Source organism: Eretmochelys imbricata, chromosome 18, assembly GCF_965152235.1.
Source record: "Eretmochelys imbricata isolate rEreImb1 chromosome 18, rEreImb1.hap1, whole genome shotgun sequence".
Lineage (NCBI taxonomy): Eukaryota > Metazoa > Chordata > Testudines > Cheloniidae > Eretmochelys > Eretmochelys imbricata.
In genome coordinates this window covers 877,209-1,020,463 of record NC_135589.1, presented here as the reverse complement: position 1 = coordinate 1,020,463, position 143,255 = coordinate 877,209, and the positions used below count along the sequence as shown (strand labels likewise).

The window sequence follows — 143,255 nt, the reverse complement described above, 5'->3', positions numbered from 1 at the left end:
CCACCATGACCAGGGAGCATGGAGTCCGTTGCCTCCTGGTGCCCGCCTCGCCTCACATGGAGACATACGTGCAGGAGTTGGCGAGGGTGGTAGGACCCACGGCCATTGTGGTGGCCTCCCAAATGTATGGGAAGGTCGTCTTTTTCTTAGCATCGGAGGCTGCCGCCCAGGAGGAGGTGGAGAAGGGTTTGGCGGTGGGGGGGGGGGGTGTTTGTCCCCCTAGAGCCACTAGAAGACCTGGGCGTCTGCCTAGTCCTGACCTCCGTCCCTCCTTTTCTACCCAGTGCCGCCCTGTTACCCACTCTCTCCACCCTGGGGAAACCCGTTTCTGTCATTAGCCCTCTCCCGTTGGGCTGCAAGGAACCCACCCTCTGTCATGTCCTTTCGTTCCGCCGGCAAGTGCAGCCGACGGAGAGGCGCTCGAGGGGTCCTTCCTAGTCCCCTACCAGGGAGCCCGCTATCGGGTCTACTACTCCACGGGAGAGGCCCGGTGCTACCTCTGCCAATCAGCGGGGCATGTCCGAAGAGACTGCCCCTTGGCCCAGGGGGGAGGGGCACCCGAGACCCCCGAGACCCGGCAGGACATCGGCTCCATCGTTGCCGATGCCCCTGGCCGCCCGAGATCTGAAACCACCTCTCCTCCTGCTCGATCCACTGCTGCTCCTGCCCGGGCCCAAGAGACACCTCCCCTACAACGCCCAGACGAGCGAGGGAGCCCCGCCCTTGCTGTTAACAATCCATCAGAGCCTATGGAGGAGGGTGCAGCAAAGATATTACTGGGCATAGGAGAGGGCCCGCCCCAAGGAGAACCGCCCCCCCCCATGTTGCCTCACCGTTACTCACCCGAGCCCCTGAACCATCGCCTCTGCCCCCAACACGACCCCTGCTAACCAGCCCCCAGACGATGCTATGGAGGGCTGGACCCTAGTCCAGGGAAAGCGAGGCAAGCGGAAGACTCGAGCTCCGCTGCACCCGTCCGATGCAGAGGCCCCCCGGAAGACCAGGAAGGGAGACTGACACTGAGCCTTCCGCTATGCCCACGAGTGAGATCCATCCGCTGGTGTCGGGAGGGGAAGACAAAATAGCACTGGAAGGTAGAATCTCCCCTCCACGGGAGACCCTCCCCTCCGAGACCCCTGAGGAAGCCCCTTCTGCCCGAATATCACCTGAGCCCCCCGCAAACCCCGAAGCGACCGTCGTAGCGGGCACCAGAGGGGAGCCCCCCGGGATGCCAGAAGACGACCTCTCCTCCATGTATGAGGAGATCGAGGCCCTAGGTTTGACCCCGGACACCCAGAGAGAGAATGACCTACTGCCGGCTGGCCTTGACCTGGGCAACCTTACCACAGTCCCCCTTTCCCCATGCTCCCTCCCCCTAACCGCCTTCCCGGGCGAGCACCCTGCAGAAGGTGGTCCACCACCTGAGGCCATGGCTGCCAAATCCACTACAGAGCCTGCGCCTAGCATCACTGGGAGCCCCCTCCCTACCCCCTTAACCCTCGAATCTGTTCGGGAGGCACCACCTCTCAGCTGCTTGCCTCCCGAAGCCCAGAGCCTCGCCTCTGCCCCCGCCCCCACCCCCACCCCTGTCCCTGCCCAATCCACCTCCTCCTGCAATGCTATTGCCGCCCCTGGGATTATTTCTTTCCTGTTTTTTGCAGATCCCCCACCAGGAGCAGCCTTTGCATTTTCCTGCCGTGACCCATTAGGAACTGCAATTTTCCCTCCGCCATCCTCTTCTACCCCAAGGCTTGAGACGGACCTAATGACTTTAGTCTGTCAGACACCCCGTCGGTGGTCTGCACCCTGCCTGCCCGCCTCAGCGGACCATGAGGCTGCACCAAGAGCCCCACCAGGGAATAACCTGGAAATCGCAACCCCACCCCACCATGAGCTGCGAAAAGCGTTGCGAGAGTTTTTAGAAGACATCTGTGGCTCCCGCAACAGGGTACAGCTAGCTCTCCAGCTATGGGGGGACTTTGATCAAAACCTCCAGGCCACAAGGGCCCTTATAAAGGAGGGTAAAGGGAAAGGAAGGCACAGTGTCTCTGCCTACGGGCGGGCCTGCAGCTTCCGTGATGATTTACTCACTTACGGGATGGGTCACGGATTGTTGTGCGACCCGCCGGGGGCTGCGAACACCCCCGCCGACAAGGAACCCCCACCCCCCAGCCCTCCGCATGACGCCTCTCATTATTGCAACTTTGAACACCAGGGGCTGTAGGATGGCTCTCCGCAGATCCCAGGTGCTCTCTTACCTTCGGGAAGGGGGGTACTCTGTGGTTTTCCTGCAGGAGACCCATACGGATCCGACCGCCGAGGACAGGTGGCAGCTGGAGTGGGGGGACGGGGTCTACTTTAGCCACTTCACGATCCGACAAGCTGGAGTGGCGACCCTGTTCTCCCCCAACCTACGGCCCGAGGTGCTAGGGGTCACTGAGGCCGTGCCAGGCCACCTGCTGCATCTCCAAGTCCATATGGAGGGGCTCGTGGTCAACCTCGTTAACATCTATGCCCCGACAATGAGCCCAAAGCGGCCGCAATTCTATCAGTGGGTGTCCGACTTCCTCAGCACCCTAGATTCTCACGAGTGCTTAGTCCTGGGAGGGGACTTTAACACCACCCTCGAGGAACAGAACTGCTCAGGGGCCGAGCTGAGCCTGGCCGCTGCGAACATTCTCCAAGAAATAGTTGAACATCACTCCCTAGTGGACGTCTGGCGTGACCATCACCCAGATGACACTTCCACGTTCACCTTTGTCCGGGTGGAGGCCCATCGGTCACACCACTCTCGGTTGGACCGTATTTATTTATCCCGTTTCCATCTTTCACAGGCCCACTCCTCCAACATTCAGCCGGCCCCATTTTCCGACCATCATCTAGCCACCATAACGGCCTCCCTCCGTGCAGAGAGGCCAGGGCCGGCCTATTGGCACTTTAACAACAGCCTGTTGGAGGATGAGGGCTTTGTGATGTCCTTCCAGGAGTTTTGGCTGGCCTGGAGAGAGCAGCGGCGCGCCTCTCCCTCGGCGCTACGATGGTGGGATCTAGGGAAGGTGCGCGCCAAGCTCTTCTGCTGTGACTACACCCGGGGCACCAGCCGACGGAGAAATGCAGCAATAGAGCAGTTGGAACGGGAGGTCTTAGAGATGGAGAGGCGTCTGGCCGCCAGCCCCAAGGACCCGTTCCTCTGCGGAGCACGCCGGGAGAAGTGGGAGGAGCTCCGGGCCCTCAAGGACCATCGGGCCCAAGGTGCTTTTGTTCGATCCCGCATCCGCCTCCTTCGGGAGATGGATTGCAGCTCCCGTTTCTTCTACGCCCTGGAGAAAACAAGGGGGGCCAAGAAACACGTCACCTGCCTTCTAACAGAAGACGGTGCCCCCCTCACGGATCCAGTGGAGATGTGTGGGAGGGCCCATGACTTCTACACAAGCCTTTTCTCCCCGGATCCAACCGATCCTGGCGCTTGCAGGGTGCTCTGGGAGGAACTCCTCGTGGTCAGCGTGGGTGACTGAGACCGACTAGAGCTGCCTCTCACATTGGCCGAGTTCTCGGAAGCCCTCCGTCGCATGCCCACCAATAAATCTCCGGGCATGGACGGGCTGACCGTGGAGTTCTACCGTGCGTTCTGGGACATCCTTGGCACAGACCTAGCCACTGTCTGGGCCAAGTCTTTGCAGGGCGGGGTCCTCTCTCTTTTGTGCAGGCGAGTGGTGCTCGCCTTGTTGCCGAAGAAGGGGGACCTCTGCGATTTATGAAACTGGCGTCCCGTCTCGCTCCTTAGCACGGATTACAAAATCGTAGCGAAAGCAATCTCGCTGCGGCTAGGGTCCGTGATGGCGGACGTGATCCACCCAGACCAGACCTATACTGTCCCGGGCCGCAGCATTTTTGACAACCTATTTCTAGTCGGAGACCTTTTGGAACTCGGGCGTAGAGACTGTCTGTCGTTCACCCTCCTGTCTCTTGATCAGGAGAAGGCGTTCGATAGAGTGGACCATGGGTACCTCCTGGGCACTCTGCAGGCGTTTGGATTCGGACCTCAGTTTGTGAGTTTTCTCCGGCTGCTGTATGCTTCCGCGGAGTGTCTGGTTAGGCTCGACTGGACCCTGACCGAACCGGTCAGCTTCAGGCGAGGAGTGCGGCAGGGGTGCCCCCTCTCGGGCCAGCTGAATGCTCTGGCGATCGAGCCTTTCCTCTGTCTCCTCCGCAGGAGGTTGACAGGGTTGGTGCTACGGGAGCTGGAGCTGTGGCTGGTCCTGTCAGTGTACGCCGATGACGTGCTCCTTGTGGTCCAAGACCAGGGCGACTTGGTGCGAGTGGAGGCTTGCCAGGCCATCTATTTGGCAGCCTCCTCCGCCCGAGTCAACTGCGTCAAGAGCTCTGGCTTGGCGGTGGGGGACTGGCGGCGGGTGAGCTCCCTCCCACCCGTGCTTCAGACCATTCGGTGGAGCGCGGGTCCACTGCTCTACCTAGGCGTTTTCCTTTCTGCCACGCACCCTTCCCCGCCGGAGAACTGGCAAAATTTAGAAGGCGGGATGATAGAGCGGCTCCGGAAATGGACGGGGCTACTCCGATGTCTCTCCCTCTGAGGGAGAGCACTGGTGCTTAACCAACTAGTCCTGTCCACGCTCTGGTACCGGCTCAACACCCTGGCCCTGGCCCCGGGTTTCCTGACCCACCTCCGGACATCGATTCTAGAGTTCTTTTGGTCAGGACTGCACTGGGCCCCTGTTGGGGTTCTTCATCTACCACTAAAGGAAGGAGGGCAGGGCCTGAAGTGTCTGTACACTCAGGTCTGTGTCTTCTGCCTCCAGGCCCTGCAGAGGCTCCTTTATAGTGCAGGTAGTCCGGCATGGAGCATACTGGCGCACGCCATCCTGCGCCGCTTCCAAGGGCTCTGATATGAGAGGCAGCTCTTTTATCTTTCTCCGAGAGGTTTTCCGCGAGACCTCTCCGGGCTGCCAGTCTTCTACCAGGACCTCCTCCGGACCTGGAAACTGTTTCTAATGACCAGGTCCGTGGCGGCCGCCGTGGGAGCAGATCTCCTCGCGGAGCCCCTGCTACACAATCCCCAGCTCCGTGTGCAGGTGGCGGAGTCCCGCTCGGTGAGCCAGAGTTTGGTCCTGGCGGAAGTCACGAGAGTCGGAGACCTCCTGGACTACGACCGGGGAGACTGGCTGGATCCCCTGATGCTTGCTCAGCGCATGGGGCTCTCCAGACCTCATACCCCCCGGCACGTACTTCAGGAGGTGAAGGCCGCCTTGACGCCCACTGCTCGGGCTTATCTCAACTGAGCCCTGCACGAGGGCGCACCCCGCCCACCCTCTACCCCAGGCCCGCCGGATCTTTCAATTGGGCCCCTACCCCGTAGATCCCAACAAACCCCTCACCCTTTCACTGCGAGCCGGCTGCATGAACTGCAGCCGGTCAACTTCCAAATTGCGCCACGGAAATATCTATACACATTTACGCTTCATACCCTTCACTCCCACACCCTGGTATCCCGCCCCGATACAAAGTGGCGGGACCTCCTGCCACCTTTAGAGGGTGAGCAACCCCGGTGGGCCAGCCTGTATTCCACCTTGGTCCTGAGGCCCGTCAGGGACATCAGTTGGTGGCTCCTTCACTGAGCTGTGAGCACAGGCATGTTTTTGACGCGTTTCACCCCCATCCCAGATACTTGCCCTTTTTGCAACGTGAGGGAAACCCTGGCGCACGTATATTTAGTGTGTGCCAGGCTGAGCCCCTTTTCCGGCTCCTCACAAATATTTTATTACACTTTTGGCTACACTTTTCCCCTCACCTTTTTATCTACACACTCCCCATCCATGGCCCCCTACAAAATCGCAAGATCTCCTGGTTAACCTCCTCCTAGCCCTAACTAAAACAGCCATTTATAAAACCAGAGAGGGGAGGTTGGCTAATGAAGCATCCTGCGATTGTAGGGCCATTTTCCGATCCTCAGTACATTCACGTATCCGGGCGGAGTTCCTCTGGGCGGCGTCCACTGACTCCCTTGACGCCTTCGAGGAGCGGTGGGCGCTGTCCGAGGTTCTCTGCTCGGTGACCCCGTCCGGTTCCCTCCGTCTGACTCTTTGATTGAGGGGAAGAGCAAGAGACCCCAGCCCCAGCCGTTTGCCGCTGTGGATACCATCATCACTGTCACCTAGGAGGGGTCCTATCACACTTGGGTGTACGTCCCCCCCCACCCCTAAACCGTCACCCCACAGCCATGCCCATCTTGTCGGGCACTCTCAGGAGAGGGATAATCGGTGACGCTGGGCATGGCACTAGGTAACTCGAGGGGGTGGAAGACCATGAGTGTCGAGGAAGCCCCCCCGCTCTAGGCCACCAGGTAACTCAGGAGGGTGGAAGACCACGAGTGTCGAGGAAGCCCCCCCGCTCTGGGCCCAGGCTAGCCTGAACACTTCTCCCTCCTGAAGGCTGCTGTGTTATACCTTGTGTTTGCTTTTGTTTTGTTGCATAGTTTTGCTTTATCCTTTTTGGTGATTCTTGTAAGTGTTACACAAATAAAATTCTTTTCTGCTTCAAAAAACAAAAAACAAACAAATAAAAAAACACTCTCCTGCTGCCCTCTGGCCAGGATGTATCACAGGGAATAGATCTACTAAAGGGTCATCTCCCTGCTTCTCCCAATGTCCACACACAGCTAACACCACATTCCCCCTTTCATAATATGATTTCATCATATTAACATAGAATCAGAGAATATCAGGGTTGGAAGGGACCTCAGGAGGTCATCTAGTCCAACCCCCTGCTCAAAGCAGGACCAATCCCCAACTAAATCATCCCAGCCACAGCTTTGTCAAGCCTGACCTTAAAAACCTCTAAGGAAGGAGATTCCACCACCTCCCTAGGTAACGCATTCCAGTGCTTCACCACCTTCCTAGTGAAAAAGTTTTTCCCTAATATCCAACCTAAACCTCCCCCACTGCAACTTGAGACCATTACTCCTTGTTCTGTCATCCGCTACCACTGAGAATAGTCTAGATCCATCCTCTCTGGAACCCTCTTTCAGGTAGTTGAAAGCAGCTATCAAATCCCCCCTCACTCTTCGCTTCCGCAGACTAAACAATCCCAGTTCCCTCAGCCTCTCCTCATAAGTCATGTGTTCCAGTCCCCTAATCATTTTTGTTGCTCTCCGCTGGAGTATAAAGATATTGCTCGAGCATGCAGGAGTATAATCAGGAAGGCCAAGGCACAACTGGAGTTGCAGCTAGCAAGGGATGAGAAGGGTAACAAGAAGGGTTTCTATAGGTATGTTAGCAACAAGAAGAAGGTCAGGGAATGTGTGGGCCCCTGACTGAATGGGGGAGGCAACCTAGTGACAGAGGATGTGGAAAAAGCTGAAGTACTTTTTTTGCCTTGGTCTTCACGAACAAGGTCAGCTCCCAGACTGCTGCACAGGGCAGCACAGCATGGGGAGGAGGTGACCAGCCCTCTGTGGAGAAAGAAGTGGTTTGGGACTATTTAGAAAAGCTGGATGTGTACTAATCCATGGGTCTGATCTAATGCATCCAAGGATGCTGAGGGAGTTGGTTGATGTGATTGCAGAGCCATTGGCCATTATCTTTGAAAACTCGTGGTGATCGAGGGAGGTCCTGGACAGTAGGAAAAAGGCTAATGTAGTGCCCATCTTTAAGAAAGGGAAGAAAGAGAACCTGGGAAACTACAGCCTCACCTCAGTCCCCAGAAAAATCATGAAGCAGGTCCTCAAGGAATCCATTTTGAAGCACTTGGAAGAGAGGAAAGTGATCAGGAACAGTCAACATGGATTCCCCAAGGGCAAGTCATGCCTGACCAACCTGATTGCCTTCTATGATGAGATAACTGGCTCCCTGGATATGGGGAAAGCGGTGGATGCGATATATCTTGACTTTAGCAAAGTTTTTGATAAGGTCTCCCACAGTATTCTTGCCTGCCAGTTAAAAAAGTATGAATTGGATGAATGGACTATAAGATGGACAGAAAGCTGGCTACATTGTTGGGCTCAACGGATAGTGGCTCGTTGTATAGTTGGCAGATATCAAGCAGATTGCCCCAGGGGTCGGTCTTGGGGCTGGTTTTGTTCAACATCTTTATCAGTGATCTGGAGGATGGGATGGATTGCAACCTGAACAAGTTTGCAGATGACACTAAGCTCGGGGGAGAGGTAGATATGCTGGAGGGTAGGGATAGGGTCCAGAGTGACCTAGCCAAATTGGAGGACTGGGCCAAAAGAAATCAGATGAGGCTCAACAAGGAGAAGTGTAGAGTTCTGCACTTAGGAAGGAAGAATTCCATGCAACGCTACAGGCTGGGGACCGGCTGGCTAAGCAGCAATTCTGCGGAAAAGGACCTGGGGATTACAGTGGACGAGAAGCTGGATATGAGTCAGAACTGTGCCCTTGTTGCCAAGAAGGCCAATGGCATATTGGGCTGCATTAGTAGGAGCATTGCCAGCAGATTGAGGGAAGTGATTATTCCCCTCTATTCAGCACTGGTGAGGCCATACCTGGAGTATTGCGTCCAGTTTTGGTCCCTCCACTACAGAAGGGATGTGGACAAATTGGAGAGAGTCCAACGGAGGGCAATGAAAATGATTAGGGGGCTGGGGCACATGAGTTACGAGGAGAGGCTGAGGGAACTGGGATTATTTAGTCTGCAGAAGAGACGAGTGAGGGGGGATTTGATAGCTGCTTTCAACTACCTGAAGGGGGGTCCAAAGAGGATGGAGCTCGGCTGTTCTCAGTGGTGGCAGATGACAGAACCAGAAGCAATGATCTCAAGTTGCAGTGGGGGAGGTCTAGTTTGGATATTAGGAAACACTATTTCACTAGGAGGCTGGTGAAGCACTGGAATGGGTTAAATAGGGAGGTGGTGGAATCTCCTTCCTTTAGAGGTTTTTAAGGCCTGGATTGACAAAGCCCTGGCTGGGATGATTTAGGTGGGGCTTGGTCCTGCTTTGAGCGGGGGTGGGACTAGATTACCTCCTGAGGTCCCTTCCAACCTGATATTCTATGATTCTATGAGCAGCTTAGCTCTGCTCCCTCCAGCTCCTTGCTGCTTCTCTGGACTTCTTGCTAGCTGGGCCTTCCTGCAGGCCCCTTCTCACAGCCCCTCCCTGGGCTGACTCTATCATAGAATCATAGAATAACAGAGTTGGAAGGGATCTCTGGAGGCCATCTAGTCCAACCCCCTGCCCAGAGCAGGACCAATCCCAACTAAATCATCCCAGCTAGGGCTTTGTCAAGCCTGACTTTAAAAACTTCTAAGGAAGGAGATTCCACCACCTCAATAGGTAACGCATTCCAGTGTTTCACCACCCTCCTAGTGAAAGAGTTTTTCCTAATATCCAACCTAAACCTCCCGCACTGCAACTTGAGACCATTACTCCTTGTCCTGTCATCTGCTATCACTGAGAATAGTCTAGATCCATCCTCTTTGGATCCACCTTTCAGGTAGTTAAAAGCAGCTATTAAATTCCCGCTCATTCTTCTCTTCCGTAGACTAAACAATCCCAGTTCCCTCAGCCTCTCCTGATAACTCATGTGTTCCAGTCCCCTAATCATTTTTGTTGCCCTTCGCTGGACTCTCTCCAATTTTTCCACATCCTTCTTTTAGTGTGGGGCCCAAAACTGGACACAGTACTCCAGATGAGGCCTCACCAATGTCGAATAGAGGGGGACGATCACGTCCCTCGATCTGCTCGCTATGCCCCTACTTATACATCCCAAAATGCCATTGGCCTTCTTGGCAACAAGGGCACACTGTTGACTCATATCCAGCTTCTCGTCCACTGTCACCCCTAGGTCCTTCTCTGCAGAACTGCTTCCGAGCCATTCGGTCCCTAGTCTGTAGCGGTGCATTGGATTCTTCCGTCCTAAGTGCAGGACTCTGCACTTCTCCTTGTTGAACCTCATCAGATTTCTTTTGGCCCAATCCTCCAATTTGTCTAGGTCCCTCTGTATCCTAGCCCTACCCTCCAGTGTATCTACCACTCCTCCCAGTTTAGTGTCATCCGCAAACTTGCTGAGGGTGCAATCCACATTATCCTCCAGATCATTAATGAAGATATTGAACAAAACCGGCCCCAGGACCAATCCTTGGGGCACTCCACTTGACACCGGCTGCCAACTAGACATGGAGCCATTGATCACTACCCATTGAGCCCGACAATCTAGCCAACTTTCTACCCACCTTGTAGTGCATCCATCCAGCCCATACTTCTTTAACTTGCTGACAAGAATACTGTGGGAGACCGTGTCAAAAGATTTGCTAAAGTCGAGGAATAACACGTCCACTGCTTTCCCTTCATCCACAGAACCAGTTATCTCATCATAGAAGGCAATTAGATTAGTCAGGCATGACTTTCCCTTGGTGAATCCATGCTGACTGTTCCTGATCACTTTCCTCTCCTCTAAGTGCTTCAGAATTGATTGCTTGAGGACCTGCTCCATGATTTTTCCAGGGGCTGAGGTGAGGCTGACCGGCCTGTAGTTCCGAGGATAATCCTTCTTCCCTTTTTTAAAAATGGCCTTTCCTCCATGCTTAAGCCCAGTGGTTCTCAGCCTTTCCAGATGACTGTCCCCCATTCAGGAGGTGGATATGTCTTGCATACCCCAAGTTTCACCTCACTTAAAAATTACTCGCTTACAAAATCAGACATAACAATACAAGTGCAACAACACACTGTTACTGACAAATGGCTTCCTTTCTCATTTTTACCATGTAATTATAAAATAAATCGATTGGAATATTAATATCTTACTTACATTTCAGTGTATGGTATAAAGAGCAGCATAAACAAATCATTGTCTGCATGAAATATTAGTTTGTACTGACTTCGCTAGTGCTTTTTATGTTGCTTCTTGTAAAACTAGGCAAATATCTAGATGAGTTGATGTGCCCCCTGGAAGACCTCTGCATACATCAGGGGTACACGTACCCCTGATTGAGAACCACTGCTCCAGCCACTGGAGAGGGACTGCACAGTTCTTTCCTCTGCTTCTGCAGCTTCCTGCCTTCATGCTGACTTCCCGGTTGGGCTTCATCTGCCACTGGATCTGGCACCCACCCTCCTGGCAACCCAAGGGCACTGATTGCTTTGGGTTGGGGGTGCAGGTGTACCCCCTCCCATACTCCAACCCACTGCCTCAGCCTGGAGCCCTCTCCCATACACCGAACCCCTCGGCTCCACCCCCAGCCCGGAGCCCCCTCCCGCACTCTGAACTCCTCATTTCTGGTCCCACCTGGAGGCCACACCCCCAGCCGGAGCCCTCACCCGCTCCCACATCCCACTCCCTGCCTCAGCTCGGTGAAAATGAGCGAGTGAGTGAGGGTGGGGAGAGCGAGCGATGGGTGTGTGTGTGTGATGGAGTGAGAAGGGGCAGAGCCACAGAGAATGGGCAGGGGAGGGGTTTGGGGGGAGGGGTGGGGCAGGGCAAGGGTGTTTGGTTTTCTGTGAATAGAAAGTTGGCAGCCCTAGCTGAGTGAATTCCCTGTTCTGTCCCTGTTGTCCTCCCCCACCTTTGGCTGGCTTGTCAATTTGTAAGCTGCAAACTCGAGGGGCAGGGGCTGTCTCTCGCTGTGCCTGCCAAAGGGGTATTTTCAAGATAGCCTAACAACCTGGCTGGGACATGTTCTGTGTCTGTGGACTCCAGTAGATGTATATTTGAATCTGACTCTGCAAATAAAGAAGCTGAAACCACATGCAGGCAGGGGTTCCTGGCGTCTCCTGAGCAGAGCAAGCCCTTGGCTCCAGGCTCTGCGGCTTCCCTGTTTGTTCTCAATCTATGCCAGCGTGGTTCCCTGTGTGAAGACAGAAAGCCAGTTCATACTTCACGGCTTGTGCTTCTGGACTGGAGCCAGCCCCATAAACCCACAAAGGTATGCTGGGGCCAAACATCACGGCCAGGGCTCTGGGAAGGCTGAACATGGGGCTGGCCTGATGGCTGGGGGAAACAGGGCTGACTCCAGGGCTGGCTGTGGTACAGCATGTGTGCTCCTGACGAGCACAGTGGTTGCAGCGTGTCAGAGCCTTGACCCCATGCTCGGCTGCATGACTCTAAGGGCTGGCTGGCCGCAGCTGGGGAAGTGATTTCCGAAGCCAAGGCGGCATCGGAGGAAAAGGGCTGATAAACTTCCTGAGTTGAATTATTTGCATCAATAAAATCTCAGGACAAACCACTGGTTGGGATATTTTGCCTCTGTAAAGGGACTGGTGAGTCAATAACACAGGGAGCCTAATGGGATGGGGATGGCACCCTACCCCGATTATGGCACTGTGACAGGTTTCAATCGGTCCTCCAAGCCCCTGGGGGCGATGGAGAGCTATGGTCCCACTGGCGGGCCTTCATCACACCTTTCGGGCACTGGGGAATTAGCGGGAAAGGTGTGCCGGCCAGAGTCTGCGGCGCACCCCTCAGACCGGGGACCGGCACGAGTCTGTAGGGTGCCCCTCAGACCGGGGAGCACCAGTACGAGTCTGCAGGGCGCCCCTCAGACCGGGGACCGGCACGAGTCTGCAGGGCGCCCCTCAGACCGGGGAGCACCAGTACGAGTCTGCAGGGCGCCCCTCAGACCGGGGACCGGCACGAGTCTGCAGGGCGCCCCTCAGATCGGGGAGAGCCGGCACGAGTCTGCAGGGCGCCCCTCAGACCGGGGACCGGCACGAGTCTGCAGGGCGCCCCTCAGACCGGGGAGCACCAGTACGAGTCTGCAGGGCGCCCCTCAGATCGGGGAGAGCCGGCACGAGTCTGCAGGGCGCCCCTCAGACCGGGGACCGGCACGAGTCTGCAGGGCGCCCCTCAGACCGGGGACCGGCACGAGTCTGCAGGGCGCCCCTCAGACCGGGGACCGGCACGAGTCTGCAGGGTGCCCCTCAGACCGGGGACCGGCACGAGTCTGCAGGGCGCCCCTCAGATCGGGGAGAGCCGGCACGAGTCTGCAAGGTGCCCCTCAGACCGGGGACCGGCACGAGTCTGCAGGGCGCCCCTCAGACCGGGGACCGGCACGAGTCTGCAGGGCGCCCCTCAGACCGGGGAGCACCGGCACGAGTCTGCAGGGCGCCCCTCAGACCGGGGACCGGCACGAGTCTGCAGGGCGCCCCTCAGACCGGGGAGCACCGGTACGAGTCTGCAGGGCGCCCCTCAGACCGGGGACCGGCACGAGTCTGCAGGGCACCCCTCAGACCGGGGACCGGCACGAGTCTGCAGGGCGCCCCTCAAACCGGGGAGCACCGGTACGAGTCTGCAGGGCGCCCCTCAGACCGGGGACCGGCACGAGTCTGCAGGGCACCCCTCAGACCGGGGACCGGCACGAGTCTGCAGGGCGCCCCTCAGACCGGGGACCGGCACGAGTCTGCAGGGCGCCCCTCAGACCGGGGAGCACCGGCACGAGTCTGCAGGGCGCCCCTCAGACCGGGGAGCACCGGTACGAGTCTGCAGGGCGCCCCTCAGACCGGGGACCGGCACGAGTCTGCAGGGCGCCCCTCAGACCGGGGAGCACCGGTACGAGTCTGCAGGGCGCCCCTCAGACCGGGGACCGGCACGAGTCTGTAGGGTGCCCCTCAGACCGGGGAGCACCAGTACGAGTCTGCAGGGCGCCCCTCAGACCGGGGACCGGCACGAGTCTGCAGGGTGCCCCTCAGACCGGGGAGCACCAGTACGAGTCTGCAGGGCGCCCCTCAGACCGGGGACCGGCACGAGTCTGCAGGGCACCCCTCAGATCGGGGAGAGCCGGCACGAGTCTGCAGGGCGCCCCTCAGACCGGGGACCGGCACGAGTCTGCAGGGCGCCCCTCAGACCGGGGAGCACCAGTACGAGTCTGCAGGGCGCCCCTCAGATCGGGGAGAGCCGGCACGAGTCTGCAGGGCGCCCCTCAGACCGGGGACCGGCACGAGTCTGCAGGGCGCCCCTCAGACCGGGGACCGGCACGAGTCTGCAGGGCGCCCCTCAGACCGGGGACCGGCACGAGTCTGCAGGGTGCCCCTCAGACCGGGGACCGGCACGAGTCTGCAGGGCGCCCCTCAGATCGGGGAGAGCCGGCACGAGTCTGCAAGGTGCCCCTCAGACCGGGGACCGGCACGAGTCTGCAGGGCGCCCCTCAGACCGGGGACCGGCACGAGTCTGCAGGGCGCCCCTCAGACCGGGGAGCACCGGCACGAGTCTGCAGGGCGCCCCTCAGACCGGGGACCGGCACGAGTCTGCAGGGCGCCCCTCAGACCGGGGAGCACCGGTACGAGTCTGCAGGGCGCCCCTCAGACCGGGGACCGGCACGAGTCTGCAGGGCACCCCTCAGACCGGGGACCGGCACGAGTCTGCAGGGCGCCCCTCAAACCGGGGAGCACCGGTACGAGTCTGCAGGGCGCCCCTCAGACCGGGGACCGGCACGAGTCTGCAGGGCACCCCTCAGACCGGGGACCGGCACGAGTCTGCAGGGCGCCCCTCAGACCGGGGACCGGCACGAGTCTGCAGGGCGCCCCTCAGACCGGGGAGCACCGGCACGAGTCTGCAGGGCGCCCCTCAGACCGGGGAGCACCGGTACGAGTCTGCAGGGCGCCCCTCAGACCGGGGACCGGCACGAGTCTGCAGGGCGCCCCTCAGACCGGGGAGCACCGGTACGAGTCTGCAGGGCGCCCCTCAGACCGGGGACCGGCACGAGTCTGCAGGGCGCCCCTCAGACCGGGGACCGGCACGAGTCTGCAGGGCGCCCCTCAGACTGGGGAGCACCGGTACGAGTCTGCAGGGCGCCCCTCAGACCGGGGACCGGCACGAGTCTGCAGGGCACCCCTCAGACCGGGGACCGGCACGAGTCTGCAGGGCGCCCCTCAAACCGGGGAGCGCCGGTACGAGTCTGCAGGGCGCCCCTCAGACCGGGGACCGGCACGAGTCTGCAGGGCGCCCCTCAGACCGGGGAGCACCGGCACGAGTCTGCAGGGCGCCCCTCAGACCGGGGAGCACCGGTACGAGTCTGCAGGGCGCCCCTCAGACCGGGGACCGGCACGAGTCTGCAGGGCGCCCCTCAAACCGGGGAGCGTCGGTACGAGTCTGCAGGGCGCCCCTCAGACCGGGGAGCGCCGGCACGGGTTGGTAGTGCACAGTTTTGCTACCCGAGGCGGGCTGGCCCTGGGTAGGGGAACGCAGGCCCTCCCAACTCCACTGCATTCCAGCCCAGGGCCCTGGCAGTGGCGGGAGCCGAAGGTCCCGCAGCTCGGTCAGCGGGGGGGCCGTCCGCGCCCGCTGACCAAACACACCCACCCCACGGTGCAGTTCTGCCCCAGGCTACTTCCTCCCCGGTCTCTCAAGCGGGCCTCTCTGGTCCCTCCGGCTCGTCCGTGTATCCAGCTGCTGGCAGCTCCAGTTCCCTGTCTGTCTCGGGCTCACGCTGGCCCGGGCTACAGCCAGGCCTCTCCGGGTCCTCCGGGTACTCGGCGGCTGGCAGTCCTAGTCGCCACGGGCCTTCCTCCCGGTCCGGTTCCTCCTGGCCCAGGGCCTCCCCGGGGTCGGCAGCAGGATCGCGAGGGAGCCGCCAGCAGTTTGGGTCTGTCTCCCTACCTGGTGCTGCCCGCGCTGGGCCCAGGACCCCGCCCTTTGTCCTTCCTGTCCCCCCCGCCCCTCCCGGGGATCGGTGTAAGCTTGGCCTGCCCCCCCACCCCACTCAGGCTGAGGGGGTGGCTCTGTACCCTCCGGTTCGGAGGGAAGCCGCCCTGGCTCCCTACAGGCAGGTACCTTCCGGAAACTTTGGACTTAGCTGCTCCATGGAGCTCAGGGAAGTGGCCGGATCCTTCCACCCGCTGGAGTCCGGCTGAGTGGTCCCCCGCCGGCGGCCAGGCGCTGTGGGCCAGTGCTGCCCTCTGTGGCCAGAGCCAGCCCTGAGCAGTACGGGAGGCTGTCCCAGCCCCGAGGCTGGCGGCCTCTTGAGACTATAACCTGAAGCTCCAACAGCTAATGGGGCTTCAGCCAAGCGAGGCCTGTGCTTTGGCATGAAGGGTCTCCAGTGACTACATGTTTGGCTGGAAGGCCCAGTGGCTGTTTGTGGACTCCCTGTCCAGCACTATGTCTGTAGTGTAGAAAAATAGGGTAGCATCCCACTGTGTTCCACACTAGGCTGTGAGCCTGCTCCTACACGCTACAGCGACCTCACACTGCAAGGGAGTCGGTGAGACTCTGGCCTTCCCAGGATGCAGCTAGCTTAGAGCCGTTTCTATTCTGTTGATGGGCTTGCTGCCCGGCCTGCTTCCTGTTGCTCACATGGTTACTGGGCCAGCTCACATAACACATGAGATGCAAATGGGCCTGAAATAACTCCTGGGGTCTGCAGAACTTCACTGCATTGCAGTGCAGCATGGCAAGTCGTGGCATGATGGTATCATGGCACATTACTACACACAGCCATCACCCCTACACCCGCAGCATTTGTCTTGCCCTATGATGGAGCTGCCCGTGGTTTATAGCAGGGAGAACAGGGGCAGAATTAAAACTACCCCCTGGTATTTCATGAATTTATAACAGGCAACCCTGCCAATGCCACAGTAACGCCAGCTGCAGTGGCTGTCAATGGCAGGTATTTAATGATGCCCACTGCAACATTTTGAGAGCAGGTAACTACATGGCCTCACGATGTGCCACAGCACCAGTGCCATGAAAACGCCACGGTGTCGTGCCGTGTGTACTAATTCCTTCGGACAAACTCAAGCAAGTGGCAATCGCATTTCCAGAGGCTGTTGGGAGAGGAGCAGGGCTGGGGCTGCTGCTTAGGAGTTTCTCTGCTGGCCACGGCTCTAATTCCGCCTCCTAGTGGGCACCCCCGGTGATGTGGGTGAGCCGCTGGCCCTGGACTGGAGATGGGCTAAAGGAGCGGAACTCCTGTCCCTCAGGGCTCAGGAGGACTGAACGCACTTCTCACCACTGACATTCATGTGATGTCGCCATCTTGGCTGATACTCCAGCGATTAAAACAGGGAACCGCCAGAGCTAAAAGCATTGGTTGCTTCAGCTCGAGGTAAGGACCAAGCCTGTCTAGTTTATGGCTCTAACAGACTCACAGCCCCTGGGCCTGTCACGCTTTGCTGGAGGACAGACCTGGTGCAGTCCTGCAGGGATGCTGTCAGCAGAGAATTTGGCCCTCATCCAATTAAACTTTCCAAGACAATGGTCAGTGCTCTCTTGTTGCCTGCCTCCTACAGTGGTTAGGGGCCTATAGAAACCAGATGAGTCAGACAGAGGATGGTGCATGCTAAAGGTCCGTGGTTTCCCGGCCTAACATCCTCCCGCTTCCGCACTTCAAAAGATTATGGGAACATTAGCTGTGCTGTGCCACTCCCTGGGGGCTCGGTTGTGGAGGGGAGCTGGAGCGTGACCGTGAGATGAAATTGCTGGCGCCCAAGGGATGAAGCCGTGCTGGGAGCACCTGCACCCAGGAGATGGCTGACAGATGATGTGGAAAAAGCTGAAGTACTCAATGCTTTCTTTGCCTCGGTCTTTACAGACAAGGTCAGCTCCCAGACTGCTGCACTGAGCAGCACACTATGGGGAGGAGGCGAGCAGCCCTCAGGGGTGAAAGAACAAGTTAAGGACTATTTAGAAAAGTTGGACATGCATGAGGCCAGATGCACTGCATCTGAGGGTGCTGAGGGAGTTGGCTGATGTGGTTGCAGAGCCACTGGCCATTATCTTTGAAAACTTGTGGTGATACAGGGAGGACCTGGATGATTGGAAAAAGGTTAATGTAGTGCCCATCTTTAAAAAAGGGAAGAAGGAGAATCTGGGGGAACTACAGGCCAGTCAGCCTCACCTCAGTCCCTGGAAAAATCATGGAGCAGGTCCTCAAGGAATCCATTTTGAAGCACTTGGAGGAGAGGAAGGTGATCAGGAACAGTCAACATGGATTCACCAAGGGAAAGTCATGCCTGACCAACCTGATTGCCTTCTATGATGAGATAACTGGCTCCCTGGATATGGGGAAAGCGGTGGACGTGATATACCTTGACTTTAGCAAAGCTTTTGATAAGGTCTCCCACGGTATTCTTGCCAGCAAAGTTAAAGAAGTATGGATTGGATGAATGGACTAGAAGGTGGATAGAAAGCTGGCTAGATCATCGGGCTCAATGGGTAGTGATCAATGGCTCAATGTCTAGTTGGCTGCTGGTATCAAGAGGAGTGCTCAAGCGGTTGGTCCGGGGGCTGGTTTTGTTCAATATCTTCATTAATGATCTGGAGGGTGGGCTAGATTGCACCCTCAGCAAGTTTGCAGATGACGTTAAGATGCGGGGAGAGGTGGATATGCTGGAGGGTAGGGATAGGGTCCAGAGGGACCTAGACAAATTGGAGGATTGGGCCAAAAGAAATCTGATGAGGTTCAACAAGGACAAGTGCAGAGCCCTGCACTTAGGACGGAAGAATCCCATGCATGGCTACAGGCTGGGGACTGACTGGCTAAACGACAGTTCTACAGAAAAGGATTTGGGGATTACAGTGGACGAGAAGCTGGATCACGATAGATCACTTCCCTCGATCTGCTGGCAGTGCTCCTACTAATGTAGCCCAATATGATGTTAGCCTTCTTGGCAACAAGGGCACACTGCTGACTCATATCCAGCTTCTCGTCCACTGTAACCATTCGGACCTTTTCTGCAGAACTGCTGCCGAGCCATTCGGTCCCTAGTCTGTAGTGGTGCATGGGATTCTTCCGTCCTAAGTGCAGGACTCTGCACTTGTCCTTGTTGAACCTCATCAGATTTCTTTTGGCCCAATCCTCTAATTTGTCTAGATCCCTCTGTGTCCTATCCCTACCCTCCAGCATATCTACCTCTCCTCCCAGTCTAGTGTCATCTGCAATGTTATAAGGTTAGTGTGACATTTTATTAACTTTTTTGTATTAACTTTCGTTCACTTTTTACAGCTGAACTCAAATGTACTCAAATTGTGCAGGCCCAATTATTGCAACATAATCCTTTCTTATGGACCTATTCCATGTAGGATCAGCCACTGGTTCATAAAAATCTCAATTACAAACAAAGACAGGGAAGGGGGAAGGTACTTGGTTATATTTTAAGGTTTGTAGGTTTCTTATCCCAAAATTGGGATTTAGAAGTTTGATACAATTGAATATTACAAAAATTGCAGTTAAATAAAGATGTTAAAACTAAGAACTCACTTTATGGCTAAAACAAAACCCATGCTGCTGATGTTATGCGTTTGTAACATGTTTAAAAACAAACCTGCTTTTATTACTTTTTGGCCATGTGCCCAGAATGGGTAAAGACAGAAGACTTTCCCATTCTTTTTGCTGCTTGCACATTTACTCAAATTGTGAAAATGTGGCAGTTACATTTGCTTAGCTGGCAACACATTGTGTCCTGATGGTACCTTTATAGATATTAAGGTCAGAAGGGACCATCATGATCATCTAGTCCGACCTCCTGCACAACGCAGGCCACAGAATCTCACCCACCCACTCCTGCGATAAACCTCTCACCTATGTCTGAGCTATTGAAGTCTTCAAATCATGGTTTAAAGACTTCAAGGTGCAGAGAATCCTCCAGCAAGTGACCCGTGCCCCACACTGCAGAGGAAGGCGAGAAACCCCCAGGGCCTCTTCCAGTCTGCCCTGGAGGAAAATTCCTTCCCAACCCCAAATATGGCGATCAGCTGAACCCTGAGCATATGGGCAAGATTCACCAGCCAGATACCCAGGAAAGAATTCTCTGTAGTAACTCAGATCCCACCCCATCTAACATCCCATCACAGGCCATTGGGCCTATTTACCATGAATATTTAAATATAAATTAATTGCCAAAATCATGTTATCCCATCATACCTTTAGCCGAAGTGTGTTGCTGTCTTTGACAAAGCAGCAACAAGATGATGCTGCCCTTTTGGAACCAGCTGTCATGGAGTGTGGGGGAGTCCAGGCCCTGCACCCCTCTTCCTGGGATTCACTGAGACTCTCAGCCAGCCAGTAAAACGGAAGGTTTATTGGACAACAGGAACACAGTCTCAAACAGAGCTTGTGGGTACAACCAGGACCCCTCAATCAAGTCCTTCTGGGGGAGCAGGGAGCTTAGACCCCAGCCCTGGGGTTCCCTGCGTTCCACCCCCCAGCACCAAACTGAAACTAAACCCCCCCAGCAGGCCCCCTCCTGCAGCCTCTGTTCACATTCCTGGGCAGAGGTGTCACCTCCCCCTCCCCCTCCTGGCTCAGGTTACGGGCTCTCAGGTCTCCCATTGAAACTCCCCCGCCACATTCCCAGGTCAACACTCCCCCCTCCTTCCTGCGTCACATCTCTCCCCCCTTCGAGACTGAACTGAGCGGGGTCACTCTGACCAGTGACCTGGGGAAGTTCGGGGCCCCTTCTCCGGGACAGCGCATCCGCTATCAGGTTGGCACTTCCCTTCACGTGGACCACGTCCATGTCGTAATCCTGCAGGAGCAGGCTCCATCTCAGGAGCTTGGCATTGGCTCCTTTCATCTGGTGCAGCCAGGTCAGGGGAGAGTGGTCAGTGCACACGGTGAAGTGTCGCCCGAAGTGATAGGACTCCAGTTTCTTGAGGGCCCACACCATGGCCAGGCACTCCTTCTCGATGGCCGCGTAGTGTTGCTCCTGGGGTAGCAACTTCTTGCTCAGGTACACGATGGGGTGTCTCTCCCCCTTTTCATCCTCCTGCATTAACACTGCCCCCAGTCCCATGTCTGAGGCATCGGTGAACACCACAAAGGGCTTGTCAAAGTCTGGGTTTGCCAGAACTGGGCCACAGACCAGAGCCTCCTTCAGTGCCCGGAAAGCCTCCTGGCATGCTCGGTCCAGACCACCTTGTCTGGCTTCCCCTTCTTGCATAGCTCAGTGATGGGGGTGGCGATGGCGCTAAAGTGGGGCACAAATCTTCAGTAGTATCCTGCCAACCCAATAAAGGCTTGGACCTGCTTTTTGGTGTGTGGAGCAGGCCAGTCTTTGATCACCTCCACCTTAGCTGGTTCCAACTTTAGGCGGCCACTCCCCACCCGATGGCCCAGGTAAGATACTTCAGCCATCCCCACCTTGCACTTCTCTGCTTTTAAAGTCAGCCCAGCCCCCTGGAGTCGGTCCAGCACTTGTCTAACCTGGGACACATGGTCCTCCCAGGTCTGGCTAAAGACACAGATGTCATCAATATACGCCATGGCAAAACTCTCTATCCCCCTCAGTAGCTGGTCCACCAGGCGCTGGAAGGTGGCCGGCGCTCCCTTGAGGCCGAAAGGCAGGGTCAGGAACTCATAGAGCCCCAGAGGGGTGATAAAGGCCGATTTCAGCCGGGCATCTGCATCCAGTGGCACTTGCCAGTAGCCCTTTGTAAGGTCCATGGTGGTAAGGTACCGAGCTCCTCCCAGCTTGTCTAGGAGCTCATCAGGCCTCATCTAGGACTTCATCGACCCTGTCTGCACCCGGTGGACAGTCAGATTAGTGCATCCAGGCTGGTTGGAAAATAGCTGTCGGTACGGATGCAGCACCTCCCTGATCTCAGCTTTCTGGGCAGGGGTTAGCTGATCCGAGAGGGGAATTGTTTCCAGGGAGGAACCAGCTCTGGTCCTAGGGAATCTACTAAAGGGTCATCTCCCTGCTCCTCCCAATGTCCACACCCGGCCAACATCACATTCCCCCTGGCATAATATGGCTTCATCATATTCACATGGTACACCTGGCGGTGGTAGGCCCGGTTCGACAGCTCCACCACATAGTTTACCTCATTGAGCTGCTTGACAACCTTGAAAGGGCCTTCCCAGGAGGCCTGTAGTTTGTTCTTTCTCACGGGGATGAGAACCATCACCAGATCCCCGGTGGCATAGGCGCGGGCCCGCATCGTGCGGTCATACCAGACCTTCTGCTTCTTCTGGGCTCTGGCCAGATTCTCCCTGGCCAGGCCCATGAGTTCAGCCAGTCTCTCTCGGAAGATCAGGACATACTCCACCACTGACTCTCCATCGGGAGTGGCCTTCCCCTCCCATTCATCTCTCATCAGGTCCAGGGGGCCCCTCACCCTCCTTCCATATAACAATTCGAAAGGCGAAAATCCGGTAGACTCCTGGGGTACCTCCCTGTACGCGAACAACAGGTGAGGTAAGTTCTTCTCCCAATCCTGCGGGTGCTGGTTCATAAAGGTTTTCAGCATCATCTTTAGCGTCCCATTGAACCTCTCCACCAGCCCATTGGACTGGGGGTGATAAGCTGAGGCCCAGTTGTGCCGGACCCCACATTTCTCCCATAAGCACCGGAGCAGGGCCGACATGAAGTTGGATCCTTGGCCTGTCAAGACTTCCTTGGGGAACCCCACTCGGCTGAAAATGGTCAGGAGCGCATCGGCCACGGTGTCTGCTTCAATGGAAGCTAAGGGCACTGCCTCGGGGTAGCGGGTGGCAAAATCTACCACCACCAGAATGTATTTCTTCCCCAACCGGGTCGTCTTGCTGAGAGGCCCCACGATGTCCATGGCCACCTTCTGGAAAGGCTCCTCTATGATGGGCAAAGGTCTCAAAGCTGCTTTCCCCTTGTCCCGGGCCTTCCCCACCCTCTGACAGGGGTCGCAGGATCAGCAATACTGCCGGACCGTGGTAAAGACCCCGGGCCAGTAAAAGTTCTGTAGCAACCTCTGCCGGGTGCGCCGGATTCCCTGGTGCCCTGCGAGGGGGATGTCATGGGCCAGGTACGGGAGCTTGCGGCGATACTTCTGGGGGACCACCAGCTGCCTCCTGGTCCCACAGGACTCCACTTCCCCTGGGGGAGCCCATTCTCGGTACAGGAACCCCTTCTCCCACAGGAGCCTCTCCTGTCAAACTCTCCCCATGGTCCGTCCCACACTGAGGTCGGCCAGGTCCCTGAGCTTCCGCAAGGAGGGATCTTTCCTCAACTCGGCCTGGAACTCAGCAGCTGGGGAAGGGATGGGGCCCGGTTCCCCCTCATTGGCCGGGTCTGAGGCCACAGCCCCTCTGAGCCGTGCCCCTCAGCACTCCCTCCCCACAGCCCTCTGCCCTTCTGGTGTGGTACCCTCTCCGAGGTCAGGGTGCAGTGCCCCTCGCTGGCTCTGGCTACGCGTCACAACCAGGGCGGTCTGGGGCTTGCTTGGCCAGTCCTCTAGGTCTCCCCCCATCAAAACCTCAGTGGGCAAATGGTGGTGTACCCGCACGTCCATGGGGCTCTCCTTGACCCCCCATTTCAGGTGTACCCTTGCCACGGGCACCTTGAATGGGCTCCCGCCCACCCCCGTCAGGGTCAGGTAGGTGTTGGGTACCACCCGATCTGGGGCCACCACCTCAGGCCAGGCCAGCGTCACCTCCGTGCCCGTATCCCAGTATCCATTGACCTTCCTCCCATCCACCTCCAGGGGAACAAGGCACTCTCTCCGGAGGGACAACCCCGCGCCCACCCTGTAAACCGAGCACCCTGAGTCCAGAGCCTCCAGCCCTCTGGCGGAGCTGGCCGGGGGTACTCTTCCCTCCTGAGCAGGTGGTAAACTGGCAGCCCCCCTTGCCTGGGTCGTCTGCCCCTCGTCCAGCTGGGTCCCTACCCAGTTAACCCTGGGTAGGTTGGGTGTGTTCAGTCTGTCGCTGAGCCCGGGGCACTGGGTCCGTACGTGGCCTCTCTGGCCACAGTGATAGCAGCTCAGGTCACGTTGGTCCCCTCAAGCGGGTCGGAGGGGCCCGACGCCAGGCGTTCCCCTTTGGAGGGGGTTCTCCCTATTTCTCCGCTGGGAGGTCCAATGGTGACTCTCTCTCTGCATCGGAGGCAGGGGGCCTGTTCTTTTGGGACTCCTCCCGGCTACCCCCTGACCGACTGTTCACAAACTCGTCGGCCAGCTGCCCTGCGTGCTGGGGGTTCTCTAGCTTTTTGTCCACCAGCCACAGCCTCAGGTCGGAAGGGCACTGTTCATACAGTTGCTCCAGTATGATTAGATCAAGCAGGTCCTCTTTAGCTTGGGCCCCAGCTGTCCACTTGCGGGCATACCCCTGCATCCGGTTGGCCAGTTGTAGGTAGGTGACCTCAGGCGTTTTACGCTGACTCCGGAACCTTCTCTGGTACATCTCGGGGGTCAGCCCAAACTCACGGAGCAGGGCCTGTTTGAACAGTTCATAGTCCCCTGCCTCCGGCCCTGTCATCCGGCTGTACACCTCCACAGCTTTGGGGTCCAGTAAGGGGGTGAGAAACTGGAGCCTGTCGGCAGGGTCAACCGTGTGCAGCTCACAGGCATTCTCAAAGGCTGTCAGGAAGCTATCTATGTCCTCCCCCTCCTTCCTCTGGGCCAGGAAGCACTTATCCGAGCTCCTTGCAGTCTTGGGTCCCCCCTCACTCACCGCAGCCGGGGCCCCACTGCTCCTCAGCCTGGCCAGCTCCAGTTCATGCTGTCTTTGTTTCTCCTTCTCCTGACGTTCCCTCTCCTTCTCCTCCTACTCATGTTGACGTTGTTTCTCCTCATGTTGACGTTGTTTTTCATGATCCTCCAGCTCCCTCATTTTCATCTCCCTCTCCCATTCCAGCCGCATCCGCTCCAGGGATGGGGAGCTCTGCCGGGAGGATCCCCTGCTGGCTGCCGGGGTCAGGGTGCCCTCGGTATTCACTGGGCTTCCCCCAACCCCTCCCCCAGGCCTAGGTAGGAAGGGTCTCGGGATGTCCTGGGCAGCAGTCTGACCCCTCCCAGCCCGGTCAGGCCCCAGGGCCCACTCTGCGTCCGCCGGGCGGCTTCCCTCAGGGACAGGGATCGGGTCATCCAAGCGATCCCTCTCCTCCAGCTGGGCAATCAGCTGTTCCTTGGTGGACTTCCCAACGCGCAGCCCCCTCTGCCTGCACATGTCCACCAAGTCGCTCTTAAGGCGTTTAGTGTACATCTCCCTGCTGGCCACTCGCAGGCCGGGCAGCTTTCTACGGTATCCAGGAAAAACCCCTAGGGTGCCAGTCCTTCTTGAGGTCACCACCTCTTTGCCAGGGTCGAGCTGCAGACTCCTCCGCCCCTGGGACCGCTTGCTGCGATCCCCCGGGGGACCCTGTTACTGCAAAAGTCCTTCTCTCTGGTCACACACTCCCAGGGGTTAACCGCCCCCTGAAACCGTCTCTCTCTGAATCTTCAGCACTCCTGGTCCCCGTCAATCCCCCTTCGTTTTACTGCTCCCCAGTCACTTACTGCAGGAAGCGCCATCCACGGGGTGCAGTAGATCCCACCTCTGCCACCAGTTGTCACGGAGTGTGGGGGAGTCCAGGCCCTGCGCCCCTCTTCCTGGGATTCACTGAGACTCTCAGCCAGCCTGTAAAATGGAAGGTTTATTGGACAACAGGAACACGGTCTCAAACAGAGCTTGTGGGTACAACCAGGACCCCTCAGTCAAGTCCTTCTGGGGAGCAGGGAGCTTAGACCCCAGCCCTGGGGTTCCCTGCGTTCCACCACCCAGCCCCAAACTGAAACCAAACCCCCCCAGCAGGCTCCCTCCTGCAGCCTCTGTTCACATTCCCGGGCAGAGGTGTCACCTCCCCCTCCCCCTCCTGGCTCAGATGACAGGCTCTCAGGTCTCCCATTGAAACTCCCCTGCCACATTCCCAGGTCAACACTCCCCTCTCCCTGCTGCGTCACAGCAGCTTTACACTGAACCGTTTGAAACACTCTAACCTGGTAAAAGTTTTCAGACATGTTTAGGCTCTGTGGGGTGTGAACCGCCTAAGCGCTGGTGTGTGCAGTCCTACCACTGTTCGTTGGGGTGGATTAATTAAGTCAACAGGAGTGTCTTTGTTGTCAACCCAGAGAAGCCCCTACAAGAGAATTCTGGTGTTTGAAAAGAAAATGACAGGGAGCAATGCAGCCCACCTGGAGCTGGTAACACTGAAAATTTGCAAGCTGAAGGAAAGGCCGTAGAAAGAGATCAGAGTATGCCTACACTCAAAGCTGGGCAAGAAGAAAAAAGCTAAAGATAACGCAAGAGCTCTACCACTAACCAAGTTCCTTCAGATCCTGCTCTGTGGAGAAAATATGATGAAAATAGCAGTCACAGTTTGGGGTTACTGCAGGTTTGGCTGTGTGTTGAAATGTGGTTGTAGAACACTTCCTGAATTCTGCCTGGGTAATTTCAGGGAAGCGACAAATGTTTTCTAAAGAACTTTTTTAAATTTCATCTGCACAATGGTGAAGTTGTTGTGTGAAATTAATTTATTTACTCTCCATCTACTGGAAATGTTTACTGCGTTCCATGTAAGCTTTTTCCAGTGGATCGCATGCTTTTACAGAAGGATTTAGCAGTTGGAAAAATCCCAATTGGTTCTCTGAGCACGAGGAATACAGAGCACTGAAATGGCATGTTGGCTCGATAACACTTGTGAAATCATCATCTGTGGAGTTGACTCTGATGTGCATGCCAATTTAATTCAGAACGGCGGTACTTGAGAGAGATTCTTCAGCATGTGGTGGCAGTTATAATGTTTTCAAGTGCTCATGGGCTTGGCTTCCATGGCCAGGATGAAGTATTAGGATCTGACAGCAATGGAAATTATTGGGGGATTTTGAAGCTAAACCACAGTTTGATCCATTTCTGACTTCCCACCTGGCTAAATTTAGACAGCATGGGAACAGTAAGCTATATGTGAGTGTAGTGGGGCAGTACCCAGTGGAAAAAAGGTAGGCTGATTGTGGAAGCGGCCACAGCTGGGTCCACACCTAATCAGGCCATAGCAGGCCCTGATAAGAAGGGATAAGGCAGGAGCTGGGTCAGAGGCTCACTCCAGCCCTGGAGTGGGAAGGACTTAGCTGCCTGGCAGCACAGGGCACCAGAAGCAAAACAGTGCTGGGGAAGGGCGAGAGGAGCTGGGGAGCTCCAGCCTGGCAACTCCCCAGGCTGAGGTCTTAGTAAAGGCCTAGTGAGGTACTGGGGCTGCAGGGAAAGGTAGCTGGTCCAAGCCCCTTGCTAGTGATGAGTGGCCATTACAGACTGCAGTTTGCCCCAGTGAGAGGGGGCTAGATGATGATTTGCAGTAGCCACTGAGGCAAAGTGGGCATAGGGGGAGGGGGTTCCTCTGGAAGGGGAGACCCAGAGTGTGGGGACTGCGGTGGGGCAGCACCCCAAGGTAAGGGAGGGACACAGGGCCTGCGGCAGGTGAGACACCGGCCAGCAGGAGGTGCTCTGAGGCTGGAAAGACCTAATTCCCAGAATGACCAGCAAGCGGTGCCGAGGCAGTGAGTGTTCGATCTGCTACAGTGAGAAATTAATTAAATTGATGGGAAAGAACATTAAAAATACTGTAGCACGAGAATTACAGCAAGCCAAATATTTCTCTGTCATTGTTGATTCAGCGCCTGATGTCATGCATGTAGACCAGGTTGGATTCATCTTCTGATTTCTCAATTCAGAGGGGCAAATAATTGAGTGATCATTGGGTTGCAGCCACTATAGAACCAGACAGGTGTAACCCTAGCCTACACAGATGTTGGTTTGGTTGTGTCACACTGCCACAAACAGGCATTTGATAATGCTAAGTAATGTGCCTGGCTTGTTAAAGTGATCTGCAGGCCCATCTATCACACAGAAAAAAACATTAATACAGTATGTTCCCTGCACTGCACACTCCTTACATTTAGTTGAAGGTCTGATGTTCACAGTTGCTCAGATATAATCATGGGGTGGGTGTTATGTAGTCATGATGCTCTTTTTGCTCTGTACTGACAGATCAGTGGAAAAGTATTTTCGATAATGTAAATACTGTCACTGGCCAGAGATTGTTGGCTCTCAACAGTCTGCCATACACACGATGGTGTAGTCCTGCCAATTCTTCCAAAGCATTGCATCAAAGCTAGAGCAGGATTTGTTGAGCCTTGGTGGAGTTTGCCAAAGATACAAATCAGATTCCTGCCACTCATTTAAATGCAACTTTTCTGAAGAAAATGGAACAAGTGAAGACAGCTTTTATGGCACACTTTGGGATCATCGTGCTTTAAAGATTCTCACCAACCAGCGTACCGCTGCAGCAAATGGACAGAGATCTGAAGTACTGAGCTCCCTGGAAACATTTATTGCAACGTTGCATGAACAATCTGTGGATTCTGAATTCAATGCAAAGAAAAAATGCAGGACTACTTCTCACTACGATAACACGAGTTGTGTCATCCTCAGAAAACGGTTTCAGGTTGAATCTTAAGAACTAGAGCAAATACTCGAATCAATTTTGCATTGAAACATTTTCGTCATAATTGACCAGTTTACAGCTTCTCTATATCACTGACTGGATGCTTACAATGTGCTGTATGAACATTTTGGAGTCTTGTTTAAACTGGGTTCACTGGATGCCAGTGAAGTTCACCAATGTGCGTGAAAGTTGCTGCAGTTTACCCCAAGCCTTGGACCCAAACTGTCTTGACAGACTCTTTCAGTGTCAGTGTTAGAATATAGATATTCAGGCCTGCCTGTAAAGGCCTATACTTTAAGAACTTAGGTATATTTTTATCACTTAGCTAGTTACAGGGGTATAAAAACAAAGAATCAAAATCACAAGTCTGCCTGTGAATGGGCTTTCTCTCACTAGGATAGTCTGAGGCCTTGTTCTTAGGCTAAGGCCTTTGGCTAAGCAGCAGGGGCAGCCATAAGCTGGGAAGCGAACAGTCACATCCTCACACCCCAAACCAGTCGCATTGAAATAAGGTGGTATTGGGCTTGTACAGGAATACAATCCTGTCCTGATAAGTGCCTATCCCCACCAGATAAAGATGGTTAAAGAAAACTTAGTTTGATAGCATCCTGTCTGGCAAGAAATCACTTACGGTTGTGGTTGTGAAACCCTCATTTCTGCAGTGTTTTATCTTTATGGCCCCCACTTTTCTATTGTTAATCTGTCTGGCTCTCTAATTATTTCTGTCTGCTGTATAATTTATTTTGCTAGGAGTAAGTTAACTTAGGGAAGTGGGATATAATTGGTTAGAGAATTATGTTACAATATGTTAGGATTGGTTAATTAAATTTCAATAAAATGATTGGTTAAGGTATAGCTGAGAATATTACTATATATACTGGGGTCAAACAGGAAGTGGGGGGAAGGGAAATTGGAATTATGTTTGCTAAGGGGGGGGAACAGGAACAGGGAATAGGGAACGGGGAACAGGGACACAGGCAAGGCTCTGTGGCATCAGAGCTGGGAAGGGAACACTGCGGGACAGACTCTATCGTGCATATAGAGATAAGCCCGACTAGTGTGAAGGGCTTCAGAATATGCTTGCATGGAAACTAACCCCAACAAACATTGCATTGTCTGCGCTTCGGACTGCTGCTGGTCTTTTGCCGCTTGCTGTCTGCATGACAAGAACCAGGGAAGTGGGAGGGTGGAGGGAAAGCCCTCTAACATCTTGGTGCCGTGACTCAGATACCTCATGTCGGACAGGTGAGTAGCAGGCACGTACGTTCCCTTCCCCAACTGTCCACGCAGCTGCTTGGATGGGGCATGGTGGGCTCTCATAATGGTAGTTGTGGGTCCTTGCAAGACCTTGTAATGGTCTTTTTGGATAAGTGGATCAGGAAGAATCTGGGTCCATTCCAGGTGCAGGGGTCAACCTGGGATGAGATTAAGAAGGAAATGGGAGCAGTGTTAGGGGACCCAGAGGGATGGGGGCTGGCTGAGGAGCCCACCCGCCTTGGTAAAGGGGTAGCAGAAGGAGGTCCGTGCCCATGGGGACAGGATGCCTTCCAGGGAAAGGAGGCACTTCACTCTGCTGGTAAGAGGTTTGAAGTAAAGGCAGCATTATGGGAAGCTGCCAGGAATCTTTCAAGTTTGGCGCTACTCTAGCGAAGGCTACTGGAGGATTGTAAATTAAAGTTAGGGGTAGTTAAAGATGGTTTGGCACAACAGGGTTTGGAGTCAGAAGCAGAGTTAACAGACCACCTTAGGAGACAGGAGCTGGGACTTGGTCCTGGGGGGTGGAGAAAAAAACGTTTCAAAGTGAAAAACAGCAGGGTTTGCACAAGAGGCTAACAACCCCCACTCTTTTCTTCTTCTTTTTCTTCTCCTCCTCCTCAGTTTGCTTAATTTGGTTGGGAGTTGTGTAAGTGTTAAAGAGGAATAGTTGTGGTGTTATAAGAAGAAAGTTTTGGGTTTGATGATAAAACCCCATCATGTAAATGAAATTATTTGTGCAACTCGGTACCGTCACACGGGGGGACCCTGGTAGCCAAACAAATTATACCAGAGGATCAGGTGGCCACCACCTTCTATGTTTCTGTCCCCAGGAGCCTTTACAGCTATTCTGAGGGGAAACAGGCCCTTTCCCCACAGAAATGGTCTGTAAAGGGCTCTGCTGCAGGCAGCAGCCAGCCAGATACTCTGACCTATATTATTTGACTATTGGACGACTTAATCAAAATCACTAAAGGAAGGTAAAAGGTTTCTATTGGAGCTTAACTTGACTGTCTCCGATTGTACAAAATGGGAATATAATCTGGGTACAGTTGTGTAAAAATTAATAAAAGCAGTGCAAGGGATGTTGGGCAAAAGAGAATTTTTGTGTGCGAATCTTTTTGTGTAATCATGTGAGGTTTTAAGGACCTAAACCAACACTCATGGTTTGTAAAATCATGTTTGTAGGTGTAACCCTTCTGCCCGTCAGAGTTGGCAGCAACAAGGGCCGGGTTCAATATCTAGGGGATCCATTCCAATAACACAATGCAAAACCGGCTCGAGCCCCCACGCAGTGACCTGGGACAAATATATACCACCCCTGCCGGGCACCTCCAAGAGGCAATACTTCCCCTCTCCCAAGCACATAGTCTGAATGTAGCAAAAAGCCTTTTAATAACAGAGAGAAACATTGTGGCATTATGTTGGGGAAACACCACCAACAGGATTCATAACACAACCCAGGAGCAAAACCCACGCCAAGCAAATTGGGGCGTGTCCTTTCCCTTTGGTTCTTGAGTCCAGCAACCCAAAATCACCCAAAGTCCCAAAAGTCCAATGACCCAAAAGTCTCTGTCCTTGGTCAGTGCAGCCCCAGAGTTCAAAAGTTTATCTGCAGAGTTTTCACCTCCCAACCTGGGTGGAGATTGGGGGGGGTGTTAAGGGGTACCTTAGGTGGTCCAACACTGGTGGCCCCACCTCTCCACAGGGCTCCACTCCACCAGCCGAACTGCTCTGCAAACAGCTCTACCATATAGCTTCAGGCTCCCCCACTACTTAACACAACACTCAGTGATTTCAGCTCTTAGTCAGTTTTTAGCTCTTTTGTGATTTCAGCTTGTAGCAGGGGAGCCTCAGTGCTGGTGCACCATTAGCCCAAAGTGAAATCAGCTCAGCAGCCTGTAACTAGACTCCTAATGGAGTCAACATTAGCTCTGATATTCCACAGTGGAGAGAGGAGGAAGCGGAATTAGCATGTAAGGCCCTCACCCAGGAGCCCATACCACCAAATATTAATACTTGCCCCCAGCCTCTCTCAATTCACAGAGTTTTGGAACCCATGTCCCTTGCCTAGCGAGTGCTACTTAGTTGATGGCGAGTCCCTCCATCATAACAAAAGGCCAAGTACAGTTCCACTGTCCTTGATTCCCATAATCAGGGTAATAACAATTTATTCTTCCTGCCCCAATAACAGGGACACTGGGGATCCCACAGCAGCCAAAGTTACCATTTGGGCAGCTATGGCCTCATTCTAGGTGGGGTGGGTGTGCCTATGCAAATGAGATCAGCCCCTGAAGTTTTTTTCCACAACTTGCCACACCTCACCACACCTCACCACCAGATGTAAGGGTGGAGCTCATCCTGACTCTGCTTACATAGGTTTAAGATGAATTGATTTGTTTTTGTTTTTAAATAATACCACTAAAATCCATTTGAATCTTTCATTCAAAGTTGCAAAACTGACAGACACTTTTTGCTAGACACAGGTAAATAGTGTTGTTTGGCTTTGGTATTTAGCATTTACCCTTAAGGTACCTCAATGATTTATAAAGCTTAATATGTTTTTAAGTAAAGACCAAAGTCGTGGCTGTGGTGGGAGGCGGTCAGGGCCGGGGGATGGGGGAGACATTGTGGGTCTTTTTTTGTGTGTGCACAGGAAAAAAGAGAAGGGAAAGGGGAGCACTGAGCCTTGGGGTGGCTCTGGGGGATCGGACTGTCACTTTGGTGGGGGTGCAGGAGAACTCTGGGTGCGGGGTGAGGCAGTTACGCCTCGTGAGAAAGTTGATGTGGCTAATAGAATGTTGTAGAGTTGAACTGTGGACGGGGTATGCATTTTCCCAGAACATGTGCAGTATATTTTGTAGAAGGGTAAAAGAAATGCAAACAAAACATGCTACTTAATTAAAATTCTATCAGGGCTCCAAAAGGAGCCACACTTGGTTGTGTTTTCTTTCTCACGTGGCTGTGTGTTTTAGAAGCAGAAGTGAAAAGTAATAACTCTGGTGGAAGTTAATTGTGTCCTTTTTAAGACAGAGTCTCTGAGCTGCTAGTAGCTTTGGATCCAAAAGCAAGCCAGAAAGCCTCTGTGTGGATGCAAATTACCTAGCTGATAGGGGAAGGAGACAACTGCCCATAAATGGCAGCACAAAGGAGCAGCAAATAATAAATATACCTAGTCAGCAAACAAGCTACTTGTAAGCAAGAAGACTCAGATTATGGGCCTCCAGAAAAGGGAGGTGGGAAAACAAGTCAAGCCTGAAAATAAGAGAGGAAACTGAGGTACACCACCTGATGAATTTCATGAATTAACAGTGGGATAATTCACTAGCCTGCCTATAGAACAAAACAAGGAAAATATGGAGGCAATTCTTCTGTTTTCTCTGCAGTCAGCAAAATTTGTAAAAGAAAGGGGTATTTCTAGGCAATAATCTGTCCCCATCCAGGGGACTGTGAAATGTTTCTTTTGTTTTTCAGACACTCTACAAGCAAGCTGCTGCCAGCGGAAAAATAACCCAGAGCACCGTGTTGTGTGGTTGTGTTGTTTGTCTTGTTATTACCATTATTTTGGTGGAAATGGTACAAGGAGAATTAACATATATAAAAGCAAAGGTCAATGCATGGTATGACCTGCCTGGGAAGCATGGTCTACCCAAGCTGGGAAATCAAGCACAAATAAAAAGGCACAAAATGGGAGCTAAGAAGGAGGACGTATAAACTATTACATGCATATTACAGGCGGCCCTACAGAGAAGAAATCAAGGATTTCCTGGCCTGGAATGGAACAATCGTTGTTGCTAATCACAGTTGTCACTATTGTAAACCTTGCCCAGATCCCGTGATGTGAAGTGGCAAAAGGAGGGAACACGTGGACTGTGACACCCCCAAGTTGTGGTAATAAGGCAGATAAGGACCTTAAGGATCTACCCATAGAAAATTGTACTGCTGATTCCCCCGTGGGAATTTGGCAGTGTTGGTATGTGGTGTACGGATTGGAAGGGGTAGAGTCCTAACCGGGTGGAGACAAATTTATCAGGAAATATTGCATGGTGTTCCTTAGGATATGTGTGATAAATGAAGTGGGGGTTAGTTCCCTTTTGTGAACACCCAGCCAGCCAGTTAGCTGTAAAATCCCTGTTAGTAGCTGTTCTCTACTTGCTTTACCTGTAAAGGGTTAAAAAAGCACACAGGTAAAAGGAAGGGAGTGGACACCTGACCAAAAGAGCCAATGGGAGGGCTAGAACTTTTTAAAAATTGGGGAAAAAACTTTCCCTTTGTCTGTCTGTCTATTGTTCTCTGGAGAGAGGAGATGCAGAGCAGGTGCAGGGCTGAACTATGCTGTAAGAAGCTTTAAGTCAGGTATGAAAAACCATCAGATCATACCTAGAAACTACTTATTTGAAACTCCCAGATATGTAAGTAGATCGGAAAATGTCTAGGAAGACTCGATTAGGTTTCTCTCTTTTATTTCTTTATGGCTTGTGGACTCCTTTCTTCTAACCCTAGGTGCTTTTGTTTTGCTTTAAACTGGACCTCAAGAAAACTATTCTTGATGCTTAATTATTCTATTTGCTCTTTTTAAGTCTAGCAATAGCCTAAGTTCCAGATGTAATTCTTTTTGTTTTTAATAAAATTTACCTTTTTTAAAGCCAGGATTGGTTTTTTTTTTGTGTCCTAAGAGGTTTGTGCACATGTTGTTTAATTAGCTGGTGGCAACAGCTGATTTCCTTTGTTTTCTTTCTCAGCTCTTCCCGGAGGCAGGGTGAAAGGGATTGAGGGTACCCCTCAGGGAGGAATTCCCCAGTGCGCCTTCCTGGGTCCAAAGGGGTTTTTTGCACTTGGGTGGTGGCAGCATCTACCCATCCAAGGTCAACGAGAACTATGACCTTGGGAGTTTAATACAAGCCTGCAGTGGCCAGTATTAATTTTTAGAATCCTTGCGGGCCCCCACCTTCTCCGATTGAAGTGCCAGAGTGGGGGGAATCAGCTTTGACAATACGTCATGATCAATGACAGTGGGAAACAAAGTCATCTGGACATATGGTTTGTCACAGAGGGCCCAAAAAACATATATCCCTCTGGTCTCCTGGGGTGTTTGGGTAATGGGGTTCCCCAGTTAGGGTGTGATGTTACCATGTGTAATCATAATGGTACCTCCACCGAGGAAAATCCCTGGATGTGCAGTTGTTATGTACACATCACACGGAGCATATACTCTCCCCTGGGATGCTGGGTATGACAATTTAACTGCTTTACAGAATGTAACCCTACAGGTAATATGGATGCCAAGCTGGAAGAATCCTGATCTAAGCTGGCCGCAGCCTGAAGCCAGAAATACTTCTTGATGGGCGAATGTGTGGGAGCCACTGTGGGTGCGGGTGCAACCAGCGCTTTTCAGTGAGTCTTTCCAGTCCATAACATGGGTGGTATGCCCCAGAGAATGGTGGGTGGACCGGGTACACCTCAACTGCAGCACATACATAGAAGGGTTGAAGCGACAATTTAATTGGTGGGTGAGGGGACATACATGGAATCATTGCTGGAAAAGGGATTTGTGGGCAGCAGGAAACATAGGGCTGGGTGTGTGAAATCTGGGGGACTGTTGGGTAACTATAACTGATAAGCCAGAATGTAAAATTGCAGCAGCAAATCAATGAGCTACTAGCACAAAAGCTGCCTGCAATCATAATAGGATAGAAAAGAGCAGCCAAAGGGAACCTACAGCTAACTCAATGGACAGGAAACCTGGTGACATGGGTGGAGAATGGCTTCAAAAGGTTAACTTGGGATGGGGAGGTGCATATGGGGTTACAAAATGCTCAACTCTGGGTCTAGTACCTGTGTAATAGTTACTCTGGTACCTTGGAATGGGAAGGCTACTAAGGTGGTTCCCAGCGAGCTCCTCCTTTTCTCATTATTCCCATAGGGCTCATGACTTCTGAGGAGAGGCTGAGGGAACTGGGATTGTTTAGTCTGCGGAAGAGAAGAATGAGGGGGGATTTGATAGCTGCTTTCAACTACCTGAAAGGGGGTTCCAAAGAGGATGGATCTAAACTATTCTCAGTGGTAGCTGATGACAGAACAAGGAGTAATGGTCTCAAGTTGCAGTGGGGGAGGTTTAGGTTGGATGTTAGGAAAAACGTTTTCACTAAGAGGGTGGTGAAACACTGAAATGCATTACCGAGGGAGGTGGTGGAATCTACTTCCTTAGATATTTTTAAGGTCAGGCTTGACAAAGCCCTGACTGGGATGATTTAGTTGGGGATTGGTCCTGCTTTGAGCAGGGGGTTGGACTAGATGACCTCCTGAGGTCCCTTCCAACCCTGATATTCTGTGATTCTATGATCACTCTACAGATCAGCTGCCAAGCTGTAAATGCTGGCCTGGCCCTGGACTGGCAGGGCAATGAGCTTGCTGGTTGGGTAGAGACACAGGAAATCCTGCCCAGAGCTCCTGTTGCAGCTCTCCTGGGAAGAGTCAAAGATGTATACCTATGTATAAGTAGGGGCATAGCCAGCAGATCGAGGGATGTGATCGTTCCCCTCTATTCGACATTGGTAAGGCCTCATCTGGAGTAGTGTGTCCAGTTTTGGGCCCCACACTACAAGAAGGATGTGGAAAAATTGGAGAGAGTCCAGCGAAGGGCAACAAAAATGATTAGGGGACTGGAACACATGAGTTATCAGGAGAGGCTGAGGGAACTGGGATTGTTTAGTCTACGGAAGAGAAGAATGAGGGGGGATTTGATAGCTGCTTTCAACTACCTGAAAGGGGGTTCCCAAGAGGATGTATCTAGACTGTTCTCAGCGGTAGCAGATGACAGAATGAGGAGCAATGGTCTCAAGTTGCAGTGGGGGAGGTTTAGGTTGGATATTAGGAAAAACTTTTTCACTAGGAGGGTGGTGAAACACTGGAATGCGTTACCTAGGGAGGTGGTAGAATCTCCTTCCTTAGAAGTTTTTAAGGTCAGGCTTGACAAAGCCCTGGCTGGGATGATTTAATTGGGGATTGGTCCTGCTTTGAGCAGGGGGTTGGACTAGATGACCTCCTGAGGTCCCTTCCAGCCCCGATATTCTATGATTCTATGTGACAGGCAGCAGTTGCTGCTGCTGCTGCAGGGACACAGCAGGTCAATGGTCTGAGCTCAGGCTTGGGGCACAGGCCCAAGGCGTAGGTGGAGAGTGTGTCTCAGCCAGAGCCCCGAGGGAAAAGGCCACTGACCGGGGACTAAGAGGTGTAATGCAGGGTGTAAAGAACCCTGCCTGCCTGCTGCTTGGTGCTGACCAACCTGGCTATTTCCCAGCAATAATGAAGTTGGGTGAAGCCCTAGATTCATAGAAGGTTAGGGTTGGAAGGGACCTCAGGAGGTCATCTAGTCCAACCCCCTGCTTGAAGCAGGACCAATCCCCAATTTTTGCTCCAGATCCCTAAATGGCCCCCTCAAGGATTGAACTCACAACCCTGGGTTTAGGAGGCCAATGCTCAAACCACTGAGCTATCCCTCCCCCCCAAAGTTAGGAGGACGGGGCAGCACCCCATGGCAAGGGAGGAGAGGTTGGAACCCGCTGTTAGCAAGGAGAGGAGACCCCACTGTTGCCCCCACCAGTTCCTGTGCAGTCTGTCCAAGGTGGGCCCCAGCTTCTCCCCAACTGCCTTGTTCTGCAGCTTATGCAAAATTTACCTTGTGGACAAAAGCAAACAAGAGGCTTAACCTGGAGTGACGGCCCCATCCCAGGGCACGTGCAGGGGGGAGCTGGAGTTGGTTCGCGTGAACCGGTTGTTAAATTTTGAAGCAGTTTTAGAAATGGTTGTTAACCCGCTTCCCTGCAGGGGGCTCCGGCCGGGAAGTGATGTAATTCCTCCTCCGGCCACCAGGGGCGCTGCGCTGCGGGAGCCACGTGGGCTGCCCCCCGGCCCTGGGCACGAGCCCTGGTGCTGCTGCTCCCCCGACCCCTGCCCTGGGGCTCCCGCTGCTGCTGGGTGGGTCCCCGGCTGCTCGGCTGGGCCGGGGCTGCGTCCTGCTGCTCTCCCCGTGAGCGCCCCCAACCCTGCCCGCAGCCAGCCCCTGCCGCACCCCCTGCCTTCCCCGCAGCCACCCCTGAACCCCCTGCCCGCAGCCAGCCCGTCTCCAGCCACCCCTGAACCCCCTGCCCGCAGCCAGCCCCTGTCTCCAGCCACCCTCTGCACTCCCTGCCTGCAGCCAGCCCCTGCCTCCAGCCACCCCCTGCCCTGCCTCCAGCCACCCCGTGCCCTGCCTCCATCCAGCCCCTGCCGCATCCCCTGCCCTGCCTCCAGCCACCCTCGCACCCCCTACCCGCAGCCAGCCCCTGCCGCACCCCCTGCCCTGCCCGCAGCCACCCCCTGCCTCCAGCCACCCCCTGCACTCCCTGCCTCCAGCCACCCCCTGCCCTGCCTCCATCCAGCCCCTGCCGCACCCCCTGCCCTGCCTCCAGCCACCCCGTGCCCTGCCTCCATCCAGCCCCTGCCGCACCCCCTGCCCTGCCTCCAGCCACCCTCGCACCCCCTACCCGTAGCCAGCCCCTGCCGCACCCCCTGCCCTGCCTCCAGCCACCCTCGCACCCCCTACCCGCAGCCAGCCCCTGCCGCACCCCCTGCCCTGCCTCCAGCCACCCTCGCACCCCCTACCCGCAGCCAGCCCCTGCCGCACCCCCTGCCCTGCCCGCAGCCACCCCCTGCCTCCAGCCGCCCCCTGCACCCCTGCCTGCAGCCAGCCCCTGCCTCCAGCCACTCCCCTGTCCTGCCTCCATCCAGCCCCTGCCCTGCCTCCAGCCACTCTCGCGCCCCCTACCCGCAGCCAGCCCCTGTCTCCAGCCACCCCCGCATCCCATACCTGTAGCCAGCCCCTGCCACATCCCCTGCACCCCTTGCCTGCAGCCAGCCCCTGCTGCACCCCCTGCCCTGCCTCTAGCCTCCCCTAAATCCCCTGCCTGCAGCTAGCCCCTGTCTCCAGCCACCCCCGCACACCCTGCCTGCAGACAGCCCCTGCCTCACCTCCTGCCCGGCCTCCATCCAGCCCCTGCCTCCAGCCAGCCCCACACCCCCTGCCTGCAGCCAGCTAGCCCCTGTCTCCAGCCACCCTCTGCACCCCCTGCCCGCAGCCAGCCCCTGTCGCACCCCCTGCACCACCTGCCCGCAGCCAGCCCCTGCCTCCAGCCCCTGCCGCACCCCCTGCCCGCAGCCAGCCCCTGTCTCCAGCCCCTGCCGCACCCCCTGCCCGCAGCCAGCCCCTGCCACACCCCCTGCCTCCAGCCACCCCTGCCCTGCCTCAAGCCAGCCCCTGCCTCCAGCCACCCCCGCACCCCCTGCCTGCAGCCAACCCCTGCCTCCAGCCACCCCCGCACCCCCTGCCTGCAGCCAACCCCTGCCTCAAGCCACCCCCTGCCCTGCCTCCAGCCACCCTCGCACCCCCTGCCTCCAGCCACCCCCGCACCCCCTGCCTGCAGCCACCCCCTGCCTCCAGCCAGCCCCTGCCTCCAGCCACTCCCCTGCCCTGCCTCCAGCCACCCTCGCACCCCCTACTCGCAGCCAGCCCCTGTCTCCAGCCACCCCCTGCACCCCCTGCCTGCAGCCAGCCCCTGCCCTGCCTCCAGCCACCCCCTTGTGACGAAGTGTCCCTAATGTTTCCTCTGAATAGTGTGGGGGTGCCTCAGTTTCCCCTATGCAGTTCTTAAGTATCTAGGGGGTGGGATAAGTGTGTATGATCATTGAGAGCCCTAGAGGGCAGGTGTGTGCAGGGGTCTGGACACAGAGAAGGGCCGACACCCTGTTTCCTGGCCACTGATGGCCTGGGCCCTTCCCCCCTGCAAGTTGAGATCTAAAGGGTTGGAGAACAAAGGAATCCGGTGACCTCCTGGCCCGGGAGAGGGACAAAGCCCAGAGGAGGAGGGGCTGGAGGGAGTTTCAGTTTGGGGCTGGCTGGAGACATGGAGTGAAGTGCAGACGTGGTTGTCTGGCTCACTGCCCCCCAAAATGGACCCAGCTGAGGGGTCCCGTTCTCTGCACCTACAAGCTCTGTTTTAGACCATGTTCCTGTCGTCTAATAAACCTTCTGTTTTACTGGCTGGCTGAGAGTCATGTCTGATTGCGAAGTTGGGGGGCAGGACCCTCTGGCTTCCCCAGGACCCCGCCTGGCCGGACTCACTGGGGGAAGAGCAGGGAGGGGCAGAGGAGGCTGAATGCTCCGAGGTCAGACCCAGGAAGGTGGAAGCCGGGTGAGCTGTGGGTCCTGAAGAAAGGCGACTGCCCCAGAGTCCTGCCTGGCTTCATGGGGAGCAGTTCCAGAGCATCGCCCAGGGACTCCGTGACACCCCTGCACCCCCTGCCCGCAGCCAGCCCCTGCCTGCAGCCAGCCACTGCCTCCAGCCACCCCCTGCACCCCGTTCCCGCAGCCAGCCCCTGCACTCCCTGCCTCCAGCCAGCCCCTACCTCCATCAGCCCCTGCCCTGTTTCCAGCCAGCTCTGCACCCCCCCTGCCCCGTCTCCAGCTAGCTCCGCACCCCCTGCCTCCAGCTAGCCCTGCCCCACACCCCTGTCTGCTGCTGGCCCCATGTCCAGTGGTGCCCTGCAGTTCCCACACCTGCTTCAATGAGGGGGGCAGGGAGCAGCTGGGACCCACAAATGAGCACACCCTAGGGTGACCAGACAGCAAGTGTGAAAAATCAGGACAGGGGGTGGGGGGGTAACAGGAGCCTATATAAGAAAAAGACCCCAAAACCGGGACTGTCCCTATAAAATCTGGACATCTGGTCACCCTAGCACACCCCCAGAGCGTGGTGGGGTCTCACACCTGTGAAACGGAGCTCATTTCTAGGTCAGGCCCATCTTTTTGAAGAAGAGCTTTAGGCAGTGTTAACACACACCCGTATTTTCCCGACATGTCAGGCTTTTTGGTTCTTAAATCGCCATCTGGGAGGAATTTTTAAATTACGGACGTATGGTAACCCTGTTGGTACAAAAAATACATACCGGGGCACAGCCCTTACATCAGAACTTTTTATAGGGAACCGGTTGTTAAGATTTTGGCAGCTCATCACTGGGCAGATGTGTGATCAACTGCCTCCCCCCAAGCAAACCTCTCGGGCCCACACAGTGCTCACAGGCCAGGCAAGCAGGGCTAGGGTGCAGTCACAGCTAAGAACGTCCAGTCTGCCCCAGAAGCGGAGCTCAGGCATCGCTGTGGCAGCCAGGGCCCAAGCAGTCCTCTTGGCGTACCCAGGATTCTAAGGGGCAGCCCACGAGCGGGCTCCAGAAAGCCCTGTCCAGCCCAAGAGGCAGCAGCAGCAGGGCACAGCACCAAGCACCCAGCTCCTTCCCTTTACGCGGGGCATCCTGGCCGTAAATCTGTAAGGACGATGACATGCAAGGGCCGAGTGGATGCGATCAGGCAGAGGTTTGAGGGGCATTGGCCTAGCTTGCAAAGGCAGCTCAGAGAGAACACAGCCCTGTGTCACAGAGTGATAAAACAAGCCCGAGCCTTGGGACCAAGTAGGGCAGACTGCCAGCAAACCCCAGGACGGGAGTGAGGGAAGAGAGCAGCCTAGGGTGTCTTCTTCCCTGGAAAGCTGGTCTCCATGGGATGCAAGTATGAGCGTGGACACTAGTACCAGGGCCTCTGGCTGGGCGACCCCGGCACCCACATGGGTGCAGCTCTGGAGCAAGCGCTTCACAGACCCTTTGAGGGGGAGCAGGGAGCACCTGGGTGTGGTGTTGCAATCTTGGAGACTCCGGGCCCGATTCTCTTCTACTTACACCAGTGCAGATCAGCAGTAACTCCCCTCAAGGCCATGGAGTCCAATGGTGTAAAAGAGAAGAAGGATCAGGCCCATCAAAGGGTGGACATGGCAGCCCCCAAAATAAAGAGGGGGGGGGTGGGGGTTTCTATGACACTAGCAGGCGCTGCTGTCAATGGAAAGAAGAGAGGGATAGCTCAGTGGTTTGAGCATTGGCCTGCTAAACCTAGGGTTGTGAGTTCAATCCTTGAGGGGGCCATTTAGGGATCTGGGGCAAAAATTGGGGGATTGGTCCTGCTTTGAGCAGGGGGTTGGACTAGATGACCTCCTGAGGTCCCTTCCAACTCTGATATTATATGACAAGAGGTGAAAGTAGGATACCTAAACGGGGCGGGGGGGGGTCTCTACTCTCCTGCATCCAATCCATTCCAACTCTATATCCAGTCCAGGTTTTGTAACCTGCCCCATCTCGTCTTGGACTATAACAGGAGCTGGACCAACACTTGTTGCCAGGCAGAGAGAAGGTCAGGGATCTGCGCCAGGCATCCTGCACCTACCAACCAGTCAAAGCAGAGATCCAGGGCCTTCTCTCTCTCCTCTCTCTCTCGCACACACACACAACTGTAGCCACTCCAAAAGCCATCTGCCTAGCCAGCCACTCCCACACCAGCAGCTACTTCCGAGCAGCAGTGATTAGCAAGCAGCTGGTCGTTTTTTTCCACCCATTCCTTGCGTGCTGTGTGCGGATGGGCTGGTTTGATTTTATTGACTGATTAGGAGATTATTAGGCACAAACAAAGACATATAAATATCTGCAAGCAATAGACTAGGACATTCCGATCCACTTCAGCAATCACCAGAACTCCTCCCATCTCCTCCTGATTACAGAAAGAAAACTCCCAAACTGCTTGCCCCTGAAGGATGAGTTTTGATCAAGACCCCCAGAGGTATGAGCCACCCACAGACTCTGCCTGCACATGGTCAGAGCTTAGTAGTGCTTCAACCGAGAGGCAGCAAGTTTGCTGCCAGGCCACCCTACTTAATCAACCACCCACACCTGTTCCCTCCTTCTGCCCATTTTCAAAAGTTGTTCTTCCCTTGGAATGTATTTTTGAAGCCACCCAACTCAAATATGCCAGGATTCCAGGTCTGAACTGTCAGGATACACAAGGAGCCTAGCAAAAACCCTGAATCCAAACTCTGTAGTGGGCCAAATTGTAAATGTTCACAGTTTGGACTGTTCTACTGTGAACATTTACAGTTTAGCCCATTAGAGAAACAGATATTCAAGTGTCAGAGTAGCAGCTGTGTTAGTCTGTATTCACAAAAAAAAACAAAAACAGGAGGACTTGTGGCACCTTAGAGACTAACAAATTTATTTGAGCATAAGCTTTCAGGAGCTACAGCTCACTTCATCGGATGCATTCAGTGGAAAATACAGTAGGACAATTTTAAAGACACAGAGAACATGAAACAATAGGTGTTACCATACACACTGGAGAGTGATCACTTACGGTGAGTTATTACCAGCAGGAGAGCAGGGGGGAAAAACCTTTTGTAGTGATAATCAAGGTGGGCCATTTCCAGCAGTTGACAAGAACATCTGAGGAACAGTGGGGGGCGGAAGGGGGGAATAAACATGGGGAAATAGTTTTACTTTGTGTAATGACCCATCCACTCCCAGTCTCTATTCAAGCCTAAGTTAATTGTATCCAGTTTGCAAATTAATTCCAATTCAGCAGTCTCTCGTTGGAGTCTGTTTTTGAAGTTTTTTTGTTGAAGTATTGCAACTTTTAGGTCTGTAAATCGAGTGACCAGGGAGATTGAAGTGTTCTCCGACTGGTTTTTGAAAGTTATAATTCTTGATGTCTGATTTGTGTCCATTTATTCTTTTACGTAGAGACTGTCCAGTATGACCAATGTACATGGTATAGGGGCATTGCTGGCACATGATGGCATATATCACATTGGTGGATGTGCAGGTTGGGGGACTGTCTGTAAGCAACGACTGGCCTGTCTCCCAAGATCTGTGAGATATTCAAGTGGTGAGCTGGGATCCAAATCCAGGGCTCTTGGCTCAATGTCCATCTTCCTCACCCACAAAAACCATCTCAGTGACAATTAATAAAACCTCCTTTAACTATGGCAGCAAACAAAGGCTTCCATGTATCAAAATTCAACCCTAAACGTGGGCAGGAAAACAAAGAAGGCACATGGGGGGGGGGGGGGAGAGTGTCTAGGACGAGAAGGTCCTTGGGACAGGGACCATCATTTTGCTCTGTATTTCTACAGCACCTAGCACAATGGTGTCCATGATGGGGTCTCTTAGTCACCACTTCAGCACAAATAAATAAAAAGAGGGTTGTGGCACAGGGCAGTAGCAAGAGTGTCTAATTTAACATCAAGACCCAGTTTCGAGGGGTTTAAAAAAGAATAAATAATAATACAAATAAAAACCCAAGCAGGAATACCTGCCACAACAGGCCTCCGACAGGCCCATGTTCCTCCAGGGGACCTCCTTCCTGCAACGCTGACTCTCAACGCCAAGCCAGGGAGTTTTGTAGAGGGCTTCCCAGGACCCCTTGTGGGAGGAGAAGTCTTGCCCCCTCTCTCTGGGTGACTGATAGCCTAATGAACCAGGTCTTTTTCCCGCCCTCCAGGCTCTAAACAGCTTCACCCCCATTCCAAGAGTCATAAATGAAAGCCAGCAGGAGGAGAGCAATAATCTCAGGAAGCCACTGAGGTGTAGTGCAGTCAGCTGTTCAAGTTACTCTAGAAGCCTGTAGGGAGCAGCATGTGTGAGCAACCAGAGCTGAACGCTCAGCAGCTGTACTGCAGTGCCCGGCCCCCACCGTTACGGTTCTGCACCCAGCTTTTGCTACAGCCCACGGAGTTTTATGCTGAGAAGCCGATGCACATTTATGGACAAAACCATAAGCAGCTTTAACAAGATCCCCAACAAAACATTGAAACAAGAGGCCTCAATGCAAATCCAATCCAGATGCACTCCCAGATTTGTATTTATTTATCACTGACAGCTGATTTGCTTTCACCATGGATGACTTCTATGGAAATACAGAGAGGGGTCTTGAGTCACAGGTTATGAATTGGATTGACTGTTCCTTCCACCTGGCTGTGTTCAGGCCAGTGGTTTTCTTATGAATGAAGCCCAAAGAGACTGTCCTTCCAGTGCCTCATTGACCCCAAGAATTCAAGTTTCTTCAAACAATCCGCTATGGCCTGAAATAGTTTGGTTTTTTTTTTAATAAAGCCTTTTAAAAAAAATCAACACCCTACTGACAAATTGAACAGCTGAATGAAACGTTGATAAATTAAAGAGCTCAGGTCTCCTAAGGGCATGCTGATGAGCATCCTCAGAAACTAATCCCCACATGTCATGGCAAATAATTCCCCTCCACCTGCTGCATCAACTTGTCAGGAGAAATGATGGTTAGTCTCTCAAGGCACGTAAGTGCTTTTGACAATGTTACCCCCGCACACACACACACCCTGCTTCTTTCTGTCTGTCAGCAGGGGCCTTGGCCACTCTGGTCTCCTAATATCTAGAAAAACTAAGTCCCATTGACTTGTAATAGGGTTCTGGCTCCTAAGGCTGTTGCATCATCACATAGTGATGCAATGAGAGACAGGGAAACCAGTTTGGTTCAAATACGACCCAGCCTGAAACTCAAATGGACATTTTTTATATAGGAGACAAGGTGGGTGAGGGAGCCCAGCCAGGACAAAGAGCTCTGTGCAGCTCGAAAGTGTGTGTCTTTCACCAACAGAAGTCTGTCCAATAAAAGATAGCTTGTCGCTCTAACATCCTGGGACCGACATGGCCACAGCACCACAAACAACCTTTTAATATGGTCAAGAAAAGTTTGACCAACATTATTCTCCAGCTGCTCCCCACTACTGAGCTCAGGCCAGGACTGCAATATGGTGGCAAAGGCTGATCGTGGGGATATTGTCCATGGCCTAACTGGCTGTAGAAAGTCTCACAGGAATGCCTTTACTTGGACCTTCCCAGTCCAGCTTGGGAGACTTGAGGGGTTGGCTGACCCAGGATCTGACAACCTGGGTTTCTACCCTGACCTGCCATTTTGCCCCACATCACAGCATCACCAAGAAGTGACCAACAAGCATGGTCTCCAGAGACCTTTAGTGTCCTACAAGCCAGACGTGAAGGACAAAGCAGAGCCTAGACAAATCAGAATTGTGGCACAAGGTCTGGGACAGACGTGGCAACCGCAGTGTAGGCTGGGAGTGCCTAATGTGCCTGGAACCAAGGGGGCTAAAGGGAGGAATCAAAGAGGGCTCCATATATCGTATCACCCTGGCTTCAAACATAAAACACCATTGAGAATACTTAGTCCTCCCATGAGTGCAGGGGACTGGACTAGATGACCTCTCAATGTCCCTTCCAGTCTTACGATTCTATGGATATGAGTGATTCCTTTGGCCCCACTGAAGGTATTTAGGCTTCTAACTTCCATTGAAACTGGAGGGACTTGGGAGCCTAAATACCTTTATGGATCTGGCTCTAGGTGGCCCATTCCTGCTGACTTAAGTGACTAATTCCCCAAAGGTCCTCTGAAAACATCAACCAGAGATGAACGAAGGAGCCAAAATTCAGATTCCAAAAGCCACTTCTCTCAAAAGTTTAGATCCAGGTTTTGGTTCCTGGGGAGGAAGCCTCTATTTACATAATCAGCAGCCGTGGGAGGAGAACAGAACATTTCCCTGTATGTGAGTTTTGTTCTTCTGATTTTTTTTAAAAAGCTGCTTGAGTTGGGTTAGGGGAGCTTAACACAAACGAAAACATTATTAGATATGAAACATCTGGACCCAAGAGAGTCTGCCCCAGCCTGAACCAGTGTGTCTCTGCCTTTAGGTTCACAGAACTAGTCCAGGCTATTGCTATAGAAACAGCCCAACACTTCCAGCTCTTGAAGCCAACTTGGAGTCCAGGCATCCACACAAGGGATGTCCAGCAGTGTCAACAGCAACTGAGCCGCTCACTCCGTTCCCCACGCCAATGATCTTGAACAGTGGTTCATGGCCGCAGGCCAGCTGCCCTGGTTTGGGGGCAAGGTGGGTCCAGAGGCAAGAGACATAGGAAGCTTTGGTATTATGTCCAATGTGGTTAAAACCTGAAGACCCAGTATCATATGGCAAGACAGGTTCCAAGATCTGTCTTTGAATGGGGTCAAGATCTCTATTTGAGATAGCTGGGGACCCCTGGTCTGTGACTGAAGGAAGTGAGCTGATTCAGGGCGAGACCTTAAAACAAGAATTTGAGGAGGATGACTGAGGCAAGGGTAGAGAGGAAGGGCAGAGGCCCCACTATGCTGTGGTGGGCCCCAGAACGGCAGTGGTCTGTGTTCTGGCCAATGCAGGCGGCATAGGCCATGACGTGTGGGATGTAGTTCTGTTCGTGTACTCCATGCAGGAGGTGGGCCATGGGGCCCTTGGCAAAGATCGCTACGTCCTCACCCCCATGGGTCTCCTGGCGCAGGGGCACAGCCGACTGGGCCTGGTAGTTGGCATGAGCTGCAAAGAACAACAAACAGCTGTAAGAGACTGGGGAGTCAGACCACCAGGCTGGAGATTGGCACCCACTATCCACTGAGGAAGGGGCCTCCCCAGCTTCCATCCTGACATGACAGGCCGCCTTTGAGAGGGGAGGGAGTTCAGTCTCCATGGCCCACTCAGACCATGGCCTCTCTGCTGAGTGCCCCAATGTGGAACCCCTGTTAGTGGCAGTGGGTTTGGAACGTGGGCTCCGTCTCACTGGGAATTAGATTGGGACAAGCAATGCATTTTACATGAACCCAGTGGCATTAGCTGGTCCCTGACACATGCCCCCCACCCATCCCCATCTTGCCAGCCCCCCAAACTCACCATAATCCACGGCGGACACATTCTCCCTCTCTCCGGCTACAATTTTGTACCCGGGGCCATTTCCGTACAGGATGGAGGTGAAGGGCATTTTATCCACATCGCTGTGCATCGGTGCTAGACCTGCGCGGGGAGGAGCATGTTTAGCATGAGGGATGGTGACCATCGCTCCTCTACAGAAGAGGTCATGCTTGACTCCAATCCTGCCCTTTCCAGAGAGTATTTCTGCTGGGGAGGCATATCTCCAGGATTCCCTAGTTTATCTGCTCCAGCGCCTCACTCCAACCCTCTCTTTAGCCAAGGACACTGACTGGAGTGTCAGCCAGTGCTGTTTCTGCTACCCTGGGGCTGATCACATGCCCATCAAAGAGACCAAGCACTGGTTCCCAAGTGAGAACAGGGAGAGGGGAAGTGTGGCACAAGAAATAGTCACTACAGCCAGTTTTCAGGGGTGAATAACTCAGGAGGCGGTCAAAGGTTTGATGTTTTTATAGTCCCGCCTGCTCATAGCCCATGCAGCCATTCCACCCCACTGGAAGCTCATCAGCTCTCCTTGGCTAAGCAGGGTCAGCGCTGGCCAGCATTTGGATGGGAGACCCAACCAGACAACCCCGAGGTGTTGCAGCAAGCAGTACCAGTGATGCAGCATGGTGCTATGCTGCTGGAGGTCTTGCCTTCTGGAGATGGGGAGCCGAGATACTGAGCGGCTCGGTCATCGATTGCATGGAACCTTTGGCACGAGTTGGAGCGTGAACTCATTTCATGTGCAACTGGAACCCTTACAGAAAGGGGAGGGATAGCTCAGTGGTTTGAGCATTGGCCTGCCAAACCCAGGGTTGTGAGTTCAATTCTTGAGGGGGCCATTTAGGGATCTGGGGCAAAAATTGGGGATGGGTCCTGCTTTGAGCAGGGGGTTGGACTAGATGACCTCCTGAGGTCCCTTCTAACCCTGATATTCTAGGATTCTATTTTCTTAACAAAAGAAGCCTCGTTTTTCTACTCTGCCCCTCTGAAAACCTCTTGCTCCAGTTCATCCCGACTGTTGCAAGGCTCCTACCCACAGCTGTGCTGGCAGGCCCAGACTGGGCATCTCATTTGCTGACAAATTGAATTAGTGGTTTTAATCAGAAAAGTGATTACTCCCCCACCCCCACTCCCTCAGAAAGGAGAAATACGGCATTTTGCTGGGCTAGCTAAACAGCTGCTGTGTTTTGACCCAGGGTGGATGGTGCGAGACTGGGCTGCAGTAGAGAGGAGCTCCAGTACATCTGAAATCCAGGCCTCAAACCCAGAGAGTTTTGGGGTTTTCAGAACTGGGGTTTGGTTCTAGTCCACGGGCTCAGGGATCCAGGAGCTGGATCTTATGATGTGATTAGAAATCCATCCCCAATAACTAAGGGGTGGTAAATTTTCCCTTCACTTGGGGTCTTTATATCTAGATTGGAGGTCTTTCTAAACAGATGCACTCCAGGTCAGCCACAAGCCATGGGCTCAGGTGCAATGCAGGACTCTCTGGGGAAGTTCTCAGGCTTGAGTTACATGGGAGTCAGACTAGAGGATTGTAATGACCTTACAGTCTAGGAAAGCTGCCAGAGGTTTTGCCCTGGTTCTGACACTGGACACATTGAAATCACTGCTGTTTCAAGGGACATCACAGAATCATAGATCAGTGTTGGAAGGGACCTCAAGAGGTCATTCAGTCCAACCCCAGGTAATCATCCCAGCCAAGGCTTTGTCAATCCTGCAAGGCAGCGATGCCAAACAGTTCTCCAGCAGTAACGGTCCAGGTGCCACCATTTGGAGGCTGGCGGGTCTTCGGCTTGTGGGGGGAACCGATGGGTTAAACCCTTACCGAAAATGGGATTGCCGCGGGGTGTGTATCCACCAAAGGTGAAGACATGGGAGTGGTCAGCAGTGACTACGGTCAGCGTGTCCTCTAGGGACGTCATGCCACCAGCCTGGCCTATGGCTCTGTCCATCTCCACGGTCTCATACAGCGCGTGCTTGGCTTTCCCCTCATGGTGACCGTGATCGATCCTACCTCCTGGAAAGGGAAAAGCAAGAAGGGAACTGGTTGGACTAGAAACCTGAGAATCACCAACAACAGATCACACCTGGCTGTGCTCTTGCTTCCTGCTATCTTGGGCCAGACCAATGGCCTATGGAGTCCAATATCCTTCCTCTTCGCTGCACCAGGCCAGTACCAATCCACTCTCCTGTCCCAACACCGGCCTGTGGAGGGTGCTGCACTGGAAGGTGCAAGCCACGTTTACCGCGGCACAATAGGTCTGAGCTGTTATTTGGAGAACAGATGGAAGGAGCTGACAGGGAGAGAGCAAGGGAAATACATCATCATTTCTATCAAGCCACTTCGAGGATCACATCCACAACCGAGCCATCTCCTGCTGCTTCCCAAGGGACGTGCTGACTGAGATGCCACGGCACGCAGCAGACTCGCTACTAGAAGGGACACCCACGCAGCAGGGACAGGTACTACCTCCTAGAGCCCTCAGGATGGGAGTTGCTGGGCTACAGTCTTGGTTCTGATGTGGTGAATATTCCTTACCACGAGCCCTCCATTCCTCCCCCTTCCAGGCCAGTAAAGGAAACCAACTTCTCTTGACTGAAAGGTGTAATCAGGGGTCAGCATTACCTGCACTTCAGATGCTAGAAAGGGAGGCTAATGCAGTTAAGCTAGGAGTTTGTGGGCCAGTATCAGACCAGTGCTGGTATTTACCCATGTCCAGGGTCTCCCTCTCCCTTGGGAGCAGTGGGCTCTGGGACCCATTGCCTACATACTAGGCTCTCCCCACAAAGCAATTTCCATCTGTTCCCTTGAAGGGCATGGCTGGGGAACTTGCTCAGCTCCTTTCCTGACTTGTGAAGCAATGGTGGGTGCAACAGGGGTGGGTTTTGCCCACTGTCACTCAACTCCAGAACTGTTTCATCACCCTCTCAGAGAGGCACATTCAGGTCAGAAGACAATAGCAGCCCTCCAGTAACAGGCCCGGTCCGCAGCACAGGATGGGAAGCTCAGCCTCACGGGGCACTAGTAGTCTGGAGACGCTGGCTCTCACCTTCTACCAGCAGGAAGAATCCTCGGGGGTTTCTCTGGAGGATTTTGATGGCCACCTGCACCATCTCCGTCAGGGAAGGGTCTGTCTGGACATTCCTGTCTAGCTCATACATCATATCCATTGGCTCGAAGAGGCCTGCAAAAGGGAGAGGACATGTCAGCTATGCACCATGTTTTGATCTTCATGAGGCCTCAGACCCATGTGCTACCAATTCCGATTGAGGAAGCAAGGCTGTACCAACATGATCACCAAAGTTTTTCACAGAATAATGATCCCTCATGGGCTCTGCTACCCTCCCACCTCTCTCTGCCACCAGGAGCTGGACACACTCTGGCAGAGTAGCCAGGCGTTTTGACCCCCAGTCCATTGCTCTGCTCACTAGGCAGCACCACCCTGGAGGTATGAGATAACATATGTATACCGCAGTATGCATTGGGATGTGGGCTATGTGGTGTGACGGGGCATGTAACTGAGAAGCGGGTGCAGGGTTCAGATTAGATTTTCCTCTGAATGGGTCAGCAGCCTACTATGGACATAAGGATTGATTGGCAATCCCTCAATTCAAGGATGTTCTCTACCACGGATTTACTATGGGTCCTGAGATGACCCAGAATTGGACTCCTGAAACTGCAAATCTGCCTGCAGTAGGTACAGACATTTCATGGCAGGCCAGCTGCCTGTTGGGAGAAAGTTCTCTCTTTTCAGCTTCAAGGGCTAGGCGCCTCTCCTCGAAGTGGGCCACTGCCTAATGGAAGTTATGGTGCCAGTGGGGTCAGTTGGTGGCTTGCTCCTCCCAGCTTGTGATGCCTACATCAGTTTTCTTAAGATACAAAGACACTGAAAGCGTAGCACAGAAGTTCTCAAACATCATTGCACTGCAATCCCCTTTTGACAACAAAAATTACTACAGGACCCCAGAAGCCCGGGAGTGTGAGGGACGTGCGTAAAGCCAAAGCCCCACCTCCCCAGGCAGGGGACTTATAATTTGAGTCCTGTCACCCAGGGCTGAAGCCCTAGGGCTTGGGCCCTGGGCCCCAGTAAACCAGCCCTGGTAACCCCATTAAAGAGGGGTTGGGACCCACTTTGGGGTCACAGAATATCAGGGTTGGAAGGGACTTCAGGAGATCATCTAGTCCAACCCCCTGCTCAAAGCAGGGCCAATCCCCAATTTTTTGCCCCGATCCCTAAATGGCCCCCTCAAGGACTGAACTCACAACCCTGGGTTTAGCAGGCCAATGCTCAAACCACTGAGCTATCCCTCCCCCCTATCCTGACCCACAGTTTGAGAACTGCTGTAGCATTTCCTCCAACTACCATGGGATCTCTGACCATTGGTGAGCTGAGAGTAGAGGACTTTTTTTTGGGAGGTGAGAGTCTGGCATCTGCACACAATGTCCAGCCCAGCGAAGTTGGTGCATGAGGATCATTGCTTCAGTGCTGGTGACATTGGCTTCAGTAAGGATGCTAGCATTAGTGCAGCAATCTTGCCACTTGATGCAAAGTGTTTTCCAGAAGCATTGTTGGTGGTACCTCTCCAGACTCTTGAGGTGCTGTCAATTGATCACCCGGGTTTTACCCCCATAAAAGGAGTGTAGGAACAACAATTGTCTTATAGACCTGGATCTTGGCGTCCTGCCATAGGTTACAGTCTGTCTCTGTCAACTGTGATGCCCTGTGGAAGGTGCTGACCAAATTTGGCTGCGCTCCAAAATTTCTTAAGATCAGATGACTGCCATGGTTCTCTGTAATGGCCTTGAGATGGAATCTTTTGTCATCAAAATCGGGGTTAAGCAAGGATGCGTTATTGCCCCAACCCTGTTCCCCATCTGTTTAGCAGTCATTTTGGTCAGCTGACATTCAATACAGAATGGATGGGTGGCTCTTTAATCTTTGACGTCTCCGCTCAAAGTCTAAAGTCTTCAGGGTATCCATTACTGATCTTCAGTATGCAGATGACTGTGCCATCTTCGCGCACACTGAGAATGACCTTCAGTCCACACTGGATTTTCTTGCACAAGTTTACCGAAGCCTAGGGCTCTCACTTAATACTGAGAAGATTAAAGTGCTCTATCAGCCTGCTTCAAGGCCTTGCACACGACCCACCGCAAATCACCATCGAGAGAGTCAGACTTTGGAGACAGTTGAGCACTTTTGCTACCTCAGTAGCCAGCCTTCTCAAAAACACAAAAATAGACAGTGAAATCCAGCACGGGATCCAGTGTGCAAGTGCTTCCTTTGGGAAATTGCTTCAACACGTTTTATGGATGTAATTTTGTGTGTGTGTGTGACCATACCCTGCTTCAACAGCAGCACATCACAGACGGGCCCAGAACTGTGCTTGGAGGCCAATGGGGCCTGGTACAGATCAGACACACACATCCACATTTCTGCTGAGTCTCTGCAGTATTTTACAGGTGCACATTTTCCCTGGGACTCCAGACTTGTGCTCCCACTGTGCACTCATCCTCCATGCTCACACTGCCTGCTCATTCACTGCTGCAGCTACTTCCAGCTGCCTCTTTGCCCCCAATCCTAGCAACTGGCTCAGATGTACCAAGTCCCTGCTACATGCAGTAATTGGTGTCGCTTGGCTCCATGAGACATAACTGCTGAAAGAGAGCCCAGCAGATCCATATGGATCTGACAAGCAGAGGAGGTAGGACACGTGTTGCTGGGGTGGAGCAATTGTTGCAGGCCCACATCACACTCAGATCCTCAGGGACAGGGGCAGTGACTCTCCTGAGGAGTGTGTCTGACAATCAGACACCTTCTTACTTTCTTACTGCAATCTGTTGCTCTGGTTACCCTCCTGCCACACTCCAGTGGACTCCAATCTGCTCCTGGTGATAATGGAGCCCGGGGGCAGCTTCGCTCTGTGTCAGGATTCCTCCCTATTGCTCCCTGCTAATGCTGGCTCTTTGCTCCACCGTGTGGCCTCTAGGGAATCCTGCCTTCTAGCCAAAAATGGGTTAACGAGATGGCCGCATGCCTTGTCTCAGTAACCAGGGAGTCAGCAGGAAATGCGTGCCCAAACACTGTATGTAAGAGTTTGTTCACGCCGACCTGTTTGGTTCCTCAGATGCAGCTCAGGAGGATGGAAGTGGCCAGAGACTGCAGCAAATACCCTGCAGATATCAAAGGCTTCAGCAGCTCCGGAGAGAGAGGGGCCTACACAGCCAGATGCTTTGCACATGTGCCAAGCAGGGATGTAGGGAGACGCCAGGGTGAGATCTCCCTGTGTCTGCATCTCCTGAGGGGCCCAAGCATTTGGAACCAGACTCAGAAAGCAAACGGAGCCGCCTGGAGAAACAGGTTCCTGGACTGGTTTTCTTATGCTCATAAAAATGGGCCGGTCATCACTGACTGCTGGGGTAAGTACTAAGACAATCTATCCGGAAGTTGGCAGAGGCATGAAGCAAGTACATGTGAACACACCCTCCACGTGTATCCGTGCACACACCTGGCCCCGTATGTAGATGAACACGCACGGCACAGTGAACATCTGAAGAAACCTGCTACACCAGAATCTGTCAAGTCATGGCTGCGCAGGGACCTCCATTTTAAAAAGCAGCCTGAGCTGTGGCTCCAAATGCAAGTTCTAGGAGCCCCTGAACCCAAGAGGGCTGCCATGTGGACCACTGCACAGGCAGAGCGAGGAGCTGTGGGAATTGGAACCTGTGGGGATGTGGGGGACTGCGGTTCAGGCCCATATAGAACAGCTGATGCGTCATTGACACTCACAGCCGACTTAATGGGGTGGAGAACTGCAGCCTTTCCCTGGAAGGCTCTCTCCACTCCACGACAGGGGCCAGCCTAGCACTGGACTGGACATTGGCAGGGCTGCAGGTCTGTCAGAGTGAAAAAACTCCCAGACAGTGACTGTCCCGTTTGTCTGACATTTTCCTCTGTTCAAGGCTCACCCCACAGTGGCAGCTCCCGTGTCCCATGGGGCTAGGCCCAGCGCCCTGTCCCTGGTACTGCGACGTGGAGCACCTCAGCCTCCATTGTGACGGGAAGGCAGTGCCAGTCAGGCAAGCCAAACAGAGCAGCCCTGCGTGCCAAGTTGCAATGCCCAGAGCACAGCGCTGGGCTCAGCCCCGCAGAACCCAGGAGTCACTGCTGTGGGGCAAGTGTGGAAGGGCTCACTCTCCAGTCCCTCTCCATCCCTGGCCTCCCCTCTTACCTGGGGGTTGTGGTGCCGGGCGTGGAGGGTGCGGCTGTGGATCATCATTGCCCCCTCAGCGGGGTGAGGAGAGGGCATTTGTTAGCAAAAATCAGAACAGTTGTGGTAAATTCAGTAACACAGCACTTTGACTGAAGTTACCGGCACTCCCTTGCGATTCTTGATAACAAATGCTGTGGCAAATCTGCAGCCCCAGCTACTAGTTTCCAAAGCCATGGTTGCTAGCACTTTGGTAGCAATGTTCTCTGAAAGAAGGGACAAGGACTCTTGCAGCCGTGCTCGCTGGGCCAGATCATCATGCCCAGGCACTCCATGGGTTGGTTTTTGAGCACACTGTGTAACCACATCAGACACAGATGCTTGTGAGGCTGCAGCTGCATTTGAAAAGTGTTTGCGACCCAGTTGTGAGCTGTAGCATAACCAAGAGGCCCAAAGGGGTTGTTTGACTCGGCAAGAGCTAGTGGCCATCCCCCTTCCTGCCACTTTCCCACTGTGCTTCTCTTGGATAACAGGAGCCCATAACAAGGAGAACACATCCCAAATTCAGATGGGAAGTGGGCCAGGTCCATAGGTTCTCCTCCACCAAATTTCAGGGAGTCAGGAGCCCCCTCCCTTTTCTGTGTAGCTAGATGGGAATGGGTCCCTCACAAACCCCATGTTCTGATGGAACATGGTCACAGGCTGGAAGAGGTGGAGTGCCATGGCCATACAGAAGGAGCCTAATTCCTTTCAAGCCACAGGCATCCTTTGCAGACTTGCGGGTACATTTTGCCCTCAATACACATGACTGGATGTACAAACAGCAGCTAAACGCACACAGTGGGAAAGGTCCTGTACAAATACTCAGCTTTTTCAGCTCCCTGCATTTTATAAAAATCAAAAAGTCCCTCCTGCCTGCAAAAGATATCTTCCCTCCAGCCCCCCATCGCTGTGTGGTTCTGCTCTGTTCCTCTCCCTCCACCCAAGGAGCAGTTGTGGGCCAGCTCCTCAGCTAGCCAGCAGCTCTGTAGCTGCGATGCATAATGCAGGGTCTCTAAGCTCTGCTTTCCCACGCTTCTGGGGTGTGACAACTGGTTTGATGTTGCCTGGGTCACAAGGCATAACACAGCATGCCACTCCACATAGAATACTGGCACTGCAGAGGTGACTTGGCTGCTAATAGGACATTAGCACCTCCTAACCATGCTGCTGCTTTCTGTCACTGTGCAGAGCCTGGAACGGGGAGCAGCAGTGAAGGAGATGTGATCTCTCCCCGCTGCATCTAGAAGTATGCTGTTGAAACAGCAGGCTAGAAGTCAGGCAGACTCCAGCCACCCACCCAGGGCTGGCACTAAATGCCCCTTTCTCTGCCTTAAGGGTTGGCTCAGCACTTGGGAACAGCTAGGTTTGTGGGTATTAGGTAAGAAGATTCTTCAGTGCACACTTAGTCTTTCTGGTCAGGTGTTTTCAGTCTTTTCCAATGCTGAGGGAATCCTTCGTCCTAGTTCCCTGCGCCAGGCAAGGACCATAGAGAATAGAAGCAGAGAAACCCTAATGGGTTACAGTCCATCAGTCCCTGGCAACACAGGATACTTCCCTCTCGTTGTGGCTCTCTGCCTTTCCCCTAATGAACTCACCTCCCTTCTCCCATGTACCCTGTAGTAGAAAGAGGGCCTGAGACTTGAGGCCTTGTGTCAGAGGCCTGGTACGAGGTCTCAGGCCTGAGCTAAAGTTAAGTTGTGAGCAAGAGGCACACTCAAGAGGCCCTGCTCACAGAATTTGGCAAGAACAGGGCTGATATTGCAGAAACACACATTCTTAAGAATATATACACAAGCATTCCAGAAAGGTACTAGAACACCTCAATACCAGACACATTCCCCAAAAGATAACAGGAACACACTGACCCATCCTAAAGATAAGGTCATGATAACACCATGATGGATAGAGACGTTTTGATCGAACCAACAAGTACAAGGCAATGGGTGGACATCAGAGGGTGGCACCCAGATACATCGGAGCTGGCACATAGCTACGTCAGAGGGGCAATACGTAGCTTGTTTGTACTGGGGTATAAAGAGGTATCGCTGAGGCGGTGTTGGGGTCTGGACGACGGGAGAATGGAAAGTCCCGCCATTCACCGACCCAGTCCATTGTCACGAGCCTACATGGTGTTAGTGTATCATTGAGCTGGGGCATTAGCACTGTCCTTCGTCGGCAATAAACCTGACCAAGTTCCTTTGCTGAAAACGGTGTCTGGATTTAGTGGGTAGCTCAATCAGTCTGCTATCTCCGCGGACAGGGCTGGCTCTACAGTTTTTGCCGCCTTAAGCAGTGAAAAAAAAACAAAAAAAACCCTGCCTCCGTGGATGGCAAAAGGGAAGAAGCTGCCGCCGATCGGCCACCGTGGCTGGAAGAGCTGCCGCCCCTTTCGAACTGCCACCCCAAGCACCTGCTTGGAACGCTGGGGCCTGGAGCCCGCCCTGCACGCAGAGCTGAGATAGCAGAGAGAGCACGAGTGAGCACACACACAGCCGACATCTGACCATACCTCCCTTTTAGCAACAAGGGAGGGGCAGGGTGGTCTTGCCCCTTGCCACCCAACCAGAGATTTACAAAAGTGCCTAAGGGAACTAGGTGCCTAACTCCCATGGACATTCACTGGCAACCAGGTACTTAACTTGCTGAGGAGCATTCGCAAATCCCACTCGGCACCCATCTGCATCTCCAGGTGCCTGAACACCCTCGTAAATCTGTCCCACAACTCACCAATTTTCACTTAGCTCCCTCGCCTCTGACCTTTGCCTTAGATACTCACCTAAGAGGAAGTCCACCTCCATCAGGTTAAGAGACAACAGGTCACTGCGATTCCAGACGTACTGGGCATTCTAAGGGAGAGCAATGGAACAGCAGCTGTTTTGTACACTTCTTTATAGAGGGGGGATTAGAAATAAGACATACATTTATCAGGGAGGGGAATTAACCACTAGAAACAATTTCCCAAGGTTTGTGGTGGTTTCTCCAACACTGGCAATTTTAAAATCAAGACTGGATGTTCTACAAGATCTGTTCTAATTCAAAACAGGAATTATTGTGGAGAATTTTTCTGGCCTTTGCTGTGCAGGCAGTCAGACTAGATGATCACGGTGGCTACTTCTGCCTTTTGAATCTAGAAGCCATAGGTATTTCCCAGATATGGTATTTGCCATATGTATTGCACTCACAGAGAACATCTGCCATATATCCCAGATATATGCATCAATAACTGCCCAGACAACTTCACAGGCATGAAAATCAGGCAACTTTGCCCTCTTTAACACATTTATCTTGTATCTTAGTAAATGTATTTTATTGTGCAATGAATGTTCATCATAATGAGGATCTTAAATTCATTTAGCAACTTGGATCCCAAAGCATGTCACAAACTACAGATATTGTAAGCTCTTTAAGGTTGGACTAATCATTTTCTATTCTTTTGTATGGTGCCCAGCACAATGGGGTCTTGACCTGGTTGGCCTCTTGTGCTACTGCAGTATAAATGTTACTTAATAGACACAGCTACAGAAAGCGGCATAGAAATGCAGCCACCTCTGGGGTGGAGGGCAACAGTCAAACAGAACAGTGGCATGGGGGATTTTTTGATCAAGAAGTGAAATCAGATCTTTAGTTTCTCCAGAAAATTGACTGGACCTATTCAGAGGACTCCTGTGGAAAATAAAACAAATAAAGCACCCAGCACAGGCGCCTCAGGAGCACTCAGCGTTGGCCCAACTCTGCTCCAAGTGACAGAACTCCCCTCAGCCCCGCTGAGTAAGAGGTTGGCCAAAGTGGAGCACTTTTTGAACATCCCACCCATAAAGTTTAAGCTCAGAGCAAAGTTTGGCAGCCCTAGTACAAGGCTCAGAACACGCAGAGGCTTTGGGTTCAACGCACAAGATTGGGATTCAGGTTTGGATCCTACAGCACTAAAATCCCACTAGCCATTCTCACAAGGTTTTGGCCCAAAGCAGCAGAAAAATAAATGTAACAAGATTCCCAGCAGTTGACTAGCATGAGGCTGTAGTCTCCTCAGAACTAGAAAACTGGGCCCTCTTGAGTTTGGTTCTGCCCTGGAACCAGGAGGTTGGAGCAAAGGCTAATGAGGGTTGATAGCAACAATGCCCATAGATTTGCCAGTGCTGTAGAGAGAGGGACTTCTGGTCCAGATCCTGAAATCAGATCCAGGTGGGTGGCCCCCTGTACCTGTGCTGACCATCATGTTGCTTATAGGAGCTGCCATGAGCAAACAAACCCATGTGTCTCCTTCCCTTCCACCCACATCTCAGCCTCAGACACTAAATGATGGGGAGACCCTCAAAGGTCTGAAGGTTTGTGATAAAATGAAGTGCGTTGGCGGGGGGGGGAGAAGGGGGGGGGGGGGGGAGGACAGCTCCCTTTTGTGAACACCCAGCCAGCCAGTTAGTTGTAAAATCCCTCTTGATGTCTGTTCTCTGCTTGCTTTACCTGTACAGGGTTAACAAGCCCACAGGTAACATGAAATGAGTGGGCACCTGACCAAAAGAGCCAATGGGAAGGCTAGAACTTTTAGAATTGGGAAAGAAAACTTTCCCTTTGTTGTTCTCTGGGCTGGAGGGACATGGACCAGCAATGCTGTGTAAGGTTTGAACCAGATATGAAAAAAGAAGAAATTATTTGGATAGGAAATATTTAGACAGACAATCAGGTTTCTTTCTTATTTTGGCTTGTGGATCTCCTCTGTGCAAACCCCTGATGCTTTTGTTTGCTTGTAAGTTTTAAGCTGAACCCTCAAGAAAGCTAGTTTGGGTTCCAGGTGTATTTTTTTCCTTTTTGTTTTTTAAAAAAAGTTACCTTTAAGAGCAGGATTGGATTTTTGGCGTCCTAAGAGGTTTGTGCATGTTTGATTAGCTGGTAGCACAGCTAATTTCCTTTTTCTCTTTCTCAGCTCTTCCCCAGGGGGGAAGGGGTGAAAGGGCTCAAGGGTACCCCACAGGGAGGAATTCCCAAGTGTTCCTTCCTGGGTCCAAAGGTTTGGGGGTTTTTTTTGCATTTGGGTGGTGGCAGTGATAACCAAGCCAAGGTCAGAGAAAAGCTGTAACCTTGGGAGTTTAATACAAGCCTGGAGCAGACAGTATTAATTTTTAGACTCCTTGCAGGCCCCCACCTTCTGCACTCGAAGTGCCAGAATGGGGATTCAGTTTTGACAAGGTTCCATTCAGTTCAGATGCTTCTCCTGTGTGCCTTGGCCTAGGGAGGCTTTGCCATGAGATATCCTGGTTTGGGCTGAGCCAGAAATACCCTGAGCTAAGCCTCTTACATAAGGCAGGTTTCAGGGCTGGTCCTGGCCAAAGCCAGTACTGAGCAGCATGGGGGAAAAGGAGACAAATGTCACCCAAACTTTGACCATCAGGCAAGGCTCCAGTTTGGGTTATGCCAAGATTCAGGCCAGCTCAACCTTCTCCAGACACAGCATGCTTTATGGTTGCTCCCACCACGCCGAGGGAAGAGAAAGTTCCTTCCGCTTGACTTCACAGAGGGATTTTAAACATGCCTGGGGCCAATCCTGCTCTCCTAGCTCTAGCCATTGCAGCCGGACTGCTAGCCCCCTTCCTCACCCAGATGCCCTCTGCTAGCCAAGATACCCCAGAAGAGTGACTGCTTGCTCCTAAATAGCCAGGCAGCACCAATGCCACTAACATGGAACCTCCCCTTCGGGGCACAAGCAGCAGAAGAAAGACTCCCTTTGAGTCTGAGGGAGGCCAGGATACACCAGCTGGTCTTAGTAAAACTCAAATGTTCCCAGTGGTTTATGTCCCAGCTAAATCATAATCAATGGAAGGGAAAAGCAGTTTCCATTGGATACAGAATTTTCCTTTGTTCCTTCCTCTGAGCTGCCATGCAGTCTTGCCATGGGCTGTTCAATGGCCGCTGAACACCCCCCCAGACATAGCTGCAATTCTGCTGCAGCAAAGCGACTCCCGAGCATACAAGCCAACAGCTGGTAAAAGCCCATGGGATCCTTTGTGATTAAAGGCACTATGTGAGAGGGTGAGCACAACTGAACCCCGAAAAACAGGAGCTACAATAAGAAACCTAGCACTCAGAGAAGGCAGAACGAGTGTTACGGAGAAGCAAGGGGTATGGTCAGACAGGCAGCATCACTGATATTCTTCAGACTAGAGGCTACATTCATTCTCAGCTCAGATCTGATCAGTTGGGATGGGGGTGGGAGCATGGAAGGTCCTCTTTCCCTGACCAAAGCCTCATGCAGTGGCAGCCTCCCCTGGCTAAGACCTGGATGTGCTTCTTCTCTGAGCCCATCCAAGCTGCTCCAAAGGCTGCTCCAGATACACCGGGTAGTGCTGTCTCCTTCCCAGTGCTGTAACAAATGCTAGTGCAGCAGCACCTGCTGGAGCGACAGAGGAGTTCAGGGCTCAGGCTTGGATCAGGGAGTGAGCTGGTGTGTTTGCAGAGCTCCCTAAGGCTGCTGCAGGGCTAATTTCACAAGGTCCCTCCAGAGGGTCTGGGGATTTTCAGAGAGTTTTCCCGCACACAATTATCATCCCTTAGACTGGAATAACCAGCCCCATTTGTCCTCTGCCGACTCCTGTTTTCACTCTCAGTGGATGCAATGTGGGCACTTAAAACTGAAGCCAGTTAGAAATCTAAATTCCATCAACATCAAAGCTGTTCAGACCACCAGGGCTCACTGCTGTCTTCAGGCATTCATCTACCATAATTTCCAGTCTCTCTCCCTCTCCCTCATCCCCATCTAAGCAGGCCTGGTCTACACTAGAAAATTAAGTCATCTTAACTACATTGCACAGAGTGTGAAAAATCCATACCCCTAAGCAATGCAGTTAAGCTGACCCAAGTCCCTGTGTGGACAGTGCTAAGTCAGTGGACGAACGTTGACCTAGCTACTGCCTCTTGGGGAGGTGGATTACCTGCACTGACGGGAGAACCCCTCCTGTCAGCATAGAGGGTCTGTGCCGCTATAGTGTTTAAGGTGTAGACAAGCTGCACACAGAGAAGTGATAGATTTTGAGACAGAGCTCTCAATCCCAGTACAGCACGTGCAGGAAATTCCAGACAACAGCTCAGAACTGGGTTTGCCACGACATCTGCTTGGGAGGCTGTATTAGGACAAAGTCGTCTTTCAGCACTGGGGATACTATCTAGTTAGGCAGTGGAGCATACAAAGAGAGGCAGGTTGGTCCAGTGGCTAGGACACTGGCTTCAGAGGCCTGGGTTCTATACCAACCTCTACTGAGTGAGCTGAGCAAGTGGCTTCACCCCCTCCCACCCTTTATTTGTCTTAGCTATTTAGTCTGCAAGCTCTTCCTGTGTGTTTGTTCAGTGGGGTCTTGACTTCAGGACTTCTGGAATATAAATAAAAACCATACAGGCATCTAGGGTCTTCTGCAAAGATTAGCTCCAAGCCTGGGTAAGAGGGGTGACTGGAAAAACTGGGTGGAAGCTGGCAACAGCCCTCTTTGTAATCAACAGCCCCCCATCGATATTCCAGCAGCAAAGATACTATGGTTCTGACAGCCACACAGATCTCTAGAGAGACACCAAAGTGCCGATGGGACAAAGTCTCTGGCCAAGAAAGGTCAAAGGCAGCTGGGCTCATCTGTGTTACTCTAAAGAGATACCAGGTGGGTGAGGTAATAATTTTTATTGGCCCAACAAACCAGAACAAAATAATAAAACAGAAGTTGTCCAATAGAAGAAGATCTCACCTCACCCACCTGGCCTCTCTAATATTCTGGGACGGACATCACCACAGCAACACTGCGAACTCTAAAGAGAAGTACTTTTATGCTGAAACTCAGGAACGTTCTTTTCTTTCGTTCGTGCCCTGGGTGTCCAGATAGCAGTTTCTTAGAGCACCTTTCATCCTGAAGGACCCTCAACGGTGGGCCAGGCGCTCCCAAGCTGTAATCCTGGCTGCACTGCTGACTCACTGTATGATCCTGGGTGAGACTCAGCGCCTGTCTGCCTCGGTTTCCCCATCCGCCTCCCTGTTGATATCTGTAGGACACAGCTCCTCATTTGGATGGAAGGTGCCAGACAGAACTGTAAACACTCCCCATTCCTGGCAGGGGCTCTGGAGGTTAGTTACTGACTGTGAGGGTTTTGAACAAGGGAAGTGCTACATCAGCAGGATTATTTCCCTATCTTTGGACATGAGCTTGAACCAGAGATCCCTGAGTAAAGAATCTTTAAAACTGCAGCCCCTCTGGCCTTGATCCTCTCCCCAGACATCTCCCTCCCTCCCCTTTACCTTGTCTTTAGGTTTCTTCTCTCTCCAGACATCAATGAGGTTTTTGCCATCCAGACGAGTGCCCCTGTACTTGTCATCATCCCGGTATTCCACATCACTGGTGTTCTTTGGGAACATGTATTTCCGGCCACCTCCCATGATCACCTAGGGCAGGGCAGAAAAAAAAGAACCCAGTTTCCATTCAGCCACACCAGAGTATTTCAGCGATCAAGCATGTTAACCCTTTGGTTAACCGGACACCGGTTTTCAGTTCCCTCTCTGTTCCTGTCTCAGGGTTCTGCTCTCTGTCAGTATGTGGACAGAGACATGCTTGCAGTCTCACCAGGATGCAGCATAGTTTAGTGGAGGGATCAGGAGGCCAAGAACTCTTGGGATTCCAGCTCTGTGACCTGGAGCAAGTCACTTCAACTCCCTGTGCATCAGTTCCCCCCCCCAGTCATAATCTATAAAATGGAGCTGATGATACTGGCCTACTTCCCTGGATGGAGGGGGTAAGGTTTAATCAGTTACTGGGCTAGACCTCAGTGTAGCACCACGATCAATTTACAGCAGCTGAGAATCTGCCCCCCTATCTATCTGTCGTACATTAATCAGAGCACCTCAGAGCCCTACTCACAGGGTCACCAGGATTAAGACGGCTGCTAAAATGCCATCCGCTGTCATGTGAATTTTACAGCCCTTGGGACTTAACACTCCTAGATGCAATTGTTGAACTAGGAACGGACACCAGCAGCTTGTCCAGTGGGCACAGGCGGGCAGAACAGGAAAATGCACCAAACCACTGTCTGCAGATTAGCTGGCAAAGGTGTGACGGCACCTAGTCTCTTTCTCTCCCCCATTCTTGCAAAAATCATCATTAGAGGAATGGATCATCAGCGAACCTGTCTGTCCTAGATCTGCCACAGGAAAGCAGGACCCGGGATTTTCCTGACTGGTGGGGAAGGCTGAATCACAAGCCTAGACTTTAGCCTTCTGAATATTTAAGTATTTGGACTGACTGGTCTGAATGGCCCTTGTACTCAATGGGTTCCTGACGTGAATGCGGAGAGACCAGCACTAGCTAACGAACCCAGTAGCCTGGCCCAGAGCACCCAGCTCACCACGGCCTCTGGCTGTTGCTCACAAGACACCCAGGTCACTTACAGTGACCACAGCAGATGCTTGTTGCAAGGTGCCAGCCAGCTGTGACCTGGAAGGGGGACATGGCTCGCTGCAAGGCTTGGGCTTTATTAGAAATTATTCCTGGACTCCATGCAAAAACTCCTTGGTGGCCGCACACAGAGCACCGCTGGCCCGAGCAAACGCCGGCTGCAAAGCCCCATTGCTGCTCTCTACCAGCCAGGGCCGGGAACAGCATGTGCTGCCTGCCATTACAGTCGCCCGTTCACATCCCCATCCCACGGGTCCCAAGGGAGTGGAGGGCATCACGTCCTCGGTGCCCCACACACCGCTTACGCCAGGGTGCCTCTGCCCCAGCGCGGGAGGCCTAACCGCTGCAGGCCGCAGCCTTGCGCAAACAGGCATCCTCGCCGCAGGGGCGCGGCCTGCTCCTGAACGGGGCACTCACGGTGCTGAGCAGGAGCATTCGGGAAAGGGACCATATTGGTTTTTGCTTCTCTGGTGTATTTGGGGTTTTTTTTAATTGCTGTTTTAAAATGAGAGAGTAACAGCCAAGGAGGGGGTGGGAAAATAATTCACTGGCTTGGACACAGATCCTGGTGTCCTCCTGACAAGGGAGAGACATTCTGTAGCACCCGGTCCGGGGGGGAAGAAGTGCCCTACCCAGGATGCACAGATGCAGCTGAAAGCAGAACTGAGCGGAGTCTGTTAAAGACACTGGGTGAGAGCAGAGCCCTGGGCCAGCCCAGCTGGGTTCCACCCTCAGTCTGCCGCAGGCCTGCTGCCAGACTGGGGGCCTTGGGCAAGTCTTTAAGGGCCAGATTTGTAAAGCAAACAAGGGTACCTCTGAATCAGAGGCCAAACCCCAGCCCTGGCTCGTGGCCCTTCACTGTGCGGAGGAGACAGGCTGGATTTGGTTCTGAATTGAGTGTGAGACCCAGAGACTGAACTGTGAATTGCCTCCTGGTTCTGGGAATGGGGGGTGGGAGTCAATCATAGAATATCAGGTTTAGAAGGGACCTCAGGAGGTCATCCAGTCCCCTGGGGGAGGGAGCAACAAGCTCTGCGCACTGCCTCTGCAGCTCCCATTGGCTGGGAACTACAGCCAATAGGAGCTGCAGGGGCAGCACTTGCAGGTGCAGGTCGTATGCCGAGCCTCCTGCCCCACCACCCTCCCAGGCACCACAGGGACATGCCAGCCTCTTCCGGGAGCGACGCGAGGCCAGGGCAGGCAGGGAGCCTGCCTTAGCCCCACTATGCTGCCGACCGGGAGCCACTTGTAGTAAGCACCTCCTGGCTGGAGCCTGCACCCCAACCCCCTGCACCAGCTCCGAGCCCCCTCCAGCACCCAAAACTCCCTCCAGAGTAGCACCCCAATCCCCCCTCCTGGACCTCTGTGCCCAGGCTCAGCCTGGAGCCTCCTCCCACACTTCAAACCCCTTGGCCCCACCCCCTAGGCTAGAGCCCACACCCCCTCCTGCACTGGTGACAGTAAGTGAGGGTGAGGGAGAGGGGATGGAGTGAGCGGGGCTAGGCCTTGGAGAAGGGATAGGGGAAGGGTGGGGCCTCAGGGAAGGGCAAGGGTGTTTTGGTTTGTATTAGACAGTTGGCAGCCCTAGCTGGTGCTGAGCAAGTCCTGCAAGCAGAGCAGAAAGGACATGAGTCTCTGGAAGTGGGGCAAGGCCAGGCAGGACCCCTGCAGGGAGCCCTGCTGCAGGAGCCAGCCCCACTGCACTGGCTGGGTGGTACCAGCTAGATCAATGCCAGCTCAAGTAACGATACCAGTGAAGTCGCAAGAGCCCAGAGGGCAGCATGGGGTGGCTTGGTACATCTCAAACGGCTCCCACTTGTACTCTGGAGTTCTACTGCTGTTACCCGACCTAGCCTGCGCGTCCACACATGCTGCAGTCACCCCTCCCACATGTAGCGCAGACAGACTCACAGCATGGTGTCCTCCCCCTGCACTCAACAGATGCCAACAGCATCTACACAGACACAGAGACAAAGGGTCCGAGTCTCCCCTCACTCCTGGTGAGTATCAGGCATGTTTCCATTAAATCAATGGATTCACACTGGTGTGAGAGCAGAATCAGCCCCTTGTGTTGATGTTGGAGATGGGGCCAACCCTTCCAGGGATGTGAAGGGTAACAAGAAGGGCTTCTACAGGTATGTTAGCAACAAGAAAGTGGTCAGGGAAAGTGTGGGACCCTTCGTCGATGGGGGAGGCAACCTAGTGACAGATGATGTGGAAAAAGCTGAAGTACTCAATGCTTTTTTTGCCTTGGTCTTCACAGACAAGGTCAGCTCCCAGACTGCTGCACTGGGCAACACAGCATGGGAAGGAGGTTAGCAGCCCTCAGTGGTGAAAGAACAGGTTAAGGACTATTTAGAAAAGCTGGACATGCACAAGTCCAGGGGTCCAGATCAGATGCATCCAAGGGTGCTGAGGGAGCTGGCTGATGCGATTGCAGAGCCCTTGGCCATTATCTTTGAAAACTCGTGGCAATCGGGGGAGGTGCCAGACAATTGGAAAAAGGCAAATATAGTGCCCATCTCTAAAAAAGGGAAGAAAGAGAATCTGAGGAACTATAAAATCAGTCAGCTTCACTTCAGTCCTTGGAATAAAAATCATGGAGCCTCAAGGAATCCATTTTGAGGCACTTGGAGGAGAGGAAGGTGATCAGGAACAGTCAACATGGATTCACCAAGGGCATGCCTGACCATGCCTTCTATGATGAGATAGCTGGCTTTGTGGATATGGAGAAAGTGGTGGATGTGATATACCTTTAGCAAAACTTTTGATATAGTCTCCCACAGTATTCTTGCCAGCAAGTTCAAGAAGTATGGATTGGATGAATAAATAAGGTGGATAGAAAGCTGGCTAGATTGTTGGGCTCAATGGGTAGTGATCAAGGGCTCACTGTATAGTTGGCAGCCAGTATCAAGCGGAGTGCCCCAGAGGTTGGTCGTAGGACCAGTTTTGTTCAACATCTTCATTAATGATCTGGATGAGGGATGGACTGCACTCTCAACAAGTTTGCAGATGACACTAAACTGAGGGTAGGGATAGTGTCCAGAGTGACCTAGACAAATTGCAGGATTGGGCCAAAAGAAATCTGATGAGGTTCAACAAAGACAAGTGCAGAGTCCTGCCCTTAGGATGGAAAAATCCCATGCACTGCCATAGACTTGGGACTGAGCGGCTAATTGGCAGGTCTGCAGAAAAGGACCTAGGGGTGACAGTGGACGAGAAGCTGGATATGAGCTAGCAGTGTGCCCTTGTTGCCAAGAAAGCTAATGGCATATTGGGCTGCATTAGTAGAAGCATTGCTGGCAGATCAAGGAAATTATTCCCCTCTATTCGGCACTGGTGAGGCCTCATCTGGAGTATTGTGTCCAGTTTTGGGCAACGGAAATGATCAGGGGGCTGGAACACATGACTTATGAGGAGAGGCTGAGGGACCTGGGATTGTTTAGTCTGCGGAAGAGAAGAATGAGGGGGGATTTGATAGCTGCTTTCAACTACCTGAAAGGGGGTGCCAAAGAGGATGGACCTAAACTGTTCTCAGTGGTAGCAGATTACAGAACAAGGAGTAATGGTCTCAAGTTGCAGTGGGGGAGGTTTAGGTTGGATATTAGGGAAAAACTTTTTCACTAGGAAGGTGGTGAAGCACTGGAATGGGTTACCTAGGGAGGTGGTGGAATCTCCTTCCTTAGAGGTTTTTAAGGTCAGGCTTGACAAAACCCTGGCTGGGATGATTTAGTTGGGGATTGGTCCTGCTTTGAGCAGGGGGTTGGACTAGAACCTCCTGAGGTCCCTTCCAACCCCGAGATTCCATGATCATATGGGCCCAGAGCAGAGCCCTAGGTCTGAGCGGGCCTGGCTGGTACCTCAGACCCTGAGTCCCGCGTTGCCCCGAGCCGTCTCTAGGCATTTGCTTTGAAATATTTTTTTTGCTTTCTTATTTTTAGCGGAGGCACAGATTTCCCTTCTCAGGAGGTGACCCTGTGAAGCTGCCAAAACAAAAGCATTAAGGGAAACAAGCTTGCTGCCCGCCTGCCACCAGCCACCCGCCCTCCCACCGCCATGTTTCCCACCCAGGGCCGACTTAAAGCAACAAACCACGTGCCCATTAAACCACTAACAGGCTTGGCCGTTTGCTTTGTGGTTATTTTGACGCGAAGAGGGCTATTCATTTACAGGAGAGGCACCAGAGAACATTTCTGCGGGATTCCCCAGCCTGGTGCTGGCAGGGCGTAGACACTAGAAGGGGGGGAGGGATCGCTCAGTGGTTTGAGCATTGGCCTGCTAAACCCAGGGTTGCAAGTTCAATCCTTGAGGGGGCCATTTAGGGATCTGGGGCAAAAAATGGGGCTTGGTCCTGCTTTGAGCAGGGGGTTGGTCTAGATGACCTCCTGAGGTCCCTTCCAACCCTTGTATTCTACGATTCTATGACTGATTTTCATTTTATTTTCTGCGAGGGCTACATTAACGAGACTGCCTCCATGGCAGGTACCTGCTCCACTACAGCTGCCCCAGCTGACTTGTTGCCTCCCTTGTAATTTTCACATCCTTTCTTTCCATGGCCGCAAGACACTTCATGACTTCGTGGCCTCATTGGCAAAAAGCATATTGAGTGGCCCCATCTGTGGGCTAGACCCCTGTGGTGGCAGAGAGATTTCTGTGGCATCAGGAAATCAGTGGGCACCAGAGCATGGCCCTTTACTTCTAGTGCCAACTGTGATCTGAAAGTCACCCTGGGAGACAGCTTATTACTCACATTTCTTTCCGCCTTCTCACGGCCGAGAATTATAGCCTTTCACAAGCGGTCAGGAAAGTGGTTTCTTCCAAAGAAGAAAGCGAATTCATTCAATCCCAGACCACAAAATCTGGGACAGATCAAACTGCCAAGGTTTTCCAGGAGGTTTTCATTCCACTCTAATGCCAATGGGAGCACAAAACAAAATCCACAGGGTCCATATGTTACTGGAAATCAGACTACACATTCCAGGGGGCTCGTTTTCTGCTTCTAACATGTGTTTTTCCTCTGTGAAGCAGAGTTCTTATGCCTAGTAACAATGAGGCCACCATTCGGGATAAAATTAAATCCAGCCTGAACCTCTGGCCTGAAATCAAATCTCCACCACAGATGGATTTAGCTACGTAACTATTACACTTCTGTTTTCTGTGTCTATGTTACGTCTGAGGCCTCTGCTGCCTGAAAAGCCTGGCAGCCACTTTGGGCCAGATTTGCAGAAGAGCCCAGTTCCCATTTAGGTACCTAAATGAAGTGCCAGATTTTCAAAGTTACTCTGCTCCCAATGAAAACCACAGAGAACTCCCTTCTTTACTGAGAGCAATGGAGAATCTGGCCATGTAGGTCTCATTCAGCGCAGGCTGGCCCAGCCGAGATTGGCCCTGCGTTTCCTCATGGAGACTTTATTGTGGCATGTTCCCGATTTTTATTGCTCTCTTCATCTACAATAAAGGTTAACCTGGATGAAAATATCTGGAGTAACACAGGTAAACCCAAAGTAGAAGACAGGCTCTGGGTTCAAAAAAAAAAAAAAAAAACACCACACCACACCCCACAGTTTGGTAAATGGTTTTTTCCCTTAAGCGTTCAGATCTCTGGAAGCAGCAGACTCAGAAAAGCAACCAAAAGGATTCAGAGAAATATCTAGAACAGCCAGCACTGAGGACCACCCACTGCCCATAGTAGAGGAGCATGCTGGATACCAGGAGTGTATCTGAGCAGTTCTCATGGCACAAGGTGGTTCTCAAAGCTCTGCTCACATGAAGAGTCTCCAACAGACACAGCTAAGCTTCCCATGGCACCTGGAAAAGGGACTCTGAGCCACACTCCTGCAGTACCTAGACATGCCCATTAGTAATTATTTGTGTAATAGCCCAGCCATGGAGCAGGACCCCACTTGCTAGGTGCTGTACACAAACAGAACAGAAAGATGGGCCCTGCTTTATTCAAACGTGCCACAGTAACTCAGGTCTCCCTTGCTCAGTCAGCCAGGCCACTGTTAGGATGGGACACTTCCCACAAAGGCCGAGGCGCTGTAGAAGTGGTGAAAGTGATTGAGCAGGGGCTGCTCTTTGCTCTGGACCAATGCCATAGTGAGAGGCGTGTTTGTAAACAAGAGCACGCTGACAGCAGCTTTCCACAATATTTATTGTGGTTTCTCCCGCCTTGAACCTGGAATGCAGATGAATGATTAGCTGGATTTGAAGGTCATCTAGTTCCACTGTAACTTCTGTCAAAGCCTGTCTACTCTGTCAAAAACCTGTTCTGTAATTTCCTACAGACAGGTGCTCCTCAATAAGCAGTCCTGACGCATACCTTTACACCTCATATGCGCTGGGGGACTATTTCTACTGCAGGAGAAGCACACCACTGTCAGAAGAGGCTGTCATTGACACTCCTACTTCTGCATGAACAGGTCTTTGCATTTAGGGCCAAATTCTGGTCCCGGTGAAAGTGCTTGAGGGAACAGATGGATCCCATGACCCCTGAAGGTCAACAGACCACGGCTTTGTCAGACCAATGTGAAGAGAGAGAGATTTCCTAGTACATAATAATCCAGTCTGGAGATGACAGAGGCCTAGATCACTATGGAAAGGCCCAGATCTTCTCATCTCCCTGTACCCAAGAGCAACAAAGGGGACTGTCAGTGCTCAGAACCTGAGACACAAAGCCTTGATTTGGAAGCACCAGCAAACGTCCCCAGAAGCCTCAGAGCAGCCAAATCCAGCCAGTCTCCTCACTGAGATGTTCAAGCAATGGGACTGAGAGAGTGAATCCTCCAAAAGGCATAAGTGTCACGTAGGCCCCTGGCATTGGCACCAGCTGGAGGCTGTGGTTTCCTCCTTGTTCCCCTACCACATCAGAGTTGAAACAAAAAGGCAGCCATTTTGCTGAGCCCAGTGGCAGAGGTGGCCATCTTGCTGAAAAGCCAGTGCCTTTGTGATCCTCACAGATGAGAATGCCCAAGATCAGAGGTTGTAATGAAGTTTCTAAGTTGCTTTGATGGCCCTTACGGTTACAGACCCCTGGCCCAGACACCCTTTATTTTGAAATACCCTACACCAGCACCCAAGCTCACAGAGATTTAGACCCATAACTCTGGACACATCCAAATTATGAACCCTGCCGAGAAACAGCCCTTCTCATGTGGGATATTCCCACAGGCCTAGGTTCCAATGTTCCTTTGGGGCGGGGGGGGGGGGGAGAATGCAGAGGTGGCCTTGCAGCCCCCTGAATAGCCCACCACCCCCTCTTGGGCTTTCAGGAGGGGACCCAGCTAGCCCACACCAGCTCTCCAGGCACAAGCATTAACATTTGCTTTATTAAGAGTCACAAAGGTGGCTGTCCAGGCCAGCCAACTGCTGGCAGATCCCCAAGAACATTCCCTTTCTTCCCACTCAGTCCCCGCCATTTTCATTGCCAAAACCTCACACAATCACTTCACGCCTTTGCCATCAGGGAAGGAGCCATTAGCTCAGGACAGGCTGGTGGATCCCAAATGCTTACTGGGAAGCAGCAGGCACCAGCTATTTATCCCCACGGAAGCAAAGCTGGAAGCTCTGGGAAAGACATCCTTGTTCTGCTGATGCTCCAGGACTACTTCACTAGGGCCTGATCCTGACACACTCCAAGCTCATTGGGGATGGAGGCTGCCCAGCACCATGTCGAGCTGAGCTCTCAGCCAACTCCTTTCACTTGCCACAGTGCCTGATTGAGCCCAGCTTTCAATATTTGCCTCGGCTAGGTGGCTGCTGGATCCCCCCTTTTGCCACACTAACTGCCTGGCACCCCGGGCCAAGAGTCAGCCCCACCGGATGCCACCTGGCTAGCAATATTGCTGCCAGAGGAAGGCACGTTGGGTGGAGCAGAGCCAGCACACAGCTTAGGGTGGGACAGGAGAACTCTGATGGGTGAGCTCCGCCAGGATGCAGAGCAGTGTCCGCAAAGCGGGCAGTTTTCTCAGAGCCCAGATAAGCCAGTTGATCCCGGGTTATTAATCTGAAAGCCTTTAATTGTCAGTGTTCCTTGGATCACTGTGCGGGGCCTAGTCAGGCTTCCCTTTGCTCCCCTCCTGTTTCCTAAGCCATCATGGCACACTGCAGTGCGGCCAAGGGTGAGATACAAGCTCATTTGGCTAATAAGTGTACAGCTCACAGCGTTTTGAGGCAGCTTGGGAGCAACATGGGAAAAGTACCACCTAATTTCCTCACCCCAGCCCTGCCCCCCCCCCCAAACAACCCCCACAGGGGGGACACCAAAGACAGAGCAAGATGTAGATATTAACTTGGATTGTCAGGGACCAGTTTATATTCTGTTGCACTGGAATCCTGCGTCTAGGTGCTACCACAATACAAATAACTAATCACCCTCAGAGGAAGGTAATGTGGCAAGGGAGTTCTGCCCAGATTGGAATACATCCCTTTGCAGTCAGGGTCTTCTTCAGCCTGCTTTATGAAAGCCACTGAAATCTGCCTGGTCTCTTATGGCTAGTCTATCTGGCAGCTGTTTGACACGGGACTACATCAAACACACATTAGGTACCTTTCAGTTCACACCAGCAGGGTCTACATGGGGCAGTTAAAAGCACGACACTTTAGTCTGCTCTACAATTCTCCCCCCAATCTCCCGTATTCTGCACTGTGCTGCAGTGTAGATCAGCCCTTAGACGCCATTAGGGCCAGGCATGCTTGTTTGGAGAAGGTAAAAGACAGCCTAAACCTTCATCCAAATCCAGCCATGGAGGATCAAGGAACTGCAAATAATTTCAGTGTTTCTTATTATTTTTGCAGAGCCTCTCCTTCGCAGGTGGAGTTGGGGCTGACCTGGGGCAAGAGCTATCAATGCAGTGTAGCCCAGTCACATACAGCACTTTCCATGCAGAGATCTCAAAGTGTTTTTCCACAGTAGGAAATGGCCATTATCCTCGTTTTAAAGGTGGGGAAACTGAGGCACAGAAAGCGGAATGGTCTTCCTCAAGGTCATCCAGCATAAGAACTTAACATAAGAATGGCCATACTTGGTCAGACCAAAGGTCCATCTAGCCCAGTATCCTGTCTGACAGTGGCCAATGCCAGACGCCCCAGAGGGAATGAACAGAAAAGGGAATCAAGTGATCCATCCCCTGTCACCCATTCCCATATATTGGCAAACAGACACATGTGCACAATCTACTGCAAGCAGTGTCTCATTTGGAAGATTCACATGGGCAGAGCTTAGCGTACCACCATCTTTTCTTCCCACCAATCTGACCGGGCTACACATTTATCCCATGTTTTCATAGGCTCTGCTCTTCCCCAGGAATCATGGGCAGAAAGCAAAACATTTGTTTTGCGAAGGGTCAGGGAAGTTCCAGAACTCCTACTTCTAGAACGGACAACCGATTGGTTCCCCCCACCACGGATTTGCTCTGACATTGCACAGCTCCAAAGCACACAATGCTGACACGACTTGAGTGACAACAAGATTGAAGTGAACTCTCCAAGGTCCAAAATAAACGCAAGCCGCGCTGTACGTATACAGAGGAATGTTTTTCAGTTGCAATAGTTTACCTACCTACGGACAACAGTAATCTACAAATCCAGCTGGGAAAAGTCCAGGTACAGAACAGCAACAGTCCTTTTCCATCACTATAAAGGGCTATACCCTGCATCACCCTCATGGATAGCCCTCAACCCAGTTCAGCAAGGCAATGGCAGAGCAGGGAGCAGAGCCAAAGTTTGCTACCTGCCAGGATGGCACCCTCCATACTTCACCATGCTGCCTTTCATGACAAACACTGTTCCTAGGCCATCTCAAGCCTAGCAGAAGTATCCACATTTCTGGGTGTTGATCCCAACTGACCATCCAACCCTTCCTAATCCATCCCCCAATAATTGAGTTTTGAAACAGCCCCCCCGGGTATGAACCCACAACCTCCAGCCCTGCAGAACATACTTCTACCTCTTGTGCTAAAGGAGAAACTCCATTAACTGGAAGCAGCAGCAGGTTCTTTCCTTCCATGGGGCCCAGCCACCAACTAGGGTTGCAGAACACATTTTACGTGTGTTACAATTTCATGATCTAATCAATGCCAGCTCCCACTGATACCAGCCCTCACCATATTATACCCAGCCCCCCAAGTCATTCCTCCCCAACCCCAGGAATATAATGCTATTCATCCACCGGCTCTGCTTTTCTCCACACTATACCTCGATGTCTGGGATGTTGTCAAAGAGCTGCTGGGCGATATCTTTGCAACCCTGCTGGATGGCCTCCGGGGGCATCTCGTTATCCGAATACCAGTCCCTGTTAACAGAGTGGGCATAGGCAGCACTGGGAGTGGCGTGGTTTACCCGTGTGGTGGTGACGATGCCCACAGACTTGCCTGCAGCAGGAGAAAAGGGGTTAACAGTGGGATAAGTGAGTGGGGAGCATGACATGCGGTTTGATGGTTAGAGATATAAAGGGACTGATCCCCATCTCGGAGCGTAACCATGCTGCATTTACCCACGAAAGCTTATGCCCAAATAAATCTGTTAGTCTTTAAGGTGCCACCGGACTCCCGGTTGTTCGTGCTCTATTGACACCTGCGAAGGAGAGACCACCACACAAAGCATTCTGGGATGCGATCATGCAGTGCACCCTCCGCCAATCGTTTTCCCCTTGCTCACCTCACGTTGGAGGGACATGTTTTCTAGCCACAGCCCTAGAGGGGGCACTGTAGGATATGTCCAGAACAGACAGGAGATGGGGGATCTCACTGGGGAATGTCCCAGGTATTTCTTTTCAACGGATACATGGAAGGGGGCACTGTCCATTAGTTTAGGATGAAACTTCACATTGCTTTGGTTCAGATGTCCTTGGCATGGCAGTTGTTTCTGCGGTCAGGGATGTTTTTTCCCCCCAACCCTTCTTTGGAAGAGGAGCACATCTCGGAAGTCCTGCTCTAAGGGACAGGAATGCCAGAAACAAAGAAATCGATGAAATGAATCAACTTGACCTGGCCATGCCCCCGTCCTGCCCACCCTCCACTCTGGCCACTGGGCCCAGAGAGCTGGTCTGTATCACACATGACATCTACAGCCTGCCCACTTGCTCACCTGCTCCCTTCGCCCACTTGAGAACCGATGTGACCTCGTTGCCCGCTGTGGTATTGCACTGAGCGCGGGTCACGGCTGCGCTCACGCCCACCGTCCCCTCGTTGGCCTTCACCCCACAGAGATAAGCAGTAGCCGTGCCTGCACTGTCTGGCACCTGGGCGTTGGTGTTGTAGGTCTGCAATGATGAACGGCAGGGTTGAATGAGCAAGACCAGCGTCAGCAGCCCCCGTCACAAGGCCTTGGCCGCTTGCCTTTCCTCCCCAGAACAGGCATGGAGGAAACAGAGCCCCAAACCTCCCAACTGTACGTACCAGGGACTGGTCTGCTGATGGCCTATGGGGAAAGGAGCTGGGGTGAGTTAGGAGAAAGGCAATGAACATGTACAGGCTTGGGGAGGCTGGTGTGTTCTATGCTAGGAGCTGGATTCCAGTCTCCAGGCAAAGAACAGATCACAACACCAGCTGCCTTCAGGGCAGGCTTCAAGCCCAGATTCCATAGTGAGGTCTCTGAGAGGTAAGGCACTCGGGACGGGTGTGGGAAAGCAGAGACACTGCACGCAGCCGGCATTCAGTGGGTGTGAAAAAGGAGTGGAATCTCTCCTGTGCCTTGGCGTGGATACTGCTAACAAGAGGAGGGGCTGAGATAAGGAAAGGAGTGGGTTGCTCTGTCTAGCATTCTCCTGGGTGCTGCTTTTCTTCGATGCCCTCCCATCCGTCCTCTCAGCATGTAAATTACACTGGTTTTGTGAACAAATTGGTGCAAGATTCACCACTTTGCTCCATGCACCGTGTATATAACTTGCACAATTACAGGCCACACAGCTGGACTGGGCCCAGAGATGCTGCCACTCATGCCAGGTCTGGATTCTGCCCCATGGCAACTCAAGGGTTGCAAGGAGACTACCCTGAACCTCCCATTCCAGAGAGATGCTCCCATTCCCAACAAGGCCGGGCAGCTCTCCTGCTCTCTGCCTTGTGATTGTCCCCCAGTTCTCACTCCCCACCCTCACCCACAGCCAACTTCGGGGCATTTAACTGTTACTTCAGACAAACCCTGACTAGCCAGGCACCCCAGCCTCCCTGTGGGCCCCAGCCAACCCTGCCAAGTTGGCACCAAGACTCCCATTGCCCTTGGTGGGATGGGGCCCACCAGTGATGCCAGGAAATCGCTCCAACTGCCAACCTCTGCAGCACCAGGGCAACTTTGGAAGATGCCCATGTTCTCAACCCTTTCACCTACTAGCACTGATATGACCCCCTTGCCCTCCACCCACTGATAGCCTTCCCCCTCACCAGGAAGGGCCCAACGGCGAGTAGCAAGGGAGAGATTGCCTCAAGGGGTATGCCTGTGCCTTCAGGCTCGACTCCCACAGCAGAAAAGGGAGCTGGCACAGCAGGACCCCTATACCTCGTGCCATCACCCAGCTGCCCACAATCCCTGCCTTTCAGCTCCATGCATATTTTAACTCAATCCAGAACATTTTTAACCTGGCACCAGACAGGGACACTAGGCAACACATATTTGATCCTATTCAATAAAAAAATAAAAATAAAAAACCCCACACCTTGCAAAAAATAAAGTTTTTCCTCCAAAGTGGGGCATCCCTCACCCCCACCCCCCACCTTGTGGCAAGCAGCTGGCTAGCCTCACCCTGCACTCCACTGCGGTGAGATGCATTATTGACACAAACATGGATTGAATCAGGGCTTCAGTTCAGAGCAGGGAGGCAACAGCAGGTGTCTCGGTGCCAGACCATCCACCCATGGCCAGCTGCATGCCAGCAGATGGGCTGGGTGAAGAGCACAGCCCTGCAAATGCTGGTGCCAAGATCCTTTTTCCAACCCAAATGCCAGGGACCCATGTCCAGGGAAAAGCAGTTTGGGAGAAATGAAATGGCATTTTTAAGTTTGTTTTTAAGAGCAGCTCATCTATGCAGTGTTTTACCCTAAGAGCTGCCACTCTGCGAAAGAGACACTGGTCCCTGTGATATTAGGGACTGTGCCTTCAAGGGCTGAGCTTCCCAGACAGCCTGGGTGGAGTGCCATGAAGTTCATGTTATGCACAGACGGTTGGAACCAAACTTAGAATAAAGCAGATCTCTTGTAAACTCTGTAAGCTCTGTGCGACCACAGACCACCCCAACCCCCTGCTCCACCGGCTCAGAGAATGGAAGCAGGCAATGGGTTGAGCAGCTCTCTTGGCTTTGCTTGGTGGAGAGCAGTTCAATTATAAGGAATCAGGGAAATAAACTCTTTGTATTCAGACTGATTTTCAAATCAGCCTAAGGGATTTGGATGCTCGAGGTCCCATCCATGACATAATTAATGCAAACTGAACACCCCAATCCTGGAGGCAGCTTTGAAATTCTCAGTTATTTTAAATCAGAGATATGTGGGTATGTGCAAATCTGAATGCAACCCTAGCTATGCTGACCCCACTATACATTCATACGCATATGCACACACCTGGCAGCCTCAGAATCAGTTTTAAAAGTCTTTCTTGTGACCAGAGTGAAAATGCAGAGGGTTTTTCAGGAGTCTGCTTTCCCACAGTCTAACCTTTAAAAATTGCCCTTGACCCAGAGCCCTTTCAAATGTCAAACTTCCAAAAGGCATCAAAGTTGGCCCAGCACCTCTGTATTCTCTGCCATAAATCTTTTCCTGGTCTCTGAGAGGCCAAGACACCGGTGTATATTCTGGCATTAATCCCTATGCAATTGCAATCACTTGAATTAACCCAAACAAATGGAAACTGAATTTCTTAAAGAGACACCTTCCTGGCCGAGAGGAGCTGCCCTGGGCGTGTGTCAGTCAGCTGGCACAAATCTTTGCCTTTGCCAGTGGCTTATTTGCTGCTGGTTTGATTTACAGCACTTGTCAATACCTGCTGGAGAGATGGCATTGAGGTCACTGAAATTGATTCTGCCTGGGGTGTCAACAAAGGGGCAGTCTCGTCAACAGGCCCACAAAGATATGTTAGTCTCCCAGCTTCTCCTCCCATGGGGAAGTTGGCAAAAGCCAAGGACAGAGGGGTCTCTAGCCCCTAAGAGAAGTAATTTTGAGTGGGAGGGAAGGACTGGTGGCGAATGCCCTGCAGGTGACCCAAAGCAACCAGCTCCCTGGAGAAAAGTGACAGTTCCATGGCTGTGGTAGATGCTTTATCCACAGTCACCTATTTCTGCAACCAGGCTGAAACAAACTGAGCTGCTTTCACTGAGCAACCAGGGAAATGCAGCTGAAGCCCAGAGCAGATGGGGCTCTGATACTAGGCAGGGTGTGGGGTGAGAGGAGAGGGGTGGGGAGTAGGTGCTGGAGGAAAACCTTCCCCCACACCCCAGAAGAAACACAACAACAAGTTGAAGGTGCAAGAGACAGGGACAAAACACAATCCTTGCTGCCCCTCCCCCCTGCAGTAGCGGAGCTGGGATTGTACCTCCTTGGGCACAGGCCAGCTTTTTAAAGGCCTTCAGGCATTGTTGCACTCGGCATTGCAAGGCCTAACCGACTTAGGCTCCCTTTGGGATTTAGGCTCCTAAATTAGTTGGGCGTTGCAAGACTGAGCACAGAAGAGATACAGTCCTTTGAATGACTGTGATCCAGTTTTTTCTCTACCCTTCCCCCACAAGCTGAGCAGCTTCACAGTGCCCCCAACACAGACATGTCTAAATGCCCCAGCCATGAAATCCAGAGCAGGACAGATTCCTGTAGATTCTCAGCCACAGGCATTGCCTCACCCCCGCCACTTTGTAGCTCCTGCTCCCACCCCAAACCATGCCCCAGGAATAGCCAGGCAGGCAAAAATAACTGGGCTCACCTTGGACAAAGCCACATAAGGAAATTTATCCATTTCCAGCAGGGATTCTTCCCCCTTCATGTTCTGCAGCTGCCCCTTGAGGATACGAGCTGCTGTGACGGTGGAGACTCCCATGCCTGCAGCAGACAGTTGGACAAAGCAAGAATGAATCACATGGAGCAGTGACCTGTGTCCAATGCTGAAGAATCGCAAAGCACTGACTCTGACTTCCTTAAAAGCTATTGCAAGGCATTGCAGGGGGATCAGAAAAGCCGGTCCAACCCACTCACCAGAGGCTTCTCCACACAGCTGTCTCCAGATCAGGTACAGACTAAAACATTAGTTGCAACAATTATTCCTCTTTTTTGTCTGAGCTTGGCTCCCCTGGCCCCAAGAGGAAAACATCAGGTGACAGTATAATTAAACCATGCTCATGACACAATTAACCCTTTAACTGCTGAATTAAAATAGAACATTGCACATCGTTTATTTTGCTCTGCATCCCATTTCTATTCCCCTGAGTGAAGTCCAGGGCTAAGGACCATCGTCCCAACCCACGGCTGTTATACACAGTAAAAGCAGTCTATGCAAACCACTTCACCCTTGCCAATATAGGATTCCAGTTCATCGAAGACTTTGGGGAATTCGGTGCTTCCTCTCTTCCTGAGTGGGTTCAGACAAAAATTGACATAAGGCCCTTCCCTCAATGTGAGGAAGCACAGAAGATGGGCACCAGTTTTCTCCAGTGGCCATCTCAGCTTAAAGCAGTCCCTGGAAATCTCCACATTGGGAGATCTTCTCAGAGAACCAGTCAGACAGGACTAAGGAGAGCAAGGGAGCTGCTCTCATCTAACTGTTCTGGTAGGCAAGGGGCCCTATTCCTGGTCTAGGGGACAAGGCACTGGATTAGGAATCAGGCACACGGGATTCTATTCCTGGCTCTGCTGTTGACCTGTTCTGGAACCTTGGCACTGCGGAGTAGCGAGCCTCCAAGACCACACCACAGACTAGGGCTTGTGCTATGGCGATAAAAATAGCTGTGTAGACCTACCCCCTCCTTCGACGTCAGAGCATGAGCTCCACCCAAGCCACAATGTCTACACAGCTATTTCTAATCCAGTCGCACAAGCACAAGCCTGTATAAGTAGGGGCATAGCGAGCAGATCGAGGGACGTGATCGTCCCCCTCTATTCGACATTGGTGAGGCCTCATCTGGAGTACTGTGTCCAGTTTTGGGCCCCACACTACAAGAAGGATGTGGATAAATTGGAGAGAGTCCAGCGAAGGGCAACAAAAATGATTAGGGGTCTAGAACACATGACTTATGAGGAGAGGCTGAGGGAGCTGGGATTGTTTAGCCTGCAGAAGAGAAGAATGAGGGGGGATTTGATAGCTGCTTTCAACTACCTGAAAGGGGGTTCCAAAGAGGATGGCTCTAGACTGTTCTCAATGGTAGCAGATGACAGAACGAGGAGTAATGGCCTCAAGTTGCAGTGGGGGAGGTTTAGATTGGATATTAGGAAAAACTTTTTCACTAAGAGGGTGGTGAAACACTGGAATGCGTTGCCTAGGGAGGTGGTGGAATCTCCTTCCTTGGAAGTTTTTAAGGTCAGGCTTGACAAAGCCCTGGCTGGGATGATTTAACTGGGAATTGGTCCTGCTTCGAGCAGGGGGTTGGACTAGATGACCTTCAGGGGTCCCTTCCAACCCTGATATTCTATGATTCTATGACCCAGGCTCAGGGGCAAGCTGTGTAGACAGACCCTTTTGTGTCTGTTTGCCCTCCCCATCTATTATCTGCAATGGGTGCTCTTGTAATATACACTCTGTTCCTGCATTCACCTTCATTCTTTTGGTAGCTCAGGGACATTTTTATACCTGGTATTTCTTTAATAACCATAAGCTCTGAATCTGCAAGTTGCACCACGGATGCCCACTAACTTCCATGATGCTCAGAGATGGAGCCAGTGAAGGCCTGGGACCTAGCACACTATAGTGACTTATGGTAACATTTTCAAAAGCGTCTACTTAACATGGAAGGCTAAGTCTCATAAAGTCAATAGTCCACATTTCTAAGAGCCCAAGATCACTTCTGAAAATGGGACTTAGGTGCTTTTGAAAATTTTCCCCTTGACTGTGCAATTATGGAACAGACGTGACATTTTGATTTTTCTTTCTTGTTTTGTTTATTAGAAAAAGGCTATTTATGCTGAGTAGGGGCGTTAAATTGTCAAAATGTCAGAGATTAAAAATGGCCTTTTAAAAAAAAAAAAATTTTTCAAATAACCACTTTGTTTCTCTCTCTACATTTTTTCTCAAAACAGAAAAATCAGGTTTTCCATTAAAAAGTATATTATTTTGCTTCATTTCTGGCAGAATACATGTTACCAGTTTCCAACCACACAACCATTTGCACGGCAATTACTGGTGTGCGTGCAATGTTTGTGAAAGGCTAGGACAGTCTTGAAGTTCAATGATCCCTCGCACCAACTTAAGCCAGTCAAAAAGCTCAGACAAGCAACATACCCAACCTGGGGGATGAGGGCAGAGAATCCGGAGAGCTTTAAAAACCGGCTCATCAGGACAGATGTGCCGAGGGGCACTTGACCAGGTGTGTGCCGGACCAATAGCACTTGTGCACACAGCACAAACGGCCCATGTTTTAGAAGTCCTACCCCAGGAGTCAGGCTCCAGAGCACATGTTCCGAGAGGTGCTCAGGATGGATATGTGACCAGATGCTACTCATGGTGCAAGATCAGCAAGAGCGACCGGTGAACCTTCGAAGGGTTTATTCAGAGAATCATCCCCCTGTGTTGCTTTCACTCCTTCTGTTCTCTCCCTCTACCCCCAACGCCAGCCTGCAAAGCATTCCTGGCTTTCAGAAGCTGGCTTTGTTGAGCATCTGCCCCTGCTCCAAGGGTCTTTGCTTCGTTTGCTTATCCTCTTGTTTGAGGTTGGGTGAAGTGGTGAAAAATTGCTGCTTGATAACTAGAGCCTCTTGGAACAGATGTCTGCAGCTCACAGTGGGGAGGGGCACGTGGGGGTGAGGAGTGAGAGAGACCTAATCCCAAGAGTCCCAGGAATCAGAGCACACCCCAGGATTACCAACAACCCCATATGTTTTACACCAAGACCGCAGAAGAATGTCCCAAGCATGGGTCTAAATGGAATCAGCTGTCCCTGGGACATGGCATGCTGGCACTGGGTCCTTCTGAACCAGGCTTTCCCGGGCTGTCTAACCACATAGCAGCTACTTGAAAGGTTAGATAAACTTGGCATCCCAGCCCTGCTGTTGGTGGACCTAGTGGTTCCCAGCATCTCTGGGATCAACCTCTCCTCTCCACCTTCAGCCTGCATCGTGACTCATAGAATCATAGATCAGGGTTGGAAGAGACCTCAGGAGGTCATCTAGTCCCCCTGCTCAAAGCAGGACCAACTCGGACACAACCTGGGTCACTGAACTCCAGCGGGGAGGGGCAGGGAAAAGTGTCCATGTGATGCCTGGGAAAGGGGATATTTGGGAAACGCAGCTCTCTAAAGCTGGCAGGAAGGGGGTCAGGTCAGCCAATGGGAGCTTACTCTGATGACATAATGCCTCCCACTGGCGGCGAATATTTGATCGTGTGATGTCAGAGCGAGTGCATCATCAGCACAGTTATCGCTGCGCCGCACTCCACAGCCACTCACAGCTCTGCAAGCGACTGAGCCACATGGTGCACGTCTAGGGTCTATGACACACAGTTCAGTGGTCCTTCCCTAGGCCAGGTGAGGAAGGAGGGGGAGCTGCCATCTCCAGCCTCCTTACTCCAGCCCGGTAGAGGACACACTACTGCTCCTCCTCCACGTCACTGACACGGTTACCACTAGGGAGCCAGAGTTAGCCACAGTGGGTAATGTTGGGGAGAGAGGCCCAAACCCTCTAAGGTGTTTAACTCCCATTGTGGGCCAGCGCAGTCCCAACCAGTGGAGTTCCCAAGTGGAGGACTCTGGCAGAATCCACTGAGATTTATGAATCACCAACCAGGGGAATGACAGGAAATTCCAAGAAAGTTTGATGGCAAGATCACTGCCTGCCCCCCCCCCCCCGCCCCACACACACACACTCCCCACCCACCCACAATTTCCAGAACTGACCCAACCCCTCTTCCTGAGACACTGGGGTTGACACAGGCCACTCCCGCCCCATGTGTGCTGCTTAGGCAGCGGATAAAAGCACTCACCATCTCCAAGAAATAAGATGATGTTCTTGGCCACATTGGTGTTGAGCTGCTGCAGCTTCAGGGCAATTTTCAGTGTCTGCTGAGCCTGATTCCTCCAGTACTGTGGATTCTTCTCCTTCTCTGAAAGCAGAGCCACGGCAGGGTGAGAGCACAGCAGCCAGAGAGAAGGGCCAGGTCTACCCTGCAGAGTTAGGTCAACTCAAACATCGCTCCAGGTGTGAAAAATCCACCCCTCAGAGCAGACCTAACTCCCAGTGCACACAGCTGGACACAGAAGCCTTCCATTGGAGAGATGCACTAACTACAGCAATGGGAGAGCCCCTCCGCCCCAGAGGTGACAGCCAGGGGAGAAAGAGGGTGGACCGCTTGGCTGGGATTCTAGAGGGGGGACTACATGGGCGATAGCCCTGAGCCATGACACTCAGAACCTCTGGGATTTAAACACACCACACACAACCACAGATCCTCATGTGCCCCAAATTAGTGGGCACTTTTGAAAGTTTGACCAAAGTAATTTGCCCCATAGTCACACAGCAAATCCGGCAGAGCCAGAAACAAAAACACACACACACACACACACAGAGAGTTACTTGTTTCTTGTAACTGTTGTTCTTGGAGAGGTGTTGCTCACATCCATTCCAATTAGGACCGTGCATGTGGGGCGCACACACGTCGGAAAGTTTGTCCCCTGGCAGCACCCGTCGGGTCGGCTGTGGAGCCCCCTGGCGTGGTGCCTTCAAGGCACTCAATATGTGACCCTGCCAACCCCGCGCCTCCTCAGTCCCTCCTTGCTGGCTGCTCCGACAGAGGGGAAGATGGGCGGGGATGAGCAGTGGATGTGAGCAACGCATCTCAAAGAACAATCGTTAGGAGAGGCAAGTAACCGTTTTTTCTTTGAGTGATTGCTCGTATCGATTCCCAAGCCTCACCCAGGTGTTAAGGAAACGCTGATTGCGGCAAAAGCCGCGTCGTCCCTGGTGAGCTGAGTGATGGCCTAGCAAGAGGTGAAGGTATGTACCGAGGACCAAGTTGCTGCCCTGCGGATTTCCTGGATTGGAACCTGGGCCAGGAACACGGCCGACGAGGCCTGGGCCCTAGTTGAGTGTGCCATGAGAGCTGGGGTCGGCACTTTGGCCAGTTCTTAGCACATGCGGATGCAGGACACGATCCAGGAGGATATTCTTTGAGATTAGACCGGGAAGCCTTTCATCTGGTCCGCCATGAATAGCTGGGTCGATTTTCTGAATGTCTTAGTGCGCTTAATGTAGAAAGCTAGTGCTCACTGAACATCAAGGGAGCGTAGCCATTGCTGTTGGGTACTGGCATAAGGGTAAAAGACAGGTAGGAAAATGTCCTGGCTGGTGTGGAAGTGAGACACCACGTTGGGGAGAAAGGCCGGGTGCAGCCTGAGTTGCACCTTAGCCTTATGGAAAGCCGTGTAAGGCAGTTCCGAGGTGAGGGCCTTTAGCTCAGACACCCTTCTCACAGATGTAATGGCCACCAGGAAAGCTGCCTTCCAAGACAGATACAGGAGGGAGCAAGTCACCAATGGTTCAAATGGGCCCCCCACATGAGCCATGAAAGGACCAGGTTAAGGTCCACGCAGGGACAGGCTGCCGAATCTGAGCATACAGGCGGTGCAAATCTTTGAGGAAGCAACCAACCATAGGGTTGGCAAAGACGGAGCGATCCGACACTCAGGTGGAAGGCCGAAATAACAGCAAGGCGCACCTTTATGTACCCAGCAGTCTGAGGTTATTTGGGACCAGGCATGGTAGGAGTAGGACAAATGATTCAAAAAGGGCGGGGAAGGATCCAGGGAGGAGTCTGGTGCGTTGTCCTCGGGCGTCTCTTCAAAAGGCCTGCTTGGAACCCGATGATGGTTTGGTTGGGTCCTGGCCTTGTTTGGAAGGGGGATTGGAAGGCTTCCTTCTGCTGTTCCTGCCCCTCAGTCTGTGGAAGCCCTACCTCAGCTGAGGAGGGTAGGAGGGCTGCTGCTGCGGCTGGGGCTGGAAGGGTTTCTGTTGGTTGCTGGGGTGTGCATACCCAAGGATTTCATAGTCGCCCTTCAGTCCTTTAGGCTGTGCAACCGAGAGGCAGTCTGCTACGCGAACAGGCCTGCCCCTCGGTGGAAGGCCCGAGGCTTGCAACCAATAGGCGCACCTCATGGCAATACCCGAGGACAAGGTGTGCACTGCCGAGTCTGCAGTGTCCATTGAGGCCTGTAAAGATGCCTGTGCCACCACCCTGCCTTCCTCTACTATACCCCCAAACTCCTCCCTGGACTCAGATGGCACAAGCTCCTTGAGCATCAAGTTCCAGGAGTTGAAGTTACAGCAGCTCAGAATTGCCAGCTGGTTGGCAATCCTGAGCGGACGTCCCCCATGGAGTACACTGGGAATTGGTCCTGCTTCGAGCAGGGGGTTGGACTAGATGACCTTCAGGGGTCCCTTCCAACCCTGAGATTCTATGATTCTATGATTCTATGATACACTTTACGGCCAAACGAGTCTAGGCGCTTGGCTTCCGGCGCTTGGCTTCCGGCGCTTGCTGCCCCTCTCTCTCATTTACAGTCGCAGCCACCCATGAACAGGGCTGTGGGTGCGTACGAGAGATATTCGTACCCCTTTGAGGGCACGAAGTACTTCCTCTCAGCGCCCTTGGCTCTGGGAGGGATGGAGGCTGGAGGCTGACAGATAGTCTTGGAATTGGTCTGTATGGTCTTGATGAGGGGCAGAGCCACCCTCAAAGGACCTTCTGGGGCCAGAATGTCAACCACAGGGTCCTCTAACTCCACCCCCTCCTCGGCGTGCAGACCCATGTCGCACGCTGCTCTGCGCAGGAGGTCCCGGTGGGCACGGCTACCTATAGGAGGCAGTCCAGAGACAGAAGTGCCTGCAATGGCCTTGTCTGAGGAGGACGAAGAGGCCATTGGGGGAAACCAGGTCCTCCCATCCTTCCTGCTCATCAGGAGCCTGACGATCTGCTTTGCTGGCCGCCCCCGGCTCAGGAACCGGAGTTGGAGCTGATTCTGAGAGGAGGTGGGGGCACTGTGTCTCCTCAGCACCCCTAGGGATGGGCCGACTGACTGAGGCCTATGGCCCCCTCGGTTCAGAGGTGGCCGATTGGGAGCCTTTAGACTGGGTGCCCTGGGCTGGTGGTATGCCCATGGGGTCCAGAATGGCCACTGCGCTGGTCCCTGCCACTGTGCAGGCCATGGCCCTGGCCCCACCTCAGAGCGTCCATAGCCTGACCAGTGCAGCCAGTCCTGCTCCGAGTACCTAGACCCTGCCTCCAAGTTTGAGGACCAGGATCACGAGGGCCAGGGTGGTGCTGAGCGGAGCTGAGCTGGCGACCGGTGCTGCGAGGCTGGGGAGCAGTGCGTGACCTGGAGCTACATAGGGTCATCGAGCGGCGCCGGATTGGTGCCGTGTCCAGGACCTGCTCCGCAAAGGATCAGCATTGAGAGCGCTGGCATGACCTGGAGTGGCGCCGTGAGTTTGACCTGGCTGTCGGCACCACTGTTCATTGCTTCTTTGCCTTGAGATGGTGCCGTGGTACCAGAGGCTTGATGCGAATGCTAGGCAACCTTGGCGCTGTCATAGTGATGAGGTCCCTTGTGGCCAGAAAGGTGTCCTGAGTGGATGGTAGCTGTACCTCCTCAATGATGAGGGCTGGGGAGTCCAACGGCACCAGACTCGACAATCCCCCTTGCAGGGCCAAAGTCAATGGTACCGTCTCCGCAGGCTTTGGCGCTGGGTGCTCCTCTCGAGGACGTGCCCCATTGGCTAGCTCCAGAGGGGTGGGTCTGTGGGACGGAGAGCTGCTCTTTCTTTGCTTTGGGTGCTGCTTCTGTGCCAGGGAGTGGGAGCGGTGCCGGGTTGATCCTGCCGGTTTCAGCGCCAGGGAGCAGCGGTGCTGCAGGTCTCTGCCAGAGTCCGTCCACTGTGCCACTTCCACCACGGCGCTACACGCCGAAGAACTCTGTGCCAGATCCTGCCACACGGAAGGAAGTTAAGGTCTAAGTAGGTCTTCACCATAAGGAGCTGCTTAAGGTGAAAGTCTTGCTCCTCTTTGGTTCTAGGGCAAAACCCTTGCGAATCCTGTACCTATTGGCTTGGTGAGCCTCCCCCAGGCACTTGAGACAAGTGTTGTGAGGGTTGCCCGTTGACATGGGCTTGGAGCAGGACTTGAACCCCTGGGACTTGGGATGAAAGCTCTCCCAAGAGAAACCGGTCAGGATGGAGGGTAAACCTCCCATCCCAACTGCTACTACAATAAGCTAAATAAAAGATACGAGAGAAACAAGAGCTAGGGAAACGTGGAGAACTTGCTGAGCAAGAAGCCACAGTTCCAACAACTGTCACAGGTGGTAGAATCATATCATAGAATATCAGGGTTGGAAGGGACCTCAGGAGGTCATCCAGTCCAACCCCCTGCTCAGTAAGAAGGAACTGAGGTGGCACTGGGTAGGCAGGGTCATATATTGAGCGCCATGAAGGTGCCACACCAGGAGGCTCCACAGCCGACCCGACTGGTGCGACTAGGGGGGAAAAGAAAAAACAAACACCTTTCTAATGACTGTGCACACAGCTCGCACACATCTAATTGGAACCGACACGAGCAATCATTCAAAGAAGAACCTAGAGGTCCTGACTGCCAGTCCCCAGCTGTCACCACAGTGCTCCATCCTTTAGCAGAAGGAACCAAGCCCCAAAAAGCAGCAACAAGAGCCTGCCTCCACAGGCCTGGATCTAGACATGAGAAGAAACGAGCATTCTCTGCATGTCTTTAAGGAAGCCAGCAGCATCTGCCTGCACAGTCTTCTCCTTGCCATACTAACTTATGAAATCAGCCACCCTTCAGGGAGGTCACCCGGGGAGTGGCCATTTTCCAGGGTTTTGTGGCATTGTGCATGGGACTAGGAGAGGTTTCTAGCCTGTGGAATGAAGCTCAGAAGAGGAACCTTGGATCAAGTCCCAGCTTCTTGTGCCTGAGCTGACTCAGTCCTGGGGACTGGTGTCCCAAGGATGGATTGCTCTTTGATCTCTGACCGAAGAACAGAGACAGAGACCCTAAGGGAGGGTCTGCAGGAGCATTTGCTCTTTCCACAGCACTATGAAGGAAGCATCCAGCACTACGGGGTCCCAAATAATGGTATTCGTTAGTTCATTATTGCCAGTTCTGGGTTGCAGGTGTTTTCTTAAAGCCCCAGCTGCTGGAATCCTGATACTGCAGGAGAATCTTGGCTTTTGGTTGTTTTTTTTTAAAAAAGCAAATTTCTAGCCCTCCTGGTTGCACGGAAAAGTCTGAACATGAAGCAAATGTGACCTGAAAGCAGGGCGGGAGGGAGAGGGGGGGAAGCAAAGTAGGACCCCCTCCCCTCCAATATTTTTTAAATCTCGTAAGCTTTAAGCCAATCCCATGATTTTCACAGGGCCAGACTCAAGCTTTTGAATGTTTGGCATCAGTAGTACAACTCGCCTAGCTACACACATCCAGCCGCTCTGGCTGGTTTCTGGCAGCTCCTAAAACACAAACACAGCGGGCACCACAAGAGGGCTAGCAAACTATTTAAAAGGGCTACAATCTTATTCCTAAGCACTACAGATTCATTCGCACCTGGGCCAGAAAGATCACCATGGTGGGGGCTGGAAGGCAGCCACAATACAGAGAATCCCTGGGTGAAGTGGGGACCACACGACTCCAACACTTAGGTGGCAAGGGAGGAGTCCAGCAAGAAGAGCTGGTTGGTGCTACACAGCCCAGTGGTGGTTTCCCAGCCTCCTCCGACCTGGTCCCTTCGCCTGCCCATTGTTCTCTATGTCAAGTCTGGAAGGAGTTAATGCCGCCGGCTCTGGATGTTCCACCACAAGAGAAAAATATAAATCAAGAAGTACAAGCCGGGCTATAGGGCAAAGACTTGGCTGGCGGAGCCAGGGAGGCCAGGGCTGCTTTGGTGTGGCCAGTCACCTGACAAACTCTGTGAATTACCACTCTCTATAAACCTCATCGCTTTTGGGCGCACTGAGCATCTGTCAACTTGTCACAAACAAAATGAGGGAGGATCCAAAATGGATCTGTCTGTGCAGTTCCTAGCTCAAAACTGGAGTGTGGGGTATGAATTGCTTCCAATTTTTCTGGCTGGGGCTAGAAATCCCTGTTTAATCCTGAATTCAAAAGGGTAGATAAAGCCAAGGGCTTTCAAAGCTGCCAGAAAACACAAGTTCAGTGGGACCATTAGAAGGCTCACCAATTATTTAACACAGTGGTTCTCAACCTTTTTTCATTTGCAGACCCCTAAAACATTTTGAATGGAGGAGAGGACCTCTTTGGAAATGGATTATCTGTAACTATAGCTGACTTCTGTTCAGTTAGTTTTCGATTTAAGTCTTTCGTGGACCCCTTAGACATAGTCCATGGGCCACAGGTTGAGGTATCTGCACACTGCTCCCGCCCCAAGTGCCAACTCCGCAGCTCATTGGCCAGGAACTGCAGCCAATGGGAGCTGTGCCTGTAGGCAGTGGCGCGCGGACACCTCCCACGCCCCCAACCGAGGAGCCGCTGCTGCCAGAGGGGTGTTCTGGTCGCTTTCGGGAACCACCTGAGGTAAGCACTGACCCCCTGGCCCTCTCCTGCACCCCAACCCCCTGCCCCAGTCTAGAGCCCACACCCTTTCCCAGAGCCTGCACCCCTCACCCCCTCCTGCACCCCAACTCCCCCCCAGAGCCCGCACCCCCCTTTGGGTTTGCGCGATTAGACCACTGGCAACCCTACTGGGTGAGCGTGTGAAAGCCCTGGGCGTGCTGGAAGAGTGCGTCCAGGAGCACAGATGGCAGCTCTCTGGGCACCAGCCAGTGCGGGCGCAGCACCATCCAAAAGTCAGGTGGGCCACGGGCGAAGCTTGTGCGGGGCCTCTGACTATTCTGCCCTGGGGCCTGGAACTGCTGTCAGCAGGCCTGGTCACCCTCCCAATGTGGGTGAGTGGACAGCCCTAGCTGGCTTGGACTATCAGCTCCTGGCCAGAGAGGAGCTCAACCCACAGGATTTCAATCCAGATCTCCCATACGCCAAAGATCATGGAGTGTTTGGATCTGGTTTCTTTGTTGGTATCCCTAGCTAACAGTAGAGCTCTTTGCTGACATGTGAGTCTAGATACTGAATGCCCCGAGCCAGGGGATTTTCCGACCTGGGGTTGCCTCTGCTTTTAATTCACTGATGTGGGCCCCTTGCGGATCAGAGGGCAGCACCCTTTGTAGTGCGACCCCTTAGCACACAGGGCAGGCAATACCACCCCCACTCCTCATGGTGGGCTCCACCCCATGCTAGGGGTGCTGCTGGGGTTGCGGCAGCCCTCCCAGATTGAGGTAACAATGGCAACCAAATGACTTCCAGCCAATGTCAGGGTGATTGGAGAGCAATAGAGCAGTGCACAGACAATCCAGGAAGTTTTTGGAGAGGGTTGAGGACAACTTTCTGGTGCAAGTGCTGGAGGAACCGTGCTCCTCTTGACCTGCTGCTCACAAGCAGGGAAGAATTCGTACGGGAAATAGAAGTGGGTGGCAATCTGGGCAGCAGTGATCATGAGATGGTCAAATTCAGGATCCTGACAAAAGGAGAAAAAGGAGAGCAGCAAAATATGGAACCTGGACTTCAGAAAAGCAGACTGACTCCCTCAAAAAGGAAGCTTACAAGAAGTGGAAACTTGGACAGAAGACTAGGGAGGAGTATGAGAATATTGCTCGAGCATGCAGGGATGTAATCAGGAAGGCCAAAGCACAATTGGAGTTGCAGCTAGCCAGGGATGTGAAGGGGAACGAGAAGGGTTTCTACAGGTACGTTCGCAACAAGGTGGTGATCAGGGAAAGTGTGGGACACTTAATGGGGGATGCAACCTAGCGACAGATGTGGAAAAAGTTGAAGTACTTAATGATTTCCCCCTCCCAGTCTTCACCCCAGACTGCTGCAGTGGCCAGCACAGTATAGGGAGATGGTGAGCAGCCCTCAGTGGTGAAAGAACAGGTTAAGGACTATTTAGAAAAGCTGGACATACACAAGTCCATAGGCTGGATCTAATGTATGCAAGGGTGCTCAAGGAATGGGCTGATGTGATTGCAGAGCCCTTGGCCATTATCTTTGAAAACTCATGGCAATCAGGGGAGGTCCCGGATTATTGGAAAAAGGAAAATATAGTGCCCATCTTTAAAGAACTACAGACTGGTCAGCATCACCTCAGTCCCTATAAAAATCATGGAGCAGGTCCTCAAGGAATCCATTTTGAAGCACTTGGTGGAGAGGAAGGTGCTCAGGAACAGTCAACATGGATTCACCAAGGGCAAGTCATGCCTTCTATGATGAGATAACTGGCTCTGTGGATATGGGGAAAGCGGTGGACGTGATAAACCTTGACTTTAGCAAAAGTTTTGATACAGTCTCCCACAGTATTCTTGCCAGCAAGTTCAAGAAGTATGGATAGGATGAATGGACTGTAAGGTGGATAGAAAGCTGACTAGATTGTTGAGCTCAACGGGTAGTGATCAATGGCTCAATGTCTAGTTGGCAGCCGGTATCAAGCAGAGTGCTCCAGGGATCGGTTTTTTCAACATCTTCATTAATGATCTGGATGATGGGATGGATTGCATCCTCAGCAAGTTCGTGGAAAACACTAAACTGGGGGGGAGAGGGGGGAGAGGTAGATATGCTGGAGGGTAGGAATAGGGTCCAGAGTGACCTAGACAAATTGTTGGATTGAGCCAAAAGAAATCTGATGAGGTTCAAAAAGGACAAGTGCAGAGTCCTGCATGTATGATGGAAGAATCCCATGCACGGCTACAGGCTGGGGACCGACTAGCTAAGCAGCCGTTCTGCAGAAAAGGATCTGGGGATTACAGTGGATGAGAAGCTGGATGAGTCAGTGTGCCCTTATTGCCAAGAAAGCTAACAGCATATTGGGCTGCATTAGAAGGAGCATTGCCAGCAGGTTGAGGGAAGTGATTATTTCCCTCTGGTGAGATCACATCTGCAGTATTGTGTCCAGTTTTGGGCCCCCAACTACAGAAGGGATGTGTACAAATTGGAGAGAGTCCAGCGGAGGGTAATGAAAATGATTGGGGGAGGGAAGCATATGACTAATGAGAAGAGGCTGAGGGAACTGGGCTTATTTAGTCTGCAGAAGAGAAGAGTGACGGGGGATTTGATAGCAGCCTTCAACTACCTGAAGGGGGGTCCAAAGAGGATGGAGCTAGGTTGCTCTTAGTGGTGGCAGACGACAGAACAAGGAGCAATGGTCTCAAGTTGCAGTGGGGGAGGTCTAGGTTGGATATTAGGAAACACTATTTCACTAGGAGGGTGGTGAAGCCCCACACTACAAGAAGGATGTGGATAAATTGGAGAGAGTCCAGCAAAGGGCAACAAAAATTATTAGGGGTCTAGAACACATGACTTATGAGGAGAGGCTGAGGGAGCTGGGATTGTTTAGTCTGCAGAAGAGAAGAATGAGGGGGGGATTTGATAGCTGCTTTCAACTACCTGAAAGGGGGTTCCAAAGAGGATGGCTCTAGACTGTTCTCAATGGTAGCAGATGACAGAACGAGGAGTAATGGTCTCAAGTTGCAGTGGGGGAGGTTTAGATTGGATATTAGGAAAAACTTTTTCACTATGAGGGTGGTGAAACACTGGAATGCGTTACCTAGGGAGGTGGTAGAATCTCCTTCCTTAGAGGTTTTTAAGGTCAGGCTTGACAAAGCCCTGGCTGGGATGATTTAGTTGGGGATTGGTCCTGCTTTGAGCAGGGGGTTAGATGAGAGGACCTCCTGAGGTCTCTTTCAACCCTAATCTTCGAGGATTCCATGACGTGCTTTAGGTAGACACGGGTGGGGCTGGCTTCAGCCCTGAGCAGGCACAGCAGCTTAAGGGGTGCTAACTGACATGTTTTATGAGGGGAGGTCAGAGTTTCTTGACCAGCTAACAGAAATTAAAATACAGATTGCCCTCTCAACCCCAGGGTTAGCTAACACGTTAAAATGACGACATCTTTCACCCTCGTATGGGCAGGCTGCGCGGGGCACCGCACAAACTGCCTTATGAGTCAGAGCCTGGCCCATCTGACTGGTGGACTATGCCAAGACCAGCCCTCCCAACTGGTCTCCCCTGCAAGGCTGCACCTTCGGCTAAGGGGGCGCAGAGGGGTGCCGGATACTGCAGGAGCTGAACCGTCCACCTTGAGGAGTATGGGCTGGCACCAGCCTTCCTGAGTTCTGTCTGCCTGCTGAAGGACCCCGGTAAAGAGCTCTGCAGACCTGCAGCTGATGGGTTCTCTGCATGGCAGTGTACAAGCCCCAGATGTCACGCCATAAACTGCGGCCCTCAGGAATGGTTGGAGCATGTTCGCAGAGAGGATCAGAACTCCTACATCCTTTCTTGACGCACACACTCTTCGAACCACATGCCACAAAGCTGGTACGCCCATAGGTGCAAGCAGAGCCATCCCTTGGGTAGGGCAAATTAGGGAAACCACTCCGGGCCCTGCGCTTTGGTGGGGCCCCCCTGGGCCAGTGCAATTGGCTGGCACGGTCAGTCCTGGAAGACAGGCATGGGAACTAGGGATTTGGGGGATGCTGCGAGACCCCTAGGCTCCCGGCCACAGATGCAGAGCAAGGCCCCCAAGCTGGTGCAGGCTGATTTGTCCCAGGCCCCGCACCCCCCAGGAATGGCCTGGGCGTGAGTAACCTAGGGATCCACATACCTGGGACAAGGGAGGCGAGACAGACTTCAGCCAGCAGGACAAGGAGAAGAGCCTTCATGATGCTGCTGGCAATCACTCAGGACGACACCAGGGACCTGCGTGCTCAGCAGAGGATCTGTTCTTGCGTAGCAGACTCTGGGGAATGGAAGACAGAGACCACTCGCACTGCTGCGCTAGCGAGAAAGGACATCTACCCCAGCCCATCTCCTTGTCCCCCCCTGCTTCCCCCATGCAGAACAGCTTTCAGGAGAGGACAGACTTGGCTGTAGCCTAGGTAAAATCCTAGGAGGCCTGGATTGTCCCAGGTAGGCTGGAAGGGCTGAACTGTTCTGCTGTCCAACCAACTCAGCCCAGGACAGTCTTTCCTCCAGGGGAGGGGGCTGAGGTCAATTAAGACATGCTGGCACTTCTCAAACAATATATAGCTCCTACTGTCCGGCAACATCTCCTAAATTCCCTCTCAGTGCAGCGAGGGCACCCACCTTTAGACACTGCACCACCTCTGACTGGGCTTCCTGTTTGTATTACAGTGGGGCCTGGTAGCACCAGGAGGGAATCACAGCCCTGTGGTGCAAGGTGCTGGACAGACACTGGGGATGCATCCACATGTAGGAAGAAAGCTAACACATGGTAAGACCACACCTAACATAGTAAAATCCTAGTAAGGACATGGCAGTTTAGTTTTCCCATGTGGTAGCAGGTTGAGGTAAACACTAAGGGGGGCCCTGGAGGTCACCTCGTCCTCCTAACATGTGTTGAAACTGCAACTGCCTTGTCTGCACGGGGGTTTTACCACATGGCTTTCCACCTTTTTCCTAGTGAAGACAAGGAGCCCTAGTGAGAGAGCCCCTGCTCCAAGGAGCCTGCACCTAAATGGATCACACAGAGTGGGAGAGGAAAAACCAAGGCAGAGAGGTTGAAGTGACTTGCCCAAAGTCATCTGGAGATAGACCAAAATCTGACTCTGTCCAGATGCCTATGCACTGAACTGCACTGCCTCTCAGTGCCCAGCACCATCACTCCTCCGCCCAAACACGGCCCTCCTTCCTAAGGCTTGTGCGTGGGTCACAGGCTCAGTCCTCACAGACGACCCATGGTTCAAGTCACTACATAAGAATGGATCTTTGCTCCAATACTGTGGAAATTACAACACAGAAAGAGTTGAATTGCAGTGCAAACACCCCAGCTCTCACCTGACCAGCTGCACGAGGTGACTGGCAAACCAGCATCTCCTGGGATGGAGAGTCAGGACAGAGCAGAATGAAAACTATCCTCACCTCCTGAACAGCAGCACCACCACCATGGGGCAGCGAGGGAGGGAGGGAGGGAGGGGGATTCCCCCCCCACTCCCTTCACATTGTCAAGTTATGGGGCTCAGTCTCCTCTGGGGAGGGAGAAGATCCGAGACAAGCCAGGAGAATGGCAATAGTCAATTCCCTCAGATTAGCCTGCTGGGTGCCAGAAACAGAGGTGCCTTTGGAGCTCAGTAACTGCTCCCTGGGTAGCACAGAGATTTTGGCAGGGGACAGCAGTTGCCTTGCACAACCAGGCCTCCTCCAGAAACTCCAGCTGGCAGCGGGGGGTGGAGGGGGAGAACTAACCAGCATCCCCAGCACAACCCTCTGAGCAAGCCGTGCCAGCTGGCAGGGAGATCTAGCTGGTCTGGTAAATCACAAGCAGCTGGAGCACATTATATAGCATGGAGGAGGTTATTGTGCTTTCCAGCTGAGGGCCTGCCTGCTGTTTGGAGAGGTATTAACTTTTCTTCAGCCCCCGTGAGGTGGGCCTTAGCCCTAATTCACAGATGGGGGAAATGGAGGTTTGCTCAGTACCAAGTTCTGACAGGACCCCATGGTCCAGAGGAGCAGGAATCTGAAGAGAAACGGCCACTGATCTCTGCAAACGACAGCTACATTGCACTCGGCAATGCTGAGTTGCATGCTGGCAGCAGTGGTCCTACTGAAGAGGCCTCGTGGCTGCCCCGGGGCAGCATGAGTACCCAGGGGCAGAGGCTGGAGGCCACGTTTACAAGCAAGCTCAACACCCAAGAGCTCCCACTGAGAACTGCCTGGGGAGGGAATTCCCCACTGCTCTCAGAATCACAGAATATCAGGGTTGGAAGGGACCTCAGGAGGTCATCTAGTCCAACTCCCTGCTCAAAGCAGGACCAATCCCCAATTTTTGCCCCAGATCCCTAAATGGCCCCCTCAAGGATTGAACTCACAACCCTGGGTTTAGCAGGCCAATGCTCAAACCACTGAGCTATCCCTCCCCCTCAGTGGGGGAGGGAAGCAGAGCTCTCCATTGCTGTCAGTAGAGGGGCAAGGTGGGATTTCTCCACTGGAGAAGGAGGTGGAGGGACTGTGGGGGCCATTGCTCACTGGGAAAGCTGAGGTCTTATAAAGATATGGCCACTTTTTCAGCAGTCAGGTGGCTCTAGGCTTGAGTCTGGTGCTGGGTCAAGCTCCTTTGCAGGCTTTCACTATCCAGCATGTGCGATCTGGGGAGCTTGGCTGAGACAACTCTCCAACCCAGTGTGAATCCAGCCCATGCATCTCTGAACTGCATTTGGAATTGTAACATTCAGATAAGCAATAAAATTCTCTTGCCCTCCCAAGCAGAGCCAGGTGCAACACGGGGAGGTGCTCCGCAAACTTCACACACCTCAGCTCTGCAGATGTGTGGCATTATTTACCTGCAGCATCCCCTGCTACTCCAGTCCTGTAGCCTCCTGAACCAGCTGTGTCAATGTAGCTCAAACCCAGAAACACACCCACATTCACAGCTCTGGAAGTGTACTTTAGTAGGTGGAGGGATGGGAACAACAAGCAGGAGTAAGGTGATATTACCTCTGTGTATAGCATTAGAGATCCCATCACTGGGGACTGGTCCAGTTCTGGTGTCTCCATGTCAAAAAGGACACACACAATTTAGCTTATTGCAGAGAAAGTTAAGGTCACTTCATGGAAGTTATTAGATCACAGGCTCTGGTTCTCATGGGAGACTTCAATCACCCTGATATCTGCTGGGAGAGCAATACAGCAGTGCACAGACAATCCAGGAAGTTTTTGGAAAGCTTAGGGGACAATTTCCTGGTGCAAGTGTGGAGGAGCCAACCAGCTCTTCTTAACCTGCTGCTCACAAACTGGGAAGAATTAGTAGGGGAAGTAAAAGTGGATGGGAACCTGGGAGGCAGTGACCATGAGTTGGTCGAGTTCAGGATCCTGACACAAGGAAGAAAGGAGAGCAGCAGAATATGGACCCTGGACTTCAGAAAAGGAGACTGTGACTCCCTCAGGGAACTGATGGGCAGGATCCCCTGGGTGGCTAATCTGAGGGGGAAAAAGGAGTCCAGGAGAGCTGGCTGTATTTTAAAGAAGCCTTATTGAGGTTGCAGGATCAAACCATCCCAATGTGTAGAAAATAGTAAATATGGCAGGCGACGAGCTTGGCTTAACAGTAAAATCCTTGCTGATCTTAAACACACACACACAAAAAAAAAAAAGCTTACAAGAAGTGGAAGATTGGACAAATAACCAGGGAGGAGTATAAAAATATTGTTCGGGGATGCAGGAGTGTAATCAGGAAGGCCAAATCACACCTGGAGTTGCAGCTAGCAAGAGATGTTAAGAGTAACAAGAAGGGTTTCTTCAGGTACATTAACAACAAGAAGAAAGTCAGGGGAAGTGTGGGCCCCTTACTAAATGAGGGAGGCAACCTAGTGACAGAGGATGTGGAAAAAGCTAATGTACTCAATGCTTTTTTTTGCCTCTGTCTTCATGAACAAGGTCAGCTCCCAGACTACTGCACTGGGCAGGACAGCATGGGGAGGAGGTGACCAGCCCTCTGTGGAGAAAGAAGTGGTTCTGGACTATTTAGAAAAGCTGGACGAGCACAAGTCCATGGGGCCGGATGCACTGCATCCCAGAGTGCTAAAGGAGTTGGCAGATGTGATTGCAGAGCCATTGGCCATTATCTTTGAAAACTCCTGGCAAGGTCCCGGATGACTGGAGAAAGGCTAATGTAGTGCCCATCTTTAAAAAAAGAGAAGAAGGAGAATCCGGGGGAACTACAGGCCAGTCAGCCTCACCTCAGTCCCTGGAAAAGTCACGGAGCAGGTCCTCAAGAAATCCATTTTGATGCACTTAGAGGAGACGAAAGTGATCAGGAACAGTCAGCATGGATTCACCAAGGGCAAGTCATGCCTGACCACCTGATTGCCTTCTATGATGAGATAACTGGCTCTGTGGATGAGGGGAAAGCGGTAGACAGGTTATTCCTTGACTTTAGCAAAGCTTTTGACACGGTCTCTTACAGTATTCTTGCCAGCAAGTTAAAGAAGTATGGGCTACAAGGTGGATAGAGAGCTGGCTAGATCATAGGGGTCAACATCTAGCGATCAATGGCTCCATGTCTAGGTGGCAGCCGGTATCAAGCAGAGTGCCCCAAGGGTCGGTCCTGGGCCCAGTTGTGTCTAATATCCTCATTAATGATCTGGAGTATGGCGTGGATTGCATCCTCAGCAAGTTTGCAGATGACACTAAACTGGGAGGTACGCTGGAGGTAGGGATAGGATACAGAGGGCCCTAGACAAATTAGAGGATTGGGCCAAAAGAAATCTGATGATGAGGTTCAACAAGGACAAGTGCAGAGTCCTGTACTTAGGATGGAAGAATTCCATGCACCGCTACAGATTAGGGACCGAATGGCTCGGCAGGAGTTCTGCAGAAAAGGACCTAGGAGTTACAGTGGACGAGAAGCTGGATATGAGTCAACAGTGTGCCCTTGTTGCCAAGAAGGCCAATGGCATTTTGGGCTGTATAAGTAGGAGCATTGCCAGCAGATCGAGGGACGTGATCATTCCCATCTATTCTGCATTGGTGAGGCCTCATCTGGAGTACTGTGTTCACACTACAAGAAGGATGTGGAAAAATGATTTGGGGGCTGGAGCACATCACTTATGAGGAGAGGCTGAGGGAACAGGGATTGTTTAGTCTGCAGAAGAGAAGAATGAGGGGGATTCTAGACTGTTCTGCAGATGACAGAACAAGGAGCAATGCTCTCAAGTTGCAGTGGGGGAGGTTTAGATTGGATATTAGGAAAAAAAATTTCACTAGGAGGGTGGTGAAATACTGGAATGCGTTACCTAGGGAGGTGGTGGAATCTCCTTCCTTAGAGGTCTTTAAGGTCAGGCTTGACAAAGCCCTGGCTGGGATGATTTAGTTGGGGATTGGTCCTGCTTTGAGCAGGGGGTTGGACTAGATGACCTCCTAAGGTCCCTTCCAACCCTGATATTCTAGGATACTGACGTCCTTTGACAGGTGCACTGAAATCCGAGTGAAGAGCTTTACATACGCTAGGTATTAGCTATCATACTGAGCCCTAGATTTCCATGGAGCACACAGGACTGCCCAAAGCCTCGGGATTTATCATACTAGGCCCTGGATTTTGGGAAGTATTTTAACCTGCATTTTCCTTTACTCAGCTATACCCCATCCTCTTCCTGACACCCTGCCTCCCAGCACTACCTTTGGGTCCTGCCTCTGGTTAGATGATTGGCTAGAGCCAAACTCCTGTTTTTCCAGAATTTTCACAACTTGGTGACTTGCTCATTCAAACGCAACACGATGGTTCTGACTGCAGCAAGATCAGCCAAGGAACCAGCAGTGGACTAGGGGCTGTTCATCAATTACGTAGCACATAAAGGGCATAGGGGGTCCTTAATTTTGTGCGTTTCAAGGGGTATATGGTCGGGGGGGGGGGAAAGAGAGAAATCACCCAACAATGTGCTATGTAATTTATGGACAACCCCTCACTAACTCGCAGGGATACAACTCAGAGCCAGCGGCCCCAGTGCTTCCCTTTCAGCAGCAAACCTGCTGACGGCAGAACCTCTCTATTACCACGGTCCATCTGACCCGTTCGCCTTCCCTGAGACAGTCGCACTCAAAGCTGGTGCCCCAAGAGACGCTGTGTCCAATGCCCACAGTTCACTCCTGGAGAGCAGGCACAGGCCCTTGCTCTGCTGTGCAGGCAGCCAAGGACTGAAGTCTAGACACGGCCAGGGACTACCCCTGCTGATGCAAGGTGTGCGATGGGAGACAATGCCATGGCATATCAGCTGCAATCCTCTTCCAGGCTGACAGAGAATTGCTTCCCCCCCGCCCCAGCTCTAGACAAGTGCACTGGGTATGTAAGTTGGGCTGAGGAAATCCTATTGCCCTGAAGTCCAGCAGAAGTGTTGGCTAAGTGGCTGCTCATCAGACAAGGGAACAGGACATGATGCTCCTCATATGTGCACCATGCTTGCAGTCACCCAGGTGCTTTATGAAGCAGTAAACTCAGGCTTCATATATATCCAAGAAAATTAGACCCTTTAACTAAGGTTTTGTCTACAGGAAGGAAAATATCAAATGCACACCTACAGAATAGAGGATACCTGGCTAGGTGGTGGTACTGCTGAAAAGGACCTGGGGAATCACAAACTGAATGAGCCAACAATGTGCTGCAGTTGTGAAAAATATCATTGTGGGAGGGGTGTTGACAGGAGTGTCATATGGAAGACCTGAGAGGTCACTGTCCTGCTCTACACGGCACTAGTGAGGCCTCAGCTGAATATTGTGTCCAGTTCTGGGCACCGAACTCTAGGAAAGTTGTGGGCAAACTGGCGAGAGCCCACAGAAGAGCCAAAGTTAGAAAAGCTTAAACAAAACCGGGCATGTTTAGTCTTCCAAAAAGATGACTCCGGGAGCATCTGACAAGTTTTCAGATATATTATGGGCTGTTATAGAGCAGTGGGTTTTCAAACTTTTTTTCTGGTGACCCAGTTTAGCAGCCTGGTGCCGGAGCCTCTCTCTGAAGCAGGGAAGAACTCCGGCAGCGGGGAAAGTTGCCGGCAGCGGGGCCATGCTGGAGACTTTCCCTGACACCGCAGTGTGGATGCGGCTTGCTTTTCACTGTGGCATGTAGCTAAACCAGCTGTGTGCAGTGTAGATGTAGCCTTAGGGCAGTGTTCCTTACACCACCACGTCCCAGCCATGTCCTGAAGCTCATAGACAACACTGTGTACTGGGAGCAGCTTTACTCTTCCCAGATTCTAGCCCCAGGTACTTCCCTCCCCCCTCTACGCTACAGGACAGGGAAAATAGCAGACACCAGGACCCCAGCTTGCACCCAACTGAAGGCTTCTTTCCTCCTCTTTCTATACTGAAAGGGAAGGACAAAACAGGCTAAACTTCTGCACCTACAGACACTTACAACCAGAGAGCCCATTTGTGTCACACAGCACTTTTAGGCAGGCATTCTATCTTCTTTCACTGTTCCAAAGTTTGCAGCCTTTTATTTTGTGGTATTGAGGTTAACAGTTTGCAAGCCTTTGTCAGTTTATGGTTTAATTGCATTGCCCAGCCAGTAGTGCAAATAATTTTGATAAAAGCTCCAAGACCCTAATATCAAACACTATTAATCTGTGTCAGCAGCTCGGCAGTCCTGATGTGCTCACTAAACCTCACACACTGGTATCAGAATCTGTATCAAAAAGGTGTTGTGTAAGATTTCATACACCAACTGGTAACATGATGGCCCCCCAATAATCATTGCATGATGTATGTATGGGGCACGTACAAAGGGTAATACATTTTAAGAACATAATTTCAGTAGTTGTGTGTTAACAAGCAATGCCGAAGCCCAGTCTGCCTTAGACAAAGGAATGTGTATTTGCTTGTCTGACCACCTAGGTCACCAGGCAGTGGCAATGAAGGTGAATTTACATAACAGGTAAACAGTCATCAAGCTAGCAAGGGGAGAAGATAATAACTCAACCACCACCAGATGGGAAGGAGCCTGCATGAAGTCTTTACTAGACCATGTCACCTCTCCCCAGAAGGGGAAAAGGAACTTTACTGGAGAATACACTGCAACCGTTTATTGGGCTACAAGGACAATGGCTCTGAACCTCAAACACTAAGCAATAAAATCTGTTGCTTCAATCCAATATTACTGAATTATTGACGTGTGCCAAGTAAGGTCTTTTAGGACAGCCTGTGAGATACTGGGGATTACAATCATTGTGAAATATCTGTATTAACACTGAGGAATTACAGACACTCACCAATATCATGCTTTACAATCTGTGACCAAACACAGGGAGAAACTGGTTCCCTCAGTTATCTACTGGTCTCCAATGAAATTAAACAAGGTATGACCAACAAACAATGGAAGTCTAATTTAGATATGAATCAGCAGAGGGATGGGAAGTCAACAGGAAGGGAAGAACAGCCAGAAACCTTCCTGCCTCTTGAAGGAAGGTCAATGACCTTTGGGAAACTAAGCAGAAACAGAAAGCCATTTTTGGTCTGTGTTACTGGGCAGATACAAGAGGCCAGAGCTCCTGTACATCTGAGGCAAAGGGATCCTTCAATACAGGTGAGAATCCTGCTTAGGCAAAGATTGTAACTTGCTGAAATTTATTTTCACTTTTGCTTGTTTAACCCTTTTTATCTTGGCTCCTTTGGCATCACACACATCTATGACTGTTTCATAAACTTGTTTTAAATTTAATTATATGCCAGTTCAGTGCTGAGATTGACAAACACTCTTATTTCAAACCCCAGTTACATTAACAAGCTGGTATTCCTGTCTCTTTAAAGGTACAGTAAACTTAATGACTTGTGGGAGTGGATGCTGCAAGGACACTTATCTGGGGAGCTCGGGTCATGGTTTGTTACCTCCAAGGCAAGGTGTGGACTAGCAGAGTGCTGCAGAGTTTGCTGGCCAGACAGACAAGCTAGCATGCCTGGGAAGCTGTATGGCAACTCCCCATTAGCAAAGCTCTCACTGGCAGACAGGGAGAAGGGTAACAGTAACTCACAATTCTGGAAAAAGAAAAGGAGTCCTTGTGGCACCTTAGAGACTAACCAATTTATTTGAGCATGAGCTTTCGTGAGCTACAGCTCACTTCATCAGATGCATACCGTGGAAACTGCAGCAGACTTTATATATACACACAGAGAATATGAAACAATACCTCCTCCCACCCCACTGTCCTGCTGGTAATAGCTTATCTAAAGTGAGCATCAGGTTAGGCCATTTCCAGCACAAATCCAGGTTTTCTCACCCTCCACCCCCCCACACAAATTCACTCTCCTGCTGGTGATAGCCCATCCAAAGTGACAACTCTTTACACAATGTGCATGATAATGAAGTTAAGCCATTTCCTGCACAAATCCAGGTTCTCTTACTCCCTCACCCCCCTCCACACAGACTCACTCTCCTGCTGGTAATAGCTCATCCAAACTGACCACTCTCCAAGTTTAAAACCAGTTAAACCCCCCCCCCCCCGCGATGTTCTGGTTTAACTTGGTTTTAAACTTGGAGAGTGGTCAGTTTGGATGAGCTATTACCAGCAGGTGAGTGAGTCTGTGTGTGTATGGGGGTGGGTTTTTGGAGTGGGGTGAGGGAGTGAGAGAACCTGGATTTGTGCAGGAAATGGCCTAACTTCATTATCATGCACATTGTGTAAAGAGTTGTCACTTTGGATGGGCTATCACCAGCAGGAGAGTGAATTTGTGTGGGGGGGGTGGAGGGTGAGAGAACCTGGATTTGTGCTGGAAATGGCCTAACCTGATGCTCACTTTAGATAAGCTATTACCAGCAGGACAGTGGGGTGGGAGGAGGTATTGTTTCATATTCTCTGTGTATATATAAAGTCTGCTGCAGTTTCCACGGTATGCATCTGATGAAGTGAGCTGTAGCTCACGAAAGCTCATGCTCAAATAAATTGGTTAGTCTCTAAGGTGCCACAAGGACTCCTTTTCTTTTTGCGAATACAGACTAACATGGCTGTTACTCTGAAACCAGTCTTCCTTATGTGATTCTGTAGCCTCCCTGCTGTCTGAAACTCCCCTCTCCACTCCGGTCCCTTGCTGTCCCTTAACTCCGTCCTTAGAGCACCTAATCTCTCAGGTTCCTTCCTCCCTATGGCCATCTCACCCATCTGAAGTGGGCCGATTAAATACTGACCCAGTTCGGATTACTGTAGACAATTCCAAACCTCTGCCTCGCCTGTCTCAATATCCTTTGAATCCTGAGGCAGAGGCTGGGATTGCTCCAGTTATATCTGCATTAAAAGAACAAGGAATTATTGTCCCTTGTTCCAGCCCCTGTAACACCTCTATCCTCCCAGTTCAAAAGGCTGATGGCAAATCATGGCGATTTGTTCAAGACCTTCGAGCTATTAACCGTATTGTCATACCTTCTTTTCCAGTGGTTCCTAACCCTGCTACAATACTAGCGTCTATTCCTCCAAATGCAACCCACTTTACTGTTGTAGATTTGTGCTCTGCTTTCTTCTCTGTCCCAGTTCACTCTGAATCCCAGTATCTCTTTGCCTTCTCCTACAAGGGTCAGCAATATACATGGACTACCCTTCCCCAGGGGTATACAGAGAGCCCATCCTATTTTTCTCAAGCCCTAACCAGATCAGCGAGATCCCTGGCTTTCCCATCAGGATCCACACTGATCCAATATGTGGACGACTTACTCCTATGTTCCCCCATCTCTGTCTGCCTCAGAAACTGATTCACTAACACTTCTCACAGCTTTAGCTAACAAGGGTCATAAGGCTTCTCGCACAAAATTGCGGCTCTGCCAAACCTCTGTCACATACCTAGGCTTCCTTCTCTCCCAGGGCTCCCATACACTCTATCCAGCCTGGGTACAAGCCATCCTTAGCTTTCCCCAGCCTTGCTCTCCACGCCAGGTCAGAAAATTCTTAGGCATGACAGGGTTCTGTAGGCAATGGATTCCCCAATATGCTTCTCTGGCTAAACCACTCCAAGAACTCACTTGATTCTCTGTACCTAACCCCATGTCATGGCCACTTGAAGCAAATGCTGCCTTCATCTCCCTTAAGCAGAATTTAGCCTCTGCCCCTGCCTTAGGGTTACCTAACTATGACAAGCCTTTTACCCCTTTCTGTCACGAACAATCTGCTTGTGCCCTCGGGGTTCTTACTCAGGAGCACGGTGACAGAAATCGCCTGGTGGCTTATTTTTCTGCAACCTTGGACCCTGTAGCCCAGGGTTTACCCCCTTGCCTACGCGCTGTAGCTGCTGCAGCATGCCTGGTTGAGATGTTTGAGTCCCTTGTCCTCCGCTCTCCTCTCATTCTCATGGTTCCCCATTCTGTGGAAACTCTCCTTCTGCAACGCAACACGGCTCACCTCTCCTCTGCTTGCCTCACTAGGTATGAACTTTTGCTGCTTTCAGCCTTACATATCACTATTAAGCACTGCTCCCAGTTAAACCCTGCTACCCTCTTTCCTTTACCTAGTGATGGTGAACCCCATGACTGCCTTGCAACTGTCTCCGCTATCACTGTCCCGCGCCCCGATCTTTCAGATGTACCTCTCCCTAACTCTGACCTGGTATTATTCACTGATGGGTCCTGTTATAGAAATGACCAAGGCCACCTTCTTGCAGGGTACGCTGTGGTCTCTCTGAGACCATAGAAGCTGCGCCCTTACCCTCTGTGACCTCTGCCCAGGTGGCTGAACTGATTGCTCTAACTTGTGCCGGCTTTCTAGCCGAGGGGCTCTCTACCACTATTTAGTGATTCTCGGTATGCCTTTGGGGTTGTGCATGACTTTGGCACCTCTGGCAGGCTTGAGGTTTTCTTACCTCTACTGGTACCCCTATCAAGAATGGCCCCTGCATTGCCGCCCTCCTGTATGCAGTTTTACTACTGTCTGCCTTGGCAATTGTTAAGTGTACTGGCCACTCAGCGGCAGAGACCGAGGAGGCAAAAGGTAATGCACTTGCTGATGCTGCTGCAAAACATGCCACCATTATAAAACCTTCACCAGAAGCATTTCTTGGTCCCCTCTCTGTCTCTGTAATGCCACCATCCGTGTCTCATCTTGCTCAGCTCCAGGATTCTGCCCCAGAAACAGAGAAAGACTCCTGGAGTGCTTTGGGTTGCTCTTTGCATTCTGATTCCCTTTGGCGATCACCCACCAGTACCTTTGTAGCCCCCCTCTCACTCTACCCATCTCTAGCCGCCCTGCTACATGGTGTTTTGCAGGTCAGCAAAGAGGGGATGGTCTCTGCTATGAGTAAGGCAGGGTGGTGGGCTCCCCATTTCAGCTCCTTTGCAACCTGCCACTGTGCCGCTTGTGTTACTTGTCAAAGCCACAATGTAGGCAAATCTGTAAAAGTAACACAAGGGTTCCGGGGTTTGCCTCAAGCACCTTTCCTACACTGGCAACTTGATTTTGTACAATTGCCAAAATGTCAGAAATATGAATTCATTTTAGTTATGTCTGTTTTCAGATTGGATTGAAGCCTTTCCCTGTCGCAAAGCTGATTCATTGTCCGTTGCAAAATGTCTGTTAAACCACATTATCCCTACCAAGGGAATTCCTGCCACTTTGTCTAGTGACCAGGGAACACATTCTACTGGAAAAATTGTTCAACATCTAAACCAGGTATTACATGTCACCCACCTGTTGCACTGCCCTTACCATCCACAGACTGCAGGGGCAGTTGAAAGGCAAAATGGTGTGCTTAAAAATAAGCTGGCAAAAATCTGTAGTTCCACAGGGTTAAACTGGCCAGCTGCTTTACCACTGGCCCTTATGGAAATTCGGTCATCCCCATCCCAGACACACAAATTGAGTCCATTTGAAATCATGGGACGCCCTATGCGAACAATGGCTACTATTACCCTAGCCCCAGACCTAAACCTAACTCACAGCATGCTCCTCCGGTACTGCAAAGGGTTAATGCAAGCTGTGAGCTCCTTCCATTTGCAGGTGCGAGCAGCTTGGCCGAGGGAACCCACCTCTGCTGCCTGTCACACTCCTGAGCCTGGTGAGTGGGTCTGCCTGCGGCACCCCCTTCGGAAGCACGCCTTGGAACCCCGGTGGAAGGGTCCATACCAGGTACTGCTCACCACCCAGACAGCAGTGAAATTATCCGGCATCGCTGCATGGATCCACGCCTCACAGTGTAAGCCAGCGCCACCTCACGGGGACCAAGCACCTCTGCAAGACCACGCAGAACCAGCTTCAACCCCAGAAGACAAAGAGGAACAGCCTGCAATACCGTACAATCTGCGCTCTCGTAAGGGTTGCCAGAAGCAGAGGGTAAGCAGACAGCAGGACCCAACAAACAAGAAGCAGTAGTGAGCCTAGCGCCTGCTGCCTGGTTGGTGTAAAACCGTGACTTGTGGTTCCCTCAAAAGGGGTTGTTGGAACCAGAAAGGGTCCTGCTTCCAACATGTGTCCTTTGAGAAGCTTAATCCTCAGCTACTGTGTCCTGAGGGTCTGGGGAATCCAGAGTGACAGTAACAATTCTTTCATCCAACAGGTGCAATTAGAAATATTCAGGATCTGGGCTAATTGCTGGGTCTGCAGCCACATCCCAGCTCACTCACAAGCTAGTATCCCTACCATGGCAATCCTTTTGAATTCCTCAGAGCTTGCTGGAGAACCCTATCCACTTGAAAGGACATGGAAGGAAAATGACACTTGGGGGCTGGGAAAAACATATGTTTCTAAACTTATAAGTGTGGTGAAAGGAAAGGGCCACTGGTGCTGGGTGTGTAATGGGACAGGGCTAAATCTAGGGAGGAGCAGCTGTCTCCAATACATCGTGTCCCATGGTGTATGGGACTATTCAAACAAGGTTGGAGAATGGCAAACCGGGTATGGAAAGAAACTTCCTCTCAACCTGGGACCAAACCAAAGATTCAATCTCTTGCTCCCCCTACAGCCTCCCTGAGAAAAACAGCACCATCTACAAATGTCATGTGAATGCTACCTCTTCTCCCAGGGAAAATCATCCTGTGCCCTTTGGGGGATACTATTCCTCCTTTGTAAATTCTTACATGTCAAAGAGTTGCAGTAAACCCTTCCCAGCTTTAATGGGACATCATTGGGTTTGTGGGGAAAATGCTTACGCTGTGTTACCAGCAAATTGGTCAGGTATCTGTTATCCTGCTCAGCTTTTCCCACAATTCTGGGTGCTTCAATCCCTCCCATGAAATTGCCTCCGTAATTTCAGGCGAAAAAGGAGAGACTTGCCAGATGCTAAATGGTATGTGGATAACAAAAACCCCCTAACTTGGGAAGAAGCTGTTGGCATTTCTTTAGTCCCAGTAGGGGGGGTAATCCACCATGCAAAAAGGCTTTTAAGGTTACAAGCGGTGGTTGAGATCATGGCCAATGAAACAGGAGAGAGCTTAAAAGCTCTAGCCAAAGAAGCAGGAGCGGTCCAACAAGTGGCCCTCCAAAACCATTGGGCTTTAGATATAATACTGGCAGCCAAAGGAGGGACCTGTGTTCTAATTGGAACAGAATGCTGCGTATACATACTAGATAATACTAATGAGGTAATAAATCGTGCTAGCCATCTGGAGCAAATTGCATACCTTCCCCACAAAGAACCAAGTTCCTTGTGGAAATGGATGAGTAACTTATTCAATTTCTCTAGTCTGGGAACCTAGCTGTTTCAAGGAATCCTGACTATCCTATTTGGAATTCTAATAATCTTGGTGTGTTTTCAATTGATTTCTTGTTGTATCCAAAACTGCACAAGACACACCATCCATCAGGTTACCCCTAACCAGAGTGCTAATCTAATGTTGTTAAATGTCACCAGTGAAAGTAATGAAAAAGAACGACTGATGTATGGAATCCAGTAAGTCAATGGTCATGGGCGTAGCCTTGACCAAAAGGGGGGATTGTGGAAGTATAACATTGTATAAGGGGACATGCTGGATACATTGTATACGAGAGGGCATGCCAAAACAAGTATCTGAGGGAGCACAGGTAGGGACAGTTAGCTTTTGAATGGAGAAGCAATTTAGAGCCAGCATGTCTAAGAAGCAGGCATCAGAATGGAAGGTGTGAAGGGCAATTAGTTAAGTTAACTGGAAGCTGTTAAAAGGAGATTGTTAAGGTTGGCAGGTAATTGAAGATATGTGACTGGTCTCAGAGATCTTGAAGGGTGGTGACTAAAATCTTTTTCTTCTTTTGTCTGTAACTTGTTCTCCAAAAAACTGTATAAATTAAAAGACACAAGTCCCGCTCAGGGGGCTCACTTCTAAATGTATTAGCAGAGCAGCTTTGCTAATAAAACAGAGTGGTCTGATAAATTGTGAGTCTGAGTCAAACTTTGACACCACTTAAAGATCCACAATGACTCCAAGTTCTCAGAACACATCTGCTCAATGTGCAGCGGCAATCAAAAAAGCAAACAATGTTGGGAACTATTAGGAAAGTGATAGATAAGACAGAAAATATCACAATGCCACTATTTAAACCCATGGGACTCCCACACTTTGACTACTGCATGCAGATTTGCTTGCCCCATCTCAAAGATATTAGAACTAGAAAAGTTATAGAAAGGGACAACAAAAATTAGGGGCATGGAACATATGGGGAGAGAATAAAAAGACAGTGTTCAGCTCGGAAGAGAGACAGAGTAGGGATATGATAGACTATGAAGTCTTGACTGGTGTGGAGAATGTTATTTACTCCTTCCCATAACACAAGAACCAGGGGTACCCCAATGAAATTAATCAGCAGCAGATCTGAAACAAACAAAAGGAAGCACTTCTTCAAAGAACACACAGTCAACCTGTGGAACTTGTTGCCGTGGGATGTTGTGATGGCCAAAAGTATACCTGGGTTCAAACAGGAATAAGGTAAGTTCATGGAGGACAGGTCCATCAATAGCTATTAGCCAAGATGGTCAGGGATGCAACTTAAATTCCCTGTGAGCTGCATGGCCATGCAGCAGCCTAGTTAGTGCTGCACAGACACTCAAAGAGCCTGCCCGGAGACCTGCCATGGCCAGGGGAGGGGCACCTATCCTGCAGCCCCAACCCCACTATGGCAGGGAGAGCCATCTCCCCACCCCGCAGCCCAGGTCCTGCTGCTGTGGGGGGAGAGAGCTACAGGGAGTCCTCTCTCCCTGCTGTGGCCCCTGAGCACCCTCAGGCACCCCAAACCCCTTATCCCCAGCACCACAACCCTCTGCCCCAGCTCTGAGACCCTCATCCCTGGCCCCACCCCAGAGCCTGCACCCCTAGCTGGAGCCCTCACACCCCTGCACTGCACCCCTTTGCCCCAGCCCTGAGCCTCCTTCCACACTCTGAACCCCTCAGCTCTGGCCTCACCCCCACCACATGAATTTTGTTATGTGCACTAATATGAAGGTGATGTATAACAATCCATATTGGTGCACATAACAAAATTCATTCTGCACATGGGTGGGGAAAATGAGAGGGAATACTGGTTGTAACCCCATGTTTGGGTATCCCTTGCTTCTGTTTGCCAGAAGCTGGAACTAGACAACAGGGGACTGATCACTTGAAGCTGCCCTGTTCTGTTCATTCCCTCTGAAGCACCTGGCATTGGCCATTGTCAGGCGACCGGATGTTGGGCTAGACGGACCATTGCTCTGACCCAGTAAAGCTGTTCTTATGTTCATAGTGGTCCTGCAAGAAAGCGTTCTATTTTTCCATTAGCAAAAACACACCACACACAAAGCCCAGACATAAGTTTCAAAAGATTGTAGCCCCATGGACCTGGCCAGAACACCCCACATTAATCTTGGTGAACCTTCCATAGTGACCAACCAAGTCTTGGAGCACCATGGAAAAATAGCTGTTGATGAACGGAGGTCTCGTGTGGGTGGGCAAAAGGACAGGCACATGGGTCTGTGGCCCAGGAGCTTGTTGGTGCCAACTGGCAGAGGGTGCAAAGGGTGCCTAGGGGTTTACAGGGATCCCCTGGATCAGATATATACAAATTAGTTCACCAAAGGCAACATGTGAGGTCTCTATCCAGAGCAAGTAGACCATTGCAAAATGTAGGTACAGATCATATTTAAGGAGTTCTCAATCCCAAATCCTTCAGAACAGAATTTTCAGTACAGATACAGATGTATCAGGTCAGGTGACAGACCTTGGACAGGTGGCAACCAACACTTCTCTCCCTGTCTGGTCATTTGTGTATTGTCCGCCTCATTCTGTAGGGCTATTTACAGACTGAGCCAGATACAATCATCAATCTTAGATTTGTTTCTTCCTGTGGCTTTCCTCCCATTGATTTCTCAGCCGATGTCCTGCTGATGATTAAGGACAAAGAACTGTTCGAATACATCTTGGGGTACCAGGAGACAAGCCCAGATCCTTGACTGAGGAGACAAGTGGACAGCATGTTGTGCCTTTTCAAAGAGAGGTCACAGCCAGCCTGGCTGCAAAGTGCTAGTGAGCAATACTTTATTAGACATGAAAGTATCTTGTTAATTAAGTCAGGGCTCTAGAATGCATGTTATGATTTTACCTGGGACTATTTGTTTTCAATACTTCTACTTGCTATCACTTGAGTCATTGTTAAAATAAACTTGTACTTGCTTTCTCTATAAAGCAACATCTCAGTGCTTGTAGGGCATGGGCAGTCATGCCTAATGGTTAGAGTCAGGCGCCTGGAACCAGAGCTGGCAACAGTCAGGAGCCAACCCTAAGATGAAAGCTGGAGTCAGCATCGGGGTGGGATGTAGGAGCAGGCACCTGAGTGAGGCAGGAAAGCAGGATCTCGGAACAGATGGGGGTCTGGGATAAGGATGACAGGAACAGGCAGTGTTCAGGAATCAGACAGGATCCATACTAGCAGCCAGCCACAGATTCCCACTTTGACAACTTCCTGTGCCTCTTTCTGGCTTAAGTGGAGCTTCCCAGCCGATCAGTGGGGCTGGATGTCTCCCCCAAACAGAAGCTTTGTGGGTGGAGCTCTTTGCACACTAGTCCTTCAAGGGACCTGCTGGGTGGTGGCTGTGGGCCACGTGCTGCCTGGGTACTCCTGGGCCCTGCTTCAAGGTCTGTGACCTTCATAGTGTTACATGTAATGCAGAGTGGTGATTTGAGGCGGAACAACTAAGCTGGGTGTGCAGTTTCTTTGGAACTAATGGCTCTGAATACTGCGAGCGTCCAGTAGAACAGGGGCTGCTAGGAGGGCTCGAGGGTTAGAGCATGCCTATCCTCTAAACTGCAGGGAGACAGCAGCAGGGCCAGTGTAGGCCTCAAGGGGGGTGCATGTGTTGCCCATTGCTGGGGGAGTCAGGGGACCCTAAGGCTTCTTCACACTCAGGGCAAGTGGTAGTGAGGTGCTGTGTCCCTGGAGAGTGTGACAGGGGTCAAGGACCACAATACAATCTGAGAACTTCAAGTGGGCTCTGGGGAAGGGGTGGGAGGTTGTGGGTGTCTGGTCTCCCACCTGGGCTCTGGGGAGGGGAAGGGACAGAGAAAGAGGAACTGGGTTGTCACAGGGGCTCTTTAACTCTCTACTCGTCGGGGAATTTGTGTTTGTCTGAATTGTGACAGACATACTTGCTTACAGGTATTTTGAAATAAATCAAAATTGAAATGGTCCTTATTATGTAGTGTTATTTTGACAAATAAAATTGCCCAATTTTAAAATTTTGGGGGGCCAGACTGCCCCCAGGAGTACTTCTACGGATCCTGGGAGAAAGAGCTACAAGCTCAGCAACTCACTGCAGTAACCTGGTCCACCTTGGTACACTCCAGATCTTTATCCACAGCCTTCAAGAGAAGGGAAAAGCAGGAGGGGTATACAGGAGAGCAAAGGCTAGGATATTTTTATAGATTTATAAAATTAAGTGCATGGGTTTGTTTTTTGCACACTTGTAAACTGGGAGTTTCCCCCTTAATAAAGGGCACCATCACTAGGCCATCTTTAGACATGCTGGTGATAGTCTGAAGGTTATGATATTTGATCCATGTACGTGGTTATGAATTTAATTCCTGTATGTTAATGTGGCCTCAAGGAAACATGCAAACAGCCCAGCCAACTTCCTGAGGAAGGGAAGTGAACAACTGATATGCAAAAAGATGGGTTTGCTCAGAGAGCCAGGCCAGGAAGATAAGTGTCTTCTAATGAACTTGAAGTGAGGTTATATGCAAATGTTCCCTTTCTTACATAAGAGGGGAAAAGGAATCCTTGGGTCAGCTCAGAGGAAGTCTAATGCATGACACACTGATGAGAACACATACACTTCCATTGAAACTGCTAATTAGATAATAGCTTCCTTTTCAGCTCTGCCTAAGCTATCCTCTGCCACCTCAGAATTGTCTCTGTGCTAGTCACCCTACACTCCAAACTTCCCTGCTAGCATCAAGTGAGCCTGGGAATCAAATATTCTTCATGGGAGTGTCTCCCCTACAGCAGGAGTCCTGTTGGATCCTTCTCGTTGTGAGAAAACAGTGAGATTTTTTATGTAGCTGTACATTGAAAGCGTACCTCAAAACATGGACCTGTTTGGGGCGATCCTTCACATCCCGGGCCCTCACAGCTGGCCACACATTTCCCTAGATCCTCCCTCAGACAAAGATCAGCTGTTGCACGGAGCTCAGCACCTTCCTCAGGCATTCTGGAGGGGATGGGGTTAGGGTGAGGAAGGCTGTTGGCAAAGAGGGTAATTAAGGCTTAAGCTCAGATTGGATTGTGAGGATATGCGCTGAGTGTCACCTCCTCAGTGCGTTGTTCCAATACTCTCTCACCACCTGCAAGGCAGATGGGAAGAGGAGACTTGTTGGAAGAAGCTGGAAAGGGTGGAGGGAGTCTACAGGCCCATACAATCCCTGCCCCCAGGAGCCCATGCCCCCAAAACTCAACCCTTCCCCCATATGCTTCAAGCAGTTGGATTCAAGGCCAGCTGCAGTCATCTAATCTGATCTCCTGCCAGAGAATCTCACCCAGATCAGTTGCAATTGTTTTTAACCAGCAAGACAATGGCCAATGTTGACAGAGTCAATGCAGCAGGAACCAAGCTGTCAAAGGAACTTGGGGCCCTATGTTCAAGCATTCAGCCCCCAGCATGACTCTGGGGCCAGGTCTGCAAGAAGGCTCTGCATGTTGGTGCTGAACTCTTCTGAAGAAGTGGCCCCAGGGCTCTGTGAGCAGAGATAAAGCCAGATTTCAAGTTGCTTGTGCTATCTTAAAACCAAAAGTAGCTTCCAGGTGTTTGCTTGTTGCCAACTCTTGCAATTTGGGGTGTTTTTCTTAAGTTTCCAACTCCTGGAGCCACAGGCTACATGTGCACTAAGAGCTGAGGATGTGATTCTCAGGATCGCACTACACTCATGTCAGCAGGAGTATGACTAGCAAGGCAGCTGCCGTCGCATGGGTAGTGGCAGCAAATGCAGGGGTTAGCCATGGCGAGTACAACACTATGCATGCAACTGCAGCTACGCTGCTATTTACTGTCACACTAGCTTGAGGAGAGTTAGCGCAAATGCGTACAGGAGCAGGAAGAGGGGGCAGGGGGGAATGAACCACACCCCTAGCTCATAAGGTAGACAGATTCATAATGGTCCCATTATGGTTATGTCCACTTTGTAGGTCTACCCATCATTTGGGTGCGTTTTTGCCCAGACCCCCTTACCAGCCATACACAAAAGCCTCAGGCATGTTCTTTGAACCCACGCTTGCTTGCATACCTGGGACCGTGGATTAAATCCTGTTTTGCTTTAAAGCATGTGCTGCCCTACCCATCTAGTCTGACCTCCTACAGGACACAGGCCAGAGAATTTCATCCAAAATTAGAAGGTCTTATAATTGCCCCTTCCACCTTCTTGTGTTCAATCACCTGGGAACCCCTGACTGTTGGCATTAGGAGCCTTACCCACAGGCCACCAAGCAGCAGATGTGAGAATCTCAGCTTTCTAATGTTCCTAGTTTGTGGTGGCCAAGGAAAGCTTGAACACATGTCTAACGGCTCACAAACCAGAAGCTCAATAAAAAGACTCCTCCCTCCCCCCCAAGAAAAACAAACAATCTCATTTGTGAGTTGGGGGGCAGATGAGGGGACCTGCAATCTTTAAATGCTTGGGAAATACTGCTGCCCCAGGACCTGTCAGTGTTTGTGGTTCCCAATCCCACCTTCCCATTTTAAGCACAGAATTCTCTCCCCTGCTGCAGTGTGAAATCCTGCCCAACCAAGGCCTGGTCCACAAACAGATTTTGTATCCATAGGACTCAAGGGGGGGGCGTGATTTTTGTAGTCAGTTTCACCCTTTCCCTTGCAGTTAGTCATTGTCTAAACGCAAAGCTGTAGGATTCTGGTGTGGCTCTGCTGTACCACTTTTCCCACGCCAACATCACGCAAACTTTGTTTAGACGAAGCCCCACAGAGGGCACTAACTGCATGGAAAGAATGCGAGACTTTATGTAGACTACTTTCAACAAAAAACCAAACACATTTTCTCTCCAATCCTTCCCTGTTCTGCAGTGTCTGGTATTACTGTATCAATCAGAAGTGAAAGAGTGGAGTGCAACGGCCAGTCAGTCTTCTACCTTTACAGGTGACTGTAGGGTAATGGTCTTCTGCAGCCTGTGCCCACACGGCGTTACTGCCTTCACCAGGCAGCCAGCAGTTGCCTGATGCACTTGTATTATGTGGTCACATTCTACTACCAGCCTTCATTTGTAGAGGTTAATTTCCTTCAAAGAGGAAACCCTCACAAATCCCAGGCTGCTTTGGCAGCAGCCTCAGCACATGCCAAGTGAAGGGTTAGGCCATGGAGACTCTTCTCTCCAATCTCCAGGCTTTTGCCCACAGGCAGGATTCTCCAAAATCCTCCCACAGCTGCAAGCACTAATGCAGATGGGACCAGTGCTCTTACCACCAAGTTGCCTCTGCATCTCCCCCACACCTCGGGCCATTGCACGACTTACAAAGGGATCACAGTAATGGCAATGGGTCTGAGCAATGCAACTCTCATGCAAACATCCCCTGCCCTCCCCATGACATGTGCTTAGGCAGGGGGATTCCTCCTGTGTTGGGGCATAGAGCCCTGCACAGGCCCAGGTACAGGGCAATTTGTCTCTCCCCTATTTGGGGGCTGTGGTGGCTCCTGACGCAGGCCATGGAAACTTGTACTCCTGTTGCAGTGGCCTTTAGGCTTGCAAAGCACTATGGGGAAGTGCTTCTTTGGCCAACCCCAGCCCCATCCACAACTTCCACTCTGTCCCCTCTCTTCCAGGGCAATTTATGCCCTGCCTCTGCTCTTACCCTGTGCCAGAGGGGGATGGAAACATGGAAGAGTTGTGATACAGAAGGCACTGGGCTAGCCGAGCCAACTCTGTGCAGGCTGTATGGATATGGACATGCACATATCACTGGTGATACGTGCAGGACTGCAGGGCACTGGGGCAGAGCAGTCTCAAATACCACCCAAGTGTCTCAGCAGGGCTGCTCTGCAATTTGGCTCTGCTCCTCCCTCTGCCATGACAATGGTCCTCTTGACTCCTGTTCCATCACCCTCACCCCAGTCACTGTCCCCAAAGCTCAGGAAGAGTTACTGAGAAGACCCAAGCACATGGGGGTTAACTCAGCACGCAGGCAAACCCCACCCCTTCACAGGCAGGAAGCCATTGCAGCCAAGTGTCATGCCAGTTCATCCTTCCCTATTCAGAGACACACACAGCCAAGCTGGGCCGGGCCCTGCTCAGAGGCCAGGGTTTGGGGGAGTTCCAGCATTTCCTACCATTACACTGGGTCAGTGCAACAACTTGGCAGAGATTGCACCAGAGGCTGCTTGCTAATGCTGAAGGGTTTCCTGTTGCTTTAGCAATCACAGGGTGCATCGCTGCAGATTCACCTGCAAAACCCTCCCTCAGCCCATTCTCCCCCACAGACCTATTTTGTCCAGTCACCCAGCAAGTATGCTCCACTGAGCCATTCCCACAGCTGCTGCCTCTCTAGAGCAAGAAGTACCCTAGTCTGTGCTGCACAGTCGCTCCTGGCTGGGGACAGCACCGGGGGCAGGCAGGGAGAAGTGGATTAACAGTGGAGGCCAAACGCTCCCTCCCCTGAGCACACACAGCCCAGGCAGTGGTGATTAGAGACCCTAGGAAATGTGGGCATCCCTAGGAGCTGAACGGACACCAATATGCATCCCTGGACTTGCCCCAGAGTGACTACCCCAGCACAAAGAACAGGAGGACTTGCGGCAGCTTAGAGACTAAAATTTATCTGAGCATAAGCTTTCATGAGCTACAGTTAACTTTGGCTTGAATAGAGATGGGGAGTGGATGGGTCATTACACAAAGTAAAACTATTTCCCCATGTTTATTCCCCCCCTCCCCCACTGCTCCGCAGACGTTCTTGTCAACTGCCGGAAATGGCCCACCTTGATCATCACTACGAAAGGTCTCACACCCCCACCCACCCCCCCTTACTGGTAATGCTCACCTTACCTGATCACTTGTTACAGTGTGTACGGTAACACCCATTGATTCATGTTCTGTGTATATAAAATCGCCCCATTGTATTTTCCACTCAATGCCTCCGATGAAGTGGGCTGTAGCTCACAAAAGCTTATGCTCCAATAAATGGGTTAGTCTCTAAGGTGCCACAAGTCCTCCTGTTCTTTTTGTGGATACAGACTAACACGGCTGCCACCCCAGCACAGGGAGCAGTGAGAGGATGCAGATCCTAAGCACTGTTCTGAAGGGAAAACAAAACAAAAAACACACCCACCCACCCCCAAGAGCAAGTGCAACACTCAACTGCATAAACATTCCTCCTTGTGTCTAACCACCCCAGCTGGCGGACTTGGACACCATGCACTGCACTCGCTGCGTTTGCGAATGCTTGAGCAGAGTTCTAGTCAAGAGACTGCTCCAGGAGCCCTCCTGCCGACGTCCCTGCTATAATGTCACTAGCTACTAAAGGAGACCCCAGAGCAGATGCCCGGGAACATACAGCACTGCACTAACATGCTGTTTCCATACCTGACTCTGGTAGTGCTTGGCAGTCATAGGCTATCAGGGCTGGAAGGGACCTCAGGAGGTTCCAGTCCCACCCCTGCTCAAAGCAGGACCAAGCCCCAGCTAAATCATCCCAGCCAGGGCTTTGTCAAGCCTGACCTTAAAAACTTCTAAGGAAGGAGATTCCACCACCTCCCTAGGTAACCCATTCCAGTGCTTCACCACCCTCCTAGTGGGAAAGTTTTTCCTAATATCCGATGAGACGTTTTATTTTTTCCTACAAAACTCAGGGGCAGTGTCTGTCCTGTTCTTGCCTCAGCAGCAGGGCGGCTTTCCTCCCTTCCCCTCCTGCCTCACAGACTGGGGGTGCAGACCCTGGAAGTGTGGAGCCAGCACCATCAAACCAAAGGCTCCTAGTGCTCAGCCCAAGGAGCAGTGCTTCCGTGCCCTGCCCCTCTGACTGCCAGCTAAGTGACCGATTCACTAAGACCGTGGCTACTCTACAGGTTACTTTGGTATAACGTGCAACATTCAGGATGTGAGTAATCCACCCCCTGCCTTGGCGACATAAGTTACATGAATCTAGCTGCCAGTGTAGACAGCACTATTGCAGCAGGAAAGCGTCTCCTGCCAGCAGAGCTGCTGCCTCTCGCAGAGGCAGGAGTTCAGCAGACAGGCAAGCTCTCTCCTGCGAGCTAGAGCATCTCCACCACAAACACTACAGCAGCACAGCTCCACCAAGGAAATCTGAAACATGTCTGGCAGGAGAACGCTATTTATTTCCTTTTGAGCAACTCCGATGATGCAGGCTTTAGTGCCCTGAAAGATCCTGCGTTTGCCATTCAGTTTAAAGCAGTGTGCATCCAAAGCACCCTCCTGGTTTAGAGAGCTGGATCCTAACTACACTGCTTGGTTTCTTTAACCATGTGCTTGTTAACACAGCTCTTCCTGAAGCTGACATGTTCCAAAGGCATGAGCACATCATGCCAGTGGTGTTTGGGGATGCCCTGGGCAGTAAGAAGTTGGCACCTTCCTAGCAGGGTTTCTGCTTTTTGCAGATTGCTAGAGAAACATTAAGTTATACAGGCAAAAAGAAAAGGAGGACTTGTGGCACCTTAGAGACTAGCCAATTTATTTGAGCACAAGCTTTCGTGGGCTACAGCTCACTTCATCGGATCCAGTGAGCTCACAAAAGCTTGTGCTCAAATAAATGAGTTAGTCTCTAAGGTGCCACAAGTCCTCCTTTTCTTTTTGCGGATACAGACTAACATGGCTGTTACAATAATCCTGTATGAATTGTTTCAGAGTAACTGCTCCAGCCCTCATGGGGGATGTAGGAAGGACAGAAACAAACCAACCAGTCTCTTCATAAAGAGATACAATTGTATTTCCTTCCCTCCATAATGAGACTGCTGGATTGTTGCTTCTCTTTGCACATTTGTACTAGTGCTTTTCATCCCAGAGGTTCCCAAAGGGAGGATACGTTACAGCTCTATGGTTGGCTCAAAGTAGATCACTTTGCCCAGCACTGACATACAGCCACCTCTGGTCCAGAGCATGGTAACTGTTCTATGCAGCAACACTGTGCAGCAATTTAGGAATCAGCTGAATACCTCCATTTCCAGTGGCAGCTGCACAGGGAATTTTGGGAGGCAAACTAACACCTCTTGAAGTCCCAGTGTCCTCCAGATCAGGGTACCCTCTGGATCACTTGTTGCTGCACAAAACCCTCCCCCCACCCTACCCTTGCATCATCCTCATCCATGGATAAACATGGGGCCCAGTCTGGCTGAAGGGAGCAGAATGAGACCCCTCCAGACAGGGGCACCCCCACCCCACCCCACGATGGGGATCTGCATGTTGCTCCAGCACCTTCTCATCCTGGCTGATAAGGTCCCATGGCTCATGCGGCAGCTGTCAGCTCAGGGACCCTGGAAGAACCCTTATCTCCAGATGGTCTGGGAGCCCCTGAATGGCAAGCCATGGGTGCTCTATCACCAGGAAGCAAGGAAGACATGGCATATAGGGTTTCCCCTCCTGGCTGGTTTCCAAGAGAAATTAACATTATGCTAAAAGCCCACCACACCTGGAGAGTTTTCACATATAACTAAGTGATTCAGCAAAGCTGGGGTGCAGATGGGAGGTTAGGACTGGAGCTGGAGGGCTGCAGCTCAGGAACTAAGAGCATTGGCAGAGCTGGGGAGGTGTGGGGGAAGCCAGTTGGGGCTGAGGTGCCCTGGCAAAGCTGGGCAGACTGGAACCCACCCAGCACTGGAATGGAGAAGCTATTGCTGACTGATCCTGCAGCAGCAGCTATAGCCCACACTAGACAGTCTGAGCACAGAGCTGCAGAACAGGGCAGAGATCCCCTGGACCCACTTGGGATCAGCCCCTGTGTGACCTGGTGCTGAGAGGCATTGCAGCCTCCTGGTCTCCCGGTGGCTTTAACTTACACTTAGAATGGCTGAGGAGAAGAGTTTCAGAAACAAATTTTGGGGTCAGGTCATTTTTAGAAACAAGCTCCTCCCACCTCAGCTCTTAAAATTTAATTTGATTCCATTCATTGAACTTTTTAAAATGCATAGGTCCTGGCAGCGTCTGGTGCCTCATGCAGATTCAATGCAGCCTCACGTTAAATTAACTGCCCACAAAGGCCAGTGCAGAGAGGCCCCCCAGGTGCCTCCTGCCCACACACACACAGACAGAGCCCCAGTCCAGATGATATAACCCAGCCATCACCAGGAAAGTGTGAAAGAGAGGATGCATGGTGCACTGCCCTCCGAAGATCAGCAAGCTGGGTGGCTGGTGGGAACAGTTAGAGATGGGCTGTTCTGCTGAGCAAAGCTGGTCAGAAGTCAGTCCCTTGAACTCAATGGACTCCCAGCAGGGCAAGATCAGAGTCAGGCCTCCTACCTCCACAGCCTGACAGCACAAGCACCTTTCCAGGTAAAGGGGTGCAGAAAGGGAGGTGACCTGCACTTCCCTGGTTGGCTGCAGGGAATGACACCGCTGACATTAACAACTTGTACTGGAAGTTCTTCAGTGCAGGCACCTTATCACAGAATATCAGGGTTGGAAGGGACCTCAGGAGGTCAGCTAGTCCAACCCCCTGCTCAAAGCAGGACCAGTCCCCAACTAAATCATCCCAGCCAGGGCTTTGTCAAGCCGGGCCTTAAAAACCTCTAAGGAAGGAGATTCCACCACCTCCCCAGGTAACACATTCCAGTGCTTCACCACAATCCTAGTGAAATAGTTTTTCCTAATATCCAACCTAAATCTCCCCCACTGCAATTTGAGACCATTGCTTCTTGTTCTGTCATCTGCCACCACTGAGAACAGTCTAGATCCATCCTATTTGGAACCCCCTTTCAGGTAGTTGAAAGCAGCTATCAAATGGGGGGGGGAGGGATAGCTCAGTGGTTTGAGCATTGGCCTGCTAAACCCAGGGTTGTGAGTTCAATCCGTGGGGGGGCCATTTAGGGATGGGGCAAAAATTGGGGATTGGCCAGGGGGTTGGACTAGATGACCTCCCGAGGTCCCTTCCAACCCTGATATTCTATGATTCTATGAAATCCCCCTCATTCTTCTCTTCTGCAGACTAAACCTTCTCTTCCTATATGTTCATATAGGGCCTACCACAGTACCACAACACAATCAATACGAGAACACACTGTAGCCCACGAAACTGGGAAACCCGTGTAATGCAAGGGAACAAACCTTGTCTCAAGGGCCAGATTTTGAGCTCACTGCCACTGGTGAGAGTCAAGGATAACGCCACAGAGTTGCACTGGGGTGAGCAAGGTAAGAATCCAGCACGCATGGAGCACATTTCCTCAAAGTGCTCAGGCTCCCGTTTAGGCACCCAAAGAAGTGCCAGGTTTCCCAGAGCCAGCAGCTCCCTTTGGGGGAGACAGTGAGATTTCCCAGAGCTCAGCATGCACTGTGACGAGTTCCTTAGAAAATTGCACTCTTTTCTAAAGAGCTTTCAAACCCATGTGACCCATGACAAACGTGTGTCCCCGTCACACATGCAGCTCATGGTACTGACCAGCCAGCACAGAAACCTGCCAAAAGTCAGCCAGTAAGAGCCAGCCACGAGTGGCAGGAGTACGAGAGCTGGTTTACGGCTATATCTGCTGGGAGCAGGGCTGGCTGCCGTAGGAGACCCCTGGATTATTCAGGAGGCTTTAGCTTGGAGGGGAGGGTTAGTCTCTTGGCATCCTGAGCCCCATGCCTGCCTTACGATCAGGGATAGCTCAGTGGTTTGAGCATTGGCCTGCTAAACCCAGGGTTGTGAGTTCAATCCTTGAGGGGGCCATTTGGGATCTGGGGCAAAAATTGGGGATTGGTCCTGCTTTGAGCAGGGGGTTGGACTAGATGACCTCCCGAGGTCTCTTCCAACCCTGATATTCTATGATTCTATGACTGTCTGGGAGGGCTCCGGCTGGGAATCTCAATAGGGGAATTGCCTACAAGTTATCTGCAGAGCAAGGAAGGGGAACCTCTCGCACAAAGTCACCTCACCCCAGCTGCCTAGGAGGACGTAGATTCCCCCACTCCATACACCCACAGCTCCCCCACACTGCATGGCGCTGGACCTGGGACCACTCTGTGCTGCATGGGCCAAGACCCTGAAATGGGAACCTGGCCCCAAAGAGCCAAGCCCAGGATCCTAAGGGCAGTACTAACCAATGGGCAGGAAGTGCCCCTGCTCTCCTTAGTGCCTCATTTCCCCAGTCCATGTTCTGCTGTGCCCAGAGCCCTGACAGACCTGGCCATAGTGGGGTTCCCAGAGATCTCCCCTACTTGGGCCTTATCCACACAGCCCTCCAGCTGGACTGAAACTTTTCTAGCCAGCATCTGACAATAACAGTCCCTGCATCTCCCAGGGCCAACCCCCCACCCCCACCCCATCAGTCTCTGTGGGGACTGGGTCACCAATCTGCCTCCCACCCTAGATAGAGAGAGCTCTAAGGGGCACCAGTTACTGGTGGGAGGCTGGCACAGTGCCTTAGTACTGGCAAGCACCACCAGTCCCCAGCCTTGGTCGTTCCCTTCTGCATCCTGGCATACTCCCCCAAGGGTGGTTTCCTTGCAGCATCTGCCCCAATTCTGCAGGGGCTATTTTGCAAACTTTTAAATCTTGTCATGATTTAATGACAGGCCTGGCATTTCTGGGAGCCCACTTCAAGCCTGAGGACCACCCGGCTCCTTGCAAACCCACTGGCTGGCATGTGAACCCATCTGACACACATTCCAGCAGCTCTGAGCCAGAACCTCCCCTGGGAGAAGAATTAACTGCAAATCACACACCCTGCCAACAGCCCAACTTCACTGCCAACCTTCCCTCCACGCAAAGGGGGGCTGCCCAGCGCCTGGGATGAGACTGACAGCACCAAAGCAGTGTCCAAACAGGCTGGGAATCGCCCACGAGAACTTCCACCAAACTCCCTAGCTCTCCCGAGGAGCAGCACTGGGAGAGGGCTTCCGGGAGCAGCCTGGCACCGCTCACAGCCACAAGCCTCCGGCGCCTCTCTGCCCCCCAGAGCGGGTCTGTAGCAACCCGCTCCTCGTTGCGGGATTCCCCAGCACGGCAGCCGCCAGAGGAGGGAGGGAAGGGGCGATCCCCACGCCCGGCTGATGCGGCCCCACTGCTCACTCCCGGACTCGGGCTTCCCCAGGGCAGCCCCGACCCCGCGCTGCCGGGGCTCCTCCGCTACCCCCGTCCCGGCGAGGCGGGATAAAGCCCAGAGGGAGAGGAAGGGCGAACAGAAGCCCGAGGCCAGATTCAAGCCCCCGACGGGCCGATCCCCTGGCAAACTCGGGGTCCGCTCCCCGCAGAAGTCCCGTCGAAGTTCCGCTGGGGGCCCCGCGGAGCGAACAGCCCAGGGGGCTGGGCTCGGCTGCGACCCAGACGCCGCCCAGCCCCGCGGCCGGAGCCGCTGCCCGGGCCGGAGCGGAGCCGCACCAGGGCCGGGCCCTACCTGCAGGGTTCACACGGCGGCGCTGCAGAACCGCCAGCCTCGCTCCGGAGCGCCCGCCCGGCCGGCCCAGCTGCGCTGGAGCGGGGCGTCCCGGCGGCTCTTTAAAGCCCGGGAGACAATCGCCGGCTCGGCTCCGCCCCCGGCCCGGCCCAGCCAGGGACCGGCGCACGCGACTGCCCCCTGCTGGGCCGGGCTGGGCGCGCTGCAGGGGGCGGACACGCGGCGTCCGCACCTGGCCCTTGACTCTGCCCTGTTCCGGCAACAGGTCCCGCGGGGGATTCCCCAGCCGCTCCCCGAATTTCCCCGACGCCCCAGCCCAGGTAGCAGCGTTGCCAAAGGCAATTTGAACTGAAATGGAAGCATTATAAAAGCATACACATCTTGTGATCAAACCTTGTACCTGAGCAAGCAGAACGGGATTGAAAAGTCTGAACAAAGACCCGTTTCTTCACAGGGCTGTTATTGGTCCTATTGGGATCCAGGAAGTGGGCGGGCAGAGCTCGTCCACTACAAAAGGATCCCCCCCAGCCTAAGGGGGAGATCCACAGGGCCTGGAGAGCCAACTAATTACGGGGGACAACTAATGAAAAACAGGGACGGGAGTGCGGTCAAAGGGTCAAACGAAGGGAACCGGACGGGGACACCGAGCAGAGAACTCCGGACAGCGCCCACCGCTCCTCAAAGGCGTCAAGGGAGTCAGTGGACGCCGCCCAGAGGAACTCCGCTCGGAGGCGTGAACGGACAGAGGATCGGAAATAGGCCCCGCAGTCGCAGGAGACTCCATCGGCCAACCTCCTCACCCTGGTTTTATAGATGGCCGCTTTAGCCAGGGCCAGGAGGAGGTTGACCAGGAGGTCCCGCGACTTAGTGGGGCCACGGACAGGGAGTGCGTAGATAAGAAGGTGAGGAGAAAAGTGCAACCAAAACCGTAACAAAAGATTGGTGAGGAGCCGGAATAGGGGCTGCAACCTGGCGCACTCCAGATAGACGTGCGCCAGGGTTTCCCTCACGCCGCAAAAGGGGCAGGTGTCCGGGATTGAGGTGAACCGCGCCAAATACACGCCTGTGCTCACGGCCCCGTGAAGGAGCCGCCAACTGATATCCCCGGCGGGCCTCGGCACTAAGGCGGAATAGAGGCTGGCCCACCGGGGCTCCTCACCCTCTAGAGGTGGCAGGAGGTCCCGCCACTTTGTGTCAGGGCGGGACGCGAGGGTGAGGACATGAAGGGTGTGGAGCACGAGCGTGTAGAGATGTCGTTTTGGCGCGGTCTGGAACCGGACCGGCTGCAGCTGGCGCAGCCGGCTCACGGTGAAGGGGCGGGGGGGTCGGTCGGGTCCATGGGGCAGGGGCCCGATGAAAAGGTCCGGAGGGCCTGGGGTGGAGGGTGGGCGGGGCGCGCCCTCTCGCAGGACCCAGTCGAGGTAAACCCGAGCAGCGGGCGGCAAAGCGGCCCTCACCTCCTGAAGTACGCGCAGGGCAGTACGAGGTCTGGAGAGCCCCATGCGCGGAGCGAGCGTCAGGGGATCCAGCCAGTCACCCCGGGCGTAGTCCAGGAGGTCTCCGACTCTGGTGACTTCCGCCAGGACCAACCTCTGGCGCACCGAGCGGGACTCCGCCGCCTGCACACGGAGCTGGGGGTTGTGTAGCAGGGGCTCCGCGAGGAGATCTGCCCCCACGGAGGCCGCCACGGACCTGGTCGCTGCGAACAGTTTCCAGGTCTGGAGGAGGTCCTGGTAGAAGACTGGCAGCCCGGAGAGGTCTCGCGGAAGACCCCTCGGGTGGAGATAAAGGAGCTGCCGGTCATATCGGAGCCCTCGGAGGCGGCGCAGGAAGGCGTGCGCCAATGCACTCCACGCCGGACTACCTGCACCATAAAGGAGCCTCTGCATGGCCTGGAGGCGGAAGACATGGACCTGAGTGCAGAGACACTTCAGGCCCTGCCCTCCCTCCTCTAGGGGCAGATGGAGAACCCCTGCAGAGACCCAGTGCAGTCCTGACCAAAAGAACCCCAGAATTAATTTCTGGAGGTTGGCCAGGACACGGCTGTTATTGGTGACACTCGCACATTGGTTTCGGCTACATTGGCCTGCTTAATCATTTCCAGTTATGACTTGTAAGCCAGGTCTGACTGAGCTCTTCCCTGACAGCTGCTGATGAGCCGGGGTGGGGGGAAGGCTTCAGGGCCAGACTGTATTGATATGGACTCACCTACTCTGCCGAGGTATCCAGCAGACGGAGCCCTGCTGCCCAAGGGATCCATTTTGGCTGGTGCTGGGTTAGGAATCACTTTGAATGTGGGGGTCATGAACTGTTGTTCTCCTTATGGCCTGAGTAGAGGGCAGCAGACCTGTGCTGAGCCTGCCTGAATGATGGGGTGTCCCTCAGGGCTTAATTGGTGCCAGGGCTTGCCAGGGCTCAGCCCTGGCACCTCCAGGCTCGGCCGTTCAGAGCCTGGGGACCTCTGGGCTTGCCACATCACTTATGAAAGTAACAAATTTGCTTGAGCCCCGGCACCTCTTTCCTTACAGAGTAAGCCCTGGTCACCCTCACCTGAACTGCACTTGCTAAGCAGGAGGGTTGGGTGCCAGATCCTAGTGAGGGGGCAGGGGGCGAACAGGTGTTTCGCTTGGTGGGGTGGGCTCTGCCTAAGAGTCACAGGCACTGTCTGACCTGCCCCCTCTCCTGTTTAGAGGGAGAGCGGATTGGGCTCCACAGAGAGTCTTCTGGTTGGTTAAGTGACCACTAGAGCTGAATTCGCTGACAGGTCTAAGTGCTCAGACCGGCTGTAGGGGACAGTGTTTCTGTGGAAGAGACGGCCCAGCCTGCACTAGCAGCGAGGTTCCCCCACCGAGAGCTGAAATCGCTGAGAGCTGGTGGAACCCCAAGAGACCGACTCGCAGTGGTCACAGTGGCAGGTGGCAGCAGAAGGTGACGGTGCAGGGCCATTGGGGACGGAGCGGTGGAGTGAACAGCAGCACAATGAACAACAGCAGCCAGAGCTGTTTTAGTGACTTCACTCCAGAATGCTAGATTTGTGGCTAGGAAACTGACATAAATATACATTTCCTAACAGGCCAAGATTTTTAAAATGCATTATTTGCCAAGGCATTATCTCACATCATCGCTATCTTGAGAGGTCATTATCTTGGGGAAACAATGAGGAGTCTGGTAGCACCTTAAAGACTAACAGATTTATTTGGGCATAAGCTTTTGTGAGTAAAAAACCAACTTCTTCAGATGCATGCAGTGAAAATTACAGATGCAGGCATAAATATACTGACACATGAAGAGAAGGGAGTTACCTGACAAGTGGAGAACCAGTGTTGACAGGGCCAATTCAATCAGGGTGGATGTGGTCCACTCCCAGTAATTGATGGGGAGGTGTCAATACCAAGAAACGGAAAGTTGCTTTTGCAGTGAGCCTATTCAAGCCCAAATTAATGATGTTAAATTTGCAAATGAATTGTAGCTGTGCAGTTTCTCTTTGAAGTCTGTTTTTGAAGATTTTTTGTTGAAGGATGGCTACTTTTAAATCTGTTATAGAATGTCCAAGAAGACTGAAGTGTTCTCCTACTGGCTTTTGTATGTTACCATTCCTGATGTCTGATTTGTGTCCATTTATTCTTTTACGTAGAGACTGTCCAGTTTAGCCAATGTTCGTGGCCAAGGGGCATTGCTGGCACATGATGGCATATATCACATTAGTAGACGTGCAGGTGAATGAGTCCCTGATGGTGTGGCTCATGTGGTTGGATCCTCTGATGGTGTCACTAGAGTAGATATGGGGACAGAGTAGGCAACAGGCTTTGTTGCAAGGATAGGTTCCTGGGTTAGTGGTTCTGTGGTGTGGGGAGCAGTTCCTGGTGAGTATTTGCTTCAGGTTGGGGGGCTGTCTGTAAGCGAGGACTGGCCAGTCTCCCAAGGTCTGTGAGAGTGAGGGATCGTTTTCCAGGATAGGTTGTAGGTCATTGATGATGTGCTGGAGAGGTTTTAGCTGGGGGCTGTACATGATGGCCAGTGTTCTGTTATTTTCCTTGTTAGGCCTGTCCTGTAGTAAGTGACTTCTGGGTACCTGTCTCTGTCAATGTTTCCTCACATCCCCAGGTGAGTATTGTAGTTTTAAGAATGCTTGATATCTTGGGGAGTTTCTGTACTAAACTTTTTTATTATTATAATTAATTTTTTATGTAAGAATGGCCATATTGGGTCAGACCAAAGGTCCATCCAGCCCAGTATCCTGTCTTCTGACAGTGGCTAATGCCAGGTGCTTCAGAGGGAATAAATAGAACAGGGAATCATTGAGTGATCCATCCCCTGTCGTCCCAGAGGCTGGGGACACTCAGAGCATGGTGTTGCGTCCCTGCCCATCCCAGCTAATAGCCATTGATGGACCTAACCTCCATGAACTTATCTTGTTCTTTTTTGAACCCTGTCATAGTCTTGGCCTTCACAACATCCCTGGCAAAAAGTTCCACAAGTGACTGTGCGTTGTGTAAAAAAGGACTCCCTTTTGTTTGCTTTAAACCTGCTGCCTGGTTCTTGTGTTAAGTGAAGGGATAAATAACACTTCCTTATTAATTTTCTCCACACCAGTCAAGATTTTATAGGCCTCTATCATATCCCCCCCTTAGTCATCTCTTTTCCAAGCTGAAAAGTCCCAGTCTCTTAATCTCTCCTCCTATGGAATCTGTTCCAGACCCCTCATCATTTTTGTTGCCTTTCTCTGTACCTTTTCCAATTCCAGTATATCTTTTTTGAGTTGGAGTGACCAGAACTGCATGGCGCACGCAGTATTCAAAATGTGGGCATATCATAGATTTGTGTGGTAAAAGTGGAGGAGCTGGGTTTGCCAGACCAATCAGCCAAGCCAATACTGATAACCTACATGAAAAGGCTGCAAAACACCACGCCTCTGGACTGCATGGACATGCAGAATTCCTTATAAGCCAGTCACTGTCAAAGCCAATTTTAGAAGTACTTAATAAGGCTGTTAAGAATGCTGGATACATAACTCTGTTTATGTGACCCAATATGGCTGTTGCATTACACTTTCTATTTAAGCAAGAGATACCACACACAGCAAACTGGAGGCCAATTCTAAGTGCATTGTCACTTGTTAATCATAGAATATCAGGGTTGGAAGGAACCTCAGGAGGTCATCTAGTCCAACCGCCTACTCAAAACAGGACCACTCCCCAATTTTTGCCCCAGATCCCTAAATGGCCCCCTCAAGGATTGAACTCACAACCCTGGGTTCCCTGAGCTATCCCTCCCCACCAATCTTGAAGTTGAACACTGGTTCTGAACAACACTGGCAAATGCTTGCTATATTTCTGCAAAAAACTCAGCTGATTGTCTAGAAGCATGTGGTGCAACAGTGAAAGACTCAGCAGTTTAAAAAGTGAAGAACTCTCTCATCATATTCAAAATATGTGCACACATGGCTGATGAAGCATCAGTGCAAACAGGCATCAAGTGTTAAGTCAGTGTGTTTGCTATCTTGCTGTCCATGGTAGGCCAGTAGATGCATTCTAGATGTTCAGGTAAGAGAAGACACATCAGCTGCATCTGTGACATCTTAGAAGAGTTAAATGCTTGTAAATTGAACCCCAGACAGATGGCTGCTTGTGCATTTGATGGAGCTACAAACTTCTCTGGAAGACATAGTGGACTACAAGCTTTGCTCAGAGAAAAGTGTAACCCTAGTCTCTCCTATACACACTGCAGAGGCCATCTACTCCAGCTAATGCTAGTATGAGCTGCAGACTCTTCAAAAAACATTAAAAGCCATACATTTAATGGCTTTTTATATTCTTTTTTATTTTTCAGCAAGAGTCCAAAAGGACTGAACAGCCTGGAAACAAAGAGAAGATACACTGGGGCTGAAGTTCAAATTAGTCCAACCTGGGAAAACCCACTGGCTTTCTCATGAGCAATCCTTGGCTGTTATCTTAAAATTACTGCAACTGTTATTACCGGCTTTGGAAAGTATCTACCGAGATGGGACAGATCTAAGTAGTGAGGCTGGTGGACTACTTTTGCTCCTAAGTTCAGAGAAGACTATCACCGTTATCTCTCTTGTAAGTCTTCTGTTGAAACCACTGGAGTCACTAAACAATGCCGTACAGGCATCTGCTACAACAGCAGTAGGTCTTTGTCCAGCAGTAGAAGCTACTCTTGCATCAATCCGAGAGAGATCCATTGAAAATGGACTGGAAGGAACAAAGACTTCAGTCCAGAAGTTGACTAATGAAGGTCCTTATATTGATTTCTTAAGTGAAGAGGACAAGAAGTGTTTGTTAGCCAGCTGAAAAAGTACACAGACTTGATTCTTATAAATCTACAACAACGATTTCTGGATTCTACTCAACCTCTACGTAGCTTTTACAGATCCCTGTCTGATAAAACACCGACAGCTGAGTGGAGTGAGGCCTACCAGCAATGGGGCTGCCATGTGCTCAGGCCAGAGTAGAGAATTTTGAACACAGAGTAGAAAATCATAGGACAAACAAATGAAAATTTAACTTCAACTTCTTCTTTATCGTCACGAGTGGTTCGACCCAATCTTTGTGCTCTGTTTCCTCGGATGAAAGAAGCAGGAATTCATCTCTTGCTACTCCCAGTCACAACAGCTACAGGTGATCATTCTTTTTCCTCATTGAATAGAATTTTGTATTCCGTAAGAAGTCACCTTTTGCCTGAATACGAGCATATCATGAAGGACTGGAAGTACCGGACACACAAGAAGACACCAAAGAGTTGTGCAAAATTACAAGAAGAAACCAAGAAGGATGTAGATGTCATGCTTCATAGTAGGCTTGAGTAGCCAACTTTAATTTCTGTGATGATTTTAAAACATGAGCTACATCTAATAAAATAGTCTTGAAACATTTTTCAGCTTTTATTATAGTGCCATTCAGCCCCCCTTCACCCTCACGGTCTCAACTCTCGTTGGCCCTCACACACACACACACACGCGTATATTCGAACACCCCACCCCCCATCATTTCAATTCCTGGGGAAAATGCTGGGTCCCGTTGTCCCCCACCTGCACCTTTCAGAGGGACAGCGTGGGGATGGCTGGGGGAGGAGCCCCACCCTCCAGCCCACTGACATGAATGCAGCACTTGGGGAGGAGCAGCTGGGACCAGATGGGGAAACACAGATGCTGCTCTGCTCCCATCCATTCTTTCCTGGATTCTTCCCCCCTCATTATTTAGCACTGAGGGACATCTGCCCAGAGGACTTATCCTTGCTTCTTAGGTGGCTCTGTATTTCTCCAGCGCAAACACCCCCCACACCCTCACCCACGCTGCCCAGCAGTATCCTGACACTGCTGCAGCCTGAATCACCATGTGGAGGTTGCATGTAGCAGGTGTCCCTCAGCCCAGCTCTGATGCCGATTATCTTTACCACTGTTTAATGCTGATATTCCAGTGCACAAGCAGGGAGTGAGGGCCAGATCCTGCCATGGGGTGAAGTGCTGTCCCTGTGCTGCTCCAGCCAAAAGCCAGCTGGTGAGAGCCACCCGTCAGGGCTGTGGCAGTGGCCTGAGGAGACAGTCCCTGTCCCGGGGGGCTTAGAACCTACCAGATCACTTTTGTCCACATTTCCATTTACGCAATGGTAGCGTTCCCAGAGGCCCCAAATCAGATTAGGGGCCCCATTGTGCTAAGCACTGTACACAGGCATGAAAAAGGCAGTCTCTGGCCCAAAGAGACTGAAATAGACAAGGTGGGGCAGAGAGAGAAGAGGCACCAAGAGAAGTGACTTGCCCAAGGTCACCGAGCAGTTCAGTAGCAGAGCTAAAGCTAGAACCCCAGTCACCTGAGCCCTATCCCATTGCACTAGATCAGGGGCAGGCAAACCTTTGGGCCTGAGGGCCACGTCGGGTTTCCGAAATTGTATGGAGGGCCGGTTAGGGAAGGCTGTGCCCCACGCCCCATATCTGACCTCCTCCCTGCTTCTCGCCTCCTGACGGCCCCCCGGGACTCCTGCCCAATCCAACCCCCCTGTTCCCTGATGGTGCCCCGGGACCCATGCCCCATCCACCCCTCTCCCTGCCCAGCTGTCTGTCCCCTGACTGCCTCCGGACGCCCCACCACCCCATCCAACCCCTCCTCTCATTCCTGACTGCTCTCCCCAGGACCCCTACCCCGTCCAACCACCTCTTCTCCCTGACCGCCCCCTGAACCCCCACTCCTGACTGCCCCCACTGCCCCATCCAAACCCTCCTCTCCTTCCTGACTGCCCCCCCGGGACCCCTGCGCCCATTCAACCCCCCTCTTCCCTGCCCTCTGGCCGCCCCAACCCCTATCCACACCCCTGGCCCCTGACCACCACCCCGAACTCCCCTGCCCTCATCCAACCCTCCCTGCTCCCTGTCCCCTTACCGCACTGCCTGGAGCACGGGTGGCTGGCAGCATGGCTGCACCAGGACAGGCAGCCGTGCACGCAGCTCAGAGCACCGGGTCAGGCCGGGCTCCGCAGCTGCACTGCCCCAGGAGCTCGCAGCCCCCCCACCCCCCCACCCCCCCACCCACCCTCCCTCCCGCAGTGCAGTGAGCAGAGGCTGCGGGGGAGGGGAAGCAGCAGGGGAGGGCCGGGGGCGAGCCTCCCGGGCCAGGAGCTCAGGGGCCAAGCAGGAAGGTCCCACGGGCCGTAGTTTGCCCACCTCTGTGCTAGACAATGCTGCCTATCACAGTGAAAAAGGTCATGAAGAGAATAGTGCGTTTCAGACAGCAATCACTGATTGTTTATTCTACTGGGTGCCCAGACACTGAGGTGAAGGTGTGTTAGAAATGCCCAAAGATAGGTTCCTAAAGCACCCCCCACTGTAAGAGCTGGGTACTAAAATCAGCTTCAGTTCTTCATTGCAATTTATCAAGGAGTCAGTCCAGCCTCCGTTCTTTAAGGATTAGTTATGCAGCAAGGGCTGGTTGCATTGGTCAGCCAGGACTTAGAACTGGGAAAAGGAAAGTATTCTGGGATATGGCTCTCCAAGCTGTGTTAAGTCAAGACCATGATAAAGAAGTACATCTGGTTTTACATTTGTCCAGAAAAGTTGTTCCATAAGGAGTAAAAAGTAGAAATATCCAGCCATGGCAATGGAGCTCCACGATATCACTTCCTTGGTCGCCAGTGCACCCTAGTGACACATCGTAATTCACCGAAGTAGTGGCAGTGGATGAGGGTTAAGAGCAGTTGTTCTACAAGGAGCTTCACATCTGTATCATCCCACAGTGAATCAGACACTGGGAAGCCAACACAAAATCCCTATTTCCCTCTCTTCTTATGGGAAGTAAAGAGGCATTTGATGCCAAAAGGAGGCAACCACCTCCCATGACAGGTGGGAGACCCTGGCTAGCTAGTCTGGTGGTACTTTGAAATACGCTAACTTCACAAGCCTCGTCAGTGCACAAGCCCCTGAACAGGAAGCAGAATAGCAGCTTCATGGGAGCTCAGGGCATGGTGAGATTGTGTGTGTTTTGCACATGTGCAAATGAGCAGGAGTAGATATTTTCTTTGGCAGGCTAGTGGATTTGTGTGGCTTGTTTCATCCTCTAGGCATCTTTGACTTGCCTTTACAGGCAAGTTTGTATCCTTTGCTGGGGGAGGTTATGGGGAAAAGGTATTTAAAAGATTCTGTAGTTTGAAGCAGACCCTTTGAGCCAATAAGGAGCCATTTGTTGTTTGGGGAGGATAAATTGAAAAATAATATAAGATAGTATGGCTCAGAGGATAGGATAAAGGGGAGAGAATCAGGAGCATAGCTGTGGCCTGACCCTTTCAGTGACCTTAGGTGAGTCATTTCCCTGCTCTGTGCCTCAGTTTCCCCATCTTTAACATGGGAATGATGATAATGACCCTTTTTTGTGACGTGCTTTGAGAACTTCAAATATAAAACATGACATCTGTTTGTTGTGTGTCTTCCAACGCCTAGCACAGGAGAGTCCTGATGCATGACTAGGGGTCCTACGTGCTACCGCAAGACAAATAATTAATGATAATTTATTATCTAGCCAGCAGAAAATTGTTAATATATTTAGCAAACCTCAGTGGCTGAGCTGGAGAGAGTTGGTGTAGAATGTTGTTACAAGGGAGGTTCCTTATTTGTTCTTTGCTTCTGGGTTTGTTTTCTTAAGCAGCAATAAGAAAAGGAGTACTTGTGGCACCTTAGAGACTAACCAATTTATTTGAGCATAAGCTTTCATGAGCGAGCTGTAGCTCACGAAAGCTTATGCTCAAATAAATTGGTTAGTCTCTAAGGTGCCACAAGTACTCCTTTTCTTTTTGTGAATACAGACTAACACGACTGTTACTCTGAAACCTGTCATTAAGCAGCAATGTAATCAGCTCAGTCTGGGAAACTTACCCTGAGCATCCTCCTTCCTGTAACTGAAGGGCTTAGGTCATGACTAGATGCTAGGTCAATGGTCCTGTGCACTTAGATCTCAGCTCAGTAAGCCTCGGAGATATGTAGTGTAGGTGCCTTCCAGGACTGGGGTATGAAGCCTCGGACAATGCCAGGGCTGTGAAGTGCCTGGAAATGTAACACTCTTTTGAGGTGAGATCTGAACTCCTAGCAAATGATCGCTCGAACCAAGGTTCTCCCCTACAACCATTTCTTCTATGAGGTCTTCACTACTCACCAAAACCAAATCTAAAATGGCATCCCCTCTTTTCGGTTCAGCAACTACTTGGTGAAGGAATCCATCAGCTATCGCATCGAGGAAAATCTGAACCCTATTATTATTACTAGCACTTGTCCTCCAGTCTGTATCTGGCAAGTTAAAGTCTCCCATGATCGCACAATTCCCATTAGTATTTACTTCACTAAAAACATTAAAGAGGTCTCTATCCATATCCAGATCAGATCCCGGCGGTCTATTGCACTATCCCAGGGGAGACTCTAGTAGCTTTCTTCCCCAATGTGGTTTTTGCCCAGACTCTGTCTTATCCATTCCATCACTTCTTTAGTCATATCTGACTAATCTAATTGCCTTCTATGACAAGATAACTGGCTCTGTGGATGAGGGGAAAGCAGTGGACGTGTTATCCCTTGACTTTAGCAAAGCTTTTGACACGGTCTCCCACAGTATTCTTCCCAGCAAGTTAAAGAAGTATGGGCTGGATGAATGGACTATAAGGTGGATAGAAAACTGGCTAGATTGTCGGGCTCAACGGGTAGTGATCAATGGCTTCATGTCTAGTTGGCAGCCGGTATTAAGCGGAGTGCTCCAAGGGTAGGTCCGGGGCCGGTTTTGTTCAATATCTTCATTAATGATCTGGAGGATGGTGTGGATTGCACCCTCAGCAAGTTTGCAGATGACACTAAACTGGGAGGAGAGGTAGATATGCTGGAGGGTAGGGATAGGATACAGAGGGCCCTAGACAAATTGGAGGATTGGGCCAAAAGAAATCTGATGAGGTTCGAAAAGGACAAGTGCAGAGTTCTGCACTTAGGATGGAAGAATCCCATACACCGCTACAGACTAGGGACCAAATGGCTCGGCAGCAGTTCTGCAGAAAAGGATCTATGGGTTACAGTGGATGAGAAGCTGGATATGAGTCAACAGTGTGCCCTTGTTGCCAAGAAGGCTAACGGAATTTTGGGCTGTATAAGTAGGAGCATTGCCAGCAGATCGAGGGACGTGATCGTTCCCCTCTATTCGACATTGGTGAGGCCTCATCTGGAGTACTGTGTCCAGTTTTGGGCCCCACACTACAAGAAGGATGTGGAAAACTTGGAAAGTGTACAGCAGAGGGCAACAAAAATGTTTAGGGGACCGGAACACATGACTTATGAGGAGAGGCTGAGGGAACTGGGATTGTTTAGTCTGCAGAAGAGAAGAATGAGGGGGGATTTGATAGCTGCTTTCAACTACCTGAAAGGGGGTTCCAAAGAGGATGGCTCTAGACTGTTCTCAGTGGTACCAGATGACAGAACGAGGAGCAATGGTTTCAAGTTGCAGTGGGGGAGGTTTAGGTTGGATATTAGGAAAAACTTTTTCACTAGGAGGGTGGTGAAACACTGGAATGTGTTACCTAGGGAGGTGGTGGAATCTCCTTCCTTTGAAGTTTTTAAGGTCAGGCTTGACAAAGCCCTGGCTGGGATGATTTAGTTGGGGATTGGTCCTGCTTTGAGCAGGGGGTTGGACTAGATGACCTCCTTAGGTCCCCTTCAACTCTCATATTTTATGATTCTATGATTCTTATTTCTTTACATTCTGCCTCATCATTGATATACAATGCTACTCCACCACCTTTGCCTTTATTTCTGTCTTTCCTAAACAGCACTTACCCTTCAATAACCGTACTCCAGTCATGACTACTATTCCACCATGTTTCTGTTATCCCTACAGGTTTCACTTCCTGTACCAGTAACTCTAGTTTCTCCATTTTGTTACCTAGGCTCCTCGCATTGGTGTACAAACATCTTAATTTTTGCTGTTTGGCTTCACTCACATTCTTTACCCGATTAGGCACAGACATTCTACCGCCAGTATCACCTATTAGACTGGTATCTACACTGCCCTTCCTCCTCATGTCCATTCTCCTACCCACGGCTGTATCCTTTCTTACTTCGTTTTCTTCCCTCTCAATGATAAAATCTGGTGTGGAGATTACCTGAACATCTCCCAATGATCTCTCCCAAATTCTTAGTTTAAAGCTCTCTTAATCAGTTGTGCCAGCCTCCATCCTAGACGTCTATTTCCCTCCCTACTCAGGTGAACTCCATCCTGAGAGAACAGTCCTCTGTCCATGAATGCCTCCCAGTAGCCATACATCCCAAAGCCCTCCTTATAGCACCACTGCCTGAGCCATCTGTTGAGCATCATAATCTTGTCACACCTTTGTTGCCCTTCTCTGGGAACAGGCAGAATCCCACTAAAGATCACCTGAGCCTCGATTTCCTAAAGCGTCTTCCCCAGCCTGGCATAGTCTCCCTTTATACGTTCCAGTGAGAATCTAGCTGTATCATTTGTTCCCACATGAAGGACAATCAATGGATTCTTTCCCGCTCCATTTCTCCATCTGTAAAGTGGGAATAAGGACTCTCAACAGCCTCACAGGGGGGTTGTGAAGCTAAAGTAATGAGTGTTTTTTACGTGCTTGGAGATTCTCAGGGTCGGACAGTGACCTTGTTTTCAAAAAGCAGGGTGCTTCTGTAGTGATGGTTTTTAGGCTCACAAAACTCTCTTGCAAAAGACAAAAGCATGCTTTTTAAAAGATGCACTCTAGTGTTGCTCCCTCTGGCTCTGACTCAGCAGTGACCTAGGTGTATTTCTCAAAGTGTTGGGCAATTTGCCAGTTCCTTGGCATCTGAATGGATTTATCATGACACATGGAGCAAGCATCATTAAGATATACTGGGAGCCAAGAAACAGCTGTACTAGTGTCTGCATTCATTTGACTTTTTTCTTCACTTCAAACACAGTACATTATACTGAGCACTCATTCCACTGGACTGTTTGTCCCTGGACCGTTTGTCCACTGGACTCTCTCCAATTTGTCCACATCCTTTCTGTAGTGGGGGGCCCAAAACGGGATACAATACTCCAAATGTGTCCTAACCAGTGCAGAACAGAGGGGAATAATCACGACCCTCGATCTGCTGGCAACACTCCTACTAATACAGCCCAATATGCCATTAGCTTTCTTGGCAACAAGGGCACACTGCTGACTCATATCCAGCTTCTTGTCCACTGTAATCCTAATCCCCAGGTCTTTTTCTGCAGAACTGCTGCTCAGCCAGTTAGTCCCCAGCCTGTGGCGGTGCATGGGATTCTTCCATCCTAAATGCAGGACTCTGCACTTGTCCTTGTTGAATCTCATCAGATTTCTTTTGGCTCAATCCTACAATTTGTCTAGGTCCCTCTGGACCCTATCCCTACCCTCCAGCATATCTATCTCTCCACCCAGCTTAGTGTCATCCATGAACTTGCTGAGGGTGCAATCATTCCCATCATCCAGATCATTCATGAAGATGTTATAACGTGATTTTGGTAATTAATTGATCTTTAAATATTCATGGTAAATGGGCCTAATGGCCTGTGATGGGATGTTAGATGGGGTGGGAACTGAGTTACTACAGAAAATTCTTTCCTGGGTATCTTGCTGGTGAATCTTGCCCATATGCTCAGGGTTTAGCTAATCACCATATTTGGGGTCGGGAAGGAATTTTCCTCCAGAGCAGACTGGAAGAGGCCCTGGAGGTTTTTCACCTTCCTCTGTAGCATGGGGCACGGGTCACTTGCTGGAGGATTCTCTGCTCCTTGAAGTCCTTAAACCACAATTTGAGGACTTCAATAGCTTAGACATAGGTGAGAGGTTTTTCATAGGAGTGGGTGGGTGAGATTCTGTGGCCTGCGTTGTGCAGGAGGTCGGACTAGATGATCATAATGGTCCCTTCTGACCTTAGTATCTATGAATTTATGAATCTATGTTGAACAAAACCGGCCCCAGGACCAACCGCTGGGGCACTCCGCTTGTAACCGGCTGCCAAATAGACATCGAGCTGTTGATCACTACCTGTTGAGCCCGACAATCTAGCCAACTTTCTATCCACCTTATAGTCCATTCATCCAATCCATACTTTTTTAACTTGCTGGCAAGAATACTGTGGGAGACTGCATCAAAAGCTTTGCTAAAGTCAAGGTAAATTACATCCTGTGACAAAGTGGGACTGTTCTTAATGTTTCCTCTGAATAGTATGGGGGTGCCTCAGTTTCCCCTATGCAGTTCTTAAGTATCTAGGTGGTGGGGTAAGGGTGTATAATCACTGCAGAGCCCTAGAGGGCATGTGTGTGCAGGAGTCTGGACACAGAGGATGGCCGACACCCTGTTTCCTGGCAACTGATGGCCTGGGTGAGAGCTGAAGGGTTGGAGAACAAAGGAATCAGGTGACCTCCTGGCCTGGGAAAGGGACAAAGCCCAGAGGAGGAGGGGCTGGAGGGAGTTTCAGTTTGGGGCTGGCTGGGGACATGGAGTGAAGGACAGACGTGGTTGTCTGGCTCACGGCCCCCCAAAATGGACCCAGCTGAGGGGTCCTGTTCTCTGCACCTACAAGCTCTGTTTTAGATCATAGAATCATAGAATCATAGAATATCAGGGTTGGAAGGGACCCCTGAAGGTCATCTAGTCCAACCCCCTGCTCGAAGCAGGACCAATTCCCAGTTAAATCATCCCAGCCAGGGCTTTGTCAAGCCTGACCTTAAAAACTTCCAAGGAAGGAGATTCCACCACCTCCCTAGGCAACGCATTCCAGTGTTTCACCACCCTCTTAGTGAAAAAGTTTTTCCTAATATCCAATCTAAACCTCCCCCACTGCAACTTGAGGCCATTACTCCTCGTTCTGTCATCTGCTACCATTGAGAACAGTCTAGAGCCATCCTCTTTGGAACCCCCTTTCAGGTAGTTGAAAGCAGCTATCAAATCCCCCCTCATTCTTCTCTTCCGCAGGCTAAACAATCCCAGCTCCCTCAGCCTCTCCTCATAAGTCATGTGTTCTAGACCCCTAATCATTTTTGTTGCCCTTCGCTGGACTCTCTCCAATTTATCCACATCCTTCTTGTAGTGTGGGGCCCAAAACTGGACACAGTACTCCAGATGAGGCCTCACCAATGTCGAATAGAGGGGGACGATCACGTCCCTCGATCTGCTCGCTATGCCCCTACTTATACATCCCAAAATGCCATTGGCCTTCTTGGCAACAAGGGCACACTGCTGACTCATATCCAGCTTCTCGTCCACTGTCACCCCTAGGTCCTTTTCCGCAGAACTGCTGCCTAGCCATTCGGTCCCTAGTCTGTAGCGGTGCATTGGATTCTTCCGTCCTAAGTGCAGGATCATGTTCCTGTCGGTGAATAAACCTCTGTTTTACTGGCTGGCTGAGAGTCACGTCTGACTGCGAAGTTGGGGTTCAGGACCCTCTGGCTTCCCCAGGAACCCTGTCTGAGCGGACTCGCTGGGGGAAGCGCACGGAGGGGCAGAGGAGGCTGAATGCTCCGAGGTCAGACCCAGGAAGGGGAAGCTGTGTGAGCTTTGTGTCCTGAAGACAGGCTGCTCACAGAAAGGAGACTTCCCCAGAGTCCTGCCTGGCTTCATGGGGAGCAGTTCCAGCGCATCGCCCGGGGACTCCGTGACACCTCCACCGCTTTCCGCATATCCACAGAGCCAGTTATCTCATCGTAGAAGGCAATCAGGTTGGTCAGGCATGACTTGCCCTTGGTGAATCCATGTTGACTCTTGCTGATCACCTTCCTCTCCTCCACGTGCTTCAAAATGGATTTCTTGAGGACCTGCTCTATGCTTTTTCCAGTGACTGAGGTGAGGATGACTGGTCTGTAGTTCCCCAGATTCTCCTTCTTCCCTTTTTTAGAGATGGGCACTACATTAGCCTTTTTCCAATCATCCAGGACCTCCCCTGATCGCCACGAGTTTTCAAAGATAGTGGCCAATGGCTCTGCAATCACATCAGCCAAATCTTTTTCAGAGTCACTGCTTCCCAGGATAAAATCCTCACTGTGTAAGTATGGCCCACATTCTTTTTTCCTAGATGTAGACATTTATATTTATCCATATTAAAACGCATATTGTTTACTTGCACTCAGTTTACCAAATGACCCAGATTGCTCTGAATCTGTGACCTCTTAGTTATTTACCGCTTCCCCAATTTCTGTGTCATCTGCAAACTTCATCAGTGATGATTTTATGTTGTCTTCCAGGTCATTGATAAAAACACTAACTAGTGTTTCAGATGTCATTAGTATTTGTATTCTAGTAACACCTCCGGCCTCCTTTGTGTGTGGCCCTTCACAAATGCAGAGCAAGAGAAAGTCCTTGTTCTGGAGAGGCTGGGTCTCCGGGGGAAAGCTAAGCTGGTCTTAAGCCTGTGTCTTCACTGGAAGCGCTCAGCTGCACCACCGTAGTGCTTCCATGAAGACATTCACTACAGTGACAGGAGGGGCTCTTCCTTGCTGTGGTTAACCCACCTCACCAGGATATGGTAGCTCGGTCTGTTGATTTTTCACACCCTGAGTGACATAGCTGGATCAACCTAACTTTTTAGTGTAGACCTGGCCAAAGGTGCCAATATAAACCAACCTAGGGCTGGTCTACACTGAAAAGTTACATCGACGTACCTATGTCTCTCAATGTTGTGAAAAACCACTTGAGAGCCCTACTGAATCCAACCTAACCCCCAGTGCAGACAGTGCTAGGTCAGCAGAAGAATTCTTCCATCCACCAAGCTGGTCCGTCTCGGGGAAGTGGGCGACCAACGGCGGCGGGAGAGCCCCTCCTGTCACTGTCGTGAACGTCCTCACGGAAGGACTACAGCAGTGCGGCTGCGCTGTGCTCACATAGTTACCCTGGTGCAAGCCTGGGAGCGGACATTCCTATTCGGGTGTAAACGGGGCTTTCTTCTGTTTAACGCAGGCCATAGCGGCACTGACAATTTTTTCGCTGAAAGTTTGGTCAACAATCAAAAAGTGTTTAAAGAAAACCATTGTTGCATGTTCACATTGTCTTCGTCTGTCAGCATAGCGCGTCCACACGTGAGGCAGTCACATCAGCAGTAAGAGCAATGCACTGTGGGTAGCTATCCCACAGTTCAACGCTCCATCTTATGCCGCTCGATGTTGTGGGAGACGGAGTAGATCGCAGCACATCATGGGCCCAGGCTCAACGTCCCATGATGCAGTTCTTTCTGTCCCAGTATTCCATGTGCTTCCATCTTCAGTTCACGGCATTTTTCAACATCCCTTGTTTTCTGCTCGTCCTGCCATCTCCGTCCACAGGCATGGATCCTGCGCTGCTCTCCAGTGCTCTGCTAGCTGTCACTAACACATTACAAATGGCAGCAGAGTTGTTCTTGAAGTTACGAATGCAATGGTAGTCACAGTTGCCAGACGCGCTGTCCAGCCGGCATAGGGCAACATTAAATTACCATTGGCATTCATGAAACAGCTGAACACGGTGGATCATCGCTTTAGGGCTCTGGAAACTAGCACTGAATGGTGGAATCGCATCAGAGTACAGTGCAGAGTACAGTGACTGCCATTTATTGCTGGACCCCATGGAAGACTTTTATGAGAGACGCCAATGCCCTAGAGAGACAGCCTCATCCTATGCCATAGAGTTAGAGGCCCTACTGCAAGTAGTAGAGAAGAAGCTCTGAGGCGGCCATCCTTCCCCTGATCGGGACTGTAAGTTGACACTGCAGTTCATGCAGGGCATCTGGGAGCGAGAAGTGTGGGACACGCTGGCATCTATGCAGCCTTGCTACATGACATTCCAACAGCTGGAAGGAGAACTGCGTCAGCTGGCCTGGGAGAGGAACGTAGAGGGTACAATGGATAGGCCAGCCCAGAGGATAAACCACGTGCAGCAAGCTGCCCTGCCAGATGGTGCTGTGCAGGCTGCTCCTGAGAGGCCTCCAACCCTGCAGTACCCCAGATCATGTGATGCTGGAGGCAGTGAAGGGCCTAACTGGGCTAGTCCAAAACTGACTGTACTCCAGAGATAGAGCCATGAGAGAATGGGACAACTGGAGGCACAAGTACTGTGGCAAGTGCAATAGCGAGGACGACACCCCAAAATTCTAGATGGGGAAATGGTCAAGGTACCCCTGATGTTAGTGTTCATGCCACAGTTGTGGACAAGAAGGCCACATAGCCAGGGGCTACCATCAACCTCCTCAGCCCCACCCCATGGCGCCAGGGCAAGTTGAGGCTCCCGCTTCTTTAAACTGCTAAAGACTGACACTGAGGGGCAGATGAAGGGCGTAGAGCTGGTGAGAAGTCCCCCAATAGCATCAGTGTGCAGAACTTCCCAATGTACCATACCAATTGCAACCTGGCATCCCGGCCTGGTGGAGCCCTTGAACGAAGAAACTGTGGAAGTGAATGGTATCCTGTGTAAGACTCTAATTGCTTCAGGGTCTTAGGTCACAACCAGCACAGAGGATTTCTGGAGAAACCACCCTATCCTGGGCAAGTTGCATCCCATGCCTGTAGATATCCTAATAGAGGGAGCCGTGGCCAAGGAGTCTCCCATCAAGGAGCAATCAAGTTAGATTTATCTTTTCTTTGCCGAACCAACAAGGGTGCCTGACCTGGTGGTGCCTGGGACGAAGTACTGCTAGGCGGTACTCGTGCTGTTAGGGACAAATGTCATCCGCACCAGTTGGCAGGATTTAGCTAACCAGTCCAGGAACTAATTCCCAGCCTGCCTGAAAGGAAAGCCATCAGTCTGATATGCAGCCTACAAGCAAGTGGTCTCTGGCCGAGGGAGGCCATCCTTGAGATACACTGGCCAGTGGCCCATCTTGTTAAGAGTTGGAGAAGGAAGAAGTGAAGGCCCCCTGTGGTGCAGGGTGGGAACCATACACTATTCTGGTAGGACCTGATTCTAAGACTCACCTTCCAGAAGACCTGAGGGTGGAGGAAGGTATAACAGATGTTGAATACGGGACGGCTTATATTTATCTGCAAAATGTAGGACAAACAACAACTGTAATAAAGAGGAACCAGCATCTAGCAATAGCTTCAGTAGTCTACAGCAAGGCTAGCGTGAGCAGCAACATAAAATATTCTCCAGGACAAGCACTGAGGGAAGTGGCACAGGCCAATGCTGCAGTGCCAGAGGTGGACCTCAGTCAGGTAACTGTGCAGGACCCAGCTCATCTGAAGATACTGGAAGAATTGCTGCAGTAGAATGCAGACATATTTTCTCAAAATGATCTTGACTTGGGCTGCACTTCCACAATCAAGCATGAAATACCCCTGATTGATACTATTCCTGTGAGGCAACCCTATCGGAGAATACCTCCAGCACAATACCAGGAGGTCCACAATCACTTGCAGGGGATGGTAGAAGCGGGAGCAATC

General features: G+C 51.9%; 1 protein-coding gene across 1 annotated transcript; it reads right to left on the bottom strand.

The window, feature by feature from the left end:
* Positions 1–46,420: 46,420 nt before the first annotated feature.
* Positions 46,421–93,688, bottom strand: ALPL (alkaline phosphatase, biomineralization associated). Its single transcript, XM_077837153.1, has 11 exons — positions 93,577–93,688; positions 82,833–82,952; positions 78,633–78,748; positions 74,820–74,994; positions 73,929–74,104; positions 62,585–62,728; positions 57,095–57,164; positions 50,115–50,249; positions 48,890–49,081; positions 47,041–47,160; positions 46,421–46,689 (listed from the first exon to the last, which is right to left on the bottom strand). The coding sequence occupies exons 1-11, from the start codon at positions 93,632–93,634 to the stop codon at positions 46,421–46,423; spliced, it is 1,575 nt and encodes a 524-aa protein (XP_077693279.1). The 5' UTR covers positions 93,635–93,688.
* Positions 93,689–143,255: the final 49,567 nt, after the last annotated feature.

Bases quoted from the DNA above. Each gene is read 5' to 3' on its own strand.
- ALPL (XM_077837153.1), bottom strand. From the start codon at position 93,634: ATGAAGGCTCTTCTCCTTGTCCTGCTGGCTGAAGTCTGTCTCGCCTCC. The intron at 50,250-57,094 runs GTGAGTATCTAA...TCCCTTTTGCAG, and splicing joins GGAGGTGGACTTCCTCTTAG to GCCTCTTCGAGCCAATGGAT. The intron at 47,161-48,889 runs GTAAGGGTTTAA...CTCCCCGCGCAG, and splicing joins CCGCGGCAATCCCATTTTCG to GTCTAGCACCGATGCACAGC.